Below are 131891 nucleotides of genomic sequence, written 5' to 3'. Positions count from 1 at the left end.
GTTCTCATTAACTCAGTGAATTCCAGCTTCTTCTTATCTTGCTTGCTTAAGCTTCTTCGGGCCTCTCATGGCCTTGCTGTATCTTTCAGGATTATTCAGAGTTTATGTACCAATTATCCATTCTCCCGTGAGAACACTGCCTCCGCAAAAAAACCTTCCGCTTTTGTAGAAGATACCCAAATTGAATCCAAAGCAGCGAGCCTTGTTCAGCACTGCCTTTCCTGACTCTGAACAAGAGCTAGAAGCAGTGTAGCAGTGTCATTGCAGCGCTTCACTTGGGTTTATATACCCGGCTTCTCACAGTGTACCTTCAGCAGAGGCTGGGAGTGCTGCACTGGTGTGGCTAGACCAGTCTCCTTAGATGAGCCATTCTTTTAAGGAGACTATGAAGCATTCCTAGAATCAACCTCTCCAGCTTTCTGCTTGAGCCCTCTAAGTATAAGGTTGCTATTTAGGCAGTGGAAAACAAACATTCACTAACTACATACCCTTAGCAGCTGGTACAACCTATCACACCTTAAAACACTTCTAGCCAGCAATTGTCTTGAAAAATATTATTAAACAGCCTTTCTACAGGTTTGTAAGTGAATAGAAGTATTGCAGTGTTCCGTGGCTGGAGCCAGTGTCTCCTAACAGGCTTTCTCCATTTTCCTCCCTAGTATTCTGGGCCACAGAATTTGGCTGCAGGATTTCTGTCTTATGGTCTGTTAGTAAAAAAAAGGTGCTTCCATGAAAAGATGCATGCCTGACTTTATCTCTAGTCTGACGTACATGCTAGCAGAAGCATATCCCTGCTTCATGAAAGAGAAGGCAGAACAGTGCTTGTCTGAGTTACATTTTTAGGAATCTCTTAAAAAAAACCAAAAAAGATAAAAAGAAGAAACAGATGTTCTATTTTGGCTGAAGGGAGGGAGAGAAGTTAATTCTGAGTTTGCACCATGCCTGAATGAACATATTAGACTGTACAATATTATTATTATTATAAGAGATACGATATTAATGGTAGCAATGATTCTACCAGTAAGTACTTCATCAATGATGAGCTGTTTGTCAACAGTGTTTTTACCCAGCTGATCTCCATTTTTCTTATATTAGCTACAGGATTTGTGAATCCCCAAGGTACATAGATTAGCATGACACAACATGTTCCTTTTTCTGTCAAAACATTTACAACATATTCATCAAAATTAATAGATGATTTTAAATAAGCTGCTCTCCTCATAGCATGGCTAGGTTGTTTATTTCTAATTTTCTTGTGAGTACCGCCATTAAAGTTTGTTCCTCATACTGTAGTCTTCTATATTTTCAGTTAAAGTCAGTTGATTTCTTTTCTCCTTTAGTGTTCTCATTAGCCACAACAAATCTTTCTCCTGCTGCCTGTGCATGCTCTGACTGCCATTTCATCACTGACTCATGACTGAGAAGAGATTAAGACTTTGACTTGACAGGTTATAATCTTCTGCCTGCAACAGGAATGCCTGCTGCCTGCAGAGCAAAGCAGTGCTCTGCTATCTTTACAACTGCCAGTCCGTGCCTAAGGAGGCATGATGGCCTCGTCTGATGTAATTCAGCTTGTCCTGATTAGATGGGGGGGGGGGGGGGGGGGGAGAAATACACACGTATCTAATTGAAGCATGGAAATTATTTTATTGGATTACTAATGCACTTGGAAAATCTATGGTAACATTATTAAATAAGTGTTCGTTCACATGTGCAACCTGGCTCACTTCATTACGCAGGATGAAGGTTGGAAACTGCATCCTGGGAAGTGGTTGGAGCTCTTCTTGATTGCTGAAGAGGCAGCATTTACTATGTTCTTTCCAAATCATCCTTATGATTCACAATGATCTTTCTCTTTTTGAAACTCTATGTTATTGCTCAAATGCTAAGAATGTCACCTGTTTTTCAGAGCATTGCCAGGGCTTTAACATGTATTCCAGTATATCGCATACATTGAAAAAAAATACCTAAAATCAAATACAGCAACTTTAAAACACACCTCTTGCATTTTCTTTGCTTAGATTCCTACCATCTGCCTGTGGAGCAGCTTCCAGGATTTTGGCATTTCTACTGCAGACGCTGTGTTTCTTCACTGTTACAATGCCAAGCTTTAATTTGAAAATCAACATATACAGGTTATACACTAGATGACAAAGCTGAAGGAGTGTAATTGAAGAATAGTGATTTCCACAGGAAACAGCTTAAAAATTCTGCTAACGGCTACATCATATCAAGTTGGCAGACACTAATTCTCAACTTGTATTTAACTGTCATTATTGCCATACTGAGGTAATATAACCATCCAGTTAAGAAAAACGCCACAGAAGTCCTGAGGATCATTGTAAAAGCACAGTTTCCAGTGATACACTTTGGAGTGTGGGACTGTACACTGTGTTTTGCTTCCCAGAGGCCATAGCAGGGAGGAGGGAAAAAGCAGATGTACGGTTCTGATGCACCAAGAGGACCCTGCCTGGTGTCAGGGGACTCCCTAAAGCCACTCCACAACCCAGGCCATGCTGCATACACGGCACATGTCATGTCGTCTCTCAGCACAACATCTATGGAGCTGTATCTCTGGCCTAGGTTGGTGTTATTTCAGTAAATACAGCAAAGTATCATTACCATTGTCACTATTATTGTTATTATTTTCTAATTTTACCACCTAAGTGGGGAAAAACACTGATTTCATCATTTCTGTGATTATTCCGAAGACTTCTTCCTCCCACACTCCTTTCCCCACACAGAGTTTTGTTTGTGTGCTTCTGAGCCTGTTGTAGTGATGAGCTGCTTCAGGCAATTACAGAGCTATCTTTATTTAGCTGGAATCTTTGAATTGGGCAATTAGACTGGGTTGCTGTGGTTTGCCTTGCAGATGGCTATTTTTTTTTGCTATTTTTTTTTGTTTGGCAGCCTTCATGTTGATTTTGTGCCTGAAGTTCTGTAGTGTTCATCCATGTCTGTGCTTGTCACCTGCCTTTGCATCTAACAGTACAATTCTGTGTCCTGTAAAGGAGAAGACCTTACTGCACAGCAGGGAAAGGCTGCATTATCAACTGCTTAACCTGGAAGTTGCCCCAAGCTGGGAGTGGGGAGAACAGGACAAAAAGTTGAGCTAAGCACAGATGAACGATAAAAAAAAAAACAACCCCAAACCAACAGCTCAAAGCTAGGAATAGGCCCTGAAATTTGGGAAATAATCCAGGGCAGCTCAGTTCTTAACTCATTCCTGACTTGCTTCTGCAGGTGTCCAAAAGGTCCTGCTCTCCCAATACAGACACAGGAAGTCTGACAGCAGAACCATGCTGGGACACTGTTTAGGATGAGGGGTGATTGTTTTAAACTAAAAGAGTTTCAGGCTGGATGTGTCAAAGAAATTTTTTACAGTGAGTGTGGTGAAACACTGGCACAGGTTGCCCAGTTGACCAGAGAGGTGGTGGATGTGCCATCCCTGGAGACATTCACAGCCAGGCTGGATGTGGCTCTGAACAACCCAACCTAGTTGAAGATGTGCTGCTCATTGCAGGGGAGATAGACTACATGACCTTTGAAGGTCCTTTCCAACCCTAACTACGCTATGATTCTATGATTTTATGATTCTCTGTCGGTGCTCTCGGAAGAGCCATATCCCTCAGCTTCACCACTGCTGCTGGTGCCAATTGAGCACTCCTGCAGCTTTACAGTCATCCAGATCAGGGACCTGATCCACCACAAAACATCCCTTTTTTGGGTGAGGTATGGAAGGGGAAGGACTCGATTCTCATACAGCTCATCTGGCTGTATGAATACCCAGGAGGCAGCAAGTAGAGATATTTGGGCAGGGGGCCGGAGAAGGTGAGATAGCCCATTCTAGAAGTAACTTGTGCTTAAGTCAATGTAAAATGATGGTTAAGTCATGTACTTGGGTAGCCAAGTCTGTGTACCTGTTGTGTTTTCAGAGGATAATGCTGGACCTCACCAAATGAGGTTATACATCCTGCTGTAATATACCATTAGACAGCACAATATCAATTCCAGTATTTGTATATGGATTCACTATGAAATTCCTAAGGGTAATGAAGCATTCAAATTGACTGCCCCAAGGACATAGAGCATCTCCATTTGTGGCTATGTAAGAACAGCACGATCATGGACAAGATTCCTCCCTGCTTCCCAGACCCCCTTTTCTGTGGTTCCACAAAAAAACCGAACATCACTAAAGTATTCTGAAACCATTTCAAAATACAAATGCATTCAAATGTACCAGCACTTGTTCCAACTGAAGAAAGCATCAAAGCCATCAATATGCTCTTCAATAGTTGCAGCTTTGTTCCCATGACTCATTAGGGATCCCTAGGCGTGGCCAGTAGTGAGCACCACATAGAGTCAAAGCAGGTACTTAGTCCAAGCACCAGCCAAATCCTTGAAATCATTGTACTTTCTCTCCTAAACATTTAACATTTACTGAAATCTATAACTGAGACCCCAGATCAAGGGCAACTTCAGGGTAGGTTCATCACAGCTACCCTATTTGTAGCAGTATGATCCCTTTTGTTTTCCCTTGTGTGCTACAACCTCTGGGAACAGATGTTTGGATTTCCATAACACTTGTCCACTTCTCAGGTCCACTTCATTTGTTCATAATAGACCAGGTTTGATTTGAAGCAAATTTAGCCCTTATAGCCAGCTAGGCTGAGGGAGAATCAGGTCTTCATTGATTGTGCTTTTGAGATGTTTTTCCCATTTATGTAGCTGGGAACCATTTCACATGTGCAGGGCTTTTCTTACATTTACTGGGCACCAGCAATCAATCAGAGTGCGGGAAACAAAAAAATCCCTATAGTTCATCAATATTTCAGGCCCCATCAACCACGCATTCAATTTTATTCAGAAAGGGACTGGAAGTTTTGACCAGTTGGCGGCTTTGGAGCAGAACCAGTGCCATTCAGCAAAATCCAAGCCTCGAGCAGGCGATAGTGCAGATGGTCCCACTGCCTCGTGCTGCCACCCAACCCAGCATCCCCACATATAACACCATCCCTGCAGTCACAGAAGGCTATAGAGCAACAGGGATTATGTGTGATTTATTTGCTTTTCCCACACTCAGTGTGGCAAAGGGCCCTGCCAGTGTGGAAGGACAGAGGAAACAGGTGATTTCAGCCTTTCTCAGAGACTTTGGGCCAAAGCTGTTGCTCTTCTGTCCTTACCCTTCTTACAGATGGCACTGACCACTGGGGGAGTGAAAATCCAGAGTCTTTACAGGGAATCTCTCCTTTCCTCAGGGCTGGCTTTTATGTTGCTGGTGCATTTTTCATCTCAAAGACAACAAAACGTTTTCCAGAAAAATTGACTTAATTTTCAGAAATGACAAAAGCAGCAATAAGTCAGGCATAACAGACTCAAAGACATTTAGAAAGACATGAAAAGTTATTTTTTTTGCAATAGTGCCACAGCATTCATTTCCTTCTTTTTTTATTCTTCTCTTTGCCAGATCATTGCAGCTTTATCTTTGCTTAATAAATGGTCGGCATTTTTGTGGCTTTGACTACAGTAGAATTTTGAGGGCCTCTAAGGCAGACCCCAAGAGGATTGCATCTTGTCCTCATATTTTCTTCTCTTCAGAAGTGTAATTTTCTAAAACTAAGCTCCCCTGTTTCCCTCTGTATTTGCTGTGTGACTGTTTCACTTTAGGCTCAACAGTCTCCTACCTATTGAAAGCACACCAAATTGACTAATGGAACAAGCATCATGGTTCTAGAAAAGTATTTCCAAAGCATGTATATTCTTGTTCGGCTCACAGTGTTTCTCTCAGTGGGAGAGTTACTATGCTTAGACAAACATGTTATGTACCAGTTAGTCAGGTACCCTGGTGATTACACGTAGCTTTTTAAAGGAACATCATGCCTTTTGTGCAGTTGGACTTGCCTTTATGTACTTTTTTCAGCAGCTTGCTCTTTCTACTGTTTCCCCAAAATCACACCATTGTTTTCAAGAGTCTTAGAAAATTAGATATGACTGTGTTGATGTTATTCTTCCTGTTCAGTAATTATGCACTTCCCTCTCTATTTTTGCTTCCCTCCCTTTCCAATGTGATTAATGTACAGCAACACAAAAATAAATCTTGCAATTACTGAAAACGCAGTTCAGGGCTACAGTTTCCAGAGATCAAAAAAAAAAAAGGAATAACCCACAAAAAAATGGGAGTTTGATTTTTACTTCCTGGCAGGCAAGGCAACACAGAATCAAACATATAGTTAGGATATAGCCAAGATGGTAAGCCACAGCCTTCAAGAAGAGGGTGTGTGGACTTGTACTGCTCAGCAAAACCCTGGGAAGGGATGCTTCCCAACATGACTGCAAGAAACCCCTGGGCTCTGCTGCACTGTTAAAGGCGGGACACAACATATTGTTTCCCCACCGTGACCATTTTACATTGGTGGGCAGGGATGCACTCTGCACCTCACTTTCTACATGCCTGGTGTGACTTTCTCTGCCTGCAGCTGCCCTGAGTTACCCCTCTGTCATGGGAGAGGGGCTTGGCAGCAGCCCCGCACCACAGCTCCCACCGTCTCTCCTGGCTTAGGCGCAGCCTGGCCTCTGAGGCCTGGAAAGCCGTGGATTTAATAAGGGCCTTTTGCACTTCTTTGCCCTCTTTGGGATAAACAGGGATCCTGACCTGCAGGCAGGAGGCCCAGAAGGGCAGGCAGGCTTAGAAAGGGACACTAGGGCTTTGTCTTTAACACTTCCTTCCACAAAAAGATGTTTTCTTTACTTTGGAGCAAATACTGGGCATGTGATAAATTTGCAGGAGAGACTGGGCATGGCAGTTTTACTGCAAGAAAAACTCAGTGAGGTAAAGCACTAAACTCATCTTTTTCTGTCCAAACACCTTTTCTGGCTAAACTGATTTATTTTGTACTAAAGCTTCTGGGTATTATACACACATTGGTTTTGTGGGTTTTTTTAACCTTGGGAAACTTCATTCATGTGAGGTACCCCAAGGTATAAAATGCACCACTTCTAAGGGAAAAGAAATATATTAAAAAAATAACCTTAAAATCTAAACACTGTCCAAGCACTGTGTCCAGATTGCTCTTGTTTTTCTATGAAGGCTGCATACTGAAAAGCATTCCTTCCCTCCTTTAGATCATGAAACACGAAGGAGTAAGTGGTAAACAGGATTTGTGAAGAACTAGCAGTTAGTCAGAAACACCACAGGGCAAGAGTAGCAGGAAGATGTTGAAGGAGATGCCAGATGTTGAAGGAGTGCCAGAGAAAAGCCTGGGGGTGTGGAGAGGGCCATACTTCTCCATTTGTGGTAGCCCTGAGGAGATCACTGGTGCATCAAGGCAATTGTAGGAGAGAAAAAGAGAAAGACTCACCAGGAAATGGTGAATATATTTTACAGTACGTATGCACATAGTTACACAGACTTTTGAGGGTTAACTCCACACCCTGAAATTCCCTTACAATAATAGTAAGTATCACATGCAGATAAAATCTGCTGTACTACATCATTCTTTCCATGCCCCCTGGGGAGAGTATGAAGGCTGTCAAGGCTGGCATCCACACAGTCCAAAGCCTGGTTCCCCCTTTCACATCCCCAGGCTCATCATGCACACACCTCCCTAATGGACTAGAATTGGCTTAATTTGATTTGACAAAATAAAATTAAGTAAGTGCAAAACCACTGAAGTTATTATAGATAATGTCTTTCTGAATCATATTTAGCTTCATGCCATGCCAAGAGATAATCTCCAGCTAAAAACAGCCTCAACTGAAAAGAAATATGGACCTATTTCAGCTCAGTGTACTGCAGATCTCAATGGCACAGTAACTACAACTACTAACCACTCTTTTAAGACCTCATCGTTTCCCAGACCATTTTAGGAAGCTAATCTGGATGATCACTCCCAAAACTGGTTTCAACTTCCAGGTGCAGCTGAATTACTAAAGTCAAAAAATACTTTTTTCAGAGGTCTGTCATCTACCATAGTTTTGATTGTCTAAACATGTCTATCCCACTATGTTTAAACTGTTTAACTGCCTAGTCCACTGCTTTACCAGTTTGCTCAAGCTGCTCATACAGAGATGGGAGACAGTTTTAACTTTGTTGCAGAACAAGAAGATATAAGGGTATTCACGTGACAGCAGTTGTGATTACATTGTCGTTAAATTCACATTCAGATGTGAGATCAAATCCTGAGTAAGCGTAAAATCATTATAACCCTGTTGAATTCATTGAATTTCTGCCCACTTTCATCAGCTGAATGTCTGACTAGAGCTGGATGCTTCTGAGTAATCTTCATCTCTCTATTACTAACAAATTACTAATCTGGTTTTCTAAACAATTTTCTCACAATGTTTCTATCCATTTGAGTTCCTCTTCAATGTTTCTTGTAGCTTGAACATTAAGCAGGGATCCTGCACCCATTCTTGCTGATTCAGGGCTCAGCACATATACTACCAATCACTTTCCTCACAAGGGTGCTTAAAATAGCAGCTTCAGCCCACCCTTGCTCACGGGGAAATCTGTCAGCAAATTTCATGTTTCTATTATTACAAGACCAATTTTAGAACCAGACAATCACAGCAGTGATAAAGCTCTAGAGGGTTCTAAAAGAATACAGGTGGAGATGGGTTAGCACTGCTAATGCTTTCACAACAAAGTGCTGAAATTTCAGGGTGATTTCACTTTTAATATGTTCATACCATCTTGAATTAACTTTCCACAAACATTTGGGTGATTGAAATGTTGATTGACAGCACTGTTTACACTTCATTTCTTATGAAGCTGAATATGCAAGTATTCATGGTTAATGAGCTTTGCAATAGCATTAGCAATTACTCTTGCTACAAATGCTCACACTTTTCTGAGTTTAGGAGAGCAGGCAGGTATCTGCCTAGATCCATCCCTATTGCGAGCAGTATCAAAGTGTGTGCTTATATCCTAGACTTCCTCTAGGAATAGTTCTAAATTCATCTATTGGCATGTGGGACCCAAGAACTGAAGCTGTAATGAGACTGGGAGAGGTGAAGACTGGGGGCCATATGACTTACTGGCTAGTAAGCTTCGATAGCTGACACCTTGCTATTGCCCAGAAACTTTAATAAAACAGAAACATGAGTGGTTGAAAAATCTCTAATAATACATTTTGAGAGAAATCATAGGAGCATGTACATATCCTATAATTAAGAAGCATCCATTATTCAGTCACTTTTGTCAAACATCACTTTAAAATCAGACCAGTCTAGCACCTGGGAGTTATTTTTTGTGTGATCAAGCCATTATAGACAAGACTACAGGCACCCTGGTTAATAGCAGAAAATCAGGAGTTCTGACACATTCCTAAAAGTGAAGAAAATTCTTCTACATCTATGATCCCTATGTAGTAGTAAACAATTGGGTAACTCCAAATGCCTTGTCTTGTTGTGGTGGAGAGAAGGTCTGGTTTAGATGCACATACCCGCCTGCTGGAATAGTTTTCTGGGCTCTGTGGACCTATTTCAAACACATTCTGAAATGTGTCTTAAAGTCTGTCCCACTGTAGCTCAACACTGACACTGAGACGGCAACAGCAGTGCTGCTGTACTGACTCACTCTGGAGAGGGCAGCAGGAAACAAGCCACTATCTGAAGATATCTTAAATAATGTGGAGAAGTGGCTGGTTTCAGTTGGGAACTGAAGTAAAAAATACAATTAAATTCTAATAACTTGTTGCACCCGTGAAATTTGAAGGCTGAACTATGCGTTGCAGATACGTCAATATGAAATATGACTTCATGGTTTTTCATGGATGTCCCCCTCAGGGACAAAACACAGCTCTGCATAGATTGTTTCACATCTGGTTGACTTTGAGCAAACCTATAAAATCTATTACTGTTGCCACAGTCAGTGTAAGAAGTACAGATCATGAAGAATGTTTTTAAATCCTTATCCTCCTCTCTTTTTTTTTTTTCTTTCCCCAGGTTATCAAGGAGGAAGCTGGTAAAAGAGCAGGGTGGTTTTACATTTAAGGGAAGATTTTTTGTGTCCTTTTCTGTTTCGGTCCTAGGGATAGGCATCAGGACACAGACTTATACCTCATCATTTTGGAGTACTAATAATAAACATGCATAAATTATGTTTAAAATGCAACAGTAATTAGGAACCTGAACACCGCATGCTGTTATAAAACAAACAGACTCTCCTAGGCCATAAAAAGCTTCCCTTACCCACATCCTTTTTCAAAGAAAATGAAATTTAAGGTCTCTAGGTATTGCTTTGAAAAAACTAATGTCAATGAAGAAGAAAGACCTGAAGATAGGAAGGATTCAGAAAGAAAAAATAAGAAAAAAAACCCAACCTAACAATTCTGGCTGAAATCTGAATGTTCTTCTAATAAGCAAAAGAATTGCTAACTGGTGCTGCTGACTTGTGCTGTTCCCACTGCATCTGCCATCAGATTACTATTATTTTGCCTCAAGCATTGCTGTGGAGCTCACTTCAGCTAATGATCATGCAACTAGCAGTCTGTCAGCCTTAATATCTCTGGGAAACAAAATGGAATTTGTCTCTACACTATTAGCCATGCTTTCTAAACACACTTCCTTTGGCCATATGTATTGAACATTACATTTAATGGCTGCTCTACTACATGCCTACTGGATATGCGCAATAAAACTAATATTATAGGGCAGTAGGTAGAAGTCTACGTAAACTTCTTTGGCATACCCTTGAAATAAAAAAACATTTAGACTAGTGCTCAGCTTCTGGAGTAAATGCAAGAGATGAGAATCAGTGGGTCAGTAGACCAGCAGCCAACAACAGTGTCAGTTTATTGTAGGACTCATTTTTTGCCTGAGGTCATCTAATTACATGTGTTGTAACCACAATGAGATGTAACACAAGGACAATTAAAGCTTCCATTTTGAGGAGGTAAAAAAGTCAAACTCCAATGTGACTCAAAAGGGAATACAGGCAGCCGGGGGTAAAATCAGAAAGGGTTCCTGATCTGTGAGACATTTAAACACAGGGAGGGATTCAGCAGTAGCTACACTAACTGCCGCTGCCCCCAAAGCGATGGGTACCCAGGCGTGCCAGGAGGAAAGCTGGCTGCCTGTTGGTGCTGAGGACAAGCTGGGAAGGCTCAGAAGCCCAAGTCCTCACCCTGTGCTGTTGCATTTGCTACAGTGCTGCTGAGATGACCCATTTCTTATGGCAATGAACTAATCTGCAAACTGCCAGGAAAGCATGAGAGAAAGGAACTGGGGAAAGCAAGCAGCGGATTCCTTTCAGGCAAGCTATTGCTGCGTCAGAGTGCCCCTCTAGACTGTTTCCCTGTTCCACAAATAGATTTGCATTAAAGAAGTCAGGAAAAGTTAAATTACTACCTCTTGCTTTTACCAGTGTTTTCCCTTTTCTGAACACCATTATCACTTTCGCTCTGGTCACTTGTTTAATTGCTCAAATTTCACTCCCTTGGCTAAGAAAAGAAGTACTTGAGATTTACCAGTTCATATCAAGTGTTCAGTGATACAGGCAGGGATCTGACCTCCTGACTTTGACTCAGAAAAGCTTGAGTTAGGACTTCCTAGCATGCATACAACTGAAGTGCAAGGAAGCATTTGAACCCATAGGGATCTCCACTTATTCTAAAACATGGCTCGAGTAAATACTCACTGCAAGGCAATGTAAGCCTTATTCTCTACACATCAGCTGTGCTATTTTCCAGCAACCAAAACTGAGGTCCTGAGTACTTAGATACTTCCACTTTGAAGAAACTGAAAATACAGCCAATGCACTGATATGTTTTAGTTTTGTTTAGAATAAGACTAAAGGATTTAATTCTTCATGCTGTAGGGTGTAATCACCAGAAGTGCTCTGAAAGGGCTGAGTACTAAATAGGTAGGCACATTAATTCTGCAAGTCCTTTAATTAACTTCATTTCCATTTCCTCAGCAGATTCTACTTCCTTATTCCTGCCCCAGGTCTTACAAAAAGCATTGTAATTCTTCCCACATGCTGCCATATTTTGTTTGGTGCCAGCTTTCTGACATAGCCAGTTTGTACCTTTCACCTTTTCTATACACATCATCCATTCCCATACATCTCATCAGTTGCAGACATTTTTGTTTAAGTAGAAGATGTCAGTTGTGTAGTTATGCTCCCTTAAAAAAATAAAATCCTAAAACACCCTACAAAGAAGATTCCTTACTTTGCTTTCCTACATGTTTTGTTGTGCATTCTATATTATGTCATGTAGGTACGTATTTCACCAATGTAGCTTCAGAGCTGAATGTCTCAGGAATAAGAGTCTTAAGAGGGTAGGGGTGGTGTATATAAGCACTCAGCTGGAGTTCTGTGTACAGCTGGGCATAACACATGCTTCAGGAAAAATGGAGATCATCTGGAGTAAGTCTAGGGAAGGCAAGAGGAGGAATTATGAGAAAAACAGGAAAATGGGGCTGTTTAGTCTAGAAAATGTGGAATACGAGGAGTCTTTCAATATTTAAACTATTATTGCAAAATAACCTGGGTGAATTAATCTCTATGTGACTGAAGACAGTGAAAAAAATTGAATGGATTTGTGCTACAGCATGAGAGATTTAAGCAGACCTTTCAGAAAATCTTTCTAATGGTTAATGGTAGTTAAACATTGGAGTATCCACTGGGGAAGGAGTGGAGTACTTAACTGAAGTAATAGAGGATAAATCTACTGCTTTCACAGTGGTCTTGACGTAAGATTATTAACAGCTGAAATGTTTTTCTCTAGAACATCTATCTCTTGCTACTCAGAAAGGCAACTTCCTAGGGAGAAGCGGGAGTATATCTTCATCACCGCAGAACGTTGCTACTGCAGTCTGCTTCGCTGCAGCATACAAGGCTGTCTTTCCATTTACCGGTTGATAAAAATTCTGTGTAACAAAACTACAAACCCTTCACTCTTTCCCCTCAGTGGAAAAACAATCATTCCAGTATTCAGGTGGCAAAGTGACTTGTTCAGCTGATTAGCAAACACTTCTAATTATGCTGTGATTTTGGAGTCTTGAAACCATAAATTCTCACTGCTATGTTTGAGACACCACAAGAAGGTTTGTGGAAATTAAGACAAAATGAAAAGCAAACTTTTGCTTTATAAATCACATGCAAAATCATCAGAGTCCTTTGGGTTTTCAGAGGAGTTATCTCAAGTTAGATCTTTATCTTGAAAAGTTTCATGAAAATTGAAATAAGAAAAAAGTTTACCATAATAAGCAATCTGACAGAGCACCCAAGAGTTATACTACTGAATGGTTTCCTTGGTCCCAAACCTCCTGTGTTAACTTCATGGAAGTCTGATATACCAGCTTTTTATTCATGAAAAGGCCCTGTAGTATAAGAAACACATTAGGTTACAAGTGTCACCTGGAGGTAAAAACATCCGGTATCTCTACACTAGAAATCTCAGAACAGCAAAAGGCGTAGGAGCCAAGCCTGCCACAGTGGAAACAGTGGCAGGGCATTTTGGTCAAGAAGTGAAGGTCCCAGAGAAAGTTCAATTGTGTACAAGCTTTATAAGGCACGGAAGGTATTAATTCTAAACAGTAAATAGCAAACTAAAGACAGGATTAAATAGAGCATCTCATAAATAACTACATTTGCAACTTTACATTATAAAAATAAAATTATTGCTAAATTGTGTCAATCTTTATTACTATAAAAATTTGAGTGAACAATTTAATATTCTCACTGGTGGTTAGGTTCTAAATGCACACACTTTTATTGTAGCAAGAATGGCTGTTTTCATTTCCATCAATTGTTAGGATTATAAATGTTTGCACTTATTACATCCGCTTCTGTGGAGAATTAACTGGAATTGGCAGATATACACATTTCGACAATGAATAAAATCTGCTTAAGCTTAGCAAAGCAAATCCATTGTACAGGAAAGTATCCACATTTACATATTAGGACAAGACTAAAGGGGAAAAAATACATTTGCATTTTATAGGAATGGATTTAGGATACAGGCGAAATCTGAGTCTGTCTAATAAAAACCTGCCCAATATTTTTGTCTTTATGGCAAGTGTGCTGTATGGGTAGTTTTTCCAAACTTAAACCCCATCACATTTATAGTGGAATTGGGAACTTAGAGCACAAAATAACATTAGGATCCTGCTATTTCATTTAAAAAAAAAAAAAAATGTTTAAGCCAGGAAGTTCCTATTTGCAGTTTCAAATTTAAAGCAAAAAGCACGTAAGAGTTAACAGTAGGTTCATATAGGAATATTGACAAATACTGCAAATAAAAGTTAGATTTTTCTCCTGCTCAGAAGTAGGTATATTCTTTCTGACATTCTCTACCAATCTCACTGGTCCCTGCAATGCTCTGACTTACAATCACCATAATTTGTGGAACAATCAGTATCTCCATTTTTATGACAAAGCATGTGTATCAGCATAGAGGCAATCAGATCACTTGGTTGCTCTGTTACAAGAAGGGAACACAGCACAGGCATAAAGAAGAATGGTCACACTTGGGTGCAATCTGCTAGCCAGGGAATGGCCACAGTAACAAAACTATGTGAAATACACACTGTTCAATTTTCTGCTTCCAGGGACCCAGTTAGTTTAGTACACTTAGATGCTCAGCATCTCCACTTGTCAGTCAAGCTACCATCTGCTCCCACTCACTGCAACTCCTTCCAGGTTGCTTGTATACTACCATATATCTTCAAATCCCTTTTACTTCAAAGAGCTTGAGACGACCTCTGATCCTTTCCCTCCTGCTTTGAGCATGTCTCAGCTCCACATTATGCAGGCTGAGAAGTGTGGCCTGTTAAAAGGTTATGTCTACATCATATTTTGAAGACAGATGCAAGTTTGCTTCAAGCTGGTAGGAAGAGAGCCAGTTCGGATGCAGAAGCCACATGACTGCATCATCAGAACAATGCTGAGCTTGATGCAATAAGCCTAACGGAGAAATAGAATATATTAGCTGAGCTTCCATCAGTGCAGAGCACAGGCAAAGCAAGCTTACATCTGTCTGCAATCTGTCAGGCTGCTCCATATTGTGCCTGAATCGCATAATTCCCCTTCAGTCTTATTAGCCCACACACGAACTGAAGCAGGGACAGAATGCTATTCTGTTTGCTTTCTGCAGATGCATCTGCTGATACTGGGCTTCTGTCAGAGACAGCACACCTGCACGATGGAGTTCAGCTCTGCTCTACTGTGCCATCATTTCTATCACAGATACCAGGTCTACATATGGCAGAAAGGCTTTCTATTCCACATCTCTATTTACATTTGTTCAGTTTACCAGCAAGAGATCATTTTCTTCACTGCTACCGGTTTCCACCCACTGAGAATCAGTTTGCAGAGCCCTGAAACATTGATTATAAAAAATAATTTGTATTTGTCTTTCCACTTTTGGTCTGTTCAAAAGCATAAGATCGGTGATAATGTAAGACTTGAAAAAACACTGCTTGCTTTCAGTGGTCTAGCATCACTTAGGATGAAACCCACGGTTACCCATATTGAAGCATGTAAACATCATTAGACAGTAAACTTTGTTAACCCTTAGGGCTATATACCCCTGGGAGATTTTGCAGGCAAACTTTCCCAAGGTCCATTTTCAGTGTTCCATCTATTGAACATAAAGGCTACTGTCGTGGTTTAAACCCAGTCAGGTAATTCGTTCGCTCACTTCCCCCCCTTTCTTGCCCTCCCCCTGCTCTCGGAGGGACGGAGAGGAGAATCAAAAGAATGCAACTCCCACGGGTTGAGATAAGAACAGTTTAGTAACTAAGGTATAACACAAATCACTACTGCTACCACCAATAATAATAATGATAAAGGAAATAACAAGGGAACAGAATACAACACCTCAGCACCAGCTGACCGATAACTCGCCCCTCAAGCCCGACCAAGCTCCGACCGATACCTCCTGCAACCCTGCAGTCTCCCAGCCCTTCCGGCTAACTCCCAGTTACATCCTGGGCATGACGTGCTGTGGTATGGAATACCTTTTTGGTCAGTTTGGGTCAGGTGTCCTGTCTCTGCTTCCTCACAGCTTCCCCTCCTCCCTGGCAGAGCATGAGGCTCACAAAGTCCTTGGCCAAACCAAAACATCTCTATCAGCTCTGTTCCCGAGCTGAAAGTCAAAACACTGCACTGCACCAGCTACCAAGGAGGAGAAACATGACTGCTACTGCTGAACCCAGGACAGCTACACACTCTTTTTTTGAGGCCAGCTGCCACATGCTCTGGCTCTGACAGCCCTTCTTTAATAAAACTTTGAAGACCTCCAGCTTAGAGTTCTCTGACCACAGGTATTTTCTCCCCCTCGCCCAAAGAATCCTTGATACATTAAAACATTTTCCTTAAGGAGACGCAAATGTGCTGCCTGCAGCACTGTGGATCAGCTCTCTGAAGTGACTGCCTAATGCTTAGGCTGCAGCACTGATCACAAGACAGCCTTGCTCCCTGTTTGTATGCTGCTCTCCAGCATGTCTTTAAATTCCTCTCTCAACTCACAGAATTCATGCTGGAAAGACTCACCATCCATGCTCTTTCTTCCATAGGAAGTGAGAGTGTTATTCAGCAAAAAGTGTCTAGCTTTTAAGTGGTATACAAATTCAATGAAATTAATGAGAAGATGCAATCAAGTTTCCAAGAACAAGTACCTGCTGCAAAATCTAACATACTGCTGAACCCAGGACAAGGTTTCTCCCATAACCGTGTTCCCAAAAACATCAGTGGCAGTTGGTTCAGGCTAGAGCAAAGTGCAGGACCATCTCCAGGCTAAGAAAGAGGGCTACCAGCATGCCCGTGGCTCAGCAGTACCTGTAAATCCTGACCTCATTTATCCCTGTAACACAGGATTCATTCACCTCTCTTGCAGGCATGTGCATCTGGCTTCACTGAATTTCCACTGCATCAATCTGCTTCTCAGATTCTTTCAGCCAGCAGTGAACACTGGCGATACTTGAGCAAAAATAGGCAAAGCTGACAACAAAGTGCTCAAGGCCATTTTGCAGTGGGAAATTGTTTCATACCGTGTTTCTCACAGATAGGTTTGACAAAAAGTCTACCCCAGGAAACTTCCCTGCCTGCTGCCTTACACAGCTTGCTAGCTAACCAAAGGGACACAAACACTTTCAAGTGTGACATAATCGCAAATATTTTTGTTCAAGAGGTTTTATTCATCCTTACATGAAAGACTTAAATATCTGAACACCTTTTATCCACTAAAAGGTCTATAATATTTGGACTGAGGATAGCCAGCTGTTAGATAGCTCTTGAAGTACAGTCCTGTAACTGTACTCCACCGTCCTGCAGTGAGCTCCTCAGGCTGCAACACTGTGCCTCCACTGTTATCCTAGCTCCACAGGCTCTAGGAGAGCTCTGTGGCTTTGCCTGCACAACATAGGGATACCAGGAATGGCTGCTTATCCCTGCAGCTCTTGCAGAGTGAGACGGCACCTTGTGCACCCCCATGACTCCCCAAAGACACCTACCAAACTTCTCAATCCTAGAGAACACACCAGACACGAGCTGTGGTGGGGGAGGGAGCAGGAAGGGTCCTCCTCAGGGGCGACAGGGAGGTAAAACACACAGGTGCAACCACATGCTTTAACGCTGGCAGGAATAAACCCAAGGGGGTTTTGCCTAGCACAAACCCTCTTCTACTTCCTCCTTGAGAAATGTGATACAGGCAATGAATGAGGATTGCCATGGCCGCAGTGCTCAGGTGCTGCAAAACTGGTCTCCTGGCCAGAGTGTGCTGTGACCAGAAGTGGATCCTGCTTCAGCAAACCCCAGGCCAGAAGCTCCCCTCTAGGGTCCACCAGGACAGAGCCCATCCCTCCCCCAGCCAGGAGCCAGAAACACTGAGGCAGCCCCAGCTTCAGGCACTTCACTGGGGATTGGCTAAGGCCAGGCCTAGATGTTGACCTGTTGGTGGGTCCAGCTTAGTGGGGCCCACGGCCAGGCAGGCCTGTGGGGAGCTGGAGACCTGCCCTGCTGCATCATTGCTGGAGCAGGGGCTGATGGCCTCAGGGGCTGATATGGGGCTGTGGAGGAGCCCCAGGATGCCAGTCAGGGCTTGTGGTGCCCCAGGGCACTGGCACCAGCTGTTTTGTATCAAATCACTGTTCTCAGAGACTTTTCTCTCATCCACACATGTTGATGGTCATTTGTTTCATGTCTTTCAGCACTCCCTGACGATGCTTGCTTGTACTTGCTCACTGTGGATCACACTTGATCCCTGGTGGCACTAAAGCAGCCACCTCTCCGAGACACAATATTTTGCTCCCCCATTGCACAGCTATCCAGCCCTGCTGTCGGAGAGGTGGGTGCTGCAGTGAGGAGGTGCGCTGCATCACGCCTGCCTGCAGCTCCAGTAACAGGAATTCCCCATCTTTCCCTCCCTGGGTTTCCAGCTTGCTCCTGACTACCTCCCTTGTCACCCACAGGCCATCTGAATCAGAAAAATCCCCATTTCCTGGGCTCAGAAGTAGTAGCCACTGCTTTACATCTCAGAGCTGCACACAAGGGACCATCTATCCCCACAGTCTCAGCTACAAGACGTCCTTGAGCTACCATGCCCAGGGAGGCTATTTCACAGCCGTGCCGGAGCTCCATGCCTCAGCACTGGTGGTGTCTCTGCTTTACAGCCCACTTTTCAGCCGTATGAAGCTTCCTTCTACAGGTTACAGGCTTCTTGTCAGACACCCGCTCATTTACAAGTAATGGGTGAGCCTTCACCCACCTTACTCACTGTTAACCCTCCCTGACTCACACTCCAGGGAGTTCACTCTTCTGCTCTGGTGATACTGTGTTTCAAATGTGCCAATATTTTGAGCGGAGTGACCTACTTTGGAGTTAGATAAAAAGAGAGGTGGAACTAAGTCTCTTCCCTGCAAAAAGGCCAACTTTGATAAACCAAGGGAACAAGGACATGAAGCCCATTCAGCTGAGGATCTTGAAGAACTGAAATCTCACAATGCTCCATGTTTTTTAAAGTAAAAGATGAAAACATATATAACTTCTTTTTTTCTCAAGAAAAGGGGGGGGGGGGAAGCTGTTGGAAAGGGATAAGAGACTTTAGTGAATGAACAGGCATATTCAAAATTATATCAGGCAGGGAGACACGGGAGACTGATGGGAATGATCACTAGAGAAAGCTGTTTTGCAACATCAGTAGCATAGTTGAAAAGGCAGACCTGTCACCTGGCAAGTTGATGCAGCCCACACTAAACCCGAGCTCTGACGAAATCGTCATTTCAGCAATATCTTGTGAACAGTGAGTCCTATGTGACAGTTACACATTTACCCCTTAGTTTCACAATTCTAAATATTTTTGTTGCTATTAGTTTGACCACCTCTAACATTAAATCACTGCTGCTCCAGCATTCAGTGCCGAACTGCAGTGTGAAATGTCTCACTCGGTAATTGCCTCCACTGCCCCTTCTTCCCAAGGCCATCATTACTGTTTTCTTCCCAGGTCTGCAAATCTGCCAGCAGCTCCCACAGTTGTCTTCCAACCACACATTTCAGTGACCTCTTCTCTGCAGGCCACAGTCTGTCTCACGCTTGACATCAACTCAGATCAACAAATCCACTCCCCAAAGCACAGCTAATTATATTCCTCTACTGCCTGGAAGTTCCAGCACATCCCAGTGAATCCCAAATCAAATGTGGAGCAAACCTAGACCTTTGCAAATGGGCATGCTCTTTGTTACTGTAGATGTTTGTGTGCATTTTCAGTTTGAGTATGGACATCCTTAGGGCATGCTTGTGCAGCAGCAGGTTGTCTCAGGCACCCTTGATCACTGGGAGAGATGGCAGTTTTTGAATTGTGACAAAAAAGATTCAGATTGCTCCTACTTCCATAGTGTCCCACTTGGCTGGTTTTGAATACAACCAATATTCGAGTGGCTCTCAAAGCCATTAAGCTACATTTTTAGCGGGACAAAGCTAGCCTGAAGCTAAAAAAGTTAAGCTGCAGTGGAATAAAAAGAAGGTACTCTCATGAAGAAGTAAATGGTTAAAAGATGGGACACAAAGGACAAAAGTCAGTGGAGGAAGATCACCAGTGGAGTCTCACAGGAATACACTGACTGATCTAGTCGTAAGTGACCTGGAAAGTGGGACAAGATGAAGTAACAAAGTTTGCTGACAATACTGTTATTCAAAGAAGTAAATTTAAAGCCAACTGCTAAGAGCTGGAGATGGATGTCATAAGAAAGAATGACTTGGAAATAAAAAGGCAGCTGAATTCAATATTGACAAATGTAAAGTAATACACATGGGAGAAAAACGTCCAACTATACATATTCAATGATATGCTCCAAAATAGCTGTTACCACTGTAGAAAGCAATCATGAGGTTATTATAAAAAGGTCTATTAAAATGTCAGCTCAGTGCTCAGTAGCATTTAAAAAAGCAAATCAAATGTGAGGAAAGAAATGAAGACCACACTAGAAAATATCACAGGGTCACTGTACAGATTCACAGTGTAACTGCATTTGAATAATGCGTGCTGTTCTGTCCCCATCCTCCCAGCTCAAAAAAAAAGTGGGTAGGGAAAAAACAAAGTGGGTAAGGAAAAAACAAAGTCTGGAATCATTTTGATATGAGAAATGATCAGTGAGAAGAGTAGCCTTTGTCTGGGAGAACAGAAAACCAGGCAGGGCACACGATAAAAGTGGCTAGAAGGATGCAAATAACTGTTTGCTGTCTTCAGTATAACATCAAATGAAATCAATAGTAATCATTTCAAAGAAAACAAAAGAAGGTAATTCTTCAACCTATAGCTCAGCTGTGTAACTCATTGCCATAGGAGGCTGCAGGCACAAAAAGTCCCTATGTGTTTAGAAGATTCATGGAAAGGGAATTCATTTGAGACTTACTGGATACAAAAAAACTCAGGGTTTCCCAAAGATGCAGACCTCGAGAGCATGAGAGAGGGGTGTGGCAGCATGGCTGTGTCCTTGCTCTCTTTATTTCCACATCCCTTTTCCCACCAGGCATCCATTATTGCCCAGTGCTGATGAATTGTGGTGGGATCCGCTACAAAAGTTCTGGTGTTTGAAGGCTGTCCCCTAAGGGGATCAGAGTGAGCACCAAAGCTCACCCTTTCCTTCATGGAAGTGAGCAAGGCAAACTTAGCTCTGATGTCTATTTTATGCTGGAATAAAATATAGTTTGGTCTAAGTCAGAAGGAAAGTGTAAGCTGTGTGACTTGGATTAATTTGGCATTCAGTGGGTGTGCGAATGATGGCATACCCACCAATGGAACAGATGGTCTGGGCATCAGAAAAAATAACTAGATAGCTATGAAATAAAGCAAGCTCCCTCCAGGCAAGTTCTGATTTTCATTCGACTGGGATAATCCTGAAACAATTTCATTGAAGGGACTGAGCTATTTACCTCTTTCACTTGAGGTATATCTTAGGTCTTTGCCTAATTCGGCCCCTTGCTGGATTTTACTTGCTGGATTTGGGTCTGAATGTTATTAAGTCTCTTGTCAAACCTCTTATAGTGTTTATGGAGCAGCATTTAGACTGATCTCCAGAAAGGTGAAATCAGCCTCACACATACCTCTCCTCAGCCCTGTGCATCTTGGGGTTGGCAGCTGAGTGAGGTCCCGAGGCTAATGGGGCATGATTGCTCACCATGAGCAAGCAAAAACCCCTGAAACCTCTTACACTTGAGCTAAATCAATCTTGAAGTTGCTGAAAGACAGCTAAGGCATCAGTCCTTAAATAAAACCACAACCTGAGACTGCAGTAAAAATACATCCTGAACAGATGCATCCACTATTTCTCCTTCTCTTCTCTTGCCTTTTCAATGTACCCCACATTGTTCTTGGTTCTGTGGCTGCTTTGGTCAGAGGCAGTGACAGGGAGCACACAGGTAACACCCAGTATTGTACAAGGAATTTCTCAGATGGGTGCCAAAGCAAAAAAAAACAAACCAAAACCAAGAAAAAACCTAACCAATTTTATGTGGCCTAAAGCGATAGCAAGATAAATAAGGGAAATGTGATAAATAAAAGGACTCGGATTTTAAACATAATACTAAAATGGGGAGCTCGGTGACAGAGTGTTACCCTAGAATAGTATTTTTCACATTGTAGAATGCAGTTTTGTCTATTTTTGTGCAATCTGATAAACACTGTTTCTGCTATCCTGAGCATGAATGTTTGTCAATATCAACTTTAAGTAATAAGTGGCTGATTTGGTTGCAGGAAAAAAAGAATGACTCATCAGGCTGCACATAAAACACTGCATTCTTGTAAATGTATCCTGTATATCTGCATTCTTAAACAAGCCTAAGATATGATGATGCTATATTATTTCCAAGCAGAAACAGTATCCAGATCTCTGTGTGGGTGGGTAGGCAGGGGGTGGATATAATAAAAACCTCTATGATGTATTGTGCATATCCCTAGCTTGTTTTCAAATATGGTTTTGAATTATTAATACCTAAAAATGGAATTGTCCAGTTCTGCCCTTATGCATGATTGTTTACTTCAATAAACCTAAATTTAGCAGGAAATGCTGAATATTTAATTGTGCATAACATAAGTAAAGAAGACTCCATTCTGGAAAGTCTCTATTTCAGAGATGGCAACAGTCTCGGAGTGAAGTGCCCAATTTCATTTTTTATTGCTATGATCTGCTGCTAAAGTCTTCTGATTTGTGACTCAGACACTTGATGCTGTGACGAGCTCCTCACTTTCACAAACCAGGGAAAAAAAAAAAAGGGGTGTCTGACTTCATCCTTCATATCCAGGGCATCATTTATCAAGCAGATATGAACAAATATGCATCTCCATCAGGCATCCAAATTTAACTTTGGTTTACTTTTTCCTTTAGGACCCACTAGCAGAAGATGCTGAGCCTTCTGTTCATTGTTTCCTTGGCTGTTTTTTGCAAACCAGGCCTCAGTGTCTGCCCCATCTGTGCTTTTCCTTTTGGGTGCTGCCTATAAGGAAAGACAGGTGTTTGTCCATGATGGAAGCCTGTGCGTTTTTGCTTGGCACCCAGGATGGTGGAGGGAGGCACAGCTGCATGTGCTGGGGAGGCACCCTCAGAGCCAACCACAGAGTCCCTGAGGTGGCTTGTAGAGCAGGATCTGATGTTAGGTACTGATAGGGGATGCACCACAGAAGCAATTTTGTTCTCATACAGGTTTTGCCTGTAATTCTTACGGAGGTTTTCTGCCCCTTTGTTTTGGCACTAGCGTGTGTCTAGTGCCCCTCCATCACTGCCTTTGATTTACACCCAAGCGTTCTGAAGTTATGAAAAGTCTGTGGTTAAGGCATAATTGGGCTGTTTCCTTGCCGTGGATCTCCAGGAAGTCTGTGGCCTCTTCAAGCATCCAAGTGGATTTATGGACTAGATAACTCAAGAAAAAAACAATCATGGCCACCCATTTAAATGAAACAGTAAGCTGAAGAACAGCCTCAGACCCCAGCATGCTACTGCCCAGTCCAGAACATTAAGTACAGTCTGTATTTTGTGCATCTGAGGAGATTCATCTCCATGTATGAAAGGGCCCTTTATTCTGTATACACTCTCATCTACCTCACTGACTTTAGCCCTTCTTTATTCACTACCATATAACTTTTCTTCACCAGAAATGGATAGGTGGAACCAGAGAAAATGGCACATTTATTAGGCTATTTAAGAAGTTGCCTCCTGTGTGTCATTGTAAGAGCCAGTCTGGCTCTGGCTGCAACCTCCTCTTCCAAAAACCTATCAGCCATGGGGCAGTGCGCATTTTGGCAACACATCTGTGTGAGGCTGGTGAGCATAGCTTAGAGTTCCAGGGAGGTAGTGTCTGGAAAAGGATTCTACAGAAGGATAGATAACCAGATACAAAGGCACGCTGCATGTTTCTCACACAGCAGATTGTATCTTAATTCCTGTCAAGACTTAGTATCTAGGCAATGGTGAAAATTCCCCAGTCTAGCAGAGCCTTCTGCATACCATTTCTCTCCAGAACTTCAGAGATGTATAAATGCCACCTCTTAATTTTCATTCACTCGTCTAAAACATGGTATACAAAATGGCCTACCTAAAAGTATTTCTAAACCACATTTCATAAGCATAAAGGAAAAAGCCTATTGATTATTTCTCATTACACATACAGCCACTTTATATGTCCTTCCAGTGTAATGCAAATTATGCAACCTGTAATTTCGCACTTCAATTTCTAGACAGTGATATGCAATTTCAACATTACGGTTAGTACACACAGTCTGGGTCAGATCTTCAGCTTCACCTCCAGTGGAGATAAAAGTGTTGCATGTATGTATTGTATCAGAGAATCATACGCACATAATATAACTTCCAGAGGGAGCAGATTGAAAGCAGTGCCCAAGTCAGGAGTTATGAAAAGGTCTCTGAGTGTGATTGCAAAGCTAGAGATTGACAGAGAAAAAAAAATGAAAATGAATAGGGAACATTATTATTACCAGAAGATGTGTGGACTACCATACAATTTGGAAGGCATTTCCTAGGACCTGTTCAATCTTTTTCTATAAAAAGAAGGGAGTGCTTGCTAACCTCATAACAAGGCATATTATTGTGCTGAAGAAGTGTGAAGCAACAATAAATTAAACTTGTTTGAAATATTCTTTCAGAGTCCACTGAGGAATCAGCAGTCACAGAGGTAATACAGTTCTCCGCTCGTTTGTAATACATAGTTCTGGCCTCATACAGGTTAATTGCAATGTCTGAGGGGAGATAGGAAACACTTCTTCTAAAATATTACAGTAATCTTTTCTCACACTCAGGTAGCTCACGCCTCAAATGCAAACCTGCCTTGTGTTTTAGGAACTCATTCAACCAAAACTGAAGTCAAAAGTCAGCCTACTGATGGAGCTAGAGTGTAACTTTCTGACCACTGGCAGCATTGCAGCTGAATGATGCGTATCAAGGGCCTAGACTTTTTAACAGTAATTCTGGGGTTTCTGTTGTTCTTTCAAAGCAGGTGGGAGGGATAGCATAGTCTCTCGTGCACTTGTATAACGACAGAGGCTGCAGTTAACTCCTGAGAAAAAGTCACAATTCCCACCGTGAGAATAAAGCCCCCGTTATTACAATTTCCAGGAGCCTGAGGCTAAAGAATGAACACTTTCAGCCACCAAGAACCACCTTAACCACCACACTTCCCCTTTTAAAAAAGACATCTTTCTTGAGCCTCAGCTTCTCTGAAAAAAAAGTCTATTTACATAGATTTATATATTCAAATATATGTATGTTTGGGGTTTATATATATATATATATATATATATATTAAAAAAAAAAACAGGACCTTATTAAAGGAAAACAAAGCCCTATTAAAACAAAGCGTTACTCCAAATGCCAACTTTCCCCAAGAGAATGATGAGGCTGAATTGTTAGTGTCAAATAGCAGATCCATCACTTCAGGCTTGTGCTTGGATATTACTATGATGAAAGTAAAATGAAAAGCCACATCAAGCATAATGGAGCACTCACTGTCCATGTGCCAGAACCACGAACAGTGGAGGACATCGTCATAAGAATGAAGAGGTTGGCACAGCTCTGAGCTGGACTTCTAACTTACCAAATTAAATTACTAAATCTGTATCCCATTATTTTAACGTAATCAAAGTTCAGAAGGATGCAAAAACTTGTCTTAGCTAAACAAGTAGTGCGACATCCATGGAACCTTGGTGGGGGAAGGAGGCAAAACATCACCTTTTCATGACCTTGGTTAGTAAGTTAATATACTCCCTTACCTACCACTGTACTGTATATAATAAACGTTTTACACCCAGAAACTCTCTCTCTTCATTTTGCATGACCAGAATAAATAAAACAAGGTTTTCAAAACAAAAAATCAGAATTCAACCCAGATCACATTTAGCTGAGAGAAAGCTATGGGCTTGAAAATGGGAGCAGAGGCGCACAAGCATGGTGGTCTGGTTGGGAGAGCTGGTCCTAGTGTGCAGAGGAAGGTAGAGGAAAAGGGGTGCAAGCATTCTGTCCTGCTTGGGAGAGGTACTGTGTGCTGTGGGAGACAATGGAAGGGAAGACAGGGTGAAAAGGGAATAAAATGGCATGTGCTGCTTGGAAGAGGTGAAGCGTGATATCGTCCAGGGTAGGGAAGGAGACATGATGAGGAAGAGTTGTGTCCTGTTTAAGAGAGACAGGGCGAGCAGTCAGGGAGAGGGAAAAGAGCACAGTGATTATTCAATATGCAGACTTGGGGTGTGAGGAATGCAAAATTATTTCTAATATAAATTAAAGCTACATCTCGAAGTGCAGGGCCAGACTCTTTCAACTGGTCAGGCTCCGCTAACATAGTGCCCTCACCTGGAACTCAGATATCCTAGTGGAATAATTGTGGTGCTGCTTCAGGGTATGAAAGGTACCCATGAATTCGCCTACAGAATAAGTCATGGCATCAAACTGTTGAATGTGGAAGTTGTTTAAGCAGATGTTTCCTTTATGCTTATCGTCTAATAAGTACAAAATCCTGTAACTGAAAAAAGAAATATTAAAAAAAAATCAGATGAATAAACAAAAACCCAACATGCTATCTCTCAAATTCTAAAGCTGAAGGGTTGTGCAGGTATGTTCCCAATGTGTCTGGTTTTGGAAAGGCAACCTGGATTAATGTGGATGGATGGATGTTGAAAGGCCATGAGCTTGCTGGGGCACTGCAGGATGGCAGTTGTGCAATCTATTGCAATGACCTGGAGTCTTTGCTGAAGGAGAAACTTGTCCTGCACAGATATATTCATGCATACTATTGCTAAACTGGTTAAAGCAATACACACAATAATAAATAATTGAAATAGCTTAAAGGAATACGAGGATAAATTTATTATAATTAAGTAATAGATGATACAAAGTATGGCAGGACATCAAACTCTATTAAACATACATGTGTGATTCTTGCCTAAATGCAATGCCAGCCCGTGGATAGGTGTGTTACACTCACTGAATAGACTACAGATGTTTAAACAATACTTAAACCTATAGTATGTCTGACATTCCCTTCTATGTCAGACCACTGGAGAGACAAAGGGCAAATATGCAGAATCTCATAGGAGGCCATAGAAGACCCAGATGTCATGGAGTCAACTACCAGACTTTAAAAAGTCTTTACCTCAAGATGATATTCCATTTCAGGACATACTGAACAACAACTAATACCAGGGAAATAATCCTCAGACTTGAAATTTGAACAACAGCTCACAAAGAGTGAGTAAGCAGAGCTGAAATGCCCTACTGGTATCATAGCTCATAAAACAACATTAGTCTTTCCCTCTTTGTCATACACTCTGTAACTAAAACATGAACTGGCTAATGGCACCATTCTTGAACAAAGAATACAGTAGTATTTTCCAGAAGGATACCTACTCATAAGAATTGTATTTCCACTAAGGAGAGGAGAGTTTTGCTGCAGGAGCTAAGAGAACTTTTTACAAATTAGGAAATTACTTTCATCTATTTTCTTTCTTAAAAGAGGAGCTGAGTGAAACAGTTGTGTAAATAAAATGTTATTATAACATATTTAAATTACTAACTCATATAAGCATTAAGTTAAGTGATTCTCCTGTCCCTTTTTCTTGGAAAAAAGAGAGGGCAAACACATTCTTACCTCCTCTGGATTAAGAAAGCTGCTGGCAGAACTGAAAAAGCAAAGGAATGAAAATGTGGTGGGGTTTTTTACAACATTAAACAAAGCACATAAGCTTTACTAAGAGCTGCTCAAAGATACCAGAAAACCCTATAGCACATACCATTATCACTTTAATCTACCTCTCAAGTAAACTGACAATCCCACACACTATCCAAACTCTCCATGCCATCTGGCAGGAAGTATACACAGAACCTGAGAAAATTCCTCTAATTCCAGTCTGGATGGACCTAACAGTGTGATTTCTGAGGTTGATCTAACTAAGCAACACATTTGGATACTTGTCCCAGACTTAGCCAAATTTCTTGGCCCTTGGAGAAGACAGTTGTTTTTTATTAGGAGAATGGAATACAGAAAGTATGCATTCAAGTATTTCTTCAAGTACTAGGAACATGAACACTTGCAAACTCTATCAGCCAAGAACAAGAGGTTCAAGTCTGGCCATACTGGAAGAGATCCAGCAAGATATCTTCTACAAGACTTACTTAGATTAGGAGAACAAATAAATTTGGTAGTTTTACTGAAATGAGATACTGCACTGCATACCTGCTGTATAATCAAGCAGTAATAAGAATGTTCTATGATCAAGTGGCTCTATAATACCCTATAGCAACACCACAGCAACTCTTCTGGGTATGATCTGACTTTCAGGCAGGAATATGGGTTACCAGCAACACACATCTCACTCAGAGAGCTAATTTACTACACAGGTGATACGGTCTCAGGATTGATTAGTACTTTAGCTTTTCTGTAGCTTCTGGAAATGTAAAATAGGGCAGGCTTTCAACTCCAGAAGTGCCAATCACATGTGCACTACACAACAACGTGACTGTGCAGGGAAAGCCTTTCAAAATGGCTTCATGATACAAATCAAATATACTCTTATTGTGAATTGCACTCCTAATTGCAGCTTCAAAATTTCACATATAAATAACTTCTGTGCAACATTAGCAACAAGAAAACCACCTGAGTGAAAAGTATATTGCTTAATGCATTTAAATTGCATTCATTCACAGCCCCTTACACTGATTGAAGCACTATCTGGTTAAGCAGGAATATAGTATCGTGGTCAAATATATATACAAAAAAAGTCAGTATTGCTCAAGTAAAGTACTTTATTTTTCTCTCTATAAAAGACATGCAAGAAGGGACAAGCTGGTTTGGTCAAACAATCAACCTGCTGAATCTCCATCTCCTGCCAGAACTGAGCTTCAGAGGAACTGCTTCTGAAGGTCTGAAATAAATGTTTCTTCACTGATAGTTTCCAGTTTAGCACAGAGAAGTACAGAAACACCAAGAAAATGGTTGTTATCACAACATTTCCAAGCCACATTTGAAGAAAAAAAAAAACACCAAACTCTCATTTTAGAAGTATTTTTCAAGACTATTACCAGCCAGTCCTGGAAATTTATGATATGCAATAGCTCAGATGTGTGTTCACACTCTAGGTATTTATTAAATAACAATGAAATCTGAAGTACTGAAAACTGGAAATTTAAACTCCCGAATCAAAGTCTATATCATATTTAGGACGTTTTTTGGTTATTGCAACCAGTGCATTGTCATTGCACATTTACACTGGGTAATCCGTTTCTGAGCCTAACCAAAATCCAGATATTCTCCCATCACAATTTATATTTAAATTGTGGCAATATTTAAATTACAGAGACTGAGACAAACTGACTGACCTTTTTTATGCTGACACCCAATGAGGTATTTGCTCAGGCAAGTTTGTCACCCATGAGGAAACATACACATCCTCCAAGACATATATGGAAGAACACCAGGAAGAACATAGCAGGATTATCTGCATTCAAGTCAATTTTCCTCAAGCTTCACTACAAAATGTGTGATTTGCAGCTCAAATGAAAGAAAATCCCACTCTCTCATCTAAGTTAACTTAACAGCCCTCCTTCTTCGAAGTCCAGGAAGACTATTTTAATGAGGATATAAGTAAAATGCTTGGATAAAACTCATGTAAGAGCTCCAATTAAGAGGCCAACCACAACACACCTAAACCACATTTCTCCACCGTTAGCAAAGCAGAAGCACCACTAAACACCACCACTGATTTCACCTGGAGAGATCTGTGTGTGTGACCTACAATGCAATAGTGGCATCAGGCTTAGCATGGCAGCAGCCAGAAATACAAGGGAACTGCTAGAATTGTACAGTCAGAGTGCTTCAAGAAAAAACACACACATGCAAATATGGTAATCTAAAGCAAACACAGTCATCTTGTCATGCAAAAGAGGAATTAGATTGTATTGAGTGAAAAATACCAGGCAAGAATATTTCTGATTACATCATTTCATTATTCAATGCAATGACCTTCAAGTGTGTTATCATGAATTAATTTTTCTATTGTAGGTCTCCTTTTGTAGACACTTATTAGTGTTTCCAATTTGAAAATAAGAGATGCAGATCATGAATCTGACCCAAAGTCTACTAAAGCCAGCAGAAGTCTCTTGTCAGAGCTGGGAGGGCAAGCAACGTGATCAGCTCTGCAAGACAGAGGATCTACTGATCTTGTTCATACACCTTCAGACTAAGAAAAAATGTTGTGCTTCCAGCTATAATGGGTTCATTTTTTATGCTTGTAACAGAAAAATAAATCAGGTCCTACTTCTCTGACAAAATAATAGCCAGGCAAACCAAAGTGACCATAAGCTATCACTTTTATTCTTATAAATTACATGAAGACCTAAAAAAGGGGTTTGGCTATTTTTGAACATCGAGGTTCAGAATTAAAATAATCCTTTATGTGGATTTTATTGTCTTTCCACCTAATCATGGTTGCGTGCAGTTAGGGCAGTAGAAAAAAAAAAAAAAAACACATATGAAAGCAGCAGCTCAGGCTGATGGCTGAACTGAAGTGAACTGCACATTATCCCCACAGTAGCTGATTTATTAAACCAGTCAAAGCATACTCAACATGAAAAGAAAAATCTTTATCCAAGAAATCACTTCAGAAAAATCCCTGTGAGATCTAACAGCTGTAACACAATGGGTTAAAATTATCCGTAATGGTTGCTACACTCATTTCTATTACTTAACATCCCTAGGATAAAAAACAGAAGAGTAGAAAGAAAATGAAAGTAGATTTGAGTTTACATTGACTTTTGTATTTGGCAATGGAGGCTAAAAGGAAGCTTTAAAAACAATGAAGAAGACTGATGTCTTCCATTGCAGATCAAGCTGTCCAGTTGGCTCGTAATTTCTGCTGTTGCCAGTAACCTAAACATTATCATCATTATATTTCTATTTTTCTGTGAAATCACTAAAGATGCAAAGGGTCTGTTGCCCTTGCAAACATTCCTGAAGCCCTGTATTTTCTGTAAAGTCTGGAAACTGCCAAAAAGAAAGAAGTGCCAAGAAGTTCAAAACTATTTATTTAAGAGCAGCATACTAAATTCAGAACGTATAAATGAAGAATTCTATATAAAACTGCTTCCAGTGACCAACTAATTGGCTTCTTTATGCCCTCTGTATGAAAAATCATAAGGGGATACCAACAGGAGCACTGGTGGTCACGACCAGTTTATTCGCTAATTCAGTGGCATCTGCAGAGCCCGCTATTATTTGTAACCTGTGACAAAATCTTGACATTATTGATCAACATCAAGGCTGCCACTAGCTTCCATTGACTCACTATTCATGAGCTTATTACCCAATCGATTAACATACTGTACCGCAGAAGAACGCATGGCTCAAATGGCAATGAGCAATTTTTTTTAGCTAGATATTTTCCTTCTGGGGAGCAATCTTTTGCAGTTTCATGCATATCAAAGCTTTGTGTATTTCAGAAAAATCATGAGCAAACAGGATTTAGGCTGTTGGTTATGTACTTTCAGCCAGGACATGAAATAGTTTTCTACATTTTCAATATGCAGTAGGGATTTTTTTTTCATTGACTGGTGGACACAGATTATACAAATCTTTGCTTAGCTAACACACCTTGAAGCACAAGTTGTTGTGTTCCAGTACAAATACAGGCAAAGTCAGTTCCTTCAGAGGTTGTAAGATGCTGACCGTAAAAAAAATGCATAGTATTGACCCATGTTCATTCTCTAAACCATTCCCCTACTAATGGTGCTGTTTATAAGCAAAATAACTTTTTCTACTCCTAGCTTAATCTGGGCTCTGGCTGTTAAATTAAGGTTTTACTGTTTGTAAATCAGTGGTAACTTATCTCTACAAAACTGGCTGAAATTCCAGTTACAAATCTACTGCTCTCATAACACCCTTCCCAGAGAAGTAATTTAATAACTTTTAAAATACAATCACAACTGTCCTTCACCTCTCAGACTGCAGTTTTGCATGTTTCATGGCCAAGGAAGCAGCTGCCAGTGCTACTGCATTGACCAGGATGTTGAAGGAACATTTGGTGGATTCCAATTTGAAAAGAAAAGTGTTTTTCCAAGATCCTGCTAAGAAATGCATTGAGTGGTACTATTCTCTCAGCAACATTAGGATTTCTTTGCTTAGCTTTACCCTACCTCTCTTTTCCTTGTTCACATTCATGCATGATTTTGATGAAACAGTCAGTTCACCCTAGTAGTGCCTATACCCTGGCAACAATGAGCACTATCATTATGTGACACTCTCACAGTGAATTACACTTTATACCAGGTAATAAACACAGTTAATAAATTCACTTTACAGAAGTGGCTCCCCCTTCTCACACCTGCCTATCCTCCTTCTTTACAAGGAGATTTATCTCAGTACCAGAGCTTCAGTGCTTTTCCTGTCAGAGTATCTGTGCTCATACCACGTGGTGCCTGGCTAATGCCGTGCAGTCAATTATGCAGTATCTGGGCAGAGAAGCAGCCACGGCACACATGAATGTAATGTTAAAGTAATCACCTGATGTCTCCTTCTGAGCCCAATCCTCACCACTGCTGCTAGGGGGAAAGAGTGTCAGGAAAAAAAATCTCATGCCTTTTTTTTTGATTCTCTGTCTCCTTCCCTGTTCTAGTAAAATAATTGTTTTGTGTTAGGCACAATTACAGTCAGGCATATAGAAGGAGGGGGAGGCTGCTAATAATATTCCACTTTATCAACTAGTAGAGCTCTCACTTTTTGAACACTGATATTTGATATGGCATTTGATATAAGCACAATTATACACACATATATTGCCAAGAGAGGGCTTGGCTATTTTTCTCTTCTTAAAGAGAGCAAGGAAAGCTGTTTACAGTACTTGGAGTGAAACCATCTCAAGCTGTAACTGGTCATACCTTTTTAACTTGCATCACCATGAGATGTACATATAATCAATGAGATATGAAACATTTTCATGATTACAGTTTTCATTTAGGTGTTTGAAAAATGATTCCTCCTGCTGTTTTCATAACACCATGTTGTGGTTAAACCATGACACACCAGCACCACAGTATTACACAATTTTGCTTGGGAGGGAAAGAAAATGTTAAAAAATGACAAAATACAAAGTCATATATCTGTAATTCCTCCATTCTCACTGTTAACATTTATCACCTTACCCTCTGTAATTTCTTCTGAATGTCTCAGCTTTCACTCTCACAGACAGAAACCTGAACCTTCAAGCTGCAAAGAAATGGTTATCACTTCAATTCATTCATGGGCAAATTGCTCAAACTCAGCTGTCAATCAATGGTCCACTCCAACATCTGAGCCAATTTCTATTTATGATGGGTGTTTACTGAACAGATTCTCACAAGCAAGCTGGAGCAAAGAAAATGTGTTTAATGAGAGCATCATGCCGATGACACATTTTCTGCAGATAACATTTGCATTATGTGTTTACTGTTTGCAGAGCACCTGGAAGACATCACATGAAAAAGAAGACATATTTCTTTTCCTGAGCACATATTCTAACAAAAAAAAAGAAGAAAACATGAGTCCACAGGAAAGCATTTCAGATGGGGAAGCCTGGATGTAACTTTGCCTTTTCTTCCTGCTCCCTTCCTACCTTCTCCATTTCTGTCCATCCTAGTCCTACTCCATTACCTTTCTGTCCTCTTGTTTTTCTTTAATCCATTTTTTTTCTCCTAGCTTGGAAAAAATACATCTAAAGGAAGAGAAAAGCAGTTGCACTCATGTCTTACTCTCATAGTTTCAGTGATTTGTGAATTTTGAATTTGCATAGAAACTGATCAACAGATGGTTGGAAACATGAATATTCATGAATTCTGAATCCCTGTATTCCTCTGCCAGGTATTGTTTAGATGGAAAGAACATATGTGTTGTCTAATTCCCACTCTTAGTAAAGAAACCTAGCAGTCTCTGTAACTGTCCCATGTCTTATGAAGTTTTGGACAATAAGATGTGGTACATGTGTATCATCTGAAAAGGGAAAAAGGATTAAAACCTAACAAATACATTTATGAATCTCTAAGGCCCTCTACTTGAAAATCAAACCTCCCAAAACTTCACTTTGATGACAGGCAAAAATAAAATATCTTAAGCATAACTATAAATTTTGATTCGCAACTCCAGAAGCTAAAGGAAATCTAAGGCACTCACAACAATGAACCAGTAAAGAAATGTGAAATTAAGTACAAGTACTTGCACTTATGCAGACATTAACATCTAGCAGCAATCTAATTTATTTAAGTAATAAGCTGCTGCCACCTTCTGAGTAAAGCTCAGCATGACTACAAATGCATTCTTCTCAAAAGGCCAAAGTAACACGAGATGATAACACGGTAACATTCTGAGCCAAGAAAATTAGGCAACAAAACAAGTTCTGCTCCAGCATCAATAAGAAAAAATCTGCTGTACTTACACATTCTTGCTCAAGAAGCTAATCTGCAGGTGGCCTCAACACTTCCAAGCACAAATTTAAGCACGTCATCTTTATCCCAACTCAGGAAAATGCTCTGACATCTATTAATCATCAAACAGGCAAAAGTGCCACTGAAGCAAACCAGCAGTTTGGGGTACAGTTACCTCCCTTAAGCCATACCCTTCTTTACCTCTTAAATGCTCACGTGCTCGAAGAAGAGTCTGCTCTCCTTGGGGACACCTTCAAACACGGATTCCTCATTATAAGGTGACAGAAAGAAACTCTCTGCTCAAACACAGGAGTTCCAGATCTTTGGTGACTCTGAGGAAGTGATGACCTGGTGCATTTGCTCCCTCTTCCTACTTCAGCCTGCACAACAGCTGTGTGAGCATATTTATGAACACATATCTCATGTTCTCTAAGCGTTTTATTTGGCTCAGACCTAAGCTTATTTAGCTTAGACATTAGTGTATTAACACTTAGACCATAAATCTCTAAGTATTTATTTATGGTTCGCATTCAAGTGGCACAAGAGAGCAGAGTGGTACCAAACCAGTATCACTGCTATCAAGTGAGTGCTTTACAGTCAGTTACTTCTGTTACGAACAGACTGATCATCTCCCCAAAATTTTCCTAAAAAATAAAATCATGGCATTGTAGCCTGATTTTCAAAGCAAATGAGGATTATATCATCTCACTGTCTAGCTGTTCCATCTTCCTATAACCTTCAATGCATTGACCAGTTTCAACTGAAATTGGTAGGAAATTGAAAGCCTTAAAAATACAGTTTTAGAAATCTAGAGAACCCATAGAGCACATAGCTGGAGAAATGCAATCTTTAACTGCACTGGTGACAGGCCAGCCTGCTTCAAAGAATCACTGAACTAGAGTCCTGTGATTTGGGGGGGGGGAAGGAGGAGGAAAAATCATAAGCCAAACTATGAGCTGCATGTGAATTTTTCTGGGCAACACCTAAGGGACCACAGTGGTAGAATATTAAAGATATGTTTTGGAGGCAATTCTGAGTTACACTGGGAGCACATCCTGAAGTAAGCCAAAAATATGAAGGAGTAAAAAAAGTGTTTGAAAGCCATTCTTAATACACTTCTTTCCCTCCAGCTGTTCAAAATAACCTGCCCAAATAATCATTTTTTGATGCAGCTGTAAAGACTTTTCCAGTGATTCGAGAGGAGTCTATGCTTAAAGATGCTTGCAAGAATGAAACAGATAATACAGAAACATAGAGATGCCCCTTCACCTCTTGCTATACCCCTTTGTACACAGTGCAAAGCCTATTGCCACCTCCATACAGTTTAGTGCCATGTCTGTTTCTCAATGCTAGTAAATAGTTCTCAATGTGCCATCCCTGCTCTTTAAGGCTCCATCCACCTGATGAAAAAATAATGAGGCATCTGGTTTTGGGGTTGCTGATGTTCAGGGAGGTCACATTGTTATTAACCTGTGTCACAGAAACAGCCTTCATTTCATGACCAAATTAAAACAAAAGCTGTGAAGGACATAGGGCAACGAAGCTGGTGAAGGGTCTGGAGCACAAATCTCATGAGGAAAGTCTGAGGGAACTGGGGTTGTTTAGTCTGGAGAAGAGAAGGCTCAGGGGGGACTTTATCACTCTCTACAACTACCTGAAACGAGGATGGAGCCAGGAGGTGGCTGGTCTCTTCTCTCAAGTAATAAGTGAAAGGACAAGAGGTAATGGCCTCAAGCTGCATCAGGGGAGGTTGGATATCAGGAAATATTTCTTCACCAAAAGGGTGCTCAGGCATTGGAACAGGCTGCCCGGGGAAGTGGTGGAATCACCATTCAGACTCTATGTAGATGAGGCCCTTGGTGACACGGTCTAGTGGTGGTCTTGGCAGTCCTGGGGTAGTGGTGATGATCTTATGGGTCTTTCCCAACCGAGCTGTTTCTATGAAAACAGGTAAGTTTTACCTGGAAGCATTTCTCCAAAACTTGTTCAGCCTTTACTTCAAAAGCTCCCAAGTTCTCTCCCAGCATCCTGTTTGAGATTTTTTTCCTAAACCTGAAGAACTCACACCTTTGTTTGTTAGCTTTGACTACTGGGGGCTTTTTCCTAGTTTCTGACCAGAAATGCCACACCTGGGAGGAAGCCCTCCACAATTTGTTCCTTTGTTTATTGCCCTACACTCACCCAAGCACCAGCAGTTTCAGCGACCACCATTCAGTGACACCAGGAGGAGCCCCCTGACACACCAGGTCCCTCCCAAATATTCATGCCTGGCGGCTCTCGCAAGCCAGGTTTCGCTCACGCGTTTGGGGCATTATTTTAGAAGAAAACGCTTTTCAAAGCCGGCTCGGACGCGCCCAGACCCAGGCCCAAGCCGACGCCCTCCGCCACTGGCGGGGAGGCCTGAGGGAGAAAAGAGGGGGCGGGACCCGTCTCGGGAGCGGGGCCACGGCGGCCCCGCCCGGCGGAGCTGTTCAGGGCGGCGGGTACTGAGCGCCGCCGCTCCGCAGCCGGGCGGGGTAGGCGCCTCCCCGCGCCGCGCTCGCGGGTGCCGGCGGGGGGAGCATCTCCCGCCGCTCCCGCTCTCTCCTGCGCGCCGCCGCCGCCTGGGGCCATGGCGGCGCTGGTGCTGGTGCTGCTGGCGGCGCTGGCCGGGCGGGCCGTGCTGCCAGGCGGGTGGTGCGCGGCGCCTCTGGCCGACCTGCGCTCGCAGATCTCGGGCGTGGAGTCGCTACTGGAGGAGTTTCGCCGGCAGCTGCAGCAGGAGGAGCCGGGACCACCAGCTGCGACGGCAGCAGGCGGCGGGGAGGTGTGCGGAGGCAGTAGCAGCTTTTCCGCCAGGCCCGACTCGATCATCCGCACCAAGGACTCCATCGCGGCCGGCGCCACCTTCCTGCGGGCCCCCGCCGGCGCGACGGGATGGCGGCAGTGCCTGGACGCCTGCTGCGCCGAGCCGCGCTGCACTCTGGCGGTGGTGCAGGAGCCCCCCCGGCCGCGGGGGACAGCGGCGGACCTGGGCTGCTACCTCTTCAACTGCACGCACCGAGGTCGCCCTGTCTGCCGCTTCGCCCCGCACCGCGGCTACAGCACCTACAGCCGCCGCCCCGCCGGCCTCGCCCCGCTGCCGGGTAAGGGATGGCTTCGCACCGGGGGGTGGCCGCGCAGGGCCCGAGAAGCGGCGGCCTCACGGCGGGGGGGGAAATGGCGGCCGGCAGCCCTCGGCACGCGGGGAGGGCAGGACCGGCGGCAGGGCCCGCTCTCCGCCGCCATTTGGTGCCCCCACGTAGTGGGAGAGGAGGGAAAACCTCTCGCGGGAGGAGAGGACGGGGAGCGCCGGCGGGACCCCTCCCTGAGGCGTCCCAGATGTTCCTGGAGTGCGAGTTGGGAAGAAGCCGGCCCTGCTACCGCTGACTCTTAGAGCCGTCGTGGTGCCGGTGGGCCTGCGGCTGGGAGCCGGCTGGTGGGACCAGCATGTTCACGGGCCCCGCACCTCCGACCGGGTGTTGGCGGCTGCGGGGTCCTGAGGGTGTTGGGCACCCTGGAAAGCGCGAAGTGCTGGGGCCGATTACGCCGCACCTGGCGCATAGCTTGAGAGCAAGCACAGGGCCGCCTTCCCGGGGGTGCTGTCCAAACGTTGTCAGCTAAGCGGTTACTCGTTCGCTTAATTCAGATTTTTTTCCTGCTTAAGAACTTGGGAGTTAGACTGAAGAAGACAAGGATGTAGCTGTATATAAGTATATATATCTATACTTAAACAGGGGAGATTTAGGTTAGATGTAAGGAAGAAGTTCTTTACTGTGAGGGTGGTGAGGCACTGGAACAGGTTGCCCAAGAAGTTGTGAATGCTCCATCCGTAGCAGTGTTCAAAGCCAGGCTGAACAGAGCCTTTGGCAACTGTCTTGTCTAGTGTGAGGTGTCCCTGCCCATGGCAGGGGGATTGAAACCAGATGATCTTAAGGTCCTTTCCAACCCTAACTATTCTGTGATTCTATGATTCTGATATTGCACCAGTAGTCCGGAGGCAGCATGGAGACTGTATACCGCATCTGGAATCTGGGCAACATCCAAAGCAGCAGTTTGTTCAACACTGAGGTGTATTTGAGAGCAGTGTAATCCAGAGCAGGCAGCTGTAAAGAAAAATAAGTCTGAGTTTCTAAATATGGAGTCTGATTCCTAGCATCCACTCCAAAGAACTTACTCTCACTCTCGAAGCTCCTGTTGTTAAACAGTTGCACCTTAATTCAGTTTGTCTTAATTTCATTATCTTCTGTTGATGGTACTTCCCTAAATGTACTCTTACTGAAGTAAATTACTCACTGCATGAAGAAAACCTAATGGTGGCGTGAATGGACACTGTGGCGCCTGCTGTTGCTGTTCCCTTGGCAGGAGAGACCTCAGGTCTGAGGTCCGCTGGCCTTTGCGTATTTTATGAGAATGCCAATGGGGATCTCTTGGAAATAAGAGAGAGCAGGAGTTCTCTTTCTACAAGAAGTTACAAAGCCTACATACTTTTTGGAAAGTTCATTGACAGATGAACTAGACAGCTATAGGGAGGACCTTGAGCAGTGAAGATGAGGCAAGCTTAAGGTATCAGAAAACCCCAAGATATGATTTTGACATTTTCAACAGGCAAAGTATTAGTTCCACAACATTATTTATATATCAAGTTTTGGGTAAGTGTTTTATAACCCTGTATGAACTTGTAAGACAGAAGGTTTAAGGCTAGATTTTAAATCAAAGTCACAGAGAATTAGGCTTCTTTGAAAACCTTTCAGAGTACCTTCAAATGTCCATCATTTTGAGCTACCTTAATTCCATTAAAACCTGGCCCTAATGTAGAGTGTAGTGTCACAAAATATAGATAATATTATTGTTCAAATGTTACTTGACCTATTAGAAATCTTGAATTTCTTGAGTTTTTAAATTCAGGAATTCTTTAATGCCTTGCCTTTTTGGCAGCTTTTGTAACTTTCAGCACTGGGCTCACAAGACAATTTCAGTTCCTAATCTGCAAATTGTTCTGTATCCTGTTAAGTTTATTTAAGAGTCTGCCTTGTGGGTGATGGTGGTATTGGAAACGGAATTATGACTTCTTAATGCAATTATACTGGAGACAAAGCAAAGCCACAAAGGAGAATGAACTGTTATGCAAACATCTGTCAGCTGTGACATAAGCCAGGAGAGATAGAATTAAGATTGAATTATTTTGCTGTCTGATGTTATGTTACTGCTGTATTCTTGAATTACATTGAAAAATTAATCTGGACAACCGTGCATCATCACAGGACGATGAAGGCACACCTCCCTTATGTCGCCCCATGATTGAATTTAGGAAATTTAGGAAAGAGCTTTTAATTTCAGGATTTTCTTTTACAAGAGGATCACATTTTACCTGGGTTTTGTTTCATTTTGTTTGTTTTTTTGTCAGAGTACTGTGGTGTTGAGCCTGCTGCTGTTTTCTTTTTGATAATGCCAAACCAATCCATAAATGTGGTGTCCTCATAATTCTGAAACACTTCTGAGCATTAGTATACAGTGATCTCTAGGGTGTTGTGGTTTCATTTATGTTAAGGATCTCCAGTAAATGAAAAATGATTGCATATTTAATTAGTAACAGATCTGTATTTGTCAGATCAAGTGTATATCTGTATACTTCCAGAGCAGGCAGTGATGGGATCAATTTGTGAGACTGACCATTTCACTGTAAATCTAAGTCCTTCTCACCCAGTTTGTGATGGTTTGGCTGTGGATTTACTCTGCAATTCCAGGCAGTTTGTGCTGTGTTAACAGTGAAACCCCATATGCCTATAGTGAAGGAAGAGGAAATGGGGTTTGCCTTTGTTAGGCATATTTTTAAATTTTTGACATAGAAAGAAAGAGGACTTGAGTGCCTCACCAGAAATGTCTGCCTTCTGTGCTCCTCAGTAGTGGTGAGCAATGGGAGAGTTCAACAGTAAGGTGAACTAGTATCAAAGACATTTAGGAATCAGCAGTGAAATAACCTTTATAACAAAGCCTTCATTCGGAAAACTAGCTGGCAGCTTCGTTACTGGCAGGCAAAGCCTGCATCATGATGGAGGAAGCAGAGTAAGTTAAGCCATTGGCATTCCCCCCAAAGAAAAAAGTGTTGTTCATAAAGTTGCAACTCCTTTTCTAGAAAGCGGACAGCTCCAGCATCTAAGTCTTGATCTGGTAAATCAGTTCCATATTGCTTATTTACATTCAACCTAAACAAAAGTTCAAAACAGAAGTTAAAAGGTGCTTTCTGAGCTTGATTTGTCTGCTATCCTGTGGCTCGTAGTCCTTTATTCCTGTGAGCAGTGATTGTACGTGGCTCTGGAGTATGCCTCCTTGCTTTTTTATGCTGACTTCTTAGCAGCAGATTTGGAGGTGTTTCGCTCACTGAGGGTAATGTATTCCATTGCCTGAAACTTTGCTATGGAAGAAGTGTCTTCAGCTCAATAGACTCTCTCCTCCCATGCCAGTTTTTTCTCTCTCAGGCCAGTTTTTTCTCATCCATAGCAAAGAGCAGGCATAAGTTTCTGTGACCTGCCCAAAATATGAGGTGACATTGCCATTGCAACTCAGACTGTGGAGTATAAAGTTAGTTTGGGAAGAGAATATTTTCACTGCTTAGGGCTTAGGAGAAGTGGGATTGTCTCTTCCCCTGGTGGGCATTGACCGAGTCATTTAAACCAGACAGGGGACATGAAACTCCTTCCAAGGTAAAAGTGGAAGAAGAATGGGCTGTGCTGTTTCAGATCCAGGTCGGTCTCTTTTTGACAGTGATTGGTGAAGTAAATAATGTGAAGACCGTGTGTAACTCATATGTACCAAACAAAAGTTGCCCTGGCACCATAAGGTTGGTGTTTATTAACAATGAGTTTCAGGGTTTTTTGCACCTAAACTTTGCTTTTTAAATGAAGTTGGTTTTGAGAGCTGAGCGCATACAAATTAGGCAAAGCTTCCTGTGCCAGCTGAATGAACAAGAACTGTTTCATACTTTCTATTATTAGCCCCTGTTTTCAGTTATTTGTACGTTTTACTAACTTAAGGCATTTGCCTTGAAGTTTTCTACACCTTTCCTTCTACTGACAAAAACAAGAAATAGAAAGTTTGCTGTTCAGTCTCTGACAAAATATTGCCCCACTGCTCTGTTCCTTCAAGCAAGTTCTTAATACTGGAGAGGAGCATGTGCAAGGGGGAATCCCTGTGCTGATGTGGAAAACACCTTTACTTTCCTGGTGCAGCTCTGCCCACACTGAGTGAAGTTACAGCCTCATGTTCAATAGATTTTTTTCTGAGCTTAACATCAACATCCTTTACAGAATATCCTTTGAGAGGTAAAAGAGCAGAATGCATTCTCACACTTCAGCGGGCCAGGAACATCCCATGCCAGAGAAGGAATGACACCTGAGTAGGTAGCTGCAGAAAGATACAGTCTTGTGGCTAAATTTGTCAAATGCTGACTTGTAGGATGGATTTTATCTCTCTCTCTTCCCTGCATTGCCTGATGGTTGCAGAGCAGATATCTTAAACCACTTCTCACATGCCATATCACTTAATATATCATGAGGTTTGTTAGCCTGATCTGAAAACTTGTAGTCTGATTGGCAAAAGTACTTAGTACTCACAATTTTAATCAATAAGTATTGTACTTTGAATATAGCAAGATGCTACAAATCCTAAATAGTATGAAAATCAAGCTTTGAATGTCTTAAATTCGGCACTTAAAATCAGCAGTCATTTCTGATGTTTTGTAATCAGTATGTACACTGCTTTGCCAGTCAGCTTTTGTTAAATATGTCTTTCACTCCTGTAAACGTGTATTATAAAAAGGTAGCTAAAAGCCTATGAAGTTATGCAGGGTGATGTAAAAGGTGTGCAGTAACTGCCATCTGAATATGTATGTAATTCATATTTAAATCCATTTTCATTTTCAGATTAAAAACTACACTGATGCTAACCGTGCTGTGTGTTGTGTTAGTGAAACACACATGTACATTTTATATAAAGTCACTTGACTTACCCTGATAAATAAAAGAGCTTCTTTTTTTTTATTCTAGAAGAATATGATGAGCCTCCACGGTGCAAGGCAGGACAAGATATTGTGCTGCAGTTGCCTGTCGACTGGGTGCTTCTGGATGGGCGAGAAAGTTCAGATGACCATGGAATTGTGCAGTATGAGTGGACCCTGCTGCAAGGTGACTCATCAGTTGAAATGAAGGTACACGTGCAATCTCACCCATGGCCAGTTACTTGCAGATTGATATGTTCATACTGTTTTAAATGTAGAACTAAAAATATTACTGAAATGGATATGGCGACCAGGCACCAACATTGGGATGAATGTAAAGCTTGAGCACTTATTTCATAGAAGTATAGAGGAACCCAGGTTGGAAGGGACCTCAGAAGATTATCTGGTCCAAGCTTTTGTGGGACAAGGGGCCTAGATGGGATTATTTTACCTGTTCAAGCACATCTTAAAAACCTGCAGTGATGGGGACTGTACCATGATCCTGGGGGGTTTGTTCCAGTGAGTATTTCTAGAGGTTTATACAGTTCATCTGTACATAGGATGGCATGAGACAGGCAGCAGCTAACAAGCAGATGTTAATTACTGCATTTCAGCTCTGCTTTCACCATTGTTTGTGCTCACTGGACTTGGTTTTCAGCTTCTGTGATCCAGTTTAGAGACATCTCAGTAATTCAGTTACTAAAAGTAACAACGAATTTTCACCAACAGTCTTTTGTCAGTGCTTACGGAGAAACTGCAAAAAAATGTGTGATGTAAACCTTGTTATACTATTTTATTACATCCATACAATTTCTGCTTCAATTTGGCTTAATTATTAAAATTAATTAATTAATTAATTAAAATATTAACTTAAAATTAACCATCAGGAGAGGGATTCTCCATCCCACCTTTCTTTGTGAATGTTTTAGGAGCAGTAGAAAAGGAAGGAAAAAATGTCTCAAACCCATAGAGTTTACTCACAGTCTGTTCACAACCCACAGTATTCAGGGCACACTGGGAACTTCACCTAGAGAGGGACATGTAAAGGGGAGTAGGTGTGGACCACAGACTTTACTGTTGCTGAGGTGCTGCTGGTGGTTAGGAAGAGCTGTTCAAAAGCATTAGTTAAGCCAGTGCTGCATGCTTTTGAAAGTTGTGTATTCTGCTGCAAGTTCCACATCTTTGAAAGGGTGACTGCGGTCAGCCAGTTCTGAGTGGCTTGAAGCTGCGCTGCAATTTGAAACTGTCATGTCAGAGACCACTGTGAGTTTCTTCAGCTTCATTTATTATTTTATTGTCTTGAAAGTAAAAGTTCAAAAGGCTTTGATAAGGAGTGTGAACAGAATAATACATAGAAAAGACTTGAACAAAGTCTTTTAAGTATAGTTGCGAGATATTATAGGTGTGATTTTATTTTTTTCTTCATACAGCCTTCATTTTCCGTCTTTAGTGCTTTAGTTGCTATGCTGATGTTACTGGATTTCATGTCATTTATTCTGAGCAAACAATACACGAATCCATAGCTACAAAGAAGAATGGTACTATGTTTAAATAAGATAAAAGGCAGGCATTGTGTTGCACTTACATACCAAAGAATAAATAGAAGGTAGAGGAGGGGGAAGGACTGCTATAAAGAGATCTTAACCACATTGTAGAAGGAAGCCAGTGGAAATTGTTTTTCTATTGTGACTGATTATTGCTTCTTAGATAATTTGCTTCTGAGATTGCTACCCATATGCTGTAGCTGTGCAGCTCTGTGACACTTAGGGGCAGTTATGGGGTGTTTGTTGTTTAGTGCTGATTATATGGAAATTTACTGTCTAGTTTGAGTCAGAGTTTGTAAGAACGCAGGTACTGCTGGGCATTCTTCAGGGCAGGGCAGAGATAAAAAGGAAAGCACAGAGCATGCCTGGAGGAGTGGCACCGTATTCATAAGTCATGAATGCCATTCATAATGGCATTTCTCTGGCTCTGCACTGAGAAGAGAGCTGGACTCCATGACTCATGAGTTTTAAATACTATATTTGCTCTCCCAGCAGTCATGGTAAAGAGCAGCAGGTGCTTTTTAGAGCATATGTATCTCTGTAAAACACTAAAGAATAAAATTCTAAGGGGTCATGTACTCCATCAGGAGGTTATCAACAACATGATCACATAACTGAGTGCATTCACATAAATAGAAAATGAAAGCAATTTCAGTTAGGAAATTCACTTACCAGAAGAGAAAAATGCATTTATCAATACACCCTCATGTAAAGCTGTGTTTAGGACTATTACCATATTTATTGAAAACTGTTCCATTTTAGGTATGAAAAACAACTTTAAATAAGCAATCCAAAGTTCTTTATTGAATTTTCATTTTAATATTAGATGGATATATAGCCCTGTGTGCTTCCTTCGTAAAAACACACTATATGTCCAATAAACTTGAGTGTTTTCTGTAGTTACTGTATGTGTTACTGAATTCACAGACAGCTGGAGTTATTTGTGACTGGTAATTGTCACAAGGTTAAAAAAGGTTCAACATTTGCACTCATTTTATACAAACTTACTTCTAAATGACTGTTATACTGGTAATGCCAGTTTGGTATCTGTTCTAAATTATCATTGTAAAAGTTATTTTATTAATTTATTCAAGATCTAATCCAGTGTAAGTTGTTTCTGTATTTGTATCACATGACTTCCTGAAACCTAATGTTTAGGTCACTCACTATAGGTGAACTTATTTCTGGTTCCGAGCAAAGCATGGACATCCAGTGCTCGGCATGGAAAAATTCAGTTCAGCAATTTGTAAAAGTTGTAAGTGACTACATCAAATGTCATACTGGACAAAGGTGGGCAGTCTTATTCATAAAGCAGTGCTATCAATCACCTTATCATAAATCAATATATAGCAAAAGTAACTTCTTTGGATACATGTATACTGTCTACAGATTAATTTGACAGAGAACAAAATAGTATTTTACTGCATACCTTCTCAAATTGCATTCCCAGTTACTGACAATTCAAGCTAAATCTGTGTTTCCATTTATCATCCAGTGCTCAGGGAACTGAGTGTACAAAGGAAAGTTACATAAATCTTAGGCATGTTTATTTTTACACCTGGATGCAAAAAAAAAAATCAAAACATCACATGTTGATACGCATGCTTGAGTGGGCTGGCTACACTTAAGAGAGGTATTGAATCTGTATGAAAAGCATTATACAGAAATGAGCTCCCTAGTCCTACAAATTTACGGATGGATCCTCTATACCAGTGTGGGTTTTTTTTGCTGTTCTCTTTCATCAGGTACCACAACCAGGAACACTGAAACTGTCTCACATTCAGGAAGGAGCATATATTTTCCAGCTAACTGTGACAGACACCGCAGGTCAGCGGAGCTCTGACAACATCTCTGTGACCGTTCTGCCCATGGTTCATTCTGCAGTAGGTGAGAAAATGACGGGAGCCATTGCCTGTGTGACACCCGCGGTGTGGTATTCAGAGCAAGGGTCTTGATGGGGGCAGAAATCATAGTTCTAGTGTTTTAATAACTAGAAATCCATTTCTAGTGTTTTATTTTGCCCTTATTCATTACATGAGGACATCTCTTTCACCTTTGAATTGCTGTTTCAGAGTTAGGGGCAAGGAAGCATCGCTTGTTTGTTAGAGCAATAATACTTTCAAGCATTTAAATGTTCATCCTTGTATTGCTAATAAGCATGCAGGGTTGGAAAAATGAAATACTGACATATGTATCAGGCACATCGTAACAGTTCATTATATAGTCAGATGGTGCGTGCACCATGACAGGGCTTGTGTTATAGGGAAGACCCAGTTAAAATCAGTTAATAGTATGTGTGAGGCACAGACTCATAAGAATATCGATTTGCATCTGTAGTCTAAAAGATGAGATGGTTTCTTGTTTTCACATATTTAAGCTTTTCTGTTCAATGACTGTTACCAAAGCCTTGTTACTGAGGAAACTGAAGCTGGAATTGACCCATCAGTTTTAAACTCTGAGCTCAAGAATCGTGTAACAAGCGTAAAAGGTAGAAAGTAAAAGATTTCAGTGGCTGCCAATTCTGTAATGATTTCTAATTCTGTTGTAATTAGCAAGTTGGTAATACAGATCTGCCGCTTTGGCATAAAGTAAAAGTTATACAGCATCATCAGTATGTTCAGCTTAGCCAGTGAGAACTTTGCTCTCCACCAGTGCAATATCTCTATGTGAGAGAGTAGTCCCTATGGCAATAAATTTATATTACAAAAAAACAGCTACAAGTATGCTTAATAATGCCTTTATTCCAGTAATGGATGATTGAGTGGTATTCATTAATGTTTAATTCAGCTAAAGCAGCCAGAGAGGTTTTTTGGTTTATTTATTGGCTGCTTGCTGTGGTTGTCTGTGGTGTCTTTTGCATGGAACGCATAGAGAATGGGCTGCAGTTTTTCTTCTCGTTCCCTGAGTACGTTTGCAATTCAGATGCTACTGCTGGAATTAAACCAATGCCCAGTGCCTTAATGCATGCAAGAATTGTGTGATTATTAGTGCCAAAGATCAGGAGACGCATTTTCTAAGCGTGAATTTAGGAGTTTTGAACAGGTGCCTGTGTTCCTGCCATTCTTCCTTTGGCGTTGCACATGTTGGTACATAGCAGGTTAACAACCAAAAGCTGTGACTTCTTTATGCAAATCAATTTGCTATTACATTAACCAAACACTGAATTTGATAATACTCCACAAAGCAATGAACTACACTGCTGTTGGAAAGACAAAGGCACGAATGTAAACACTTGATGATTACAAGGTCAGAATGGGTTTCAGGAAAGGTATTAGTATGCAGATTGAACTGTCCAGGGACCTTCTCCATTTCCAGTGGAATGTAAATATTAAAGCAGGCAGCAATCAGTTCTTTCTGATGAAGATCCCTTGTGAGGCCTTGTGCTTTGTCCTGTTCTGGCATGTGCTGGATTGAAGCCAGTGGATTGCTGATGTAAATAAAGGATGAGCATTCTTTTAGTATTTTAATTAGGCTGCAGAAAACATACCATACAAGATCCCATGTAGTCCCTATGTGTGCATGTAAAATAACATATTGTCAGAAATACAGAATGGGTGTATAGTAGGAATTATATGTTGGAGAGATGCAGTTACAGCCATAGAGATTTCATTCATCTATTTTCAGGACTGTCCTGTGTCTTTTAAGCCTGGGCAGATCTCCTTTTAGCTCAGTCCAGCAGGGTTTAAGGTGCTGTAGGGGTGCTGCACGGGGTCTAAGGTGCAACAGCCTCCAGGTTGAGTATTCCTATAGTAAAGAGATTGCCAGAGTAGTGATGAGGGTGCCAGCTATTAGCTGTATTAGCTTCTATGTCAGTATAGCATCATATAGCTGAGCCTCGCCTTTCTTTAGCTTTCTACCTTCTTCATTGTCCTTCTTGACATAGCATGGTTTTGCTTTTTCCTTGGTGCTGCAGATTTTACTCTTTGACTCAGTATTTACTGCTTGGATTAGTGCTCCATCCCTGCCAGTGTTCAAGGCCAGGTTGGACAGCACCTTGAGCAACCTGGTCTAGTGGGAGGTATCCCTTCCCATGGCACGGGAAGTTGGAACTAGATGATCTTAAGGTTCTTTCAGCCCAGACCAGTCTATGATTCTACTATTCTATTATTTCTGTTTTGGTAATTTGGTAATTGTTTCTCAACAGCCTGTGTCGGGGTTTGCTCTCGTTACCAGTTTATCTGTGATGATGGATGCTGCATTGACATCACATTTGCTTGCGATGGCGTGAGACAGTGTCCTGATGGATCAGATGAAACTTTCTGCCAGAACCGTAAGTGTGCCAGGCCACAGAAGATTGTGAAAGTAACTACAGCCTGAATGACCAAAGGGCAGTGGTGCCCTTTCTGTGGCTTGTATCCCTGAGAGAGGGAGCAGTCAGCTTGCTCCCACCACAGAGCCTTTTGTCGGAAGTAGCACATGGGATGGTTTAATGTGTGGATACAGCAGATGCTCAGAAATTAACTCCCTTTTCTTCAAGGCATACAAAAACTGTTAAAGGTCCCCAAATGGCAGATTTTGTGTTCTCATCGTTTAAAAAAATCAGTCCTTTACTTGCGTAATGATTTTAGAAACAAAGAGCCTGGTCTTGATCTGAAAGGGTGTCTCAGTTATGTACCTTGCTAGAATCTGAAACACTGGAATGTGAGCATGTAGGGGAACCAGTGTTTCATGAGTCATCCTCAATACGTGCCTCTGCTCAGCTAAGTGAACAGAAATCATTAGGGGTGAATTACTTCAATGGATAACCACTATTCCATTGTTATTTCAGTGCCTGGATTTCACTGTAGAGTTCATGGATATACTTTTGTGTAATAGCTGTCAGCAGGCGATTGGTAACTTGCTGTGTATCTACAAGTCACACTTCATCATGTATCTGAACCTGAGGAGGTTGTTTATCCTGCCTCAAGGCCCGTATCAGAAAGTCTCCATCAGAACACTACCATCCCCTTCAACTCTGTACAAAAAGTATGATTTTTGTTTCTGTTCACGTAGTCAGCCCAGGTCGAAAGACAGTGACACATGCAGCTCTTGGCACTACCCAGCAAAGGACTGTAGGACTGCCAGAAACCGCAGATGAAAACTCTGCAGAAATCACCCTGAAAGCCACTGCCAGAAATCAACCTCTTCTCTCAGTGGATGCAGACATGACAAACCAATCGCTTTCTCAGGGACCAAAGAAACAAATCAGTGGATTTGTGCCAGGTAAGAGTTGAAACGAATCAGTTTCAGTAAATCGTTCTCTTTAAAGAAAGAAAACATCTTGCACCTTGAGTTTATTTTAATTGTCTTTTGGTGCCTGGCTAAGAGTAAAAATTTGCAAATGTCACAAATACAGAAGCAGCTTGTAATAAAAGTAGGTATTGCTTTATAATTGTCATGGTTCTTACCCGGTGTGAAAGGAAAGCTGAAATGTAGGAATGCTAGGAAAAGAATAGTCTAAGGAACAAAACATGCAGTGAGCTAAACACAGATTCTGCCACAGGCTCAGCTGTGTAAGCTGATGTATAAAGCTCTTTAAATCTGCAGGGTGAGAGTAACTGCTTTTCTCCTGGTGCTAACCGAAGACTAATATTTTTCTTTCTTCTTCTGAAGTCAGACCTTGACTATTATGGGCACTTTTTCCTGAAGTGTGTCTCCAGGGCAGAAGAAATCTTTCATCACTATAGACAAGTCTTTGGTAAAAAGCAACTCCAAGTCCGCAGTACTCTCTGTAGTGTTTCTCCTCCATATTCTGTTGTGAGTCAGTGTGTAATGATTTAGTAAGGCAGTCACCAGCCCTTGCCTTGCTAAAGCTCCAGAAGCTGCAGTGAAATTGGTGTGTCTTTCAAAATTTCTGCTGGTGAATTAAAATGAGCAGAAATGACAGCTGAATAAAACCGTGTGCAAAGAGCATAATATGATTATGAGACCTCTCACTTTTATTTCTTCATGATTTACACTGATTCTTGCTCCCCAGGACACAGCTGTTTATAAACAGCTTTATTTTCTTGTTACAACAGAGCAGTGCTCAGTGCCCTCTGCTCCTGACTCATGTAAAGAGCACTGCCCTGGTTGGCAATGTGATGTTTCTTCAGATGCTTGTACTGCATCTGTGGAGACCCCAAAAGGAATGAAAACAACATTCTTAAAGGATTGGGCTGCCTCAGTGAATATGTAGGAACTGATAGTGAAATTCTCTCCCAAATGTTGCCCCCTCTTCTGGCAGTGTAGATGACCTCTGTGCTCCTTATTGGAATGACTTAAAATTCTGCTTCTTGCTCACATAGTCCCATGTGACACCTAATACAGGGCCACCCAAACTAAATATGAAATTGCCAAAGGGCATTGCAAGCTCCAATGGAAAGTCAACTGCTAAGCAGGTCTCAAAAGCCACTGGGCTTGTGAATCCAGAAGTAAAACCAGAACTGAGGTCACCAACTTTTGCAACCTATAATCAGAAGTTATAACTGGAAATGCACGCAAAAGCATGGCACTTCTGCACAGTCCTTTTCTGTGTTTACCCATCGTAGTGACTTACTTGCACCAGTCTTGCTCTCAAGGCTTGTGCACAGCAGTAGACAGTAAAAGAAAAAAAATTATAAAACTAAAATGAATGTAATGGGGCAGCAGTGATCAGTGAACTGCCAGCAGCTGCTCTAACCTTTTTCTGTTTTAGACAGAGGATTTTCAGCTGACCATGTCTGGGGTTTAATCCTTGGGGGTTTAATGTTGCTCTTTTGACAAGGCTTATCTGGAATTTAGTTTCAGTTAAATGATACTTAAGGATTTCCTTGTAGAATAGAAGGACCCAAGAGCCCAGTACTTTTAACCAGAAAAGCAGCAAACAGCTCAGTAAGTTTTTAAGTTACCTACAGACCAGTTCCAAAGGAGGTGCATGTGGTGGGACATGAAGGGGTGCTAGGTAGCAGGGTCCAAAGCCCAGCTGCCAAAATCTGACGCAGACACTTAAGCTCCACAGGAATCGCAGGCTGTGTGTGAATGATTCCCAGAGGTCCAAAGAGGTTCAAGTCCTGCTCCACTGGCAAGCATCACAGTCTTTATGGATTTGAGGAGACAGGCATCTAACCTTTTCCTAAAACCCCACCCAGATCTCTCCATTACTGCCATCTCAAGGAGGTTACAGACCAAATCTAATAATTAGGTGCTACAAAAATGAGACATGGAAACACTGGAACAGTGCCATGAAGCCTGTCTGGAAAAGTGTTTAGGAGGGCAGTAATTGCTAGATAAGTTTTTGAGGAGAAGCAAGCAGCAGTGAATAGCCTCAGAAGTTCAGCAATTCCACTGGCAAAAATCCTGTTCTGGAGTGGTCTCCTGAGACAGTGGCACCTGCTGCTGGTGCCAACGCAGAGCCTATGCCTCCAGGTCACACTGTAAAGGTCTTTGTTAGACCAAGATGATAATCTTGCTTGTTGGCCTAGAGTTGACCTTGCATGCATCCAGATACCTTTCTCCAAAGAAGCTCTCAAGCCCTGCTGCATGTTCCAGCACTGCTTCACTTGTAAATTAATATAACAAAAATAACAGTTGCAGCAAAGCACATTGGAGTGAGCAATGGGCTGGCTTTTAGCAGCAACAGCCAGTGTAGCAAACATGGTCAATGCAGACAGGTTCAGTTCACAAGTGAGATTTGCACTCCCCAGCATAGCCAACTCAAGCGTATAAATCACTGTAACAGCTTTGCATTCCCCTGGCACAGGGTCTCTGCCTCTCCCCAGCTGCCCATGCCAGCTGATGTGCAGTGCCACTCAGGGCTGGACAGCGTTTGACTGAGCGCCCAAGTCACCGTCATGGCTTTGCTGCAGAGGCATCAACAGCAGTAGCAATAACCTAGATCTCTGATTTAGGGTAGCTGGAAAAGGCTATAAATTGCAGTTTCCTAGGCATGGACTAGAAAATGAAGAGAAAGCGAAAATAAAATGAAACCCACATAACATGTTTAATGTCAGGCTCCTAAACCTGTTTGGGGAAATCTGTCTTTGTTTTCTACTTGGTAACGGGTAAGATGTTGAGTAGTATTGTGAGGATGGAGGCACGGACCCAGGAGTAGAGTGCAGGCTGGATCGTTTATTGAAAAGATTACATGATATTTATATGCTTCCAAGCAATTAGCCAAGCACATCTGTGTTTGCCTTGCAGTTACATCAGGTGAAAGTTCTATCTGATTTTCTTATTGACATCCTCTTTCCAGTTCCGACATCCTTGTTCCTTGCCAGTTCCAGCATCTTCCAAGTACCAGTCAGGGACAGGTCACTCTTAATTGCCAGCTGTAGTTCTTCCTTCTCATGGTCACTCTTAATTGCCAGCTGTAGTTTCTCCTTCCCGTGGTCTCTGACAGCTTTGATACATTCCAGCCCCCACACAGTATTGACTCTGATAGCCCCTTCAGTCCTATTGACTCTGATAGCCCCTCCAGTCCTCTAAGAACAGCCACAAGTCATAACAAGACCCTTTAAGCTTCACTGAAAGGATTCTGTTATTCTTCAACCCTTCCACAATTTTCCTGCTAAGCTTCTCTCTACATTCAGATTTGTCTGCCAGATGTCTTTACAAGCAGTTGACTTAAATATTCCCTTTACTCAAATAGCAAGGAACCAAGTTTATAAAACAGGCATTCAGATCTAGCTGAGGCCTACAGAGTGGAGCAGCTATAAGAAGAGACGAGGCCTTTTGGGTACTTTCATAATAAAGACAAATATTCATTTAACTTTATTTAGGGAAGACAGGAGCAGAAAACAGCTGCTGATTTCAGTCTCAGTACATTCAGGTTATTTTGCACAGCTCTGATACCATAGAGGTACCTTAAATCCAGTACAATTTACACTTAGCATTTCCTTAAGTCCCCTTTACATGGCAGAACGACTTGAAGAGCCAGATGAGAGCAGGGGCTGTGGCTTGTTACAACGGCGTTTCCTAACACGTGAAGTTAGTGCACCCCTAGCCATAATGGCAGGGCAGTGCAGGCAGAGCCTGGGAGGCTGCATTGTGCCTTACACTGGGGACATCTGCACTAACCTCGTGCCAATATAAGTGAAACAATTTAAGCTTTAAGTAAGTCACATGTATTTGCTGCTGCCATTTGACAGGGGTGTGCCCTGCAGCCCTTTGGAGCTGGTGGTGGTGGGTGGGAGATACCAGTGGTATCGAGCTAATTCACTCGAACACTTCTTTAACACCCACCAGTAGGTGTAAACCCAATTACAACGTTTCACATTCATAGTTTACAGATCTTGTAGCATAGTGTGTTTCCACTGGCACTGTCTCAGTTGCGAGGGCTGCCAGCAAATGCATCACAGCACAAAGTGCCCTTCAATGTTTATGTTATTAATAAAAATCAAATACAGTCATTACATTTAAAAACATGGGTGTAGTTCTTTTTGTGAGGGTGTTGGTGGATTAAGCTGTCAGTCTTGCACAAAGCAACCCCATAGTCATAGGTGTAGGACTTCAGTGGGAGGGGAGGAGGACGGAGTCCCAGCTGAGTTACTCTATTTTTCCAAAGCAAAACTGCAGCTGCCTGCACTCCCAACATGAATGTTTCTTGGCAGCAAAGTATGATTTATCTATTCCTGTGTAGTTACAATGCTCTGCAATATCTTCGTACTACACAAAGCGGAAGAGACTCTAAGCCATCCTCTTTGAAATGTTCACTGCATGTATTCTGATGTCTTGCAAGTACTTAAGTTGATTTGGCGATTAAGGTGATTTGTGTAACCAGCCTATGCTTTACAAGTTTCAAGGGTAGAGGTCAACATAATTTGAAATGGCCTCATTTTCAACTATATGTGACTTCTTCAGTGATGTTTTAGCTCAGATTGGTCTATCCCCCATTATGGAAGTTTGGAAAGTGGAAAATGATCACAGAATCACAGAATCCTAACGGTTCGAAGGGACCTCAAAAGATCATCTAGTCCAACCCTCCTGCAAGAGCAGGGTAACCTAGAGTACATCACACAGGAACTTGTCCAACGTAGAAGACTCCACAACCCCCCTGGGCAACCTGTTCCAGGGCTCTGTCACTCTCACAGTAAAGAAATTTTTCCTGATGTTCACATGGAACCTCCTATGCTCCAGTTTGCACCCATAGCCCCTTGTCCTATCACTGGACATCACTGAAAAAAACCTAGCTCCATCATCCTGACACTCACCCTTTACATATTTGTAAACATCGATGAGGTCACCCCTCAGTCTCCTCCAAGCTAAAGAGTCCCAGCTCCCTCAGCCTCTCCTCATAAGAGAGATGTTCCATTCCCTTAATCATCTCTGTAGCTCTGCCCTGGACTCTTTCAAGCAATTCCCTGCCCTTCTTGAACTGTGGGGCCCAGAACTGGACACAGTATTCCAGATGCGGCCTCACCAAGGCAGAGTAGAGGGGGAGGAGAACCTCTCTTGACCTACTAACCACACCCTTTCTAATGCACCCTAGGATGCCATTGGCCTTCTTGGCCACAAGGGCACATTCTGGCTCATTGTCATCCTCCTATCCACCAGGATCCCCAGGTCCCTTTCCCCTTCACTACTGTCCAGCAGGTCAGCCCCCAACCTGTACTGGTACATGGGGTTGTTCTTCCCCAGATGCAAGACTCTACACTTGCCCGTGTTGAATTTCATCAAGTTCCTCTCCGCCCAACTCTCCAGCCTGTCCAGGTCTCGGTGAATGACAGCACAGCCCTCTGGTGTGTCAGCCACTCCTCCCAGTTTAGTATCATCAGCAAACTTGCTGAGGGTACATTCAGTTCCCTCATCCAGGTCGTTGATGAAAATATTAAACAGCGCTGGTCCCAGCACCGACCCCTGAGGGACTCCACCAGTCACAGACCTCCAGCTAGATTCTGCCCCATTGACCACAACTCTCTGCCTTCTTCCTTCCAACCAGTTCTTGATCCACCTCACTACCTGATCATCAAGCCCACATAGCTTGTCTATGAGGATGCTGTGGGAGACAGTATCAAATGCCTTACTGAAATCAAGAAAAAACACATCTACCGCTGTACCATCATCCATCCACCTAGTTACTTGCTCATAGAAGGCTATAAGGTTGGTCAAACATGACTTCCCCTTGGTAAAGCCATGTTGGCTGCTCTTAATGACCCCCTCATCCTTGATATGCCTAGAGATGGTGTCAAGAATAAGTTGTTCCATCACCTTTCCAGGGATGGAGGTAAGGCTGACTGGTCTATAATTACCCGGGTCCTAAATGATCCCACGGTTTGCCATGCAAAGCTGAATTAACATTTTAGCTTCAATTTCACATTATTTCAAAATTCAAGTTATGCAATCAGAGTCAGAAGTCCTTAAACTATGGGGGGGGGGGGGGAGGTCCCCCAAAATTTAAGCACTTTCACATTATTCAATTCTAGTGTCCTGTGGATAAGACTTCCTGAGTCACTGAACTGCAATATGCATTTATCCTGCTTGACTTTGTGCAGATAACAGTTCCTCAGGGAGAAGAACAGATGATAAAAATGGGAATGGCGTAATGGTGCCAAAGAGAGACCAGCTTGGAGGTAATCGTCCAGTCCCAGAAACAGGTAAGAATGACCATGTGAATTCATACTGAATTATGTTAGTTTTTCAGCCAGGTGCTGGAGATGCAGATACTATAGTCGGTAATTGAATAACATACCTCCATATTCTGAACTGTTCCTAACATACCAGATCAGACAGTTCAGTTTCACAGCAAGAGTTGCTCCAAATATTAGCAGCTAAGTGATAGATTGGCTGTATTTTTAAAGGGAAAAAAAAAATCATCATTTCTCTACCAATTTCTCACTGTATCCTTGTAGGTGCTGTGTTACCCTTAGCCTTAGGCTTGGCCATCACCGCTTTACTGCTGCTTATGGTTGCTTGCAGACTGCGTTTAGTGAGACAGAAGCTGAAAAAAGCTCGGCCCATTACATCTGAAGAGTCTGATTACCTCATTAATGGGATGTATCTCTAAACATGGGATTTAGGTCAGTTGTTCTCTCCCCTTTCTCCTCTGTCCATGAACCTCTGCCTCTATAAAAAAGGACCAAAACTTTTAGTTGAGTTTCAAGTATAGAAGAAGCCTGTGAGATGAGGAACATTTTATTCCCCTTCAGTGATAAATAAGAAACTGGGTAGGTGGCCATGCTCAGAGAAACAGAAGCATTCAGGATCCTGGAAATAGCCCCAGTTGGCTCTTGAGTAGAAGACACTGCAAGCTGGGGACTCCCCAAAGGGGATGAAGGGTGCCCTTGCCTTGTCAGGGTCCTGGCCATGGCAGAGCAGGCCCCAGGGCCAGGGCACCAGCACAGCCCCAGCCCAGCAGCCCCAGCCATGCCGGCCAAGGCACAGAAGGAAGCCTGTGCTGCCCTGCTCTGCCAGTGCTGCTGCCGCTGTGCTCCACCCTGGGGACCGGGACCCTCCAGACCAATGTGTTATTCACTGTCCAGCAGAGACTGATTTGTGTACCTTCCACCTGATGCACCGGGAGTATTGTCATTAAAGAATTCATCTTGGTTTGTTAATTAAAAGCAATCGCTACCGAAGCACCAGCTTTTGTAATGAAATTTGGGATATAAGGAACAAAGCATCTTTTTTTCATCAGTAGTTTAAACCTCTGTGCAGCTGACAGAGCCATGCTTACTAAATGCTAAAATGAAAAAACACAAGTCATTGGCAGATGAGCTTGGACTTACCAGTACCCGACAGCAGTTATGTGCAATCCCAGAGCCGTGTCTCTCCCTGGAGCTCAGGGCTTGCTCAGCCTCTTCCACGCCTGGCTCGGCACCCTTCATGACATGGGAGAACAGCACGCAGCGGCTTTTACCTGTGACACCGGAGTGTAGGATTCCTCCTGGTTATTCCATAACTCCCTGCAAAGCTTGGAAGCTTCGGTGACCTGCCCTCACCCCAGCAAAATTTTCATAGAATTAGGAGCAAGTAATTGATATACGTGAGTGAACTTCAGATGTGTTAACAGTAAAACGTGTACAGTACATGTTATATATACATTTATATATACACACCGTGCTGTCTGTCTTGTTTGACTGTCCAAGGATGCCACATTCATCATGGGTCCCAATAAAACCAGAGTCAAATGAGGCATGCATCTTTTTGTATGTCGTCTTTTGTACTTCAGTACCTTCAAGTCAGCGAGAATATTGCCATGGTATACAGATAGTTCTTCAAGTTGCTCAGTCTTGATTACTTCATGTAAAATAGCTCTAATAAACCTATTTTATTCTTATATTTCTTTCATTGTCTTTATTTTCAGCTACCAGCTAAATTTTGTGCTACAAGACCATAGCATGAGAGCAGACAGAAGTACATCTCTTCTTTCTGTGAAACAACCTTAAAAGAAGCTGCAGCATGTATGATGTTGCAGAGATACGTATGAGTTATTGAGATGTTCTGTTTTAGGAATACTGAGAAGAACAGGGCATCTACCTCCATGACCTGTCTCTTGAGTAGTACTTGAGCTGAGTGACAGCAGTGGCAGAGCTGGTGTGCTAACCACCCAGGGAATCCAGTTGCTGTGCTCCTTGCTCAGAGCCCTTCTGCCACATTAGGCAAAGTCTGGTTGTACTTCAGCATTACATTAGGTGCAGGAGACTTTCTGCTGATGCTGCCTGTTTCTAACTTGCAGAGCATGGCCTCTCTTCAATCCTAGCCTACAGCAGGCATGGCAAATAGCACAAGATCCAAAAGATTACGTTTTAAATACAGCCTCCTAGGAAGCACGCACTGCTCAGCTGGTTGGGATGTTGTTTCCCATCATTGAAATTTGAGGTTTTGGTTAAATATCTAATTCTACTTCATCATCTTATGATAGCAGCAAGAAAAGTAGTCTTTTCTCACTGTCCCTGTAGTGCTCCTATTACTAAAACCCTAGCCTGCAGCCAGCAGGAGAACAAAAGGTTTGGTTGTGTTCTGGGCAGGATCACAGCGAGATACTACATGGAGCATAAGCCAGCCAGTACAGCCATGCTGCAAGAAGCTGCTCAGCTTTCTAGTCACTTTACCCAACAGCATGTTGGCTGTGTTGTTATGCTGCTGCAAGGGGAATCAACCTTTGTGGGTTTTGCATATGACACAGTCAAGGATAAATATGTTCAAGCAGAGCTGGAGCCAGAGCAGCAGCCAAGTGTATCACAGGAGTCCAGCTGTCACTATGTTATAGTTGCCACAGTCTTCGCAGGGACTTTTTTCCAGGAGAGGAGATGGTGACAGTTGCTGCTGTGCAGACCACCCACCTGAGGCTCGTGGCCTCTCATGTACCTGCACACACCACAGCTGGACTGAAATGAAAAAGAAGTTTGCACCTTTCCAGAAAGCCTGGGCATCATCAGCTACATGAAGAGCAAGACAAAGGTAGCATAACAACAGATGGGCTTGGCAGGCTCCTGCAGTTCATACACAGTGGTCTTAATAACGTGGGTTTTCAATTCTGGGCCGCTCATTACAGGAAAGACACTGAGGTGCTGGAGTGCATCCAGAGAAGGGCAACAAAGTTGGTGAAGGGCCTGAAGCACAAGTCTTACAAGGAACTGCTGAGGGAACAGGGGTTGTTTGATCTGGAGAAAAAAAGGCTCAGGTGGACCTAAACACTCATGTACCTATCCACAGATCAGGGAATCTGCTCAGCCCACTTATTTTTACTGCCAACATGCTTTAGATAGATGAGCAGGGAATACTGATTGCTCTGGTAGCCCTTACCTGTGGATACTGCTCCTCTGTGTATTAGGAGAGGTCATTACAGTTTGTTTTGTCAGTGTTATTTTAATAGTGACCAAGATCAAGATATATTTTGGTGAGATCACTTTTTGTATTTTTATTTGTTTTGCCCTTCAGACCAATTTACGTACATTTAAGGGTACAAATTATTTCAGAGCAACAAGCAGTGCTTACCTGAGTTTAATCCATAATTAGAAGTCAGTTTTTTTTCTGTAATGGGGGTTGCTTGCTGCCCACTTTTGCAGGGGATCCTAGCCTCAACATCACTGCTGTAGTCTTCCCATAGAACTGCGGGATTATAGTAGGGACAGTTCCAAAAGCACATTTGCAAAACAAAACAGCTGAAATAGGTCAGTGTGATGCTCCATTTGCTGTTTAAATCCTAGATAAAGCGCTAGAGTTTCAATCCCAAGCTCCACAGAGTGAGTCAGGGGCAGGAACCAAAGGCAACACAAACATGCCGCCCCAAAACAAAGCGAGAGCCTCTCAACTAAGCCCCAGCAGAATTTACTGCCACACATCACTGAGGTCTATGCTTGCTGCTCTCATGAGCATCAGGGGTTGGGGGTTTTGGCTTAAGCTAAAAGAGTAAAAGCAAAGGGAAAAGCTAGAAAAGATTCAGAGAGGTAATAAACATGTAGTAATTAGTGCAAAAGAAAAGAGCCCATGAAACAATCAGCTCGACCCAGGTAAGGAAAGGAAAACATGCTGTAAACAGGGAATATCTGGGGGGGTAGGAAGTGCAGAACTAACTTTGCTATATATTTTTCAACTAACAGGTACTTAAAACAAGTAAGCGAGAATGTAAGGCTCATCTGTACTACAACAGAGATGCTTGCTGAGCGCTGTGCTCTGCGCTGGAGCTCTGAAACACAAGGAGAAGCCGAGAAGGAGTGAATCAGCACAAGAAGCCAGCTCAGAAACAAGTTTTTAAAGACACCTGCTGGAATGTTAATGTTTCATTTGTCAGGCATACTAAACTACTCATGAATCAAATATACTACTCATATAAACTACTCATAAATCAATCAAAAGCACCTTTTGAGCAGGCTGAGAAGAAACAGACGAGGCAGAAAGTTTCAGTGCTGTGGAGGACTAAGAGTCACAGCTGATGCCACAATGGCATCAGTTGCTTGGCCAGCCCAAATGTTTAATCCTGTTTTAAAGAGGGCAGAGCAAGAAAGTTTAGCATAGTTCTTCACAACTACCAGGTCCTAATGCACAAAACAGATGGATTTGAGATATCTACATTCGAAACAGATAACTGGACAACACAGATATAGAGGGAGCGGGGAACTTGAATGGGTGCGGGACTGGAAAAGTCTTCAAAGTAGGCAGTCTCAAATTTCCACTGCACTATGGGGAGGCATCTATGAAGTCTAATTCCATTCACAACAGATGACTTTCCTGAGGCTGCCTCTATACCCAGAGGAGAGAAGCTTGTCCAGAGCTCTGGTCAGAGCATTAGCCTAGGCAGATGCTCTCAATCACCTTTTCCTATCCGGAGGCCCTTGAAAGTGTCCTCCTAGTCTGTAAGGCACCTGAAATAGATGTTACTGATTAACCTCAGATGCTCCTTCTCTATTATAGTAAAAAGGGGATTTAACAGAACATGGTGAACAAGACACTTAGCTGTTTGTAATAAAGACATGCAAGATGCAAACATAAGCCCAAACATGGCTGAAAAAAGGACTTCATTTTCTCAGTAGCACCAGGGAACTTTCTCAGTAGCTATCAGGTCAGTTCCTCAGAAGCATATATGGAAAATGGCTGGGCTACAAACAAACATTAGCAGATCAAAGTGAGATCACAGCGAAACACCATCAACAGTCCTCATCAGAATAGCCTGTTGTCGCTCAAATAGTTTTGTTTAAAAGGCACAGGATTAAACCATGCCACGTAGAGCCCTCCCGCTTCAGTGTCACTGCCTGCTTCAAACTCGCTGACTACAAAACGTTTCAGGAATCACCTCGGTGGCCTCTACCAGCAGTGCTGATGCACAGCCTCTGCACGCCAGCTTTCCTCCAGGAAAAATACAACCGTGTGATGGTCTCTGTGCCCTCAAGTTAGCTGACCAGCTGGAATGGGAATAGTAAACAAACAGGCAATTCCTGCTACATAAACAGCATCCATAGCACACACCAAACTCTCTTCTCTGTGAAGCACCCACGACTGTTCAGGGGTTTTCAAGATATGGGCTCCTGGTTCCTCGACTCCAGCTCTGCAGGTCTGCCACTGTTTGACCCCGGGAACAACCAGATTGGTTGTTCACTGCTTCAGCCAGTCGGTTCTCCCAAGCCGTTCTGGTGTGGAGAGGAGCAAAACAACCCCATGAAACATTACTGCACCTCTTTTAAAAAGACAACCAACCTTTAATGCTGCAAGTGGCAGATCCTACACTCCTAGCTAGCTGGATTCAACCACAGAGGGCAGGCAGAACCCACACAGCCTGATCCCCAAAACACACAGATGGGAACTAAAAGAAATTCCGAACAGCCAAGTAAAACTCCACTTACATTCCGTATGGTATTACTAGGCTTGGTAACTGCTGCGATACATTAGTTACCTGAGAACAGACAGAGTTCAGGTCATTAAGAAAACCAGTACTTCTATACATGCTTGTTTTGTTTTGTTTTTTTTTTTAGGGCATGTGAAGTCCTCTGAAGGTTAACCAACCAACCAACCAAGGCCACAAAACCAAGCAGACACCTAGATACAGCTTCCTCTCAGTTTGTTTTATTTGGCAAAGTAGCAATTCAGACAGTTCACACAGCATTTATTCAAGCTTTTCAAATCTTCTGCATTTCAGTTTGTCCTCTTCTCCAAGTTTTTACTTCAGAACCATTGCTCCATCATGAAGGGGCTTTCCTTCTCCAATTCCTAAGCGTTACTCCTGGATAATCCTTTTCTGTCCAAGTACCTTGACTATCAGCACCCCCTTCAGTGGAAGGGCTGCGCTAATCCCAACAGCCTTGGTCCCTGAAGTGGTTCTCCCCCAAAGAAGCTGTTGCTGGGTCTCAGCTGTATCACCTCTTCCAAGGGTAGGCTAGCTTATCACACTGTGTCCAGAGACAAGAATTTGGATACAGTTGAGCTCGTATCTTTCATTTAACTGATTAAATTAGTGAGGAGATGTAAATAAAGCTGAACTCAAACCGAGTGATACAGTGACCAAAAGGTTGAACATTAGCATGCATGCATCATTTAAGATATTTCACTTCAACACCAAGAACTAGATTCACAGTCGATTGTGGGTTAGTACAAATTTGTCAGACGCAAGTGGGGTTTTCTGAATTGTATTGTCTAGAATACACACTATATTAATTCCTTTGCAAGATTAACCTCGTGCGTGTGCTCCCAGGCTGCCGTTGGGTCAGGAGGTGGTACATTAACTTCCCAACATCTAAATATATTAAGCAATACATATCTTTTACACAGGAATAGGACGGGATCTGCCTTCAAAAGGAAGGTTATTTAAAATGTTCCTCTTTCATATTCAGAGGCCTTTGAATTTCAACCTTTATGCTTTCAGGGATTAATCTTGTCACAAAATCATTGCTGTTCCACCATAAAAAGTCAATATATTTTTGCAGTGATCACTCTGGGTTCTTTTATGCAAGTTATTTTAGTCTATAATCCTTTCTACCATTAAAAAAGAAAATAATGATAACATGCTGTTTACTTTAATTCCTGGTTGCTCAAATCTGAGAAGATGACTCAAGATCCGCTTCCTCCCTTCCCAAAGCAGCCCACCTTATGGCACTGCTTTGCCATTTGCTGTTGACAGTTACAGCACTGAAACAGAAAACTTGAGGCAGAAAAAAAAAAAGGTTTATAGCCTTCCAAAAGTGAACAATTGCCAATCTATCTGTACTTACAAGTCCAGGGTTCATTGTTCCTCCTGCATGTATCATGGTTTCCTTGTGTGGCAATTAAAATTCATCTTCTAAAAAGCCAGAATTTTCTAACTGGTGCCCACAGTTAGAAAAATGAGAACATTAACAGAGCAAATGGCTTTGCCAAAAGCAACTTTCCTTTAGAACCAAACTGGAGTTGGTTTGGTTTTTTAATAAAGAATCTAGCAATCCCTATCTCGGTATTCTGCTACATACTGATCCTAGTCTTCCACACAAGCACACAACCTCCCTCTTGCTTTTACCTTAATTTGGCAAAGCAGCATTGTGTAAACTGTTCAGTGATTGGGACACAGCTTACATCGTATCTACGGTGTTAAGTCCATGTGTATCTCACCAGTAGTGAGCTATAAGCCAAAACAGAATTTCAAGACTCCACTGATTAATTTTAGAAGGATTACAACACACCTGTTGTGTCCAACTTGAACAGCCATGTTCGATAAGAGTGGCCACCCACCTCTGATGTTGTGAAGTTTAATATATATACAAATGCCTGGTTTTAAGGTAATAAAGCAGCTGATTGTATCTACTACATGCTAGTCTATGACACCATGTCAAAAGCTTAAAAAGGAAGTTCATCTCCTTTTAGTAGCATCTAGCAGACATTGGAAGACAGAAAACCTGGTATTGCCTACGTAGTGTAAGGTGCACAGAAGCAGTTTTATCAAGGAACACAGGAGCCAAGAGAAGTGAGTGTTCAAGTACCCCCTTCAAAATCAGAGTTCACAAGCTGTAGGTCTTGATCTGCAGTTTTGCAGAAATTCACTTTGAACAGACGAAAGTAAAATAAAGGCATGTTAAATAAAACAGTGCCCAGTAAAACTTTCCGCCATTTCTTTGTCAGATTTGCCTTGAGCAGCTAAAAAAATAAAACAAACACCACGCTTTTCCATGCTGATAACAGTAGAATGAAGTCCAAAACAAGCTGCAATGCTGTTGGTTTTCAAAAAGCTTTTAGAAGTGGAGATGAGCAGTCCACTGTAACACTATGTTTGGGTCAAGATGATGTAGCTTTTACAATTCATCCCTGTAGAAAGAAAACACATGCAGTTATGTTTCTCCTCCCTTTGGAAATCATATTTGAAAAGTTCTGATACTGAATCAGGTCACATTTAAGTGCTCATGCACATCAGCAAAACTTCAGAAATCAAGCATTCAAAAGAAAAAAGAAAACAAGAACAACTCAAAACCCAAAGGAAAGGCAACAGCAATCCCATATCATCTCGTACTGTTACATGATGTATCATGAAATACGGGTCCCTTTATTTTACACTGAATGGATCCTTTGCTTTGATGAACGTTCCCCACACCACACAGCTATTTACACAGCTACCTGTCATCCACACTGTTGGCTCCATGCTGACAAGAAACTGAGCCAACTTACTAGTCAGAGTATTGGCAAAAAACATTATTTGCAGCTGCCAAAAAGAGAACTTTTGCTTCAGCTGCAGTCTCTCAAGAAAGCTAGGAACGCAATCTCACATCAACATTGTGCAGTCTGTACCACCTACATCATCTATTTCACAAAGGGGCTTGAATAGCTCCCAATGGAGCTACTCTAAATCAGGAGTAGGTTATGGAAAGGGTGGAGGCAGCAGGTGCATGTGTTAAAGGAGACGCGAGTAGAGAAAGGATGCATCAAGAAGTCTCTCTAAATCATGAGGAATCTACAAAAAGCAGGGACATGTAAAACACACTGAAATAGGAAACCCATATTCCAAAAGTGAAATTATCATATATTTCTAAAGGATGGACTTTAATGCAAAATGTTCATAGAATCTGAAAGCTGTGCACTGGACCATTACGAATGTTCGAAAACTCAGAAGTGTTTGTTTCCCTCCCCCCCGCCCTTTGCAAGGCACAAGTGATCTATAAACCCCCAATGAGTTTGCTGCGATTTTTCTTCTAATAGGTACATTACCCTCATTAGCCAAAGCAGTGTCTGAATTAGGAAAAACTTCATTAATGTGATTGCTGGCTCAATAACCATAGTATTTTCAGCTGTCATGCAAACTAACCCACAAGAATATAGTGCTACATGCACACAGGCAAAAGCTTTAAAGTTACAAAGGCATTATCCTTCAGGAATCATATAGCATGGAACGACAGCATGCAAAACACTTTAGAAGCAACTGAAAAGGCTGCTGCAACTAGTGCTTAAATGACTAGCTCTCTATCAATGCAGCTGGGAGGCAAACCTTGTGATTTGTTAGTGATAAATATTTGCATTCTTTGCACTTTGCGCTGCCTTCTAATAGGGAGGTACTATTCACACAGCTTCAGACTGTTCCAGTAATTACAGAAAGCAGAGACAAAGCAGAAGAGGGAAGAACACATCTTGGCAGGGGTAAATAAAAATCTGTTTATAACCAAAGGTTTGGAATCTCTCCATATCTGCCTATTTCACAGAATGGGTATTTGCTTACTTTAAACAGATAAAAATAAATTAACATTTGATACTCAGTTTAAAATGCATTGCCAGTGAAATGAGGACAAGTACTTCATTCATCCTTAATGCTTTCAGGAGCTGCACCATCAGTTAAATATTTACAACTTCAAAAAGCGTGTGTAAGTAATGACTGCTACTATGGCTGGTTTATTCTCAGATGCCTAATTGCTGATGTGATTTGCATCCTGACTCCCATCATATACCCTCATAGCTTTGTAAAAGCCTGACCTTTTACTGTGACAAATAGTTCTTAAGCCTTTAAGCCCAAGCTAGATCCTCAACAAATTGTAAGCCCAAGAAAAAGACCATATTTACTCTGAAACTATTAAACATGATAATTTTACCTATTCACAGGCACTGGTAATGTTCTTGCATAATACTGCTAATGCACTTCATGACTTTGAAGTGTTTTTTTTTCTTTTACAAAATTGTATGTAGAATTTTACAAAATTTGTACGTAGAATTCAAATAAGCGATACCAACAGGCGAATGTTTTAATTGTTGGTAGCTCGCATTGCTTTAAGCTATTCCTGACAACATAATAATGTTCCTGTAAGTTATGTATATCCTAGATACCACTTGCAAAATAAAGGTTTTCATATTCTTATTAGAACATTTACTGTATTCAGGGGATCAGCTTCCCTCAAGAGATTTTTCACATGCTTTTCACTACTCATTAATCTAAAAACAGCACACCAGCCCAAAACAACCCAGGATGTAGGTGTTAAAATTACACAGCATTTATTTTCTACTGTTATGAGACGCTGAGCTTATATCTGCACTACTGGACTGTATATATTAGAAAACACAGAAAAGTCTTGGATCATCAGGCAGGTAACATTTTTCAGCTTTCCACCTAATGTGAACAGCTTATAGACTTAAATACATATTGCAAAGCAGTTGATTTGAACTTCAGCTATATGGATCAGAAGCTACCAAGCTATGAAATCTACCAGGTTACAATCACTGGTAAAAACCAATATAACTTGCCTCTCCTCCCAGCAGTAAAAGATCTGTCCTGACACAAAACTTAGAAGGAGACTCACAAGACAGCTATTTCCCTGTTAATAATATTCTGCTGTCCCCTACAGCCATAGCAAAGACAGACTAATTTTTATCTTTCTGCCTTTCTCCGGCCACAGCTATTTGCTGTGATTCTTACACAGCTCACTTAATTTCCTTCCACCTTCATATATGTACTCCTTCCAATCTGCTTACTAGCTTCTGCTTACTAAGCAATACATATACTTAGGTGTTAAGTCATCACAATAGACCTTCTCAGGTCCCTAGAATTCTAACAAGAGAATCACTTATCTAATATTGTCAATTGAGGCATCAAAGCAATTTTATAAGCTCAAGTTAAAGCAAATTGCAGAAGTCATTAGCTCAAACTTACTATTCTAAAAATAAATTTAAGAAACTTTGAAAAACATCTGCTTACTGATAGGGAAAACATATACACAAATATTCCACATATCCTATTGGGAGTATCCAACAATAAACTAAGAAGCATTCTCAAAAAAATCTAATAGGGAGAGTTTCAGATAAATAAAACCCCCCACAAAACACAAAAGAATCACAACCCTTAGCAACAATAAAAAATAACAGAAGTCTGGGATACACACAAGTCATGCAGTTTTGTGATCTGTCTCTTCCACTTTGGTGGAGAGCATTCAAATTAAATAGTTGAACAAGCATTTATAAATTTATCTGAAATCTGTAACTCACTCTTTTTTATCCACTTCAATTTTCTTGTCATTAGGCAGCATTTGACTTTCCCTTTTGGATACATCACTCATCTATGAAAAATATGCTGCCATTACTGATACTGTATTTCTAATTCATATGAGGCTACACTCCATTTCAGGAGCTATTCAGTGTTTCAGCAGCTGATTTTTTCTCCCTTTGTGATTTTAAAGGTAACTAAACACAATATTTAGACTTGTAGCATTTTAATCTGAAAAAGTGCTGTTATAAAGTATTTATTATTTGCTATGATCAATCATCAAATTGAGAGAGTAGGTTGAAATGACAAAAGAAAAGGAATCTTCTCTGCAACCTATTCTGTCAGTTACATCACGTGCATTTGTACATTATACATAAACTCTAAATTTAACCCCAAATATTATTGTGCAGAGATTCTTTTTGCCAAAGTAAAATAAAATCTTTAATCATAATCATTACTCTAAGGAATTTGAGGCAAACGATTCTTGCTAATTTTAATTGAAATTAGACAACTACCTCATTAGCGACGTTCAAAACACGGAGTAAGTTTCTAAGCAGAAATGTATTTAAATATTTCTTAATAGATCGTTTTTCCAAAAGGATGCTTAAACATGTTGTATGTATAGATAAGCAGGATACAGTAACAGCCCCAGTCTAGTCTCTGCAGTTTTTGCTGAAAGGTTAATATTGATATTTTTTATTTTATCAGCAAATATGAATTTAACATGACATTTACAAATAATTCCTACTAATGCAACATTCTAAGTTTAAAAAAGTAGTCTGATAACATTTTTAAACAGCTGTTTGAAAAAATCATCAAGAATTGCAACACAGACTCATTGCTAAGTGTTCCTTATGCTGTTACTCTCTTATTTCTCTTTGTATCAGAAATAGCATAGCCAACATGGCCAGGGCAGTAATCACTCTGCTTGTACTCAGCATTGGTGAGGCCACACCTCAAATCATACGTTCAGTTCTGGGCCCCTCACTACAAGACAGACATTGAGGTGCTGGAGCAAGTCCAGAAAAGGGCAATGAAGCTGGTGAAGGGTCTGGAGCACAAGTCTGATGAGGAACAGCTGAGGGAACTGGGATTGTTTAGTCTGGAGAGAAGGAAGCTCAGGGGAGAACTCATCACCCTCTACAACTACCTCAAAGGAGGTTGTAGTGAGGTGGGTGTTGGTCTCTTCTCTCAAGTAACAAGTGGCAATCACCTCAAGCTGTGCCAGGAGAGGTTTAGATCTGATATGATGAAAAATGTCTTCACTGAAAGGACTGTCAAGCACTGAACAGGCTGCCCAGGGAAGTGCTTGAGTCACCATCCCTGGAGGTACGTAAAAAGAGATGTGTAAGTGTGGTGCTTAGGAACACAGTTTAGTGGTGGACCCGTCCATGCTGGGTTAATGGTTGGAACTGATGATCTTGAAGGTCTTTTCCAATCTAAATAATTCTATGATTCTTTAAATCATCTTTCCATATAAGTAGTAAGTGAACTCTCTGAGAAGGAGAACCAGAGAGATGCCAATTCACACAAGAACTACCAATAAGGTAGCCAGTAAGTTGTCTTCTCAACTGTGCAGCACAAAAGGTCTTATCTCCTCCCTACTTACCAGCAAGGAAAAAAATAAATATTGGGAAGTTTTATGTGAAAGTATAAACATGTGTACCAGCATAATCACATGAGTAGGATCTACCTACTGCTGGATCTCTGGTATACTAATGCATTTAATTTTGTATCAGATAGGGTTCCTTTGTATATTCTACTTCCAAATGTCCCATGAAGTCGCATTTGAGAAGACTGACACTAATATTTCTGCAGCTGAACCCAAGCTAGAAAGTTACTGGATTTCTTTTAGTCCACAATATTTACAAAATGAGATTCTTTATTTAACACCACATCAATTTATTGAAATCCAAGGAGTCTTTTCTTTCCAGCTAGTCCCGATTTTCTTTTACTCAAAGTTCCAGTTTTATATAGTGATGAATGACACAAAACATCTGAAGGTAGGTTTGACCTCAAACACAACCTAGAGATCAAGTCACTGCTGCGCTTGTTTGTAAAGAGCACCTTGCAGCCCAGTAAGGAAGGGTACCAACTTCTCCAATATGTGAATGGCTAAGCAAAAATTTAAGCACCTTCTTTCTTGCCAACTGGAAGGTCTGCTAGCCTAGGAAAATACTGCTGGCCTCTTGACTGTATTTTGTGAAGGGACACCAATATTTCACATCATGAAAGTTACCTGCATTAGGAAAATACCTCTTTCATCTTTGAGGCTAGCATAGATAAGAACTGCTGACTTATGATTAGGACTTTCCTTAGCAACAGCTGGTTGACCATACACTTTGGACTCACCAATAGGGAAAAACAACAAAGACAGATGCGAACTCCTGTAAGGTCAGCAGTGAGGGCAGCTATTCTTGAGAAGGGAATGGGATTTTTGTCAGATCACAAAAAAGAACAATTAAAGAAGAAATAAACAGTACAAGAAGTGGACTTCTGAGATTTCCTTTAACAGAGATTTCCAAGTCAGAACCAAATTTAAACATACATAGGAAGAAACAGCCTCTGTGTCACTGCAGTGATCAAGGTCACTCTTCAGGCTAAGCACTTCTGATAACACCAGTGTATATTCTTAACATTTAAATTAAAAATAAAAACCTAGAAGCATTTCAGAAAATAAGAGAAACTGGTAAGAAAATCTGCGGAAAAGAACCCTACAATACTCTTGACTGAAGAAGGCTCAAAGATAATGTATTACTTCTTCCTGAGCTAGCAGAGAAAAGAGTACAAAATCGCACAGAATAGATGCAAAGACCTTAGAATTCTATTCACTACACCACCTTCAGCAGCAGCAAAGGATAACCACTGTCACTCCAGAAACTCTTCTTATAAATTGTGTTTATTGAACACACATTGCTGCTACAAAAAAAAAAACCCTCAAACAACAAAACCAAAACAATTGCTATTATAATCAGATCAGGCGCTAATTCAGAAAAAAGTTCTGTAAACCTCTCTGGACAAAGAAAGGCTTGAGAAGAACACTTTTCTAGAGTAAGCCGAGCACATGGACTCCAAACTTGAATAAAGTCCACTAAATTTTCAAGAGGAGGAAACTAAGCACAATGCAAAACTTCCAAAGCCTTACAAGAGGCAGGAAACCCCCGAGTACCACCCTGAGGCAATACTGGCAATATTCGAGGACAAAATATTCACTTGCATAACAAATACAAAATATCTGAATAACGAGCATGCTTCACAAGCTTTGAAACTAAGCAGGAACTCATTAAAGTCGTTCTAAGAGTAGTTTGTACATGGTGGCTATACAGTAATCCAAAAAACACTGAAATGATGTTTCAGTAAGCAGCAGTAATGTAAACTGCTTTGGTTGTACTTTGAATGAACATTTGGATAGCTTAAACTCTAAGTGTTCACATATCAGAACCAGAAGCTGTACTGCAGAATATCAAGCGGGGAAAAAAACTACCAAAGAAAAACCCAAAACAAAACAACACAACAAAGAAATAAACCAAAACCAAAATCTAAATACAGGAGTTGTAAAGCTCAAGAGGTGTTTTCAGAACTCAGTACACATCTAGGCACTTCATTTACACAGATAATACATTCATAAGGTTTTTCTGACAGGAAGCAAAACAGGACTGCTGCTTTGTTCATTTGCATACTAATGCCTAGTATGGTTTAAGCTGACAGCTGTGTTATATCTATGTTATTGGACATTCAATTCAGCAAACTGGGAGGGTTACTACCCCTAGAAAGGCCTTTGGAGTTTGCTGTGTTGGCAAACACAAATATATCCCCATCAGAGACAATGACAGACTTTTAATAACATGTCCAAGAAAAATTTCCAAACGCTACTCAACTATATAGGGGAAAAGGGTTTACCTTCTCCGCTTTCTGCTACTTGGGGCTGAGGGAAAAGTGCTTGCAAGATTATCTGTATTTCTCACAAAAGTCTTTACAAAGATTTTTCTTCATTTTTGACATTTCAGAAAAATAAAATTAAAAAAAAAAAAAAAGACACCCAATTACCACTAACTTACAGGAAAAAAAACAATATTTATTCTGAAGTAGTATTTTACACTTTACCCTGATTACTGGGCAAGCTCCTTATAAAAAGTTTATTAAAGGGAAGTTTCATTAAAAAAAAAAAAACAACCCTCTGTTGAAAACAACAAATAAACTTCAACACACCAAAGACTAAATAAAATATGTCTGAAAGAGACAAAGTGCAACACATGCAATATTTTTCTTCTGCTTTTAAATCAACTCAAACTTAGCATAACCTCCTTTTGGTGATGTAGTAATGCAGACTGAGTCACTTATGGCATGGAGCAGAAAGCAATGACAGCAGCAAAGGCAGGCCTTGCAGTCTATCTGCTTAAAATTCACACCCTTTCACCTTGTGTGTGTGTGGAAGAAGTAAGTGGAACAGAAAATCACTTCCACCTGGACCACTGCTTCTCTTTATCTGTTAAAGGCACATATATCACTCCCATCAGAGGCTTCATTTTGACACTGCCATCTTCTAGTTTGTCATACTGTTCGAGCATCTGGTTTCCCCCTGCAGGGCCAACTGGCAATATCAATCTTCCGCCAGGTTTTAACTGATCTATAAGCTAGAACACAACACAGAAATTAGAATGTAACCAGCCACTTCAGAGAAGCTGAATTCAAAGTTTGTTACATTAAGTTAACAGCTTTCCACCATTCATCTATCTACTATTATGCAGGATATAATTATTTCAATTAGGAAAAATAAAACCATGCTCTAGAAATAAGAGTACCTCAACAACATAATACAACAACTGGTATTACAGAAACACAGTAATTTCATGTAATTACAAAAGAAGGTAAAATAGTAATTAGACTGAGTTGGTTGCAGTTTTAGTTTCTGTGTAAGAGGGGAAAAATATGCAAATCCTGAATTATTTTTACAATAGATTCAATTTTTTTTAACTGCTAGTTTTAACTGTTTGATATTTATTGTGCATCAGTACAGGCCCACTGCCCAGCACTTCTGGGGTAACTGAACCCCAACTTGATCCTTGAACCTTCAGAATAAGATTTGAGATTTGTGACTTGTTTCTAAATTTATCTTCCTGGAATAATCTTAAGTTCTTTACAATACACTCACTACCCAACAGCTCCTCTTTCATTCTGTGAATGAAAGAGATCTTATAAAACTAGTCTAAAATATATGAATATGAGTAAGACAAGTAACAAGTAAGAAAGTATGTGAGAAAAATGCATGGATTAGACTTGCTTTCATAATTACATGAGGCAGCTGATCGCAGTAGTCTCAAGGAAAATTCAGTACTTCCCAGACACCATGGAAAAAAAAAACAATCTTAAGCCCTGTTACTAACAAAAGCTATAATTAAGAACTGTTTCATTCACTACTAAACTTTACATTACCTTTTTAATTGTCACCTATCAATACTTTGCTGGAAACACCACACCCCCACATATCCCAAAAGAAGAAAACCAAACCAACTGTCAGTGTCTGAAACTGTCTAACCTGTCTAGAGCACCTCAAACCTCCAGTCCTTCACTATCCCTTTAAAAATTCAGATTTAAGAAAAACTTTACTGGTATCTAGCATACTATAATCATGGTACATATTCCCATTCACTTGATAAAAGGAAGAGAAAAAAAAAAGTCTTCAAGAATGGACTTCAAGTATGCACACTCTGAAGTCCCTAGTTACTCTGGTTTCTTTAGGAAGAACTGGCCTGTAACCACTCAGAAGCTATGAACGCATGGCATCATCTGTATTTCCAGCTGAGCATGTTACTTTTCCAACAGGCTCGATACCTTGGAACTCGGGAAACAAATACTTAAATTACATAATTCAGTGTTTGATACAAATTTTTTTTTTTTAAATAAAATGTTCCAGTTCATTGTTGTAATAGAGTTGTGCACAAGTAATTTAAAAATCTTTATTTAGAGGAGAATTATTAGAACACACAGCTTTTGCAAACCAACAGGAAGCCAAATTGTAACAGAAACAAACCCCCCCACACCATACAGTAATTCCACACTGCCCACTGAAGCTCCCAGCAGTGTAAGTCTACCAAGTATTTTACATGTATACACGTATACATTATACATGTATACACACGTAAAACAGTCTTTACAGCTAAGAGAAATACAAAACATAAAAAACTTACTGCTTGGGGCACAACGGGTGCTGCTGCTCCTACATGAATTGCATCATAGGGAGCTTCTTCTGCATATCCCATTCTTCCATCTCCCACTGCAAAAGAATAGTTTTTTAACATTTTCAAAAGGAGTGGAGAAAACAGCTAACCTCCCATACCTATAAGGCAGATAAAATCTATGCTCAGATTTCAACTAAAATTCTGCTGAGCAGTAATAATAAGTCAGTTTAAAAACATTAACACAATTGCAAAATAGATGCAGCAAAACACCCTCATACATACATACATACACTTATAAAAAATATAAAATACTACAGAAATGCCTGAAATTAGAATGCATAGATTTGTAACAAAAGTTCTTGGAAATATGTGGTCCACCCAGAAAAGATACTTAAGCATTTATATGCCCTACCATTCCAATACAGGCAGCTTTTGCCCTCACTTACCCTCTTGGAACATATGCTTTGCTTTGCATTGCCTTCATGCACAACATTCTTAAATACAAGGCAATTAAATCTCATCAGCACACATCAGAAGACTCCAAAGGTGAGGAAAAGACAAAGCAAGTATTCACATAGGCTATACACCTATAACTGCACTACTAGTTAGAATGAAAATATACACATACTTCATAAATTAATGCAGTAACACACTAATCCCCATGCATCCCCCTTTGTCAGCAGATGGGTCTCACTACCCTTCCGGGACAAACATGGATAGCCACATCAGACACTCATCAGATCATGCTCCAGGTGGCTGCTTGGAAGTTATTAGGAGTAATTAAGTTATTCAGAGGGCAACCGATGCTGCTTCAAGAAGCTCCCTATTACAGATGTCTCACACCACTGCAGTTATGCAGGATGAAAGGAGAACAGATTGGTTTTTTTTCCAGCCATTAAAATGTAGCAAGCTAAACTAGACCCCAAGTGAAGCTTTGAAAGATGATAATGTGAATGTGGCATTCACAGTATTTACAGGAAACCAACAGGAAATTCAGAGCATGTTAGGCAAGCTCTCTCTGGAGTTACTTAGGAGCAAAAGAAGTGAGGCTAAACCATTCATAAATTCATACTCAGTGAGTGCTGAAGTCCTACTAATCAGCTAAGATGAAAAAGCAATGAAGCTAACAAACACAGTCCTCTTGCTCAGCACAAATAGTTGTTTGGGGTTTCCTGTCTTCAGACTGAACTTCGACTTCCATGCAATCACTATTATCAGAGCATAATCAAAAGGCTGAAGGAGTCAACAGAAGTTCTAAGACCCTGCCAGAGGCTGAAAATTTGTCAACTTCTTGCCTTCCAACAACTCAGAAGGCAGGAAAAATATATGGTGGCCATATCAGGTTTCATTTTGATCTCAGTGCTAGAGGGCCACCTGAACACTCACAGCACCCTCAAGTATCCAATAGTGTTCAGGAAGTTCTGGACAGCTCCTTTGAACAATCAGAATTGAGAAGTTTGCCACTTTTCATATCAGATTCTGAAACAAGACCCTTCAAAGACCTCCTACACCCAAAGCTTAAGGATACAGCACATTTTCTCAGTAGCTGAGAAGCCCCTTAAAAACTCAGTGACTTATTTCCTCACATCATCACTTCTGATCAGCACAAGTTTGGACCAAGGGCCACAGTCAGAAGCTGCCAAGCAAGAACTACCAGCGTTTCAAGAGAACTCATGACTATTGATCACCAGTTCCACTACGTCAACTTTTATTACTGTTGACAGTAGTGAAAGTTCCAGTATTTGCAGGGCTTCATCTCTGACTCTGCCAAAGTGGATTCAACTGGAACAACCACCTTAATGCAGTCAAGTATATAATTTATATTTGCTTATGTCTTAGTGGCACTGTTGTCCTGGTTTCAGCTGGAACAGAGTTAATTTTCTTCCCAGTATCTGGTGCAGAGCTGTGTTTCAGCTTTAGTCTGAGAACAATGCTGATAACACACCAATGTTTTAGTTGTTGCCAAGTAATGCTTACTCTGATCAAGGACTTTTCAGTCTCATGCTTTGCCAGCGAGGAGGGGCACAAGAAGCCGGGAAAGAGCAGGGACAGGATACCTGACCCGAACTAGCCAAATGAGTATTTCAAAAGGTTGGTGAGCAAGCAGCTGCATGGTACTTAGTTGCCAGCTGGGTTTAAACCAGGACAATTGTACACCTCCTCTAAAGAGGAAGAAGTGGTTTGTTACTGTATCAACTGCTGTCCATCAGAGAAGGCAATGGGAAAAGACTTCTTTAGCTCAACCATACAGATACTGCTTTGAATTGTTAGTTACACAAGGAGACAGACCCTCACTCCCTAACCTGCAGCAGTAGGCATTAGAAGTAGCAATCTCCAGTATGAATCTGTTGACAAAAGAGATTGTTAAATTGTGAAAGAAACTGCTAAGCTGAAAAAGAACACTTGTATTCTGCAACTCAAACACATCTTGTGTGCTGCCCAGGGAAGTCTCCATGTGACTTGTGCACATCTTATCACTTTACTGACAGTGGTAAAAAGGACCCAAAACATTTAAAACCCTTCACTCTTAGAATCAATAGTCCAAACCCTACCATCTTCAGAATGAGCACAAATACCAACAACAAATTCATGCTTCTTTGTATGCACCATGCACAGCATGCTCTTCACTTTTAACATCAACAAAAATTTCCAGACTACACTAGTCAGGTAGATACCCACTCACAATGGGAACACATTTTTAGATAGCCATAAGATTTTATTTTTCTTAATTAAAAAAAAATAAAAAAGTTGGCATTTATATATTCAATGTGATACAAATTATTCTATTATTCAATGTCCAAAGGGAAACAGCAGCCTAAATTTTGAGCTTGTGCTTGCATCTTAAGTAACATCCCCTGTTCTACTTAGATCTCTAGTTATATGCCACCTGTTAATGAAGTAATCACAGTGGTGGGTAATGGGTGGTGATGAGGAGGGAAGTAATGTCAGGACAGGACTTTATGACATAAAAGGGTTCTGTAGCTTGTTTTTGAACCTAAACCTGATCTTCTGATAGTGGTACTCAAGACTTCAGTGTCTCTATGTGGACTTGTTTTGCATGGAGTTGCATCACGAGCACAGAAACAGAAGAAAACTACTTCACTGTGGTTATAATACCCTCATCCCCTCTGGCTATGTCTGCATCAGCAAACAGTGCAATACAATAGAAGCAGATCTGTCCAGAAAAACAGCTTTTGCTGAGAACCTGATGTCCATGCAACATCAGCATTTCGGAATGACTGACTGCTCTGGTCTAGTTCTAGTCTTACTTGCTTAATATCCATTAACAAATCAAACTTATTTGGTTGCTTTTCAGAGCACATAATCCAGGCTAGTTTCATCCTAAAGAAATCAGAGTTTGTGCTCTCCAAGAGTACTCGCCTGTAAGTCAAAGTGTGGTGAGTGAAAGCAGTTGAGATTCACCTCAAAGGCACCCTTCTCATTTTAAGAGGAAAAAAAACCCCACCAAAACAAAACAAACCACACACCAAAAACAGCAAAACACCCCAGAAACTAATATAGATATAGCCAAAGTTATTTATTCCAAGTTCTCAGTGCTGTTCTATTACCGAGGTACCCAAAAATAATATTGTTGCTTCTGGAATGCAGTTACAGTATATGAGAGGTGTGGCAAAGCAATGGAGAGTGCCTGAAACATGCTTGTGGAAAGCCAGCAACTGACATACCTTCCATCATCAATTAACCCTGGGGATTTAGTTTTTTTTCTGCGTGTTGGGAAAGGTGGTGGTGTTTTAAAAAACAGCTCTGGATTCTAGCTCCACACCAAACTACTTTCAGAAATTAAGAGCATCAAGGTTTGTTGTATGTATGATCAGAAGCATAAGTCCAAATTCTTCTTGTACAGCAACAATGAAAATTATCTCCCTATTTCCCCTCTCCAGCGCAACAGACTCAGGATAATTTCATTTCCAAGAAAGTTAAAGGCATAAAGTGTTCTTAGTGAGGGGCACTGCATTTTTTTTACACATGTAGACTGCCTTATTTTGAAAAAAATAATAAACTTATTCAGAAAAGTCCCTCATTTACAAAAAAAAAAAAAATTACCAAGAAGCAGAAGGTAATTAAGGTAAGAGCCAAAGACCACAACCATTATTTTTCCAAACACTCTTGTAAGAAACCTCAAAAATACTCCAATCTTTAACTTCTTTTTTAAATTTAAAGGAAAGAATGATAATGAAGGGAATGCTTTCCTCCTGCCAGCTTTGTATCTTTCTTTTCTTTAAAGAAAACCAAACAAAAAAACAAAAACAACAAAAAAAACAAACCCACCCTTTTGTCAAAATAAGTATTATTTAAAACAATTCACTGTATAATTTTAGAGTTACTGAGAGGAAATAATGCTATCTGAATTACAGTAGTTTGGTGTCATTTAATCACTTCCCTAACATGCAAATACCATTAATTTTAAAAAGAAGTGAAAAACTTCAGTGATGCATACTGCCAGTTTGGTACTTTTTCCACTCTGTGCACAGCTTTCTCCATTACTCTATCAGAAGTATGCAGGTTTTGTTAAACCGGGCAAATATAGATGACAGTACATTTATTCAAGCAAAGTTGTGAATTCAAACCCAATTTTAAATAGCAAATTCACACGACAGACCTTCCGCAGGTGAAGTGGAAAGCACTTCCCTGATAAGCTTCTCTAGTAGTATTCTTTAAGATTATCAGAAGTCATATTCTCAAAACTGTGCAAAGATTATATTTTTCAAAGGCCTTAAGATGACTTGAATTTAAAATATTCATTTGGCTTTTCTTTCTTTGGCTTAACTTCTTCAAATGGAATTTTTAATCACCTCCAATTCTAGTCATTTTCAACCAGCTGCTAGAAAGAATATCAGTTTAATTAGTAAGTATATCAGTCTGATGCTCACCAATCAGTTTCACTCTTCCTGAAGACAGCAATGTGGGATCATCTTTTTTGACATTATTTATTGAGTCATCTACTAGTTCTTTGATATGATCAATTCCTACAACTTGTCCTTTGGGACCCACCTGGAATAAAAATATACAGTTGAATAATTTCTGCTAGATTTGTTTACAGAATGAGTATTTCTATCACCTGAGCCCATTTCTCTAAAATAAAAACAAAACCAGTAAAGTGGTAAGTATATTTTCCGCAACGTTACTGAAACTACTGCTTGGAATGACACACCCTGACTGCTAGAAGCAACTGGTAATTAGAATTTGCCAGTACAGTCTTATAAATGCTTGTTATAGTCATATTTTTTTTGAGACACAATTCAATTAAGTTGTATTATTAGTGGAGATCTCTTCTTTGAATTTTTAGAAGTCAGATTTGATCATGAGTGTTTGCACTACCTGCAACACAAAGTAACAACTTCAAGGACAAAGACTAGAATTAATCTTCTTCCACGTTGAATAAACATACTTAAAGATTAAGGTTTTTTTTAGAGAAGACCTTACTTCAAGGAAAATAGAAAGTCACGCATCTTTTTCTAAGTTCTTAAGAGTCCTATTCTTTCAGGAGCAAATGCATTAATTAATAGTCAGGGACAAATTACCTTCCACCTATCATTGCATGCATTAATCTACTTTGAGATTTACAGCTCTCTTCCATAGGAAGAATGGAACTTTTGAGAGCTCATAACTCACAGAAGGTCATGAAAGGTCTGTGTAGTCAGTCTGAGGGGAAAAAAAGGTCTACTAGCAAAACTTCTCCACTACAGGCATTTCTTCTGGAATTCTGTCTTCATTCTAGAAAAAAAATCCAATTTCGGGGAGAGTAGAAAGAATCCAAATCTTAAAATCTGATCATTTTTAACAGGATCCAGCTCAAATAACACAATGGCAGAGTATGTCCTAGCAGCCCATGTTGTCATATAAAACTTTGTCTTTGGTCATATTTGAACCCATTGGTATCTTATATTTGTATGTTGCCAAGACATGGAAAATTAATAACTGGTTATTGACACCATGGGGATTTTTCTGTTTCATTATGAAAAAGTGCTATGGTAGGGTAAAAATAAAAATTAAAAAAAAAATAAAAATGGAGAGAGAGCATTGTTAGCTTTTTTTTCAAGTAGAAGCCCACCAGCCTAGCCTTTGAAACAGAGCAAGACACGTGGCAAGTTTTTACCATGACAACTACAAGTTGCCATCTGGAGGAATGCCGGGCAGTCAGCTGTACCAGAAGCTGGCAAAAGATCCAGTGTAGTCCAACAAAACGTAACATCACAGAAATTCCAATTTAGCAAGATAGCGATAGCACGAGAACCTCCTGCTGCATGTCAGAGTCCAGCAAGATATTTCTAAATCCTCAGTTAGTTACCTCTGTCTATTGTGTGCAGTTGAAACAATAGCAAAATGGCACAATTTTGGGGATCTCCATGGTTTGTTAAAATTAAATATATACCCCACTTTTTATAATTCCAGTACTTACAGGATGAAAACTACAATTACTTTAATTTGCCAGCAACCTTTAAAAGCATATAAACTTAAAATTGCATGCTATGTAGTTAAGTTTATCACAGCAGTTCAACATCAAAACCCAAACAAAAAGATATTAAAGATGCTTTACTAGCTTAAGTAAACAAAGCTTCCCCAAGACTACCACCAATGAGATTATCATCACAGGAGCAAAGCTCATCAATGTGCATTTAGGTACTTGTGCTACAAATGCAAGCTTTTCATTGAGATCTCAAGTAGACAGAGAAGTAACATCCACATGATCCAGTAAGCACATACCTGATTGAATTTTGATAGAAAAACACTTTACCATCATTCCCTATAACATACATCTTTCAAACTTTTGTTACAGTTTAAAAGAACTTTACAGAAGAAGTCAGTGCAGTACATCCTGTCTTATCTATATTCATTCAAGTGGATGAAGCAAGACCCATACTGCATAGTACTGCTATCAAACAGAACAAAGGCATTTATCCAGTTTCACAAAACACATGCTCGTAAGGCTTTCCACAGCATACCACCAAGAATTCAGAAGAGGAACATGACATTCATATGGCAGTAGAAGAATAGCATGATTAAAGTCAACAAAATTGGGAAACAATTTCCTTTTTATGGTAATTCTGACTTCTTGCCATGTTTTCAGCTTTTCTTACGTAGCTGTTTTAAAAGAAGAAAGTTCACACCACAACTTATTATGTCTTATTAAAAATGGCTATTCCTCCATGAGGAACTGTAGCGAGAAATACACCTAACCATAACAAAAAGTTTTAACACTTGCAAGATTGGAGCTCCCATGCATACTACTGGCACTTGATTGTTCACTACAAAGTTACAAGAAAAATGATAGGCACAGAATTAAATAAGTGACATTTAAGATTTCCTCTAAACTGCAGCTTAACTTATTTCAACTAGAAATTTATTTTTTTTAGATTTTTCAGCTAGCACTTAAAAAAATTAAATACTTTTGCTAGTTCGTTGTCCAGTCCTTTACAAAAGAAACCAGAATTCAACAGATCAGCTGCTTGAAAACAGAAAACTAAGTAGCAAAAAACCCCGTATGTGAATTTACCGTCTCATCACCATGTTCTAAATTAACTTCTCAGAAAGATAAAAAGAAAAAAAATTATCTAGTTGGCAGTTTACTAAAGGTGTCTGCTAGTTATAAAGCAATGAGAGAGGCCTGGAATGGAGAAGGAAGAACTGATTATATTCTACTACATAAATTAGTCTAACAGTACTGTAGTTATAGCCATCGCAATATTTTTCATCTCTTTTCCTGATGCAACATAGGGTGGAACCACAGAGAATTCCTTATATACAGGTGGAACAACCCAGAGACTAAGTTTCTTGTAGAAGATGTTAAAAAAAAAAAACAAACAAAACAAAACCAAACAAACAAATTAATATCCAACTTAGAACAAATTAAATGGATAATTATAGTGATGCTCACACAATATAGAAAGGAGAAAAAAGAAAAGTTAAATTCAGAGACAATTTATATACATACAATATACTTTCCTGTAGAAACAGGATTCTTCTAAGTCTCACTAAGCCCTCATCATAGCAGGAAGATATGACAATTGATCACAATAAGAACATTCATGGCACACAAGATAATGTAAAAATTGAGCTGGACAAGCGAAATATCACCTTCCTTCAAGATATAAAGCAATCACTAAACTACAAGAAAGAAATAAACCCTTCCCCTCTAAGCAGTTTCTTCACCATCACATGATTTACCAGACCTTTAACTCAACCATCTAGTATCAGCTAGGCTAAGAAATGGGTACTAATCACATCCAGAAGAGTAAATTATCTTCTGCATAACATGCATCAGTCCACTGTACAAAGGATGCTTTCTTCCCCTCCCCTTCAATCAGAGTTACGCTGCAGTTCAAGCAGTTCTGATGGTTCAGTGATTAAACTAAATATCTCACCATTCGTGAGAAGCATGCTGTAAGGATTCCACTTCCAGATCCTACATCAAGTGCTTTGGCTCCTTCATGTAACTGATCAGACAGAAGTTCAAGAGCATATGCATGCTAAGAGAAGAAAGAGACAGAAAATGTCAATATATTTCAAGTATCTATTTTACCCAATATATGTTCATTTCTTCAGTGACTTGGACCAATGCACTGAGGATTCATGCAAGATATTTCAGAATTATTTTCTATTACAAAAAAAGTGGAGGGTGGAGGGAGTTAACTATATGATATAATCATTATTATTTCATTGACTTCAAATTGTGCATGTATGTATATTTAAACTACCTCTTGTATTACGTGCATACTTGCTGAATCAAACAGTAGGAAAAAGTTTTTTACAACAGCAGATAGCCAGGCTCTTACATGAAATGCAGTAGTTTACAGACACACTTCATGAGTTTTGCTTTCCTACAAGGTGGACCACTACACAAACTAAGCTTAGGTCACACACTCAAACACCAATTTGCTCTTTAGTGTTTCAGAGATAGCCATAATCACACTCTTACAGCTTAATCCATCACACCCAGAAAACAAGTAATTAGAACATTTATTGTTAGAACATTTATTGTCAACATTTGCTTAGAGGATACATTTCCTTTTTGCTCTAACACTTCATATACTACTAGTGCTAAGCAAAGGAGAATTCAAAGGCTATGACTTAGATGAATTAAAATTCTGAAAACATAATTAATACTTATTTTATCCCTTAGCCACAGTACCTTCTTTCTCTGTCTTTACTTGACTAAAATCCTAACATTTCTATACAAAATTCCTGATTTTTTTTATATTGGTAACTAAGTAAATTCTAACCCAACTAGGTAGTTTTCGTCAAGTGAAGCAGACTTTTACTTCGTCACTTTCCAAACACTGCAGAGACAAAACGCATACCATAGACTCATAGAATGGTTTGGGTTGGAAGGGACCTTAAAGCTCATCTAGTTCCAACTCCCCTGCCATTTTTTTTTTTCCTCCTGTCTAAGGAATTAAAAGCATTACAGCAATACCAGACCATAGAAATCACTGTTATCCACTCTGAATTGTTATACTTTTATAAATTACAGAGTAATTTAGGTTGGAAAGGATCTCTCGAAATCCCATGGTTCAACCCTCTTTCAACATATGGGCAATTTATATTCGGGTGCTTACAGCCCTGTCCAGTCAGCTTCTTTGTATAACACAGAATAGTTTTCACAATCTGTGAAACCTGTTCCAGTGCTTAACTACCCTCAATGGGAATTGTTTTTTACCCTAGAAACTAATCAGAATCCCACTTTTTTTTTTTTGTCCACTACCCCTCATCTTATCATTGTGCATCTCCAAGGAAAGTCTACCTTGATCTTCTCTGTGCCTTCGCAGTAGGCAGTCCACAACAACATCACTGCAATGAACTGCTCATTAAATTTGCTAGGATAAATATTTTATTTCAGAAGCATTTTGATGATTACAAAATCACCTATACTAATCAGGTTAGTTTAAAGCTTACCATATGTGGAGCACTGATTGTTGCTTGGAAACCTGTAAAGCAAGAGAATGAAAGAACATTTTGACCATTGTTTGGACCAACACAATCTTTATTACCTTGACTATAAAATGGTATGCTTTAACTGTCATCCTCATTCAGGGGATTACACACACAAACCCCTGAACAGTTACACTGGTGCTCCAGAAATGAGTTAAGGTACATTATCTCAAAGCTATGCCATGTCACCTGTGGACAGAAAAAAAACAAGGGTTCTGCCCTTGACCTCACTTTGAATCTCCATTTCATCACTATATTGCCTTAGCTTGATCAAGCATGTTGAATTCAAAAGAGTAATGAGTCCCAGAATAACATAATGCCTTTTCCCCTCAGGCCATATGTAAAAGCCTGAACTTGTCAGTTGAGTTTTATGTGGTGGGGACCATATTGTCTCCAACTTCTGGAGACAATAACCCCATCTATCTTGCAAACAGCACACATCTATGAGAACACATAGAAGAACACTCACCTATATTTTTTCTGTGAAGCACACACATGAATATATACTCAAAAACTTATGTATCTTTAAAAATTCTTGAATTTTCCTATACAACTACTAAAATCCTAATATAATTCATAGTTCTCACCACTCACTATTAGGGTGGGGTGTCAAAAAAAAAAAAAAGGAATATATTCACTTAATTCATTCTGCTGGCTTGGAAAGATAAAACTGGGATCTGGATGCAAAATAACAACTGTCTTATCAAGAGATTGTCCCATTTAAAGCCTATGTTCATTTTAAAAATTAAGTCACATGTAAAGGCTTAAGGAACTCTGCACTGATCTCAAATAAATCATTTATGTAAAGAGAAAATGTTTCTGGCGTAAACTGGATACGAATGATTTTTAAGTAGTTAAAGATTATCTGCAGCATCACAAGTTGCTGTGTTTAAAAAAAAAAATACTTATACCTATTAATAGACTATAAGACATTTATCCTGATGTATACAGGCATGTTTTTTAAATTTAAAAAAAAACTTTATTTCATAACAAACTGAAACTTAGTTAAAAGGTATTGAATAAAGAAATACAGAAGCTTCCAAAATTTAAAATATTATGTTCACATTCTTAACACATATATGACAAAGGCGGTCACAGTAATGCAAACTGGAACAATCTCAATCATTTTTACAAGATGCTCTTACCTATAGACTGTGGAGAATCCATATAAGGGTTGTATTTTGCATAGTGGCAACGGTCTGTAGCCAGCATCACTTCAAATACCTTGTCTGATTTGATGATCCCATTTTCTATAAAATAGAAATAAATAAGTAAAATTGAAGGCATTGCCTCTCTACTGCAATGCAAGACCATGTGAAATACATTAATAAATTCCTAATATCGTGAAAAATCATGTGACCTTCCTTACCCTCTCTAATACTCTAACCTCATCATAGTAGAATTTAAGATGCTGTTCACAGCTCAAATATTGCTTAAGCCAGTGAACTTTGAACAAGAATGTCCCAGTGGTTACAGATGCTTTCTGAAACAGACCATTTTCAAAGATTTATCTATCCCCTAGAAAAACTCAACTTCATGCACACCTTTGATATTCCTGACAAGATAAGTCAGTAAGAATCTGATACTACTCTACACACCAAACAAGATATATTTCAGGTTTCTAAGCAGCTATAGAAGTGAGTCATTATCAAAACACATACAAAAGCAGGTTAGAAATGTGAAGATGCAGTATCATTGCTCAGTATTTTATTTTCAAGATCTTTTTCTCTTTCGAGTTAGCAGAACAAAAAAAAATCCTTTTATAAAGATTACAGAATCAGAATTCTTATGCTGGAGCAGACTGAAGCCAAAGAGTTTTTATATCAAAATACTTTGAATCTTTGTTCACTTTTCAAAATAAAATGCAAATATAGATGCATGTAAATGACAGAAACACTGTACAGTGCAGCCATTTTTCCTTCCTATTTTATTGAAGTTTTTTAACTTTGATAATTCTTTTTTTACAGTTCTGAAGAGACATTTATGAGTAACAAAAAACTTTAGAAAACAAATGGAAAAAAATAATCACTTCCATTAAAAAGACAGTATAAATTACAAATAACTGACATTTCAACAATGGATTGCTTCATTGAGCTACTTACTGTAAAGAAAGAAGATTTTATTTAGAAAATTGTACTTAAAAGGGAACAAAAAAATAAAAATTGAGTACTTTATAATCTAACCCAAAACACATTAACAGAAAAATCAGATTAAAAAACTTTTGCAAGATTGTCCTAACTGAAGTCACATCAACGTTTTAAAGTACTATCACTAATGAAGCCATGCCAAGGCCTGGGCTTCCTTCTGCAGAGGCTTCACTGAGTGTTTATGGTGTGATCCCAACTACCCTGAGCTGTCAGGGATTTTTTTTATTTTGGTTATACTATATAGCATAAACTTGACTTCAGAGAGCAAAATAACCCCTCAAATCAGTTTGGTTTTTAGTCTGAAGACAAAGTATCAACTGCAATAGGAATATACTACCAAATTATTAAGGAAAATTTCTGTTAAAAAAAAAAATAAATTCTTTTTTCAGAATTCTTTCTGTATCTGAGAAATCCCAGAAAAAGCACACACTCCCCTCAAAGACCATACACATATCCTGTGCATTATACTGCATACTACAGTTCCAGTTAGAGGAAACTCATTTCAGTGCAAGCTTTTTAATCAGAGAGTAGCTGATTGCAGCAGTTTATAAATTTACTTCACTGAGCAAAACTGTACCCCAAAATAAATCAATCTGTTAACACTGGCACTGACAATAGAAGATAGTGAGGAAAATAAAAGCTTTCCCCTGACCACTTGGAATGAGTTGTGTATCAGTTCTGTGATCAAAGTACAGAAACAAAACCAAACAAAAAAAAATTTACCGTTAGATTCTTATGTGGTACCACCAAGAAATAGTAGCTCCAAAATAAATGTACTTAAAAACCAATAAAAATAAATAGGCAGGAGCATAAGCAAAGCCAATGATAACAGGCATAAAGAGATCACTGTTCTGGTGGGTGAAAAGGAGGTCAAAAAGCAGCAGCTAAGAAGCAGTCAGAAAAGATCTAAATATTGCAATTTATTACTTGAGATTGTGTATTGTGTATGTAGATACCTACATTCTAGAAGCTACAGGTGCCCATCTGCTCTTTCCTTTTGTGTCTTCTGGAAACATGCAGAGAATATGAAAATCAAGCTTCCAGCTTGAAAGAGCAACTGCAGGGCCCTATTGTAAGGCTGAGAACCTCCTCTAGTTTCCAGGAAACCTTCTCTGTACTACTGTGACTGCAGGCTTCTTCCAAACCTCTTCTTTCACACTACCCATTATCCATTTCCGCCTTTTGCAAAACTCCATGCCTGCCACCTCACCTCTCTCATCTACTCCTGTCATCTTTTGCTTAGAATAGAAGTAAATTCATCTCTCAGCACTCAAAAACTTTGTTTTCTCTATTCTATTACTTTACTCATATTTTACTCATTCTTCCCCCAACTTGTTCAATCAGAGCTCTGACAGATATTGCCTGTGGGTATCTGTGCAAAGCAAAGCACAAAACTCTGTTTCAGCCCATGTATAACTTCACCAAGTATGATGCTTACACTGACAGATAATTAAAAAAAACAAAAACAAACCAAAATCAAAACAACCTGAAAACAGTAGGCACTATTATTCTAATATTCTACAGATTCTGAGCATTTCAGCTGCTCTTATTCAGCACTCAGATTTACTGACTGTTGGACTATCTTTAACAAGTGTCATCTTTTCCATTCCAATAAATAAGAAGTTAAGCAAGTAACCCATGCTGAGAGTCCCCTGCAGAACCAGTGGGAGAAGCTGGATCTCATGCATCAGCCATGTACTTCAATTATCAAATAACACTCCCTCTTCATAAAAGAATACACCCTCTCAGCTATGAATGTGGAATTACAGGGCATCACATTATTCCCCATAGATTAAGTCTGCTTTTCAAATTTGCTTATTATATAACAGAGACAACAACAAATTTTAGGTGGGAATTAAGAAAAGAAATCAAACCTTAAACAGTAAAGTCACTACTGACTTTATAGTGATTTCTTCTTTGTTGATAACAAAAAGGATTTTTCTTAGTCTCATGGTTGAATATAGAGATATACTGCAACTGCAGGTTACTGAACTCCAATGGAAGTCCTTTCCTTCCTGCAACAGTCAGTCCCAAGATGATCAACTGCCAGGATCTTAATTCTGTCTGGAACAAATATCTATCAGATTCTGAAGTCCAGAAAACAAGTATATGCGCTAAGATCCAATAATAGCAGTTTATACTGCAAAGGCGACTTTCTAAGTTCATGCCATATCTAGGTGCTGAAAAAATAAGACAATTGGCAGTAAATTATTTATTAACAAAATGTCAATGCAAAACTTTTTCTAAATCTTAAAAGGAAGCTATATATTGCAGGAAAGTAATTCACAACCGAACGTATGTAGGTTGATTATCCTTTCCAACAATAACTCTCTTTGAGGAGACTGGTGGGTTTTTTAAGATTCCAGTAATCAGTACTGCAAACAAATCAGATCCTAAATTATTAAGTGTTTATATGCAAAGGCTAATACACAAACGCACCAGCTTACAGTTTAAAATCAAACATAAACTCTCTGATTTATTAGAGTTGTATCGGCAAAACTCCTAAGCTTCGAAGTGCTAAAGCTGAAAAGTAACCACTTAAAGAGTGGAGCCCGGCCTGCAGAGTTCAAGAGTTACTCTGTGTAGAGGCTGCAGCAATGACAACTTGACATAATTGGAACTTGTTTTGAAAACTCATTCTGGTCTGCTTCTTTTCCACAAAAAAAAACAACCATGAAAACAGGAAAAAGAGCTCACAGAGCAGCCCTTGGATTTGAAGGTGGAAATGTACCAGGGCTGAACATAACCTGGGAAACTGGGCAGTGGGCTGTCAGAAAGCAAGGACAAAAAGAGCTAAGGTCTGAAAAGCCACCATGGACTCCAACAAGTAAACAACCTACCTTTTTTCTTCAGCAGCAAACACATTACTGAAGTGCTTATCTTTCAAAGAACTACCTACATTACTGATGGTATCCTGACTGTTGATCAAACAAGTTTCCAACCAAACCATAAAATACAAGCAGTTAACATTTACACCAACACTGGCTTCCAGATCAGAAGGAGGGTGTCTCATTGCCACATGATAAGATCCAGCACACAAGCTTACTATACAAACTATAAACAGCTACTCAAACACCTCCAGTTGCTGGCTTTACATAAACAACACTCATGCAGATTCCAAAACCATTTACCGTAGGACTATTTTGGCATCCATATAGTTACATTTCTCCCCAGATAACTTTCTCCATAACTACTGCAGAGAACTTTACTTACGAAGATGACTTTTGAGCAACAGTGGTATTTTTAAATCATACAGAGGTCTTAAAGCATGATGCAAAGCACAGAGCTCTATATTACCAAAGATGAAATCAAGTAGATTAATATTACTCAAGTGACAACTCAGAGTTTTTAGATGTCTCCATTTGACCCACATAAAACAGCTAGCAACTTTCAAGAGGAAAGTGGGCAGAACAAAACCACATCTTGATTTTTAAGCAACGTGAAGTTAGTTGGTTTTAGGCAGCTGATCGACTGATTTAAGGTCTTTTTGTGTGGGGAGAGAAAAGAAAAAGATAAGAAAGAAGCAATTCAGTTAATATAATTTTATTTAATGAGCACAGGAATATTTCACTGTAAATCATGAAGACAAAAAAGGCACTTTGAACAAGAAGTGATGGATCAGCATCCCAAAGTCCAATAAAGGACACTTGCCCCAAAACATACAAAGTTCTTTGTGCTAAAGAAACTGGAAGTAGGTGTTTGCAAACAAGTGGGTTCTTTTAAACTACTGATACATACAAACCTTTTGTGCTTTGCTGCTAATTTCAGAGCATCTGCTTCAAACATTCACCTGCACATCTGTTAGCATTATGATTTGGATTCACAATAATACATTTTTCAAACAGAACATTGCATACAGCTAACTGGAGGGAATTAGTTGAGAGTATGTCACTCTGAGACACAATAGAAAGACTGAGGAAAGTAAGGGCCCATCGGAACTAATCTTAGGGTCCAGAAATTAAACACAAAGATCAAATCCCATGAAAACCTCAACAAGGCAGAAATTAAAAATAAAATAAAAAAAAAATAGCATCTAAAACACGCAGAGGTAAAAATACATGGGAACAAACAACTAGGTTCAACACAACAAACAAGTGTGCAGCCTCAAGATTAAGTTACATACAAACCTACCCTCCAAAATTTCACTTCTGCTTTACAGGAGTACCCCTTCCCTATTTAATAATGATCATCGTCATAAACAGCTTGCCCATTTTGATAGAACGGGTAAGAGCTCTATATTAATTTTCATGGATCTGAAAGTCTGCAGATAACCAATTTAGACATATTTAATCACAGTTGTATTCCTCCCTCAGACTATAAGCCAATGTTGCAAAATTGGCATTAACCATTTCCTTCTCTGGGGGCGGAGAAAACCATGCTAGCTCTTGGCTCACAGTCCCCCAGTGCATATCTTCATCACAAAGGCCATCCATAACGTACTCATATTTATCACAATAGTTATGCCGACTTTGCCTAAATCTGTATCAGCAGCTGACTGAAAAAAGTTTTGGGAGTACATGAAAGAAGAATGTGACTTTAAGGTTGGGTTTAGCATGCAAGAACACAGCACTGCACTTACCAAGAAACACCTGTGTGCAGATGAGAGAGACTTCACCTCTGAGCATACCTTTATCCCTCTGAGAGGGCTGAACTTCTCTAATTACATGGAGTGTCAAAACTGAAGAGTGCAATACGAAGTGGCAACAACTAGCAGCAGTAACTAAAAACTGCTGCAGAGGGTAAGATAAACTTAGCTGGATAAGACGGACAGTTAAGGAGCTCCGTTCACAGTAAGGCCTGAGGCAAAAGAGGCAAAACTTCTTTTATAGCTTTAGCAGATCTTTAACGGCAGATGATGCGCATCTTACACCACTTTGCTGATCTGTTTTCAGAGAAGCCAATACTGTCAAGACCAGCAGTCAGACCACATGAAGAGCCTGTTTTTAGGGATGTGGTAACATTAAAACAGGTACTAGTATTATGCAAAAGCTGTGAAAGATCAAAAGATACAGGAAACATGAACCTGTCTCTTCAGACAAAATGACACAAAGCTGTCATACTAACAGAAAGAAGGAAAAATTTCTGAAGTTACATTTGTCTGACCATCTCTTCCAGATTTTGACAGCACAAGCATTTAAAACTATTTCGTGCTCAACTCCAGTGTTATAGTATTCAGGTTCTTAAGTCTTAAAACATAACTTGCAAGTTAACCAGTCCAGGAGAGACATCATTCCAAAAGTTTAGTGGTCCCAAGCTCTTAAAGAGTTTACTCTGGTTTTGCCAAATTTGGTAATTGAAAACAAAATTAAAAACACTAATAAAAACAACCTCACCTTGTAACAGTGTTAAGAAAATATTTTACTTGAAAGTGTTATCGTAACGCTAACAAACATGACTTTGATTAGATGCATACAAATGATCATTCAAAAGAACACAAACTGTATGCATTTCTTTCCAAGTTTACCAACAGCTTTTAGTGAGCTTTTGATACTATATCAGGATGAAAGAAACTGTAGCATTAAAATAAAAGCTTAAAGTTATACAGAAACTACAACATACAAGATTCCATCTTTTTAACATGGCCACAAGCAATGGTAGTCATCTGTATGGGGCAGATTTGCAAAATTATTTCCATTTTACTAAGGATTATTAGGCAGCTTCAGACTATGAGAAAGAAAATATTATGCCATTAAATCCAGAGACAACTAAAAAAATAAATCTTCAATCAAGCAACAGAACTAAACATCTTTAAATTAAGATGACTGATTAAAGTGTTGGGACAATAAGAAGCCACCAAAAACATGCTCTCTTTTTTCCCTGAATGACTGAGGACTTGAACTTTGTTGCATTGAATTTTGGGGTTGCTGTGAGAAAGAATGGGTATGTTTTTAACATTACATTGACAACTTGTCTAACATCAAGGGGAAAAAATATGCCAACAACAAAGAACCAGTTAACAACACAATCTTAATTTACATACGTCTAAAATATGATCAATGGTTTTGAAGTTAACACTTCTTATTTTCTGGCATATTAAGTTGTCTTAAAAAGATCACGCATCATTCTTCAGTCACCTAAGTATGCACTGAAAAACATGCAGCATTCCATGGCCTGCTTGGTTAGTTTGTCCCTTTTAAGACATGGAAGCAAGCATAAGGCTTGTAAAGAATACCTGCCTAAATCTGCAAACAAATACACAAAAAGCTCTTACCACTGCTCTAAAACAATGACTGTTACAGTGAAATGAGCAATGAACATATCTTTATATAGTTTCACTAACTCTGAGAACTGTAGTGCCACAAAGAAGTGCTGGTAACAGTCAATGACAACTTTTAATGAAGAAAAATCTTCAGTGCTATTTTCAAGGAAAAGAATATGTGGCCTACCAGTTTTCTACTGACATTTTATGTGGAAGCAAAACCAGTTTAAGAAGTTCCCATTCTCCCCAGTCACTTATACCTGTAACAACATTCACTGCTTCTCTAACCACAATAGCACAACTGGTTACAGACATTGAGGAGTATAAACCCCAGTGTTTCACAAGAGGAGTAACAAGAAAGTGACCCAGTCTTACAACACTGCCTCCCTCACAAGCGGTTCTGTAAGAACAGTGAAGAAAAGACTCCTGGTGCAAGGGCAGGAGCAAGAACCTCTCAATGCAGGCTTTGCTGCAGAACACATACTGTGTCACTACAACCTGTGTTATTTCCTTTAATTTATGCAAATCACACGCAAAATTACACATTCAGTTACTAAGCTACGAAATAAACACTTGGACAACTTCATCTGCCTTGCATTCTTACTTCTAACATAAAAATGCCAGAAATGTTATGCTACTTAGCTGGTTTTAGAGGAAAAGAGAGGTTAAAGACATTGAGGGATCTTCTACTACTCAGGAGGAATTCTCCAGAACATTTTAATCTTTCTGCAACCAATGATTTTTAAGTTTGTTAAAGAAAGTATCTGAAAGAATAACACTTTCTTCAAAAGTTGTTCCCAACTTCAGCAACAAGGTATAATCTTACCTGGAGAACTCTTACTTCAGTTACCATCTTAATGCTCCAACTGCTCTGCACTGATAAAACCCTATGCCTCAGCAGAGCCCCACTGAGATCAACAACACAATCCTGCTGCAAGATCAAACGGCTGCCTCCAAACCATTTTCTTTCCAATCTTCTCTTTAACATCCCCTCAAAATATTTGGCATACATATGCAAAACGGGGGGGGGGGAAGAGGGGAAATTACAGACTGTAACTTTGCAGGCAACTACCATCACTGCATATTTTGAGACCACAACATTAAACATGCTAGTTTAATCTCCTGTTGTTGGTTACTGGTAATGGTTTTTAGCTTTTTCATTATTACTATTATTATTTACAAAGCCCTAAACAGTTTCCATGTGTTGAAAAACACTGTCATTGTTTTCTTCAACAAATAATTGGTTTTGCCCTCGGGTTCTCAGAGCCATTGACAATTCTGGCAATAACAACTTTTTGGATGTATTTTGGAGCTTGACATTCATTTTTAAGTCAGAAAATTTTTCCCTGCTGTGTAAGGAAATAGAATTTCACTGAAACAATATTTCTAGACCTTACAGTTGCAAAATGAAAAAAAGAAACTAACAAAAAGCACTGTAACTCTTGTAATTAGATAAGTTATTATTTATTTGTTAGCTTTTACAGTGAAACTGAAAGTCACTTCAGCAGTTATTGCTCCACTGGATGGAAGTGTTCTCAGAAGAGCAGAAAAAGAAAATACTGGAAAATACAAGATTATCTCACAGAAGCAGACTAGAGAAAGCAACGAGGAAGATTCTCCTCTGTCTCCAAAATCACGAAGAGGCCAAACAGGTGAATCTGTCTGTGGTCTTGCAGTATTACTAAAATATGAGACAACTGTATAATAGAGGCTCCAAATCTACAACCTTTCATGTTTAGGACACAGACTTGAAGAGAGGAAAAGGAAGACCAGGAGTAAAGACACTACAAGTGTATCTAATACAGACTACTCCGAGGCGAACATGAAAAATCATAAACTCTAAATAGAGAAGGTGTTATCGCCCTGTCCTCTCAGCCTGGATCACCGCTGGAGACCCAGCGGACTCCAGGATGCACTGAAGAACACCACTGAAGAGCAGCATCCGCCCAACACCCTCCACGTTCAGCACGGGGACAGCACAAACCTTCGGGAAGGACAAGGAACGCCAAGGACCAGGCAGTCGCCGGAAAGTTCGGCGGCAGCAAGAGCGTGTAATATCGACAGCTCCTCTCTCCTATCCCACCCCTCCGAAAAGAGCAGCGGGGGGACAGGGCCGAGGGCGAGAACTTGAACCCGAGTGGACTACTGCTGCCGCTGCCAGACGCCCCTTCCCTCCAACAAAAACAACCCTGGCCTCTCCGGCGCGCTTCCCAGTCCCGGACAGCTCTCACTACGTTTAGCGGGAGCCGGAAAAACCGACGGACGGTGTATGTGCTCCTGCCGGCACCACCGCTCCCCTGCCCGCCCGGCGAGGGGCCCCAGGGCACCGTCCCCGCCACCCGGCGGCCGTGCTGAGACGGCACAGGCGCCCGGAGCGAAGCCGGAGGGACGCTGAGCCCACTGCGCACGGAGGATCACGGGCCCTCCAGAGCTGCCGCCGCGGCCCCGCCTGAGCTTGCACAAGAACGTTACGGGCAGACGGGGACGGGGCGGCGGGAACGGGGCCGCGGCGGGGGGGGGAGGAAGCGGCGGGCTGACAGCAGCCACGGCCGCCGCGTAGCGCTTCCCCTTCGGGACCGCCATCGACGCCACCCCTGCCGCCGCATCTCCTCCCGCAACAACAGCCCGGGCCCGCCCTGCACCAGCGGCCACCGCCCTCCACCCGGCTGCGGACACCCAGACACACACCCCCCGCCCGGGCGCCGCCTTCGCCTCCTCCCCCCGCCGGCGCTGCTCCTTGACAGTTGGCGGCTGGGCGGGCGCCGCGGGAACGCCAAGTGTGCGCGGCCGAGCGGCCGGTAACGGTCACCCCGCGGCTGAGCCGAGCAGCGGGGCCGCCAGCCCGGGACTCACTGCGGAGATTGTGGATGAGCTCGGAGTGGCTGGCGCCTCCCGACTTCCAGGCCATCGCTAGACACGCTCTGCGGAGCAGGTACAGAGCCGCCTTCAGCACCGCGACTGCGCACAGCAGCTTCCCCAGGAAGGACACAACCTCCAGAGCCGACACAGGCACCGCCTCCTCGCCGCCGCCGCCGCCTCCTCCCCCTCCCGCCGCCGCCGCCGCTGCCGCGCGCCCGCTGAGGGGAGGGGCCACGCGCCCACCGCCCCGCGCGCCCGACATTCTCCGGCCGCCGCCGTTGCCCTGCCAGCCCCTGGCGGCCCCCGCGCATGCGCGCCCACCGCCCCCGGGAGCGCGCGTGGGGACATCCCCACGCGCCGGACCTCGCCAGCCCCGACGGTGCCTGGGGGCTGCCAGCAGGCGCGGGGAAACCGGCTTGACCTACCCCCTTCCTCCCCCCCGCGGTGCCACCGGGGGCACCCGGTAACGCAGGAGTGCTCCTGCTGCCTCAGCACGTCGTGGCCACTCGCGCGGGAAGGCGGGGCGCACGGGCCGCTTAATCCCTCGTGCCGGTAGCACCCTCCGGCCCGGGCCCGGGCCCGGAGCCCTCCCGTCCCCACAACTGCCATCTGCGGCGCCTGTCGCGGTGGTAGGGCGCGGGTCTGGTTGCAGGGGCCCCGGGTCCTGTGACTGCCTCAGAAGTGGCACGGCCATGGGGCGGGCCGGGTCTGCGAACTCAGGAGCTGTGTTAATGAATGAGCTAGCAAAAAGCACGTCAGTTCTCGCACACCGCCAGGGCCCCTCTTCCCCGGCTTTGGCCGCTCCCATGAAGCGAGCTGGCACATGCCCCACTCCGCAGAAACCGAGCGGTGAAACCGAGGTACCCAAGCAGCTCGCGCCCCTCCGCCCTTGCGACAGAGCCAATTATCGCCGTCCTGCGGACGCGGTGCTGTGCACGGGGCGCCCCGATTGGTCGCGACCAGCCCGCGCGGGCCAGGCCTACGTGTTGTAGGCTGCTATTGGTCAACTGCCGCGCCCTGCCCCAGCGGCGCGAGATTATCAGCGGCGGGCTGGCGGCGCATGTGGGGTGTCATCTGGAAAACGACACAGAAGATGGAGAGGGGAGGCGCGTTACGGGCCAAACGCTGCCAGGTGATCTACAGCAGCATCGTCTGGCGCGACGCTGTGGTAGGACGAGGTTAGAAATTAGAGTGCCTTTTAAGAGGCATCTAGGTCACAAAATCAGTAACTCAGAATTTAATACATGCCAAAGCACTGCTTCTGCTGTGGCCTTTACTCTGCCCCAGCACAGGCACACGATGAAATTGTAGTCCCAAGGGAAAAACAGCCCTGTTGGTTCATCCCATTGTAATGCAGAAACCCACAGAATTAACTTCCGCTGTCATGAGGTATTCCTGGGTACTCCTGACCTCCTTCATCATTAGTTTTACCAGCTATATTCATTTGCTTCCTGTTATTTATATGTGTGTCTATTGGTTTTAAGGGAAAGCAAATTCCAACAGTAAACAGCTTTGGGGAGCCCTGCTGCTGCCAGTGCTGTGACTTTTTTCCTTTGTGCCCCTTCTGGTCTCTGTGAACAAGCTGCCACATGCCCAGGACTGCAATTGTACAGTATTTCTTCTCTTATCTGGGGGCAACAGCACAGGTATGTAATTTATGTGGTAACAGACAGCACCGGTTTCAGTTCTTTGCTTTTGAAAAGTGAGAATAGTGACACATAACTATGAATAGGTAGGCCCTATCAATAGTGCGTTGTATAAACATTAGAGAAAATAAGGTATCATCCAGCAGATATTTCAATTATTGTATTGTTTCCTAAAAGCATTCCTGATAACAAGGACACATAGCCTAACATTGTGGGAGACACAGGTATCGTCTTGGGTGCAAAAACCCACCCTAGGAGGGATGAGCCTGTTCCAGCTTCACACAACACATATTCCCCATCTCATTGTTGCTGGTTCACGTGAAGGTGGGAATCTGATTTTCTGGCTATCAGTTAGTCCACGGCAAATCTGGCAGTTGCCCAATGCGTACACCAGTACAGTCCCACCACGTACACCATGGTCCCACCTATAGACTTCCAAGACCTTTCCCATATGGTTCTTTTACTCCTGGAGGGAGATCCACTGCTTTATTCGGTATTCTTCATCTAACTTCTCCTAAGCATGGCTTGGCAAAGGCCTTACAGTCTGTGAGGGACTCCCAGCTTGCCCCAGAATATAAAAGGTCTCCCTGTGCATCCAGTGGGCTGGAAGAGAAAGAAGCCATGGAGTTATAGGAATTCCTGAAGGGCAGCAAGTATAGAGAACAGACAGACATTGTAAAAATACACACACAAAAATACTTCATTGTTTTAAATGCAAAAAGCATCTTCTGTTGTCAGATGCAAGCAAACTGCATTGCTCTCACATAGAGAGGTTGTTGGCAAGAAACTAGCTGGCCCATGTTTAAAAGCATTCCAGGGATACTTACCCCCTCGGGAGACCAGAAACACAAGAGAAACCATTTATATACAAACTGACACTGCTTACCCATACAAGCTTGAATTAGGGTTAAGGTTGTCACAGGCACAGGGAGAGCCCACCTTTATCTCCTAAGCACGCAGACCTGCCCAGGTGCTTTTGGACTGAATGTACTCGTTGGCCATCTCTTGGCTACATTCTCAGCATGACTATTCAGAGAATGACAACAACATAACTGTGAGCCTTCACAAGCGATTTCTGGGGTGTCTTGGATGGATACCAGGCATGTGTGAAGGAAACAGCACTTGGCTTGGCAGGTTTCCATAAGCTTTAAGACAAACCAAGTTGTCTCAAAGAGCCCTGAGAAACCAACATGTATCAATAGCAGCACGATTTACCCATGTGTGCAGTCAACAAATGTGAGGGTCCTTAGCTCTTTCTGCTCTATAATCCTAGGCCATGAGCGCACTTTTTAATCTTATTAAGAGCATATCCATTAAGATAAAACTAAAAGAAACACAGGCATTCCATACTAGAGTAAAAGACAAGCAGAAATAAAAAACAAAACAAAACAACCAACCTGTTTTCTGGTCATCAGCATTCACGTGGAACCCCTCCATCTGTTCTGACACTCAGCATTCCTGTTATCCACTTCCTCTCACTTGTCCAAACCAGTGTAAACACCTTGCTCCCTGGATGCTCACTGTCAGTTGCAGGCACCTCCAACTTCCACAGGTACAGCCATTTCCAGGGAGCTGGTTCATGGATAACCCTGTTAGGGAAGAGCCATGGAAATGCCAGCAGCCAGTGTGGGCTGTCACTTGATTGTTCTGATGTGGAGATCCCACTAATTGTAAGCACATCAGATCTCTCTCCTTTTCTGCAAATTCACCCACATCTCAATCCCTTAGCAGTACTTACATACATTTATATAAAAACCCCTCCATGCTACTATTTCTGTTTCATCCCTTCCCTCCCACCTCATGAACCCATTATATTTTTCAAATTCTTTGAGTTTAAAGCATATGAAAAGTTGATCATCACTGTCTGATCCCATCTGCTTCTGCATATACATACCACAAGCAGAAATTTCCTTGTGAAATGAAATGTTCCTGCTGAACATTTCCGCAGTTCTGTCCCAAACCCCACACTAATTGGCTTCTACACGTACACTCCTCTCCCTGCTTCCATTCTGTTTTTAACTTCATCACTCTCCTTCATCTCATCTTTTCCTGTAAACTCCAGCCAGTTTGTTGTGTACCTTCATTTTGTATTTCCCTGTCAGAAGTTTACATTCTTTTGAACTCAGCATCCCTCTTTTCCCAGTCCTGCACTCAGAAAGGATGTGAGAAGGACCCAGACTTTCCTCATTAGGGCAGAGAAGGAGTGGGACCCCTCCATGAGTAAAGGTGAGCTGGGAGCCAGGGATGAGAATACCACACAGCAAGACACCATCCCAAGCAGAGCAGGTCTACGGGTGGTAATGGTTTTGCCACCAAGCAAAAGCTAAGTGACAGGTCCCAAGTCAAGCCCGTCACCAAGTCAGAGGCATGGCTGGGTGCAGGCCCTACAACACAGCTCAGGCCAGGAGCGGGTGGGAGCCTCAGGTGAGGGCTTGTGAAAGCCTTAAGGGCCCTGGCACTCTGCTGTTGTATCTGCTCTGCAGTACCCTGCACAGCGACTGTGCCTATTCAAGAGATTCAACAGGGCACCACTCCAGGAGTTATAATCAGCCGTAAGTATTATTCTGGCATCTGCAAATAACTTTCTTAAAATATTGTTAAATGATAATTGGAGGAAAGATCACAAGCAAATAGAGTTCAGAATTAGCTTTACCCTGCCCTAATACATCCACTGATGTAGTAAGTGCCTTCATTCCCAGGCCCTCTGACCTCTGGCAAAGAGACAGGCATGCTTTCAGTTTTCCTGCTTTTCACTCACACTCCTAGCCTTAGCCACATTTAAGGTTGATCCGTAGATGCTCCTTAATGTCTCAGCTAATATGTTTGGACCCAATGCCCAAAGTCAGCTTTGTCTAGACTTAAGGTCCTTTTTGACTACTTGACATATCTGATGAGGCATATTTTCTCCTGGTGTTTGTTTCCTCCTTTTATTTGTTTATTTAAATCTGCTATTACACTGAAACAGTAGTCATCTCTTATAGTTATCAGACACAGAGAATATATTTAAAGATACACAGAGCAGCCATAAATCCATCACAGCTCCAATCTTCACCACATAACATTCCGACAACATTTTTTAAAACAAAAATTTAAGGCCAGTAAGAAAAATTGTGATTCTTCTTTCCCTCTCAATGAGAATAAGCCTCTCTGTCCAACCTACTCCCCTAAATCCTTTTGAACAAACAATCCTAAGCAAAGAAAGAAGCCATCCAAGAACAAGATAAAAAATACACACAGAAATCACAAAGTAACCCACAAAAAATACTTGGCTAATAAAACATTTTGGTAATCCCAAAGTGTTCTCTCTTCCACTTTAAGCTATTTAGCCTGTAGCTGTATCCTGAGTATGCCTATCGACATTTCTCCCAGGTGTTATGAGAATTATCTGAAAATACTGCTGCAGTTGACAGTGACTTGCAGGATTGCTTTTAGCAGCTTAGTACAGACTGCCAGAGGTATAGGGCACTCTTGAAAAAGTAATGCTACTGTGTCATACAACAAAGCTGGTTTAAGGCTTGCAGTATGTTACACTATGATAGCATCCAGCTTTGTGAACGTGTTGGAGTCTGCTGTACATAATTATCAAAAAAATAAAGAAGTTCCTCAAAGTTGAAGTTCAAATGATGCCTAAAGTATATATTACTGATTTGGTATCACATCTGAAAGATTACAAATGGGCATAGCAGAATTGGTGAGGAACTCAAGAATGCTGGGTAGAGAAACTCCAACAGATGGCTTTGGCAGGTGAACTGCAGTAACACAGGTGAAAGTTTGACTGAGCAGCTGCTACTAAATCTGACAAATCTGCCTGAGAGAAGAACCTCAAAGAGCTGGCAGGGGCAGCTTTGAAAGAATGCAGCAGAAAATCAGGTTGTAAAGTGGGAAGGTGCTTGCGAGAAAGTCCCTTACTACACTACTAGTAGCTGCACTAAAATAACAGCATAGCTATGTCAGTCTTCAGCTTTTTTCATAGCTAAGCACTTAAGTTTTTATTGCACAGTTGTTTAGGTCTCCAGTGAAATACAGTAAAAGAAGTACTTGTGAGCTCTTGTTTAATGCGCTATTTGGGACAAAAAATTATTGCTGGCGTACAAGGATGCCAGAGAGGGACTTTTCAACAGGGACTGTAGAGATAGCACAAGGGGTAATGTAAACTTAAACAGGGGAAGTTTAGGTTAGATATAAGGAAGTTTTTTTACTGTAAGGGTGGTGAAGCACTGGCACAGGTTGCCCAAGAAACTTGTGCCTGCCCCATCCCTGGCAGTGTTCAAGGCCAGGCTGGATGGAGTCTTGGGTGACATGGTCTAGTGCAAGGTGCCCCTGCCCATGGCAGGGGGTGTTGGAACTAGATGATCTTAAGGACCTTTCCAACCCTATTCTATGATACTGTAATTTCTGTTCAGGCAGGCATGTGATGGAGCGAGTGGAGTATCACTTACAGATATATAAAAGCAAATCTAGACCAGAGACCATTAGCTGCTGTAAAAGCCACTGATTTTGAGAAAATAAAAGGTGGTGACCTCTCAGAGACCATTCATGTGTGTAACTATCATTGTGGGGGCAGACAGCCCAGCTGAGCAGTCAGGGAAGGGCACTGGCACACTCACGCCTTTATTTCTTCCTCTACCGGACCCTATTCTGCACATACCCACCGGTTTGGCAGCTTGCTGTCTGTGTTGGCGAGGCCCGAGCGACTAGGGCAGGGCTCCCCTCACTCCCCGATCCCTGCGGGGCGTCGCGCTGTTACTCCAACTTGTTCAACTCGGTAAAGGCCAGCAGCTGGCGCCGGGCGGCTGCTACATATGGCGGTGCCGGGTACACCCGAGCTCGCTTCCCCACCATGGTCGGTCCCGGTCCCGGTCCCGGTCCCGGTCCGCGTCCGCCCGCTCTCTCGCGTTCGCGCTCTCCGCCGTGCCCCATGCATGTCCCTCCGCGCTTGCCGTCCCCCGGCAGCCAATCAGTAGTGGTGCGGCGGAGCGGGCGGGAGCCGGTGTGCGGCGGGGTCGGCCATGGAGGACGTGTGCGCCAAGTTCGTGTCGCAGAAGATCAGCAAGGCGCGCTGGCGGCCCCTGCCCGCCGCCGCCCTCCAGCCCCCGGACATCTTCGCCACCGGCTCCTGGGACAATGAGGTAGCGAGCCCGTAGGCGCAGCACGGCACGGCCTTCCCGCCGGGGCGTGGGACCGCCACAGCCCCCGTCGCTTCATGTCGAGGAGCAAATACGTTCGGGTAAAATTGGTGGTGTTGTTTCCATACAGGATAACAGGATTTCCGTTTGGTCTGTTGGAGACCTTGGAAATGCGGGCCTCAGCGGGGAGTACCAAGGAGAGCCTCAGCTGCTGTGTGACATCCGGCACAACGGTGATGTTATGGACATGCAGGTAAAACAGCTGTGTTGAAAAGATCTGTGTTTTTTAAGGGCTTGTCACTTTGGAAAAATAAAGTGATAGTAAGCTGTCAAAATGCTGAGACTGACAAAAAAAAAAAAACAAACTTACGAACTAAGGCAAAACCAACTAGTATTAGTTTGTGGGTTGGTTTTTTCTATTTTTACTGTATTTATCAGTAATTCACATTACCCTGAAATCAAAATTACCATTGTGGTACTGACATCAACTAATAGCATGTTTATTATCTCTCTTTAGTTTTTGGATCAAGAGAGAATTGTGGTTGCTTCATCAACAGGAACTGTAACTGTATTCCGTCATCATCAAAATAACCAGGTAAGTTACTTGCACTGGCTTTAAGCTGCTATTCTGAGTAATGCAGTTTGCTTTGATCTTAACGTAAAATTTTCAAAAGGACTACAGCAAGAAACATCTGCATACCAAAATTTTATTTATTATTTGAAGTCTGTTAGAAAAAACTTTGGCTTTATACATACAAGGAAAGGAAAAGCATTTTGCATAAATTACATAAGTTAGATTCCAGAGCCAGCTAGACTGGGGTGGCTGCTTGTATGTATCTGTAACCAAATAGTCCATTCATTGAAAGCATACTTCAAAAGTCTAGAGTGTTTTGGGAGAGTGGGTATTAATAGACTTGTACTTGCCTTATTAGAGTTTCTGTGCTCATGAACTTAATGATTCATGTTGAATTTCTCTCATGTGAGGAAATATAGGTAAACTCTAGAGTCTTTTGCTTTGATTATAAATTACCACAAATAAATATGTAATAACTTTATAAACTCATAAAGACTAATAAAGATGTACTACCTAAAATAAACTGAATTCCTTGCAGTCTAACTCTGACCATGTATTTTTTTAAAGGCCTTGGTTCTTTTCCCTTGTCCTGAGGAAAGATTGAAGGGATAAACCTAGTGAAACGCATTTCAGAGTTCATAAATCATGTTCTTTCTAATGTCTAGCTTATGTGAAAAAGGGGGTCATAGAGGAAATAATCAATGATTCATTGAAAATTTGTATGCTCAAGAGTTGAGGACAATTTAGATCTCTGATTCTTACTCATATAGAAGAGTCTCATTCCTGTGAGGTAGTGTGGCTTTCCTGGGGCTTGCTTCTGGTTTCCTGAGTATTCTGGAAGCTTTGGTCTATCAGGATTGTTATTTAACAGCAGAACTTCATGTCTGGTTACTATTTAGACTTTATCAGCCAATCAGCGGTGGGAGAAAGCCCATTATCATGTGGATCAAGATACATCTTGTGGTGGAGCAGCATGTACCGGAGTTATCTGCAACAAACCAGAAATTGTCACTGTTGGAGAAGATGGTAGAATAAACCTCTTCAGAGCTGACCAAAAGGATGCAGTAAGAACTATAGGTATGTCAAGTAACTGTTCAAATTAGTGATTTGTTTGGGTTTTAGCTTCTCAAATGATAACAAAAAAGTCAGTTTTGAATTGCACTAAATATTCAAGCTGAACATGTTTGCTCCAGATTATTCCTGTGTTCCTCCAGCCTTCAGATACTTGAAACATATTTCAGATGTATTTCTATATTAATTCAGGTATTTACAAGTAAATGTTTTAACTGATGGAAAAGTTTCAAGCCTGATATTCTCTGGAGGCTTCTGTTTCATCTGGGATTGTTAAATGCTGTGACAGTATACATGAAACCTGGTTAGGTTTCAAGATGTTTTTTGTTCCAAGTTCTTCATAACTGGAGGTCAGTGAAGTGGTTATTTCAATTCACTGTTTGTACTAAGATTAACCCTCATGATGTCTGTATATATAAATATCTGTTTCGCTGTGCCTAAAGGGAACACCAAAGACCATACACCCCCATTCATGCCATGTTCTTCTGCCAGGTATCATGGCTTACAATGATTGTTTCTTACTCAGTGAAAAAGGTCCGTATTTCCTAGAGTAGTAGATTAAATGATGGAGTAAGATGTTTCTGAAAGGTGTCAATACATGGTTATTCCCAACTCTTCTGTCTCATGGAAATAGGATACAAATCTGTAGTGTCTGTTGGAAATGAAACTTAAAAGCAGAAATAATTTAAAGGCCAGTAACACCATGTTTGATAGTGGCATTATTAAACCAGGACCTTCTCCCTGAAGCTTCAGTCTGATACACAGCACCTGTGTTTCTCCTCAAGCAATACCTTTCCTCCAGCCGGCGAAGGAATTCACACGGTGATAAGCCAATTAAGAGAGGAGGCTGGCTGGGATTTCTAGAGGGAATACTGGTGTATGCATGGCCGTATATACACACACCAGATAAATCCTATTAACTGCATACAGTCCGTTACTGAAGCTCCTTGAGAAGCTTCTCTATGCTTTAAAAAAAAAGTAGGGCATGAGGCAGATTTTATTAGCCCATGCACACAAAAGACAGTAACTTCCCCTCTGAGGGGCGACAACATGAACTATCTTAAAAGGATTACTTTATTTGTAAGATTTTTGTTACACACAGATACTAACACAGTGTTTTGGTACAAGTTTGAGAGTAGAATGTTTTGCTGACTCACAGGAAGCAGATGTCCACACAAAAAAAAGTGTATTTTTCTCTGAGCAATTGCTGAGATGCTTAGATATAGATTTGATAATGTGCAGGATGCAAGTTGTTCATTTCCATAGCACTCACTTGATAGTACTGTGTAAAAATGCTTGCTTTGTAGTGGCAGCATCTGTTAGCTTTAGCTGCAGTAAGACTGCATTGAGATTTGCTGGCATTTAAGAAATGATATGTGAATTAATTGAGAAATGTCCTTTTGGAAATGAGAAGGGAAATGTTCAAATAGCAATTAAAATAGAACCTGATAAGTGAAGTTTACCAGGAGTTATGTGGAAGGGCCTAGCACAAAGTTGTTGACTACAGACTGACAGGAAGACTTGGAGAGGGAAAAGAAAACATCTTGGAAGATGCTTTCAGGTTCTTCAGGATGCAGCTCTATAGAGTAAGCAATCCTTTGTGCTGGTTCCCAATTCAGTGACATCTTGACATTTCCCAGGCCCTGAGCTGAACCCTCAACATGTTTTACCATGAAGATAGAACTCTTGTACCTCATGAAATATTTGTAAAGGAGTAACCTGCTATTTTTGTTGTTATTTAATGGATTTCATAGTATAATACAAAATCGATGTGTTTATAGTCAATTGTGGCAGGAAAAAAATCTTCCAAATTAGAGATGAAAAAATCTTTTGGAGCCATAAAGATGCATCACTGCTAAATCACTTTTTTTTTATTCTGTTATAAAATTCTAAAACCTTTATAATGTCAGTGTTCAGTAATCTAACATTCCTTCTTAAAGGTGGTCTGGTGGTTTTCTTCCCCTCAGCTTTTATTTACATAACAGACAGAAAAGAAAACTCAGTTCAAGTATCTGCAACCAGGCATCAGTGTGACTTGTCTGTCTCAATATGGGAAAAGGTTTCCATCTTTTGAAGCCAAAAATTCACCTATGATTTCAGTATGGGCTTCCACAAAGAGTTTTAAAATGTTTGAGATGAAAGTAGACTTAACAGTGTTACCCATCATAATCCAGATGTAAAGTTTATGTAAAATAAGAGAATGAAAATACAAGAAAAAGGTGTCTATGTTCTCTCCTAAAGCCTCTAATGTTTCACCTCAGGCTGTAAAGTGTTTGACATTGTAAATTACTATGTCCAAAAGAAGCACTGGACTAAAGGACCTGAAAAAAAAGCTTTGCTATTTAGTTATTAACAAGCACAGCATAATTCTGGTTTGGCTTTAGGGACAGGGATGAATATCACATGGACAGTTCTTGGAAAAGGTCTAAAGAAAGCTAGTGAATACAAAAGCTTCTGTATGCAACTGCTTAATGTTCTTAGCCAGAGTTCCTGTTTCTTGTATTCAAAAGAACTGCATTCTGAAAAGCTCCATAGCTTGCCTCCTGTCAGTAGGTACAGAGCATATAAAGAAAACTCTTATGAAAACCATGTAAATTGACTTATCTTTTAGGAACTATAGACAGAAATCTTACTGATTGAAAAAGTAGTTCTGTAACCCTGGAGCTAATCAAACATAGCTTCTTACAGATTTGTCTCAGTAGTACTTGATATGGCAAGCAAGGGCTCTGTTTTCACAGGGTACCCTTTACCTTTTAAGACTTAAAATTCACATGACACTAGTCTGTCTCTGTCCCTGAAAATGTAGAGAGGTTGTATCCATGTTTAAGAAGCTGTGTTCTGTTTTCTAAAAAGAGTTATTTGGTCATAATTAAATGGAGACTAGCATTCCATAGGTTTACCTGGATGCTTTCCTCATCTCTCTTGCAGACAATGCAGACAGCAGTACACTCCATGCTGTGACTTTCCTCCGCACAACTGAGATCTTGACAGTAAATTCAATTGGACAGTTAAAAATATGGGACCTCAGACAGCAAAGAAATGAGCCATCTCAAATATTTTCTTTGTAAGACCTTCATTTATTTTTTTTTTTTTTACATATTTACTGAGAAGCTTATGCTACTTTATACAATGTGGTGTGCATCTTTCCTGATACCTTCTTGACAATGGGCTGATAAATGATATTTTTTAAACCAAGGGTTTTAGCTTCTATGGTATTTAAATAATCATAAGCAGACTCTGCTTAATGGCTGAATTACTGTTGTGGCAGAGCACTGTATTTAGGTGGTCTGTTTTATGATTTATGCTTTTTTTTAATGGGGAAAAAAACCCAACCCAAACCAAAACTCTTTCCCTAATTAAATACACTTTGCTTCTGTTTTTCTCTGCAGGCCTAATGTAAAGTTTCTAGCATTTGAAATGTATCTGAATGATAACTTTGCCCTATAAGGTATTGTGAGAAAACAAACTGATCTAGATTGAAATCCTGTTGTCTGTGGAATAATTGCCATTGCTGTTAATAGGCAGTGGTTTAGGTACCTCAAGGTTTTTTTTTTTTTAGTGCCTGTAGTAACTCTTGATGTATGTTGTGAAACCACAAGCATAACATGAATTTCACAATGATATGATTATTGTAGGTATACTTGTCTGCAAGGTTCTCCCACTTCCATATACTTGTCAGATGCTGTGTAGCTGCTCGTGTACCATGGGGCACAGAACCTGTTCTCGTCTAACTTCATATTATTGCCATACCTCTAGTTTCCAGTAGATGTCATGCGGCTTCAGCCTGTAGTGACCAAATGCTACAGGAATTGAAGCTGCAGTCAACCGTTACCTTCTTTGTAAACACTCCGAGGGATTAGGAAGGAGAACACAGAAGCTGAATAAAGAATTTGTGTTTGGGTTGATTTGGTTTTGTCTTTCTTCTCCTTTACAGGACAGGAGACAGAGTTCCACTGCACTGTGTGGACAGGCATCCCAACCAGCAGCATATTGTGGCCACAGGGGGCCAAGATGGGATGCTGAGTATATGGGACATCAGGCACGGTACCATGCCAGTGTCCCTACTAAATGCTCATGAAGCAGAAAGTATGTATCTGAAATGGAGGGAGGAGAAGGTGGCACTTTAGAAAAGTTTATAATTTCTGTAAAAAATTAGGTAGTGTAGCTACAACAGAAAACAACCACATTGTTGCTACTTAGTGAGTTTTCATCCAGTTGCCTTCAGTTTGTTCTTTCTCTGTGTATGCAACTGTTCTTATCTAAAGTAAAACTAGACATAATAAGCAGCTCTTTAATTTAGAGTCATTAGATGCATTTGATCAGAATCACTGTGTTTCTAGAAAGGTAGGTATGTAAGTAGTTATAGAAGTTGATGCTGTGGTATGCAGGCATAGATAGTAAAGCAAGAATGCAGTTACTAACAAACTTGAAAACGCAAGGAAGGAGGGGAAACTGAAGATGGTACAACCCCATCTGGTGTCTCCACAGTGCTGAAACAGCTCACTGTCCTGGTAACATTATATGAACAAGATAGCAATTCATTTTGTGCTAAAAAATTCTTAGCTTGATGCCACAATTCTATTTAAGGAGTAAAAATATGTCTTGGTGTTTTTACTGACTTAAGTATCTTTTCCGTAGTTGTGGTATTTAGAAATAAAATAATAATGTGTGTGCTGGGAAGGAATGCAATGCTGTGTACAGATTTAAACTTAGCAGTAGGGAAGAGTGCATGAGAAATTATTCAGAATGCCTGAATTCAGATAAGATTTTAACTTTTACCAATTTTCACAGTACTGAAAATGCAGCAAATAGTCTTTCTTGGCTGGTTGATTGGGTTTCTTTATCTCCCAGGGGATGGAGGGAAAACTGCTGTAAATAACACATTTAAGAATGGAAGGTTGTGGTGGGGGCCTGGGTTCCTGTAAGTGCATGTCCATGTCATACTAGCGAAAGTGAAGCACTTCATACTTGTTCTGAATTGATTTTGTTTGATTTTGGTTTGATAATTCCAGTGTGGGAAGTTCACTTCCATCCCTCCAACCCTGAACACTTATTTACATGCTCTGAAGATGGATCTCTTTGGCACTGGGATACTTCCACAGACATATCTGAAAAACCCTCTTTTCTTCATCAAGGTAAGGATGTTTGAAGTCAATCTACACTCAGCTTGTCAGTTGGCCACTGAGTTGATGTTCTCATGTGACCCAATTGATAACACAATCCTTATACTGAAAATTAAAAACTGGTTTCTTTCCTTAGAAAGAAAGCCCCGATAGGCACTTCAGGAAAGCTACCAGTAAAACTTGCACTTGTGTGAGGTTTCTGTGGTCTGCTTTGGGTTTTTTTGTTTGTTTGTGGTTGGTTGGGTTTTTTTTAATGTGCTATAATCTGTCCAGTTTGTGAAGGGGCATGTCTGGTATTTCAAAGATGGATCATGTTCACTTAAAAATCATCTGTATATAGAAAAGACATGAAGACAGCCTAAATGACAAATTACTGTCTGAGGCTGAGGGAGGTACACCAGTGTTATAATACCAAAATAATTGGTATGTTAATAGGATAGTGGAATTATTAGTTTACTATTCAAGGTCATAATTGGGATTTTCAAGGAATGAAACTGAATCCCTTTGTATAGTGGCAGGATTTTAATTAAAGATCTGATAGACTTAATAGAAACACTTATTTTCACATTCTAGTCACAAAAGTGCTTAATTGCTTGCCGCTTCAGACTGTAAACAGCTGGGAAACTTTCAGATGTCATCTACTGCCTTTGGCCTCAAAGTTGCTATTCAAAACTCTGTTCTATATAGGGAAACAGGATAACTGACTCAGGATGCACTCTGCATATTTTCAGGTATATGAAGTATAAACCCCTTTTAGCACTGCTTCAGCCACATGCTGATTTTATGCTGAATGATAGTTCTCAAACTGGGAGACTTCAGTTTGAACGTAAAATATTATGTGGAAAAAATTCAGACAAATTCAGGTGTATAACTTACTGCAGAATAAGAAGGGAGAAGAGATGGTAGGGAGTGTTACTAAAGCAAAGCTGATGCCCCAGATACAGCAAAACACTGTAGAAATAGACTTTTGGTTCTGGGTCTGTTCTTGCTTTGGTCTCTGGCTAGAAAAGCTCTTGGATACTTCCACTGTTCAGCAAGATTAGTTCATAGCTGTTCTGACCTATTTGTCTTAACTGAGGACAGAGCTGGTAATAGGTTTCTGTTATCACTTCAAGCACTTAATGGTTTTATTAAGCTGTTTTTAGTTCATTTACCAAAGAGACAACAACATCTGTTAACTATTCTGAAAACTGGCTTAAATGCAAAATATTCGCATTATGTCTGTCCCATACCTACTATGTTTCTCCAAATTCTGAGAATGTATAAGCTGAATTGGAACTTACTTCCCTGTCTTTCCTCTTTCAGGAGGAAGAAGTACTGCCTATTTTTCCCACAATACCATTAACCAGTCTGTAGTAAGTGCCTGGCTGAGCAATGATCCTACCAAAGACCGCATGGAAATCACCAACTTAGTTCCAAATCAGACCTTGTCTGTGAACAGTTTAGATATTTTAGGACCATGCCTAGTATATGGTACTGATGCAGAGGCTATCTATGTGAACAGACAACTTTTTGCATAAAACTACCGAAGTGCCCCTTTGAAGTACTGATCCCCTGGAACTATTTGGAAATGCCAGGTTCATTCTTAATGATACTCATTAGTCTGTTAGCACCGTGTGGGAGAGAGGCAGTCCTGGTACTGCACAAGAAATGTAAAGTACCTTGGATTCTGACAGCTCTCACTCATTACTGATGCTCCAGGATGGGTAACTTATATGTAAACTTGTCATTTCTTCCTTAGTGCCTGTTTGATTTTGGAAAACAGGAAAGTAATCACTAGGGCAAGATACTTGCTGTAAACAGATCTCCATTATACACATATGCATACAAAGCAAAGAAAAGGTAAACCCCTGATTTTTATTATAACTTTTTTTCCTGGTAAAGATATTTTTCAAATATTATTTCTAAGGTCAGACTTTGGGGTTCTTTGAAATTCTTTTTATGTCACCTGAGATTTTTTTAAGCTGAGTTTTTTATATATTTAGGGGAACATAACTTTTTATGTCAGTTCATGAGAATTGGAAAGCTGTTAAAGCTGTGAAATGTGAAAGGTTCTGTAGGAATCTTAACATTTTAGTAATATTATTTTGGATTATTTACAGCTTCATCATGGATGTTGCATGTTAAAACTAGACCTTGATAACATGCCACTATGTCCCTCAACAGAAACGTGTTTTTTATAGCTAAGAGGTCATAATTGACAGATGTGTCAGCTGTGATTGCGGGAGTGAGAACAGTTTCTAAACTTGAGACATGGTCTTTGTCATGGTCAACGTTTCACATCTGGTTTGTTGCAATGTTTGAGAAGTTAAATTTTATGATGAGCGTGGCACCTGTTTTGTTGCAGAGAACCCCTTCTCTTTTTAATAAAGAGTTTTGCACAAGAATACTGGTTTGACTTACTGAACTGGGATAGATGTACTTACAGTCATCTTAGCAGGAGGGTAAGTAACCATCAGTTACTTGGACTGATCCTGGGGGATACAAGCTGAAGGACGGAAAGAAACCATCCCAACCAACCACAGATGTGAGCAGCAGCTATGTTACAAGGTTTCCCATGACTTTTTCCATCAAAACTGCTTTAGAACATACTTTACTTCCACGTCAGCAAGAACACGCCTTCTTGATCTGTTGTGGTAAGAGTGCCTTACCTGATCTGAACTCCTTGCATGTGTGGCTGGAGGAGATGGTGTGCTGGCGACGGGGCTCTCACTTCCCTCGTACAGGGCTGTATGGAGATGCCGCTGTGTTTGAAATGCCACGCTCAGCCTGAAAACAAACGGGCGAGGTGCATCCCGGAGGAGTAAGGGGTGGGTAATCCTTCCTGGCGCCTTGCACATGTCGGTCCTTCATTGCGGCATTATCCGGCTCACGGAGCCTCGGCAAAACTGTTCCCCGATGGAAAATCTGTGTTTATCCATCGAACATAACTCTGCCACAGAAAAACAGAAGCAGTGCCGGAAGCCTGGCAGCGGCGGGGGGGTAGGCGAGGGGGACTCTACTGCGGTCCCACCGCTGCCCGAGATGGCGTTGCCATTCCCGGTGCAGCTTCAGGCCCTCGGCTACCTCGGCTGGTGGCCGTCAAGCTCCATCCGGGTCGGGGTTGCGCGAGGGGGGGCACCAGCCGCGCAAGGCAGGCCGGGAGCTGCCCATATCCGGGAAGCCCTCCGCGGCTTAGACACGGACAAAATGGCGGTGCCGAACTGAGAGGCCCGTGGCGGCGGCGGCAGGCGCTGGCGGAGGGATCGAGGAGCCGCTGCCGGCATCGCGGAGGGCCGCGGCGGTCGTCGCCGCGCGGGCGGGGCTGAGCTTTGTGCGCCCACGCCCGGCCCTGGGGCGCTGCCGCCGCCGCCGCTGCCTTCTCGCCGCAGGTAGGTTCTTTGCGCTGTGGTGGCCAAGGAGGGGCGGCGGTGAGGCTGGGCAGAGGCCGCTGGCCGGGGACGAGAGGCCGAGGCGCGGCCCAAGCTCGGGTATGAGCGAGCCTGTTCCTGCACAGCAGCCCAGGGAGAGCTGGGCCCTTCTTGCGCTGCCAGGAGCGGGCGGGACGCGGCCGCGGGAGACGTTGCCGGCTTCGGTTCCCTTGCTGAGGGTTGGTGTTTCGGGAGGGGCAGCGGGGCCCTTGCGCCGCCGCCGGGAGAGTATTCCTCTGGCCCTGCGGTGGTGCTGGGCCCCGCCGGCCAGGACGACGAGGATAGGACTGGCTGTGTGGGGAGCACAGCGCCGCTGCACCAGACCGCCCTCGGGTCACGGCCTGGGGCTGCCTGGGCGGCAAAGCGCGGTGTCCCGATGCAGTGGTATGGAGCGGGGATACGCGTTGCTGTTGTATGCCCGGCGCTGCAACACTGCTGGGCCAGCTGGCTCTTGACGCGGTGCTGTGGTGCAGGAGTCGCCTTGGTACCAGCTTGTGCCAGCGCAGCGCACACTTTCGTCCTCGGTCACTGCCCTGCTGTAGCCGTAAAGATCACTCCTGTATGCGCTAGAAATCTGCCGCGGCTACTGGGAATAACCGGGGATGTGTTTGTCCATGAGGGGAGCTGTATCCTGTTCAGGGAGATAGCAGAATGTAAAAATGGAAACAAGCAGGGCAAACACACAGTGTTCCCAGTGTTTAGCTAGCCTCTGGTCATTTCCAGCTCAGTTTCCCCTGACTCTGTGTAGTTGTGTTCATTTGCTAATTTCAGGGTCCACTTTTCTCCTCATCTGATGGAAACTTTTAGCGTTGGAAATTCATCCTGTGGCAAATCGCTTTATGGCTCAATGACCTGCTATCTGAAGAACAGCTTCTTTTTGTTGGTTTGAACCAAGCCCCTGCAGACTTGATTTTACGTCTCCCAAATTCTTTGTTGTTTCATTCCCCCCCCCCCCCCCCCGAACCCTGCAGACTTGATTTTACATCTCCCAAATTCTTTGTTGTTTCATCCCCCCCCCCCCCCCCCCCCAGTAAAACATTGTGATTATGTATAAAATAACTTACTACAATAGTAGATGAGAGATAGAACCAAAATAGACTAATGTGCAGCATCCCATGCTTGGTTGGAAATATGTGTGTTTAAAAGTATGTTAAAAACCTTCTGTAGATGAGAGATGTTACAGATCCATTACAAAGCTATGTATTTTCCGCAGAAGAACTTGGAAGACATTAACAGTTGCATGCAGCCATTCTGAGTTTTCATTCAAATGCCATTTTTTAAGTCCAGTCTTTCCTGATTGTACTGTAAAAATAAAAGTTTGGGTTTTTTTTTCTTGGCAGTTTGACTTGTAGAGGAAATTACTTTATCCCGTATTTTGAAAAATAACTGGAAAATTATTTTTTTTTTTATTACTTTAGGGAAGTGGAGAGCTTCAGCAGCAGAAACAGCTGCATTAACAAACAGATCTATCACACTTAATGGTACAAAACTGCAAGGGGGAAGAGATGTCAGTTCTCTTAGATACAGTTTCTGGTTGCTAGTTAAGAGGTACAGAATTGAGATGGATTTGAGATGGATTTCTTCCTGAGCAGTCAAAACTTTCTTGCTTTAGAAGGTATGTGAATATCTGTAAGAGGAGGTGGCTTCTGAATTTTGAGGCTTACACACAAAGCAAGGTGAACTGTAGTAATAATTGCCATTTTGCACTTCATTTAATGGGAGCACCTATTCAGTTGGGTTTCTGAGCAATTAAGACTGTAGTTTTGCATGTACATCAAACTGCTGTTACCCATCACTGATGCCAAAAGAAACAAACCACCAAGAAAATGTTACTGTTTTTTATCTGGGTATGTCCCTCAGCTTGATTCACTCTTTATGGCCTTACAAACGCTTATGCTGGCAATGGTAAGTGGTGGGAGACAAGTGGACTGGCCAGGTTACACTGGTAAATCCCTGCTTCTGCAAAAAAAATTATGTGAAAGTGCAGCTTTATTTTCCAAGACTGCTTAGACTTGGAAATATCCCGTCATGCTGCAATTGCCAGCAGAGTAATAGCTATCAAACACTTGGAGCATCCCTGTCTTAAAGTTCACAAAGCACCTTAGAAAGAAATACAATTCTCTTAGCTTTCCATCTAAAGAAATGGGAGCACAAGCTGATTGTGCCCTCCCTCAGTGGTAGACTCTTGGTCTCCTCATTGTGGTTTAAGTGTCCTGTTTATTTAACCTTGATTTCTCTCAGGGGTGTTACATTTGTTTATCTCAGCTACCTGTGGTGTAACCATAAAATGAATATTGAAATGCCAGATGATGTTATGGTGAAATACACAGTGCAAAACAACTGTTTTCTCCTGAATTCCAAGCCTTGGAACTTGTTGAAAGGAATAACTTGGATTTTATTTTTTTTTCTCTCTGGTATGTGTATGGCACAAGATCAATACCAACTGTTTTATTTAGATTGATAATGGTGAACTAGGCATCACGCCTAATATTTATTTAATTTGAGCAGGTAATCTAAATTACTAAGCCTTGTTGTCTTATGTTTTGGGATGAGTTTATGCTAGAGGTTTCACATTTCTGGAGGTAGCAGTTCTTTCGTTGCTAACATAGATCCTCGCACTTGGGTATCCAGCACATGTTTTGAAGCAGGTCACTTGGAAAGAAAAGGAACATCCATAGCAAAACTAGTAAAATGGTCTAAATGTAGTTACTTGGAAAAAGTGGTTTTGACCAAATATTTTCATGCGGTCTTAAATATGGCCTGTTTTGAAAGTGGACAAAATTAAATTACATTTTAATTGCTCTCATGCTGTACTTTCTGCTGAATCCAGATTTCTTAATGCTTTGAGCAAAACTTCACTGTTTATTAATAAAATTCACTTATGTCTGTTGATTTTTCCTTACTCAGTGAGCACTGAAGAATTGTATGTTATCAGACTGCAGGAAAAAACGTAAATGTACTTTGGTAGTTATCGTAATTTGAGGTTTCAAACCATCACAGGTCAAAGAAAGCACTTAAGATAGTTCCATTAGAGAAACTGTTATTTCTGAAGTGGATCTCCAAGGGGAATGGGACTAAGTGGGCTTTCCTCCCTTGTGTTTCTTTTCATAGTCCTTATTTATATATTACTTCAAGCTTTCAGGCTTTATTAATTTATGGTAGCATGTGTGCTTAATTTACATAATTTGCATATGTATTAGACATAGAGTTCTTTTTCCTGTTAATTTGTTGTCTTATTCTTCCTCAATATTTTAGTAGTAAAAGCTGGATGAAGAGGATGACTTTTGTGTAGACTGTGTAGAACTTACGCACCTGTTTAATTTGAGAAACATGAGCTACATCTTTGAGACAAAAGGTGCAGACATCTGAATCATCAAAAATAATCCTTCAAAAAACTAGGAATGCAGATTTTAGCGCCGTGAGAAATAGAAACAGGACATTAAAACCATTTCAGTATTGCTATTGTTAGACTATAGCAAATGTACAGTGTTAGTTGAGCTTTACTGTTCCTCTAGTTGCTTGTGAAGAAGAGACAGTGCTGAAATGCAACATTTTTGTATCTTGTGCTATGTTAGTAACTGGTCTTCATGGAGTAGTAGAGACTGCAAAAGTTCTATTTTGTGATACTCTAAAGAGGCGAATGCTCTGTAACGTTTTCAGTGATCCACCTTAGTTGCGCTATCCTTTGCCTCACCACTCACACGACTGACTAGTGCACAGCACAAATGTGGACTCAGGTTCTCTGCAGACAAAGGGTTCTTTCCCTGATGAGTCAGTGCCTTCAAAGTGCAAACGCTTTTTATTTGGTTTTGGCAGAAAGTTCCCTTTCCCTTACCAAATGTCACAGCTATGCTCTCACTGAATTTGATGCTTGAGTTGTTAAACAGTTTTACAATGAAAAATTTTGATTAAATTTTCTTTGTTTTCTTTCTCCCTGCTCTCATTGTAAAATAAATTAAAAAATAACTATTGATGAAGGCTGATTCAAGAAGACTTGTGCTAAGAGACTGTGAAAACCCTAAACAGGCTTAAATGGCACATGGTACAAGAAGTCATAAACTTGCATGAGATGAGCTAGGCAAGGGTTTACTTTTTACATATGTGACTGCTGCAGAATGGGTAAAATCATGGTGATTATGTACTCTCACTGCTGTACTTTGTTTTTCTCGCTTCCATCTACTTGAGGAGCTTGATGTCAGGATTGTTGGAACAACTGGGTTATTAGGTCCACGTCCCAGTGAACTGGGTAGTAGAGTTGGTACCTTCAGCTACAGGAGTGTTGGTGGAGAGAATGTGGGTGATGTATAGAGACAGCACCCAGCAGAAAGGGAAGGTACACACAGCTGTTCATACCTGCTCTTGAAAGCTCTGTCCACCACGCTTGAGTTCCTCTTCCCTCTGTCCGTGTCCTTTGCAATTCAGGACCATTTGGACTTCAGGTACCTAAACCACATTTTATTAATATACTGTTTGAAACCTGTCATGGTTTAACGGTAAAGGCAGTGCTGCATGTGAACATTTCCCTGCCACCAGTGCTACATTGTGAACTTTCTCACTGCTGTATGTGTAATAGGGTTGTTTTGTTTTGTTAACAGGATAGCAGTTTGGGTTGTGACGAACTCCAGCGCTACAGGAACCATGGTATTACAGTGAAGAGCCGCTGCTTTCCCCAGTTCTAAAACTACCAGCCACCCTTCCTTGAATTTTGCAAGTGCAAGTCCTTGGTGGAGGCTGCATATATACATGTTTTCATGAAGAGAAGTGAGAAGCCAGAAGGTTATAGACAGATGAGGCCTAAGACTTTTCCTGCCAGTAACTATACTGGCAGCAGCCAGCAGATGCTACAGGAAATACGAGAGAGCCTCAGGAATTTACCTAAACCCTCAGATGCTGCTAAAGCTGATCATAGCATGGGTAAAATGTTATCTGAAGATCCGAGACATGGCAGAAATCCCCCCAAATTTGTAACGTATCATAAAGTTTTGCAGGAGATCAGAAACTCACTTCTGCCTTTTGCAAATGAAACAACCTCAGCTGTCAAAGGAACATCAGAGGTTAATCGACAAATGCTGCAAGACTTACAAGCTGCTGGCTTTGATGAGGTGAAATGTTTTATTTTCAAGATTTGGTGTGCTGCTAACTGTAAACCGTTCAGGTTGGAGGGGGTGTTGATCATGGAATGTTTGCACAGCATATGATAAGCAAAATGGGGTCTTCAAAACCTGGTAGGTTTCTAATTAGGATGTGTAACTGGCAGTAGTAGGGGATGAAGCAGAGGAACAGAAGGGCCTGGCTTTTTTTTTCTTTTAAGCATCTTGTGCAGTTCTTAATGTCTTAGGAGTCGGTTGTCTTAATTACTTACATAATTTTAGACAGAGAGAACTGGGCTATCTAGAATGGATTTAGCCTCTGATACTGAATGGGATTTTGGATTATGCTCAGTTAAAATATGTTGATAACACATGGCCATTCTGAATTGAAAGGCAGTACCATATATTTCAAAAATCAATTTTAATGAGATTTTTACATCTGTGACTAGCAAAAATTCAAACTTTGTGGAGAAAGAAATTTTGCTATCCTTCATTTATGCAATTTGTCCAACGAAGGTAACATAACAAAGTACCTGACAAAGCTAGTTGTCTGGTGTCTTCTCCGTGGTATATTGTCAAGACAAAAATTCTCTTGAAAATCTTGGGCATAAGTAATTATTCTGCTGTTATTTTTATTATAATAACAGGGAACTAAATAATTGTTCAATTTAGTTATTTAAATTATTGACTAAAATGATTTCTGTTCATTTTAATAAGTAAAAGGAGTCTGGAAAATGGTTTCCAGGAGTAAAAAATGAATACGCTTGTAACTCCTGTGATTTTACTGGGACTTATGCCTCAAAGTAAATAACACCTGCTTTCACGCCTTCTCTGTAAAACCTGAGTACAAAAGCAGGTTTATAAAAACAGCTAGCAAAGCATTCATCTTTCCAAAGGATGAAGGCACAGTACCACAGCGGGGATTGCTTTTACAGAAATGCACTCCTTGCAGTAGTGACCACTCGCAAGTTCTGCTGGCTATGATGCTATAGTATTTATAGAGGGATCCACCTCCTACCAAGAGTGACCTCCAAAACTATCAACTGGCATTTCCTCAAAAATGTCCTAGTGTCAGGTGCTGATAATGGTTTTTCATGTTTCTTTTGCTTTCTCAGATACACAGTGCCAGCTGTGTTTTAGTAAGAATAGACGGATTTTTTTAATGATAAAGTATTTCAGAGTAATTTGCTCCTTAGTGCTTTGTGCTGAGGTTGTTTTCTTTTATTCTTTCCTTTTCTTAAGTAGATCAGTTCTCAGATCCATTTTTACAGATAGAACCTTCAGTCAGCTTCGCAAGCTAAAGAATGGCATGTGGCTGGCTAATAAACTAGAAAGGTATCTTGGTGTTTTTTGTTTGATCTTTTGTATCTTGAAGCCTTTTGCTTTGTTCTTGGTTACAACTGCAAATCTCCAGGACAGTTGTGATTCTATGGACCATGTTTCAGGCACAGTGCCAGTGTAAGCTGTCTCTGCCATGTGTTAACACAGAGTAGTGTTGCCACAATAGTCCATATGGCACTGGCCTGTGTACACCACCTGAACGGATAGAGCTGAAGTAGGAAAGCATTTTTCTTGGTGGGGGGGATTTGAGAAAGCAAGTAGGGATGAAATGGGAGTGAAATGGGAATGTATTTTGAGCGGGGATTGTTTTATGGACTGGGCTGTCCTGCCTAGTTCTGAGCAGCTGATCTGGGCTGTGTCTGACTTCCACTGGGCATGTTTTGTGATTCAGCAGCTCATACATAGAACTTCTTAATTTTGTGATGTCAGGTGCATTACTGGCTTTCTGTAGAGACTGACCTCCCCAGCATGTCTGTAGTGGAGGCCATGTGTAACTGATAGGTACCATGTCCATTTTTTAATTTATTTTGATTTGGACCTGTTTGTATTAGCAGTGTTTCCTCATTTCAGCTTTTAATGAGATTTCATCAAGGTGTTGAAAATGGATTTAAAGTAAAAATGCAGATTTGTCTCTTTGCCATTATTGTGGAGTCACTGCTTGGTGACTCAGTCACCACTTAAAGTTTTGAAACATAATTTATTTTGTACCTTTTTTTTTTCCTAAATATATTGAATATCACAAATGTTCTGGTTATTACCCACCACCCCTCAAGTAGTAGGAAGTATTCAGTGTTAAAGCTGAACAGATAGATAGATACTTGTCAGGATCAGGTATGTACATATAGTGTGTCTGTCGATAGTTATATATATGTATGTGTATATGTATAGTAATTATGTGAGAATGCAGTTCATTGGGTTTGGTTTTTTTTTTGTGGTGTTTTGTTGTTTGTTTGGTTTTTTGTTTGTGTTTTGTTTCTAAAACCATCCTAAATAGCTTAAAGGAAATCTTTCTCACTTAGATTCGGGTTCAGTCCTCATATGTTCTGTGTAAGGTTAAAGACATTGAATATTTCATGTCACATAGGCGACCATGTGTTTTGTTCCTCAGCTGGAGAGGAGGGAGATTCTTTGGCTCTTAATCATGTTTTCTGGTTAGTGGAGAAGGAGCTAAACTTAATCTCTTCAAATAATGCTGGTTCTGTACTTTGAAATTCTTTGTTTTTACAGCTTGGTGATGTGAACTTGTAGATTTAGGTTTCTATATTGTAGAATTACTTGGCTTAAAAAAACAGTAAATTTGGGGTTGAAATAATTAAGAAGAGAATTCAAGTCAATAGGTAGGAATGAATGATGGGTCCCATAAAAGTATGTTCAAATTGGAAATTAAATACTCTGAGCACCTTAACCTTCTCTTTGCACAATGATCAAATAGCATACTGGTGCTGAAAATGTACTACTTTGCAATGGATCAGTCTTGCCTACAATAGTTATAGTCATAACTATGTCATGAAGGAGCTATAAGATCAAAAGTTGTACTTGCTTTTTCAGCAGTGTCATCTGGTCTGTTAAGATTGTGACAACCTTAATACTTTTTGTTTGTTTGTTTTAATGTTAAAATCCTTCTTTAAGTTTCTGCTTTGTTCATTGAACTACTTGTTTCTGAGGACTGTATGTAATTTTGTGGTTTTGTAGTGTTAAAAATGTTCACAAGCATGGTGAAAGTGTAAATGTGGGTTTGAATGTGAAATCAATACTGATTGAGCCCGCTTTGATGTCCCGCTGATTTTAGTAGGAGGTGAATGCTGTCATATGTAGGTAACCTGTTAAATGGAGGGTGAGCTGAAATGGTTGCTTCCATATGACAAAGTACATCCATAACAAGTCACTAAGGACAGCGTACTTAATTATAAGAAGTCATGCTGTGGATTTGTTTCAGACTTGAGTCAGTTGCACGAATCCTGTTCAATATAAGTGGGAGAGCGGTGCCTCTCTTCTGACAATCTCTGGAAATCTGCTGCATGACCTTGATCTCATTCAAGCCAGTGGAAAAACCACTGGCACATAATACATTTTCCCTTGACAGAGGTGGGATTGGCCATCAGATCAAAACTTGCGTTTGGAGCTTTGAGAGTACACAACCACAAAAATAACAGAATTTCTGCCAATGATGCTGTCTTCATTGGGAAAAATTCTTAGGGAGAAACTAACAGATATTTGTTGACAGAAGTCATGTTGAGTTGAAGGAAGATGAGCAAAACCCAGTGTTCTGAATTCCACGTTAGGGTGTCTTTCATAGCATAGCTTAGGTTGGAAAGGACCTCTGGTCATCATGTGACTAGTTGATACCTGGGTAGTGTGTATGGGTAATAAATGCTGATATAAGCAAGCTGTACGAATGACAAGGTGGCAGGATTTACATCACACTACAGCACTTCAACAAGTTAACTTTTTTCCCTGAAGATCCAGACTATGTTAGTGCTTTGGAGGATCCGTTTTGGAGAAAACATTTTAAAAGTATTTTTAAATTGATTGAGAAAAATCAGTTATGTACTTGATAAAATTACTGGAGGATATTTGGCAGAATAACCACGATTTTTGGTATTTTTGCCATTTTCTTGTAAATTATTTTTTGCATATAATTTTGCCTTTAGGATATGGTTATACAAGCTCTTAGACAAACTAACAACCGTAGTATAGAAGCTGCCATCGAATTTATAAGTAAAATGAGCTACCAGGATCCTCGTCGGGAGCAGATGGTTGCAGCAGCAGCAAGGCCTGTGAATGCAGGGATGAAACCACCAGGTAGGTGTATCCGTAGTAACTCAGTGTATTCATATAGGTAAAATGTATAAAACATCAAATTCCTCCCTCATATGCTCACAGTGGAACAGGGGAGATTTAAGATACAGTTCTTTTGCTTTTAGAAATAGAATGTCAAATATATAGTATAATTCTCCTGAAAGACAGGTATGTTTGACATAAGTTTCTTAAACAATTCTTTTTATAACTAAGTGGGTTTAATACTGAACGGAAGTATTTCGTATCAGGAGTGGCATTCAGATCTCAGTCATTTTTGTCCCTCATTGGTGTGATGCCCATATTTTCTTCTCAGCCATTTAGAAGTCAGTGGTGAGCACTGAATTCCTCTTTTAATTTTTTGTCTCTTTTCACACACACTGCCATGAAGCAGCACTGTGTATGTGTATTTTTGTGTCTATATATGTGCTTATATATTGTATGGGTACAGTTTTGTATTATAGGATGTCCTGTTTCAAAATCCCCCCTTCTGCTTAATTTTCTGTTTGGTTCCAGATTTTGTTTGTATGGTTTTAAGGCAGACTTCATATTTTTATAGATGTTAGTTAGGGGACAGACTATAGCTATAGTAGCAACAGAGTCAAAATGTTACCACTTGCTATTACTGCTCTCTTAACACATGCGAGCACGTTTTTAATACATCTTGATGCTTTTCTTTTTTTAACAGGCTTTAGCAGCATACACCTAAATAACTTTCAAATGCAGCAGAAATACTGAACTTCATTCAAATAAAAGTTGAGTGCTGAGCTGCCAGCACTGTAAAGTTACATTTTAAGTTGCCCGTATAGGTATGAGGAAGAATTGGTATCAAGAGTAGCCAAGTACAGCATTATTTTTATTTAGACTGTGAAGCAGACTTAGTTGGTGCTTACGTGAAGCTTCTAGCTAAATGCCACCATTTAGCCATGAATTTCATTGTTACTTGCAAAGATAGTTGTTAACACATTCTTTAACTGAGGGCACAGTGGCTTTGAGCAGTTATACTACTATATGTGTTTACAAGTGCCTCAGTAATAATGTAAAAAGCACAATAAGTCTGCATGCACTATCAGTTCCTTGTGTATTATTTTGTTTGTATGATGCAAAATAACACCTATGAAGTAAATATATTGTAGAGTTAAGGTTTGTTTTCATGCAGTTTGAATTCTTGCCTTTCTTCAACACTTTTACTCATAAAACCGTAACTTTTAAAGTATCAAATTTCACATGCAAGGAATAAAAGAAGTTTGGATGAACTGTATGAATACAAGAGTGTAAGCAGGCTTTCTGATTGGACAATATTCAGTTCAATTTTAGTTTAAAAATACTTAAATGTTTTGTAAGTGTTAAACTGGAAGGAATAGTGACGTGACTAAACGTATCTTTTTCCATGCTACTGCTTTATTTCATTAGTACTGCGCATCTCTTGAGAGTTACTTGTACGCATGATTAGTGTGCCTGATAAGACAGGCATACATAGTGTGCTGATATGTAGGCATACATAGTGTGCCTAATAATTGTGCACATTCCCATCTTTTTTCAATTAAAAATTGAGCGCATCTGCAGTTGAGGCAAAATGCATCTTCAAAAATGTAATATCAAAAAACTCTGATACTAGAGTTTTATTGCATTCTTTGCTCTTACACTGTGTACTGAACATACAACCATAGCTTGTGTACTGCTAGATAGAGATAATTTTTTCGTGTGAAGTACAGTGAATTATGTTGTCGGAGTATTCCCATCCTATTTCTGCAGTAATTAATGCAAAAGAATAAAATATCCAAAGCGTTAAATGGAAATTACTTCTAGTAATATAAATGTGTCCTCTTTTTGTTAAAGGAGGGACTGTTCAGCAATCTGTTAACCGCAAGCAGAGCTGGAAGGGTTCTAAGGAGTCCTTGGTTCCTCAGCGGCACGGGCCTTCCCTGGGAGATGGTGTAGCTTATCGCTCAGAAAGCCCCAGCTCTCAGCCTGATGTGGGAAGGCCGCTATCCGGATCTGGCATTGCAGCATTTGCTCAGGCTCATCCTGGCAATGGACAGAGAGTGAACCCCCCGCCTCTACCACAGATAAGGAGTGTCACTCCTCCTCCTCCACCTCCTCGAGGACACACACCCCCTCCAAGGGGAACGACTCCTCCACCTCCTTCCTGGGAACCAAACTCTCAAACAAAGCGTTACTCTGGAAACATGGAGTATGTGATCTCCCGTATTTCTCCGGTTCCACCAGGAGCATGGCAGGATGGTTACCCCCCTCCACCTATGAATCCTCCACCCATAAATTCTTCCACACAGGGTCAGAGAGGCATGAGTGCTGTCCCCATTGGCAGGCAACCAATAATCATGCAGAGTTCTGCCAACAGCAAATTCAGTTTTCCCTCAGGAAGAGCTGGAATGCAAAATGGCAATTGTCAGGCAGAGTTCATAGTTCACCAGAATATGGTGTCTGGGAACTCGGTGAGTCGCCAGCCACCCCCATACCCCATGAATCCAACCAACAGGCAAAGTCCCACAGCACTACAGATGCAGGCAGGAGGATCTGCTCCTCCTTCAGCATATACCAATGGGAATCTTCCTCAGGCAATGATGGTGTCAAACAGAAATAGTCACAACTTGGAACTTTACAATACAACTGTAGCTGGCATACCTGCGTCTTGGTCACAGCCTTCCCCTGTGCAGCCACAGTCATCGCCTGGCAATGGGCATGACATGCCTGCGTGGCAACCCAATGTTCCTGTACGGTCGAATTCTTTCAACAACCATCATGGCAATAGGCAGAGTCACTCCAGCAACTCTCAGCCTTCAGCTACAACAGTAACAGCTATAACACCAGCTCCCATTCAGCCACCAGTAAAAAGTATGCGCGTGTTAAAACCTGAGCTACAGACTGCCCTAGCGCCCAGTCACCCTTCCTGGATGCCACAGCCAGTGCAATCTGTTCAGACCATTCCCTTCTCTGAGAGTCCCTCTACAAACATGGCAGTTATGGCCCCTGTTGGAGAGGCTCCAAATTACCAGGGTCCCCCACCACCTTACCCAAAACACTTGTTACACCAGAATCCCTCTGTCAATCTCTATGAGACAGGACCCAAGCTCAACAAGGAGGAGCCACCTATTTTATCCAAGGAGGATGAGAATGAAAAGAATTATGAATGTGTTGATTCAACAGATAAAGAAAAGAAACAAATTACAACATCACCTGTTCCTGTTAGGAAAAACAAGAAAGATGAAGAAAGAAGAGAGTCCCGCATTCAAAGCTATTCCCCTCAGGCCTTTAAATTCTTCATGGAGCAGCATGTGGAGAATATACTGAAGTCGCATCAACAGCGTTTGCATCGGAAAAAACAACTAGAGAATGAAATGATGCGGGTAAACTCTTCATTCTTTTTAAACCTCTGACTAGAACTGTTCCTGTATTACCTTGAAGAAGTATATCTTAAGTTTAGGATGCTTAAATAGTGCAGATAAATAGGTCATTGTGGTATATCATGCTATAAAAATCTTTTGTTAGCGTGTTGGGTTTTTTTTTTTTTTAAGGACAAACTGCAGGTACAAGCAAAGCAGGGACAAGTCATAGGCTAGTTAATGCATTTATGTAGTCACGCAACCAGTGATACCTTTTAGGTTCTGCAGTTTGTTTCCAGTAGTGACAAGGGGGGGGTTAAGCTTAAATTAAAAAAAAATAAAATCTGTATTTAAAAGTTAGATTTTTAGAATGAAAGAGACATGGTACCTTTTGCCTCCAGCTCTGGACTGTAGGAGGATCTCTTTAAATGATGGGTAATTGAATGGGATAAGAAAACCCAGACATCAATAAAAACATGTAAAATCAGCTTCTTTGTCCCAGTATGAACTCTCAGTAGTCTATTTCTGGGATTTCAGTGTTCTACTAAACCAAATCCAAAAGGTAAAAGGTGGAGCTGATATATACATGTCATTTCAGAAGAGGAAATAGTGAGAAGTAGTGCAGTTAAGATTTGCAGAAATGGAAGTTCGAGATGTGTTACTTATGTCTATTTCTTAACAATTGTAGCTGAAAATTTGGCACGTATGAGGTACCTTTAAGTTATTCTATAAAAGAATGCATTTGGCTTATGCCACTTTTAAGTGCTGTTTTAAATCTGTGTTCTCTTTTTGAAATTTTTTACTGTAAATTGTGATATTTTTTAAGTGTTTGCTTAATCACCAATATGTAAATGTTAGCAAGATTTCTTCCTGGAACTCTTTCTAGATCTTTATTCTTAGTCTTCTCTCTTTCCTTTTCACTTCCACTAACAGCTGATTTAAACTGTTAAGGTGTGGGAAGCTTTCCTGAACTCTGTAGCCTCCATCCCTGTGTAGACAAGTAAGATTCTGGAGCAACAGTCTTTATTAAGAATAGCATGATCCCTTTTTAGAGGGCTTTGCATGCAATCCTGCATCAAAATTAAGCATGAATTTATTTTGACTATTTTCTAGTATTTAAATGTAAGATTATAATTAATGTTGATTTGCAAACTTCACTTTCCCTTTTTACTGTCTTGTGTTCTATAGTATCTCAAGCATAAGTATTACTTATATAAAAGCATTCATACAGCTTTCCTTGATATTTTTGTTGTGCATTTAAAGCACCCTAGTAAATGCCTTATAAAATGCAGGTTTTGATATTTGTACTAGATTTACAGCTGGAATGTTTAATTACAGGCTGAAGGGTGGAAAATGGGGTATTATGCTGCAGCAGACCTCTCCTGTTTGACCAGAGTATAGGAGAGGAATCCCACAACAGCGGGATCCCGCTAGAAAAATACCTACCCACGCAGGATGCTGTATTTCTAGCATATGTGATATTTTTCTATATCAGGTTCCCTAAAGAATAGAGTGGAGCTATCTCAAGAATATTTATCCACATTTAGATGTGTGAGTTTGGACAAGAATTATGCTAGGTGTCTTTGCTGCAAAATGAAACTAAACTAATGATTTAAGATACAGCAAGATGAGAAGGGAGAAGAACAAGAGTTAATTGTGTTATGATACAGACCAATTCAGAAAGTTCTTGTGTCTGGCATTGACTAGAAATAATGGGACATATCTGTGCATGAGCATTTGTGAGGTGACAAATTTGGTTAATTCTTGGTAAATGCTCTAGTTGAGGAGAGTTGCAGGGGAAAATCAGCAATGCAGAGGGATCAGTTTGTGATTGATACTTGTTCTAGTGGATGGCATAGGAAAAAGTGCAGATGCCTGGTTCTAGCTATCCTAACTGCTGTCTGCCTGATGCTGACAAAAAAATTTGTCTGAAATTTGAAACATTCTTCCCCATTTAAATCTTACTGTACTGATACTCCTTGTGAAGTTTGCTTGGGTAGACAAGTATTTTGTATGCATTTTTCCTAATTGCATCTCCTTTGGATCCATTTTTGTTATGATGCCTGTAAGAAATTTACTGTTTCTAACACCATTTTCTTTAATACATGATATACAGTATTCCTAAAAGCATTTTTAAGACACTGAATGATATCTAGTTGATCTTTTACCTTGCTGTTTTTTTCAGTCATATGTATTATATTTTGCTTCAAATTATGTTCTAAGTTAGGCAAAGTATAAGTCATCTACTAACATGAGGTTAGACAAACCAAGACTAGTGGTTACCTAATCCTGGTGACAGTCCTGGGTACTGTTATGCAGACAGTATCTTAAACAGCTGAAGCTTTAAGGAGATGGAAGCAGCAAGATTTGGTATTAAGAGTCGGTAAGATGTGACGATAAGAAATTGAAAACTTCACAGTTGTGATGTTTGCAGGGGTTAAGTTTGGCTATGTTCAGTTTTATGATTAGAATGTCCAGGAAAAAATAAGGGAATATACTCTAGGTTGAACTTGGAAATCATTGCTGTAGGATGGTGGTTTCAAGCCAAGTTGGCAGATAGAGATGCTATGAAAAAGGGAGCATATAAGATTTTAAAAATGCTGACAGAAAACAAAAGGAAGAATGAGCATCAGGCTGTGTGGGGGTAGCATCACAGAGAAAAGAATATAAAAACTGAAGAAAGATTCTGTTCATATTGAAACCAAAAAGAAGAGAGAATCGGATTCCAGGGCCTGAAATGTGCCAAGAAAAATAGTACTGGAGTCGAATAGCACTTTAAACGAATTGAAACCACCAAAAAATACAGTAGAAAGAAGCCAGGCTGGAATACTAGGAGAATGCTCAGTGTGGTTCTTGTAGATAAGGGTTTTCATGCTGTAGGTTATGAGTTATGTATGGCCTGTGAGTGTTTCAGATGTCAGCATGTCAGTGGTATTGGTCAGAACACCAGGGATGTTTATTCCAGATAGGGGTATATATACAGATAGGAACCAAGGACAGATACCATGGAGAGGAGTGAGATGCTTCAGAGAAACTGCTCTGCCCATCTAGTTGGTATGCAGAGTGGAGACAGGTAGAGACTGTGACTGAAGTCTTGTTAGAAAGAGGTGGGTTATGCGATAAGAGGAAAGGTCTAGGCTTGTGGCTGAGACACATGCTTGGTGTGGGCAGGCAGTAGGAAATGTTGCCAGGTAGATCTGGTTGGTGTAGCTACACAGGGAAGCATGAGAGGGAGAGAGCTGCACGCTTCCTCTTGGAACTTAAGTTCCAGTGACAGCAGAAGTTTAGTGACTTCTCCTCTAGCTAGAGTGGAAGCCTTTCCCACAGCAGCTCCCGAAGTAGCCCTCAGCAACTTGCTGCTTCTGGGCTTATCTTGGCTTCCTTTAGCTCTGCAAAGAGAATCAGGGAGGCAGCTGATGCACACTGTTACTCAGATAAGTATTACTTGCAGCAGTTTTTATCAGTAGTTTGTAAATTACCCTTTCTCACCTTGAGAGCATATTCCTTTCTCAAGAACCTTCTGGTGCATGGCACCTCATGCATTTTGGTGTGAAAGCGATCCTTTTTTTGTTTGTTTGTTTGTTTTTTTCATCACTCCAACATGTTTTCACAGAATCTTAATGTGTACATTAAACCAGAACAAAACCCTTTAAGTATTATTTTCCATGCTGTATATAAGTATTTGGTTTGGTCTGCCTAAGCCTTGTAAATATAAGAGCACCAAGAATTAAGAGTACCATTCACTCTTCAGATTTAATTCTGTTTGCTGCACAGGTTGGGTTGTCACCTGAAGCCCGAGATCAAATGAGGAAAATGTTGTGCCAGAAAGAGTCTAATTATATTCGACTAAGAAGAGCTAAAATGGACAAGTCGATGTTTGTAAAAATTAAAACCCTGGGAGTTGGTGCATTTGGAGAAGTTTGCTTAGCAAGAAAAGTGGATACTAATGCGTTGTATGCAACCAAAACACTGAGGAAAAAAGACGTCTTGCTTAGAAATCAAGTTGCTCATGTGAAAGCTGAGCGGGATATCCTTGCAGAAGCTGATAATGAATGGGTGGTTCGCCTGTACTATTCATTCCAAGATAAAGACAATTTGTACTTTGTAATGGACTACATTCCAGGAGGTGATATGATGAGTCTTCTCATTAGAATGGGTGTATTTCCAGAAAATCTGGCACGGTTCTACACAGCAGAACTGACCTGTGCAGTTGAAAGTGTTCATAAAATGGGCTTCATCCACAGAGATATTAAACCTGATAATATCTTGATAGACCGTGATGGTCATATTAAATTGACTGACTTTGGGCTCTGTACAGGTTTTCGATGGACCCACGATTCAAAATACTACCAGAGTGGTAAGAGAAATATAAAAGGCTTCTTTGTTCCTTTGTTGAGGTGTCATTCTTTGCAAGGAATTAAATAATAAATGAGTAGAAAGAAGACTGTGCTGTTTAATTTCTGAATAATAGTGCATGTAACAATATGTCTGCACACCACTCAGATTGGAGAAAGCAATGTTTAGCATGGGAGAGTTTGTAAGTGTGAGCATTGATTCCTTAAGGAAGAAGGAATGCTGTTGTAAACTTGTCCTGTTAGTGGTTTCTGAAACTTGGAAAGAGCAGATTCCACTATTAGCAAGATAATTACATAGACAACAGTCTGTACTCTTGAAACAACATTTACATTATTACTATTACTATTACATTTAAAACTATCTTAAAGATAGGTTTTAAAAAAACAAACTTGCCCCAAGTTCTGAGTGTCTCATGAACTTTTAGTGTAACCCACTGATTTCTGAGAAATGTTTAAGTAGACTTATAGAAATCCTACTTGATTACTTAAAACATCAATTAAAAGAAAGCAAAAAAACCTCACAGTTCCAGGAGTGTTAAATACAAATTTTGTAATAAGCTATTTTTAATTTCCAAAAATGAAACCATATCGTCAAAAACATCAAATTACTTTTGACTTGGTTTTATCAAAATACCATTTATCTTAGGCCACACTTACACAGTCTCTGGAGAGTAGTTAAAGATTTAAAATCCGATTTTATTTTTTGATGCTGTAAATATTGGGGGGTTCTGTTTACATAAGAACAAGAACAATATACGTTCTGTACCCCCAATGTGATTATGTTAAGGAAAAACTAAGAAAAGATTAAACTTGACACTTTCTCAGAGTTATGTAAAAAAATAACTGAAAAAAAAACTGTTCTCAAAAGCTGGTAGTTTATATCATAAGCAAAAAGACAAAATATTGCTGTTGATGACCATTTCAGCTCTCAGATTGATCATTGAAATTGAAGCTGATTTTGTCTTGTAACAAGATATGTTAATAGATCAAGAAAACTTCATACTAGATAAGAACTAATCTTCGTCAATTTTGGCATCTTTCTCACTTGATTGTAGGTGATCATGCACGTCAAGACAGTATGGATTTCAGCAGTGAATGGGGTGACCCAGCAAATTGCAGATGTGGAGATCGGCTGAAGCCACTTGAACGCAGGGCTGCACGTCAGCATCAGCGCTGTCTGGCCCATTCCCTTGTTGGCACACCCAATTATATTGCACCAGAAGTGTTGTTGCGAACAGGTAATGCATTTCTGTATGGTAATCTCACTGCAAAGTGACTGATTTTCAGGTAGCTTGCTTCACCTTCCTGACAGCACTCCTTTTGCCAAGTATATATTTTGACAAAACGTAAATGGTTGTTAATATGGAAATCTTAAGTATTGAATAGAATTCTGTTGTGAACCCTTTTTATTCTTTGAAATACAAGATTAAAATTATACTACAGCTTTGACTACCTTGTTTTGACCTCATTTCAGGTTACACACAGCTGTGTGACTGGTGGAGTGTTGGAGTAATTCTCTTTGAAATGCTAGTGGGGCAGCCTCCATTCCTGGCACAAACACCACTGGAAACACAAATGAAGGTATTCTAAAAGCCTGGTATTAGTAGTCTGAAAAGTAGGCTTTCTAATTTGTAGTGGGATGAAGTGTTTTTTAGCGTGCTGATCTATCCAAGCATGCTATAAAATAACATGATTTTAAACTTCACATTACTATGGTGGTGCACTTAATTTGTAAAAGGATTTCAAGGATCACATTCATGTCTTTTATCTGGCCACAAGTAAACATGCCAGCTAAAAATAACATTTCAGATCTTGGCCATTCCCTCTCACTTGTTGAACCTGTTGCAGTTATTTCCACTTTTTTCTCCTCTTCCAGCATCTGAGTGTTCTTTTCCCACCACTTGTCTTCCATGCCTGCTTACCTGCAGATTTCCTTTGTATTGTGATGTATCTGCAGGTGCTCAGCATGCAGATGTGGAGGAGCAGCCGGTAACTGTGGCTGCTCAGGGTTATGGGCAGCTCGGAGCCATTGGTTCCTTCCTTCCTGAGCCCCAGCTGCTTCAGAGAAACCACCAGGGCAATCTTCTGCAGGTGCCATTTTTGCAAAAGTGCATTCAGCTTGCAAGATAGTATTTGGCTCAGCTGTACTGCAGATTGGATTTTATTACTTTAAGTCTGTTAATCTTTCCAGTGCATCAAATAAATCATCATTCATTTGCCTCACCTTCTTTTTAAGATTGTAAGCCATATGCCTGATACCGGGTTCCAGATGCTGGGTTTCATTGTACTTTTGTTGGTTTATAGTAGGGGCATTCCCTACTATGCCAGACTCTAGATTTGGAATGTGAATAAACTTTACCTGCATTTTGCCAGATTTCCAGGCAAAATACTTGCTGTGTTTCTGAAGGCGTAGCTTCACGTTTTCCTCTCTCTCTTGTGAAAACACGCATACTGAATGATGCTTTGTGGCTGTTTGAAGTATTTTTATTTTGTTGTTTTAATTTTCACTGTTTTTTTCCTTCTTGTGAAATCATATATAGAGTAACACCTCTTTTTGCTTTAAAGGTTATCAACTGGCAAACTGCACTTCATATTCCACCTCAAGCTAAATTGACTCCAGAGGCCTCCGATCTTATTATTAAGCTCTGCCGAGGGCCAGAAGATCGTTTAGGCAAAAATGGTGCAGATGAAATAAAAGCTCATCCATTTTTTAAAACAATTGATTTTTCAAGTGATCTACGGCGGCAGTCTGCTTTCTACATTCCCAAAATTGCTCATCCTACAGACACATCCAACTTTGATCCAGTTGATCCAGATAAATTGTGGAGTGATGATGATAAGGAAGGGAACAGAAATGATACACTCAATGGATGGTACAAAAATGGCAAACATCCTGAACATGCTTTCTATGAGTTCACCTTCCGAAGGTTTTTTGATGACAATGGCTACCCATACAACAATCCAAAGCCCATTGAGTATGAGTATGGTAGTTCCCAAAACTCAGAACAGCAGTCAGATGATGATGATGATGACGAACAGGCAGGTAGAGGAGTTCAGAACCGTGACCTGGTTTATGTTTAGTAGAGGAATAAAGATTAAAAACTAAATAAACTTATTTTGCAGCTGAAGTTTTTGAGAAGTCTCTTAAGAGAATTGAGAAAAGATTGCTACAGTAAATACATGCATGCTTTTTATTTTTTAAACACTAAGGAAATTGTGTCTTCTCTTTCCCTCTCTGTACAGTTTGTTTCCCCAGAATACAGGGAAATCTGTCTCAAGTATTAATTTATTCCAGCATTATTAATTGTTTAATTTAGAAAAGAGAGATTTGATGTTAGGTAAAAAAAAAAACAAAAAAAAAACAAAAAAACAAAAAAAACCTTGAATTTTCTTAATTTTCTTACTGGTTCTCTGTACTCTAAGTACTCAAAATAGGAAATAGTGATCAAGGGGTTTTGTTTTTTTTTTCCTGAAGATGATGCCTGTTATGTATTTGTACATATGCTGAATAATTTTAGAAAACAAAATCTCTGCTTCAGAACTTTTAAGAGTCTTTCCTTGCATTGACCAAATATAAAACCTACTTTATGCTTAATAGAGCTTTCTGATACATTTCTGAAGAGAAAAAAGCTGCTGTACCCTCACTTCTCACTGCAGTTAGCTTGATAATTTACAGTACTGGAGAAACTGAGCCGTCTATCTGGTAAAATGTTTCCAGCTGCTGGGGTAGTGGTATGGTTCTCAGCTTTGGAACAAGAAAGTATCAGTCTTTGCTATAGTGTGCTTGTAAAGTGATAAAGAATTAGAACTAGTATTTTATTAAATAGTAATTGAATTTAACATTAGTAATGCTGTAGCATGTGCCTGGTACTCCTAAAGCAGAAGGACTGCTCTCTCGTGAGCAACTCAGCTGTATCCTGTCATCAGTTCTCCTGTCATTATGA

General features: G+C 40.8%; 4 protein-coding genes across 8 annotated transcripts; 3 read left to right on the top strand and 1 right to left on the bottom strand.

Annotated features, from left to right (window-relative positions):
• The first annotated feature begins 36894 nt into the window (after positions 1–36894).
• LRP11 (LDL receptor related protein 11) lies at positions 36895–57160 on the top strand. Of its 2 annotated transcripts, XM_061471526.1 has the most exons (7): positions 36896–37514; positions 42453–42613; positions 45693–45834; positions 48092–48217; positions 48940–49149; positions 55377–55478; positions 55734–57160. In XM_061471526.1, exons 1-7 carry the CDS (start codon positions 37001–37003, stop codon positions 55886–55888), a joined length of 1410 nt encoding a protein of 469 aa, XP_061327510.1. In that variant the 5' UTR covers positions 36896–37000; the 3' UTR covers positions 55889–57160. The 2 variants fall into 2 exon arrangements, with proteins under 2 accessions (XP_061327509.1, XP_061327510.1); XM_061471525.1 differs by lacking the exons at positions 55377–55478; positions 55734–57160 and adding an exon at positions 49540–49847 and having other exon boundaries at positions 36895–37514.
• A 4201-nt stretch (positions 57161–61361) lies between these two features.
• On the bottom strand, positions 61362–94348 carry PCMT1 (protein-L-isoaspartate (D-aspartate) O-methyltransferase). 2 transcript variants are annotated; one of them, XM_061471524.1, is made up of 8 exons: positions 94066–94348; positions 84012–84116; positions 82831–82862; positions 81300–81404; positions 77808–77928; positions 72925–73010; positions 71154–71370; positions 61362–63588 (listed from the first exon to the last, which is right to left on the bottom strand). In XM_061471524.1, the coding sequence occupies exons 1-7, from the start codon at positions 94331–94333 to the stop codon at positions 71191–71193; spliced, it is 897 nt and encodes a 298-aa protein (XP_061327508.1). In that variant the 5' UTR covers positions 94334–94348; the 3' UTR covers positions 61362–63588; positions 71154–71190. The 2 variants fall into 2 exon arrangements, with proteins under 2 accessions (XP_061327508.1, XP_061327507.1); XM_061471523.1 differs by having other exon boundaries at positions 71201–71370.
• A 6265-nt stretch (positions 94349–100613) lies between these two features.
• Positions 100614–109998, top strand: NUP43 (nucleoporin 43). Its single transcript, XM_061471514.1, has 8 exons — positions 100614–100846; positions 100974–101096; positions 101361–101438; positions 102317–102494; positions 105417–105552; positions 106423–106574; positions 107501–107623; positions 108917–109998. Exons 1-8 carry the CDS (start codon positions 100727–100729, stop codon positions 109129–109131), a joined length of 1125 nt encoding a protein of 374 aa, XP_061327498.1. The 5' UTR covers positions 100614–100726; the 3' UTR covers positions 109132–109998.
• Positions 109999–110751: 753 nt separating this feature from the next.
• Positions 110752–131075, top strand: LATS1 (large tumor suppressor kinase 1). Of its 3 annotated transcripts, XM_061471512.1 has the most exons (8): positions 110758–110982; positions 115617–116123; positions 120104–120254; positions 122088–123616; positions 127367–127949; positions 129003–129185; positions 129422–129528; positions 130513–131075. In XM_061471512.1, exons 2-8 carry the CDS (start codon positions 115773–115775, stop codon positions 131026–131028), a joined length of 3420 nt encoding a protein of 1139 aa, XP_061327496.1. In that variant the 5' UTR covers positions 110758–110982; positions 115617–115772; the 3' UTR covers positions 131029–131075. The 3 variants fall into 3 exon arrangements, 2 of the variants coding, with proteins under 2 accessions (XP_061327496.1, XP_061327497.1); XM_061471513.1 differs by lacking the exon at positions 110758–110982 and having other exon boundaries at positions 115377–116123; XR_009746596.1 differs by lacking the exons at positions 129003–129185; positions 129422–129528; positions 130513–131075 and adding an exon at positions 124526–124592 and having other exon boundaries at positions 110752–110982; positions 127367–127439.
• Positions 131076–131891: the final 816 nt, after the last annotated feature.

This window comes from Pezoporus flaviventris, unplaced genomic scaffold (genome assembly GCF_033815535.1).
Source record: "Pezoporus flaviventris isolate CSIRO_AGI_PZ_B2104156 unplaced genomic scaffold, CSIRO_AGI_Pfla_v1 ptg000066l, whole genome shotgun sequence".
NCBI classification, from domain to species: domain Eukaryota; kingdom Metazoa; phylum Chordata; class Aves; order Psittaciformes; family Psittacidae; genus Pezoporus; species Pezoporus flaviventris.
This window is presented reverse-complemented; position numbering and strand designations above follow the sequence as displayed.

Bases quoted from the DNA above. Each gene is read 5' to 3' on its own strand.
- LRP11 (XM_061471526.1), top strand. From the start codon at position 37,001: ATGGCGGCGCTGGTGCTGGTGCTGCTGGCGGCGCTGGCCGGGCGGGCC. The intron at 48,218-48,939 runs GTAAGTGTGCCA...CTGTTCACGTAG, and splicing joins TGAAACTTTCTGCCAGAACC to TCAGCCCAGGTCGAAAGACA. The intron at 55,479-55,733 runs GTAAGAATGACC...GTATCCTTGTAG, and splicing joins TCGTCCAGTCCCAGAAACAG to GTGCTGTGTTACCCTTAGCC.
- PCMT1 (XM_061471523.1), bottom strand. From the start codon at position 94,333: ATGTCGGGCGCGCGGGGCGGTGGGCGCGTGGCCCCTCCCCTCAGCGGG. The intron at 82,863-84,011 runs GTAAGAGCATCT...CTTGCTTTACAG, and splicing joins GGATTCTCCACAGTCTATAG to GTTTCCAAGCAACAATCAGT. The intron at 71,371-72,924 runs GTAAGTTTTTTA...GTTGTGTTCTAG, and splicing joins CACCCGTTGTGCCCCAAGCA to CTTATAGATCAGTTAAAACC.
- NUP43 (XM_061471514.1), top strand. From the start codon at position 100,727: ATGGAGGACGTGTGCGCCAAGTTCGTGTCGCAGAAGATCAGCAAGGCG. The intron at 101,097-101,360 runs GTAAAACAGCTG...ATCTCTCTTTAG, and splicing joins GTGATGTTATGGACATGCAG to TTTTTGGATCAAGAGAGAAT. The intron at 101,439-102,316 runs GTAAGTTACTTG...GTTACTATTTAG, and splicing joins GTCATCATCAAAATAACCAG to ACTTTATCAGCCAATCAGCG.
- LATS1 (XM_061471512.1), top strand. From the start codon at position 115,773: ATGAAGAGAAGTGAGAAGCCAGAAGGTTATAGACAGATGAGGCCTAAG. The intron at 116,124-120,103 runs GTGAAATGTTTT...TTTTGCCTTTAG, and splicing joins AAGCTGCTGGCTTTGATGAG to GATATGGTTATACAAGCTCT. The intron at 123,617-127,366 runs GTAAACTCTTCA...TTTGCTGCACAG, and splicing joins TAGAGAATGAAATGATGCGG to GTTGGGTTGTCACCTGAAGC.